Source organism: Dipteris shenzhenensis, chromosome 19 (genome assembly GCF_047967505.1).
Source record: "Dipteris shenzhenensis isolate YYH24624 ecotype China chromosome 19, Dip_SZ_1.0, whole genome shotgun sequence".
Classification (NCBI taxonomy): Eukaryota; Viridiplantae; Streptophyta; class Polypodiopsida; order Gleicheniales; family Dipteridaceae; genus Dipteris; species Dipteris shenzhenensis.
In genome coordinates, this window is record NC_141614.1 from 40,676,964 (window position 1) to 40,821,142 (window position 144,179).

At 41.8% G+C, this 144,179-nt stretch overlaps 5 protein-coding genes across 7 annotated transcripts in view; 3 read left to right on the forward strand and 2 right to left on the reverse strand.

The window, feature by feature from the left end:
• Positions 1 to 35,617: 35,617 nt before the first annotated feature.
• Positions 35,618 to 39,122, forward strand: LOC147890470 (beta-glucosidase 4-like). The gene is made up of 13 exons (XM_087391033.1): positions 35,618 to 35,804; positions 36,305 to 36,371; positions 36,486 to 36,544; positions 36,674 to 36,749; positions 36,834 to 36,908; positions 36,996 to 37,083; positions 37,166 to 37,415; positions 37,502 to 37,617; positions 37,774 to 37,994; positions 38,123 to 38,154; positions 38,270 to 38,372; positions 38,501 to 38,609; positions 38,766 to 39,122. Exons 1-13 carry the CDS (start codon positions 35,667 to 35,669, stop codon positions 38,980 to 38,982), a joined length of 1,551 nt encoding a protein of 516 aa, XP_087247159.1. The 5' UTR covers positions 35,618 to 35,666; the 3' UTR covers positions 38,983 to 39,122.
• A 13,535-nt stretch (positions 39,123 to 52,657) lies between these two features.
• Positions 52,658 to 106,197, reverse strand: LOC147890471 (Cation efflux family protein). Of its 3 annotated transcripts, none has more exons than XM_087390563.1 (13): positions 106,004 to 106,197; positions 105,042 to 105,876; positions 91,340 to 91,409; positions 90,983 to 91,080; positions 90,582 to 90,757; positions 90,377 to 90,492; positions 90,175 to 90,271; positions 81,577 to 81,661; positions 81,346 to 81,408; positions 79,948 to 80,053; positions 74,297 to 74,457; positions 73,469 to 73,560; positions 52,658 to 53,125 (listed from the first exon to the last, which is right to left on the reverse strand). In XM_087390563.1, the coding sequence occupies exons 2-13, from the start codon at positions 105,681 to 105,683 to the stop codon at positions 53,023 to 53,025; spliced, it is 1,809 nt and encodes a 602-aa protein (XP_087246689.1). In that variant the 5' UTR covers positions 105,684 to 105,876; positions 106,004 to 106,197; the 3' UTR covers positions 52,658 to 53,022. The 3 variants fall into 3 exon arrangements, with proteins under 3 accessions (XP_087246689.1, XP_087246688.1, XP_087246687.1); XM_087390562.1 differs by having other exon boundaries at positions 105,042 to 105,913; XM_087390561.1 differs by having other exon boundaries at positions 105,042 to 106,197.
• On the forward strand, positions 58,852 to 60,158 carry LOC147890472 (uncharacterized). The gene is made up of 2 exons (XM_087391014.1): positions 58,852 to 59,616; positions 60,012 to 60,158. Exons 1-2 carry the CDS (start codon positions 58,858 to 58,860, stop codon positions 60,156 to 60,158), a joined length of 906 nt encoding a protein of 301 aa, XP_087247140.1. The 5' UTR covers positions 58,852 to 58,857.
• On the forward strand, positions 61,564 to 63,005 carry LOC147890473 (uncharacterized). Its single transcript, XM_087391015.1, has 2 exons — positions 61,564 to 62,334; positions 62,920 to 63,005. The coding sequence occupies exons 1-2, from the start codon at positions 61,566 to 61,568 to the stop codon at positions 63,003 to 63,005; spliced, it is 855 nt and encodes a 284-aa protein (XP_087247141.1). The 5' UTR covers positions 61,564 to 61,565.
• Positions 106,198 to 143,777: 37,580 nt separating the features above from the next.
• Positions 143,778 to 144,179, reverse strand: part of LOC147890474 (uncharacterized) — a 3,588-nt gene continuing 3,186 nt past the window's right edge. The window contains exon 2 of the mRNA XM_087391017.1: positions 143,778 to 144,179. This exon is cut by the window's right edge and continues 47 nt beyond it. Within this exon, the coding sequence (XP_087247143.1) occupies positions 143,778 to 144,179 (402 nt within the window).

Below are 144,179 nucleotides of genomic sequence, written 5' to 3' on the forward strand. Positions count from 1 at the left end.
GGCAAATTAATGTATCTATACAATCACTAGATTGTCAATTTTCTAATGATCCTCATTTTCAAAGTAAGATTGCCAGGCATCATCACCTCAATAGGATTGGTTAGGGATGAAAATGAGCCAATGGTCATTTACAAATACTGGAATGGTAGCCACTTGGATAGATGGCTATATTTAATGAATGCAAACACTTGCAAATCTACACCCAAAGATTTTTTAGACATACCTGAAGAAGTGTGTACTCTGAGATGTTTCAAATGCCATATATTTGACATCATTAATGGTTTAATTGAGACTATCAAATGTATACACAACAAAGGTGTTTTGCATAACAACTTATCTTCCAAAAATATGATGGTTTATTTCTCACAAGAAACAAACGATGTCTTTGCTGGCTTGGTTGGATGGAGTATGAGTACCAGGATTAATACATCAAAAACATTTTTGGCTCTTCCTGATAATACTGTAGAAACATTCCAACAACACAAGTAAAAGTTTTGACACATTGCACCTAAATGTTTTAGTATTGACCCTCCTCGATATTCCAAGGCATAAGACATGTATTCATTTTTCTTTGACATAAGAAAATTAGTGAAAGGGATAGAATTTAATAATGCACCCAAAGCAAGGGGTATGTACAAAGGCATTTCCTATTGTTACTACCCATCATCCTGCTATTGATGATCTTTTTAAGACAATGACTAGTGCTCATCATCTTGGGATAGTGAGTTGTACAAATTTAGGACTTCGATATAATAGTAAATTAATACAATCTAGTAATTTTTAATATCCCTTGCATAAATTTTAATTTTAATTTACATTGATTATGTGAAATGTAATTGTTACTTGATCTTCTTACTTGTGCTAATCCAAAATTTCATTACTCATCCAAAACATTATTGTTTACTTGCTTTAACTTGTTTTTTTTAAGTACATCTTATTCATGGGAAACATAATTGCTAACTTGTTTTCTTTTCTTTTTTTTTCTTAACATCTTCTATACAATATATTCTTACTTCTCTTGTTTCGTTAAATGTTTCACTCTTTCCTTTTGAAAGAAGAATAAATGTTTATTTTGGCACTTAGATTGGCTAGGCTGTTGCTTCCACCACATGTGCTACTTTCATGCCACCATAGCGATAATCCACCCCCCACAAAGGAACTAAAACAAGTGCAGTATATACTTTTAGAAAATAAAGACTGCACGTACATTAGACAAAGTTGCAAGGATTATCAAGATAACTCTAAAGAGCTGTTGAAGTATTAGTTACACAACTAGAAATAGATACCTGCATATTTCACCTCCAAGGAAGGTAGAAAAATAGATAGGTATATACTTACAAGATGTAAGGCCTGCATACAAAGAGGATTACAGAAACTTCTAAAGTAACACTAAAAGGGTATTACATCAGTAAACCAAAAACCTAAGGACATATTTAAAAGAGATTTTGAAACACTGTAACAAGTCACTAAAAAAATTGCACGTTTTTATAAAATTTCAAACAAGCATATCAAGTTGCCATGGAATATGTTATTCGTCAAAACCTAAGGTAAATTTTGTAAGATGTATATAGAAGATACAACAATTCACAAAGTTGTGTCTTGCGCGTTTATATACAATTTTAGTTTTTTTTCATTTGGTGAACTATTTTTCATACGAGAAATAATAATAGAGTGTCTAAATCCTTTGTTCCTTTTAGTGAGACTGATGGAGAGATGTCATCTTACAAGATCTGATAGAGTTGTTAAATCTTCACATATAATTTACACTTGGAATCTCAAAATGTAGGAAATGGTAAACGATTGTCTATTATTAAATTTTTGTGGTCACTTTCGATATAGAATTGCATAAGGTAAAGGCAATCATATTGTGACATTATTTTGGTCAAAATGAAATCACCAATAATCACCATATATGTAAACCCCTTGCTTGAAGTAATAAAATCTATTAGCATCCCTTAAAATAATGTCTCAATTATACATACAAAGTGAAACTAGTTCCATAATTTCACTATTGCTTTTGCAAGTATATATAGCTTCAAAAAATGGAAAATGAATTACTGTCATGAAAAAAGCAGAAGAGAGAAAATGATGACAATCTTTTACCTCCTCCTTAAAAATGTACTATTATGGAGAACAATGTACCCATCATAGAGAAACACCCCGTTGTCTCTGTCACTGCTTCTGTAGAAATGAACTCAAAACTTGAAGTTGTAGACATAAAAGGTGAATGTACGAGATGTTGCATTTGAACGTTTGATCTTGAATAGATATGGCACGTATGACAGGAAGAGGGACTCCAAATATCCAAATATTTGTGCAGATTTGACAGACAAACTTACACTAATAACAATCACATTGTAGGTTGATGGTAACTTAATCAGTTTTCATGAAAAATTAATTAAACATGGTACATGAGTAGCAAAAAGAAAAGGAAACACATACGAAAAAGGTCACTCATACTTTATCATCAAAGTAACTAGCAACACATGGAAAGCATTCTTGGTAATTAACGCTGATAGCAAGATTCAAATTTCACCCCCCCCCCAAAAGAAAAAAACACAGAGAGTCAGTGCAAAAACTTTGAAAAACAAAGATGAAAAAGAGAAAAAGGAAAGTAGATGATTAACAGTTAGTTACACTTGACAATGTCTTATTCAATGAACACTGTGTTTGAGCTTCCAACTATTGATACAAAGCTAATGATTGTTTATTTAATTCAATTTCATATTGCATAGGAGGGAGCCTTACGTCCATGAGTTTACGACATATGATTTTTAATCATTTCATGCAAAATATCCAACAAAAAGATAGCATTGCATTATTTTGTTTATTGTTTTCTCTTGCACCAAACTTCTTACACAACCTCCACAACATTGGGACACCCATTGAATATGTATACCAAATGGCTTTAGCTTTTGAAGAGGGTACCTTATGAGGTGACTAGTTTGCAATTCAATGGATATCATATTTACTACTTAGACCTATCATTGTTTGGTCTTGAATTTACTCTTGTACCATAATAATACATGGTAGACATTTTCAAATACCTTCTTTGCAAATAGCATATGATGACAAGCCTGGAAATGCATCACACTTTGAACCAATTGTACCTATCATGGACGGAAACTTAAATACAAGAAACTCTTCATTCAATATCAACATAATTACTGCAATTCAATTTGAAAACCATGTACAAGAACTTTTACAAAGTCAACAGCATGAACATCAATCAATTACAAATCAAAAACAAAAAATATTACAATTCAACCAAAACTAGGTCCATCAAAAACACAAAGCAATTGCAATGATGCAAGAACAATAATAAATCTTAAAAGAAAACGTGCAAAATGGACAATTGAAAACAATATCTTGCTACATGAAACCATTGAAGGAAACATACACAACACCTAGAAAGCTGTTGTCAAAAACTTTATATAGCAGGAAGGTACTAATAAGTATAATCTTACATAGGTAATTGCACACATTCAAGTTCAGTGTAGGGAAGGCTAGCAAAATAAACAGCAGCAACAAACTAAGGACAATCAGACTGAATCATCCAATGTTGAAATATCCGTACCCAGAACAAGTAATCGACATCTCTCTACTCCATGGACAGTACATGATAATAAAATGCTGCTTACAATGCTACTAGAAACACCAACAAAATCACATAACGATATTGTTGATACTTTTGTAGCAAACACAAATCATAATAATAGAACCAGAGAGCAAATCGCTCGACACGCTAAATATCTTAATAAAAGAAAAACTAGTCATCAATATACGGACTCTGGATTGGTAGAAGCAAGATTTGTTAAATGTTTCAAGCAAACTGTTGTGGATACTCCTACTTACGCATGTTGTTGTTGCTTGAGATTATTATTCTTTAGCCAAATAACACAGGAAGATGAGAAAATAATAATGTTTTTACATGATGAAGCTGCTTTGAACCGACTCAAATTTTCCAATATTTTAAACATAAGCAAGGCTTGCTTACAAGACATCTACAAAGACAAAATTCCACAATATACAGACCCAACAAAAGTGGAATTGAACACATGCATTCAAGAAATATTAAATCTAAACAGACTTGAAGAGTGTTTGATAGCACCACGTGCAGCTTTTGCGCAAATACGACAACATTTTGAATATGGACAATACATTATGAACTTGGAAGCATTATTAATGGCCCAAACAATGTCAATATTGTACAAATAGTCTTATCTCGCCAACTAGATGACTAGGGAACAAATGTTGTTACAGTTGAAAGGCGTTTGCAATACAAGAACCTGTACACCAAGAACTATATGTCCAAACTGTATTATGAGGGCATTACACAGTGCAATCAACACACCTATTTACACAGAAGTAATGCATGATGGTTGTCCTTGTTTCAGCTACTACAAACTTCAATCAAAGAAGATAACATCAATAATACAAAAGACAATACCATGCTACATCAAAATGATCCAAATGAAATATATACATACACACTTCTAAATGGTTTCACAAATGCACATGCTATGTTCCATAGTGAAAATCAAGTGTTAGTCCAACTGAAGACCAAAAGCCAATATTCATACTCAAAGCCTACTCAAAGATAGACACTATGAGGAACAAATTATCCAACTTTATTCTTTGGGTATCCAAGGTCAGAAAAACATCTTTGAAACAATAGCTATCACCAATGCGTGAATGGGAAATTCTCCACAAAGATAGGCACCATGCTTTACACACAACAAGTCTTTTTTTTAAAGCAGCAAGTCTACTTTTGAAAAATGTTGCAAGATCTGCATGGATACGTATACGGAAAGCAAAATTATAAGGAAGAGACATAGCAAAAGATGTTAAAAACAAAACCTAACCTTGAATCTAGGATATTGAGACTTAGTGCAACTTCAAACATCGCCAGATTATCTGGAACAATTACATAAGAATGTATTTGCAATGATCAGACATCTAGGGCGTCCAACCTTTTTTGTGACCTTTACGAGTGCAGAGACTAAATGGATTCACTTAATAGTTGCTCTAGCATAGTTAATAGTACAAGAACCTGGGCAAAATGAGAAAGATATTTCAATGCACAAACTTATATGGGAAGATCCAGTGACATGTGCATGCTATTACAATCATCAAACACAAGCACTGAGGGCACTCTTAAAGACCCATCAACCAATGTTCGAACAAGTAGATGATCTCTTCTCAGTCACACAGAAGCCCAAAATCATGGAAGTCTTCATGAAAATCTACTTCTTTGGATAAGAGATGCTCCTTGCTATAATAATGCAACAGATGATGGTCACACAATTTGTAGACAAATACATATCTTGTGATGAAACATTGCTAGACCTTGGTATCTGTGATATTCAAACACATCATCACACCTACATTTGCAGGAAAAAAGAAGAGCAAATATGTCGATTCCATTATCCATTACCACCAATGACCAAAACAACCACTTACTCTACTAAAAAAATGTTGCAAAACAATAACAAAAAAAGCTACAGGAAATATACACAGCATTAAACTCATCATTAGTTTTGATGATCGAACTATCACACAGTTTCCACAAGAACTTATCTTGGATGAAGAATAGTACATGACATGCCTTCAAAGTGGCTTGTAAAGACCCACTCTTTTTTTAGAAAAACCATTGCATAGCATATGGACAAACTGCTTTAGCAAACACGCAACACCTCTCTGGCAAGCAAATACAGATGCACAATTCATATTAGATCCTTATGCAAATGCAAGCTATTACACATCATATATCACTAAAGTTGATAATCATTTGCCCTTCTATAATTGGCATGTACATTGGTCGTCCAATCTCTATTGAAAACTTATCACTTGTTGAAGTAACATTGTACTACAACATGTACAAATCATTCAAAAAAAGAAAGAAAGCACAAATCATTCGATATGTGCACTATAACAAATTTCATGATCCATTAAACTATTATAGAGTATAACTACTTTACATGCCTTTTCACGGAAACGAAGACATCATTAAAAAACAAAATGAAACATGGCACGATGATTTCAAAAGAAATAAGGCACAAGTAAAAGAAGTTCGGAAAAAGTTCACATGCAATATGCAAACAATATCCAACAACAAAAATAGATGGATATGGCGATGGTGACCTGTCTCCCTTGCTCTCCTTCTTCTAAAACTAGATTACAGATCCCTTCTCCCAACTTTTTTGTCCCATTCAATGCTCACCTCGCCACATGCAACACTCATAGAGAATTCCTCATTCTTCATGCATGATGTGACAGTGGCTGTGCCTCTTCGACCTTCTTTTGGAAAGGAATATAAAGGTCTTGACTTCATTGATCTTGTTTCCTTTGCTCCACTAGTCAGCAACGTTCCCGCTCCACCTCAGCAGAATGTTAGAGACGATGGAAGCAAAGAAATCTGGTCATCTCCTTCTGATTCCCAAGGTAGAACCGCTGAACGAGATAATGTTGACAGTCTCTAGAAGAAGTTTCATATGGCAGATTGCAAGATTGCAGCCATCTCAGGCCAAGGAGGAAGCAGGTCGGGCAAGTAAGCAAGTCGTGGTGCTTTCCACTCTAGAGCACTAACTGTTGGCCACTCTGGACAAGCTACAGCACCCGGCTCCTCGTACGCGAGGGCTCTCCAGCAAAGTTGAGGGGGCTTCTTCTCAGCTCCTTTTAGAGAACAAAAAAGACCTTTTGGCAACTCCCGGACAAGAGGGAGTACAAGAAGCAAAGCACGGGACCCAGACCAAAGCTACGAAGCGTCCCAAGAAAATGGTTCGTGATCCTCCAAGAACTCCCATAGAGGCAAATCCGACGCCCCTCTTTCAATAGCATAGCGACTGGAGTCCGAGCACCTGAAGCTCCACGAGACTTTCAAGAGGCAAGCTCACGCCTTCTAGGAGAGAGGATGACTACTGAATCAAGTAAAGCTGTGTTTGCGCAGGTTGATGAAGACCTACTTGAAGAACATGTTTAATGGCTTGAATCACATGCACTTGTCCGTTACCTACATGGTCCACATGCCCCTGTTGCTTTTCTTGAAAACTGGTTTCAAACCAACTGGAGTAGGAGAGGTAACATAGTCACCAATTTCCGCTTCCTAAGATGAGGGTACTTCATTTTTCTCTTTGAAAAAGATAAGTTTGCTTGGAGTCCTTCTGCATGGCCCCTAGACAGTACACAATCAACCATTGTATCTGGATAAGTGGTCTCCATCCTTCAACCCAGATAACCCCAGGTCCACTATTCTCCTAGTCTGGGTAGAGCTTCTTGACTTGCCTTTCTCACTGTGTAATCAAGCTACTTCAATATGCAGTAGCTTAGGAGATGTAGTAACTGTCAAAAGAGAGCAATTCATTAATCCAAGGGGGAATCTTCAGGTGTGCGTACATCTAGATCTAGCTAAAGAGCTACCTGAAACCATTGTAATCCTCAATCGCAACGGTAGGGTGATCAGAGAGCAAAAAGTTATGTATAAGAACTTGCCAAACTCATGTTTTCTATGTGGACAGTCTGACCATACAGTTAAGAACTGTCCCTTGAGGAGAACTAAGTCCAAAGGGAACACTAAACCTCCTCAGGTTCCTAAGGAAAAGTTGATTCCGAAAGCTCCCGTGTGTCCAAGCAGCCCTGCTAAACCAAAAAAATACAGTATCCCACATCCCGAACCCAAGCTTACTCCTGACATCCCTGATAGCCTACCTCTCTTAGAATCTCCTACAAACCACCTCTGACTCTAGAATTACTGTCTATTTCACTCTTTCAATTTCTAATCACAAACAACTATTGGTTCAGTGTGACTTTGGACCAGGAAGCAGAGCCTCATCCTAGTTTAAGGCTGACCCCTGTCTTTTCTAGCTAGGAACTGTGCAAAATAAAGTGAAGGAGTTGTGGGCTGCCCCTAGGCTCACTGATGAATCAACTGCAGACCTTTGGCTACAGAACACTCTTTAAACACAGGAAATACTAAAGCAGGCTAGAAAACACAGAGATAAAGTCCGCCATAAGAGGCTAGATGCTGTCTAAAAGAGACTTGATGTTCTTGAGACTCATGCATGCACTAGGGACATCCAAGCATAGATTTACCTTCACCTTGCCAAGAGTGAGCAGGCAAACTGGACAGACCCACCAAGGAAACGCTCAAAACTATTTGCAGGAAAAGAGATGGGCACAGTCAGACACTGAAAACAATGACTTTATCTGTGAACATTTTAAGAACCTACTGTCAAATACTATGCAGTCAGATGAAGAAGTGGTACGAGCAAGGAACAAATGCCAGGCTGCAAGACAAGGAGTAGTCACATGTCTAGATCTTCAAAGTTTGGAGGCCCCTCTTTTGCTGAGGGAACTCAAGGAAGCGGTGCTGGTCATGAAGGACGGCAAAACCTTGGGAGAGGACAGTCTTCCAGTTGAGTTTTACAAAGCTTTTTGGGATTGGGTAGGCCCCAGTCTCCTGGAGGTTTGGCAAGAAAGTGTCTCTACCTCTTCTCTTCCTGAACACCTGAACAGTGGAATAATCAAGCTGATTCCCAAAGAAGGAAGAAAGGACTTGATTAAAAATTGGAGATCTCTAACTATGCTTAATTGCAGCTACAAAATCTTCGCCAAAGCTTTAGCCCTAAGGATGCAACACAAGATGCACAGATGGATTTTGCAGGAACAGAAGGGTTTTATAAAACCGAGGCACCTCCTAGAGGCTATTGTAAATATCTAGGAAGGCTATGAACATGCTAGGGAGTTGGGTCAGGACATTTGCTTTATCATTTTGATAAAGCATATGACAGGCTTGATTCGGAATTCCTAATGCAATCCATGAAAGACATGGGTCTTGATCCAAATTTCATCTCTTCGGTCAAACTTTTTCTCTCAAATGCCTCATCCAAGGTGTGCATTAATGGTGAGATGTCCTCAGCTTTCTTGTTGAGAAGATCCATTAGGATGCCCCATACCCCTCTCCTCTATGCCATAGCAGCTGATGCTTTGGGCTGATTGCTCATCGACAAAACTTCTAATGGCGTGGTCAAAGGAATTGAACTGCCTTCTGGAAAGCAGCTAGTTATGCAACAATTTGCAGACGACACTAATCTCATGCCTAGAAACACCACTCCAGAAGTACGAGAGGTAATGGAGTGCCTGGAAACCTATTGTTTAGCCTCAAGTTCTCTCATCAATCACAACAAAACAAAATATTGCACTCTTAGTGGAAGGCCACAAAATGAACTAGATCACCTAAGCTATCAGTTGATTCCGAAAGGTACAATTTTCAAACTGCTTGGCATACCCATGGGTTTCGAAGCATCCATGAAGGAACGGTGGAACTGGGTGCTAAACAAATTCAGTGCTAAGCTAGAAAACTGGAGGGGATTTCAAGCCAACTCGGCAGGAAGGCGAATGGTTCTTAATCATTGCATGTACCCTATTACGATATTTTACTGGTCTTGTTGGCACCCAAGTCAGGCAAGGTTGGACAAACTAATTTTCAAATGCAGATCTTTCCTTTGGGGCAAAACAAACAGAATCGCCGAAGTTAGATGGAGTTTCTATACCAGACCCAAGAGTGAAGGAGGACTGGGGGTAGTGGACATCAAACACGCGGCGAGGAAACTGGCTGCAACGTGGATTATCAAAGTACTCCTATGCCCTGATCTTGTCTGGGCGACGCTTCTAGCACGGAATTTTAAGCACGTCCGACCTATCGAGCCAAGGGGTGGAAAAGATACCCAATCCTTTCGTTGTTTTTTTACCCCGAACCATGCTCAACAAGGGGAAGTGCCTTATGGAAACCTCTTTGGATGGCGGCTCTCGAATCAATCAAAATTCAACTATTATTCTCCGAGAAAGGCTCCTTTATGTGACTGGATTCCATATGGACTTTCGCAATACACTGCTTTACTCAACAATAGAGACTTTCTCAAAGCTTGCTTCCTATTCAACAAGGGCCTCCAATCTTGGGGTTAGTTGTGGCACAATGATCAACTCAGATGGAAAAGTATGCTTGAAATCAGAAGGGAATTAAAACTCACCAATCAAGACGTTCTCTTTGTCACCACTAGATTAGCACTTTGGGAAGGAACCATACGGGGTGCGGTTCTCAATTATGCCTTAGAGTTTAGTTGGATACTCTTTTCCCACCTGCTTCATATGCCTACCCCCTTCGATGATATAGGAGACATGATCCCTATTCTAAATGCTCGTTGGAACACCTCCAACTCTACTCAGTGTTGGAAGAGGAGATTCTTGTATATCCGGTCAAAAGTTATCCCTGAGAAGATGTCAACCCTGCTCTGGCTCATCATGCATAAGGCGGTGTGAACCAACGTAAGGGGGCTAAGGATTGGAAAAGGTGATGGCAAATGTCAACGCTGCCCAGGATCCCATGAGGATGTCTTTCACTTATTCGTGGCATGCCCTTCTACTGGGAAAGTCTGGAACAGAGTGCAGATACAGCTAGGAGAGCCAGTCAATTGGCAAGCAATACTTCTTGGGGATGCATCAAAAGTTAAGCACACATTGGGCACTTGTGCGGACACACACCTTGTGGTTTTTTTGGGTTTCCAAAAATGAGTTTCAATTCAACGCAAATATTACTAACGCAAAATATTTGTTTTCTGAATGGTTAGCAGTCATCCTGGATTTATGACAGTGACCTTGAACGTTTCTTCTCAGAGATTCAGGATCAGGAACAAGAGCACCTCAAATCCTTTAACGAAGAATGCCAGTTCAAGGGAGTCATCTACTATGAGACCGCCGACTTAGACTGATTTCTTCGTCTCCTTGTACTTCATCATTGGAGGAGCAGGGACAGAGAAAGGTTTTGTGCTAAACTTGATGGTGGAACAACTAACTAGAACCTACAACAAAGAATTAGGTGCAAATCCTTCAAAATTAAAAGTACTAAAACTGGATACACTAGCAAACCTCCATGCAACATAGATGGAATTACAATTCATTCAGCTTTGCACATTCTTGTTAACTGTAAAAACCTCCACCATTTACACTTGCAAAATAACCCTAAACAAGAACCTTCAACTAACAGCAATAGACTTGACATGTTAACAAAAGCTTGCAACGAGCTCACACTAATAGTAATCGATGAAATTCCTCTTGTGGGTAGTAGAATGACATGTTAACAAAAGCTTACAACGAGCTCACAGTAATAGTAATCGATGAAATTCCTCTTGTGGGTAGTAGAATGTTTAGATTCATTGATCAAAGACTATGTGACATCATGCATGTTCAACATTTACCATTTGGTGGCCTTGATGTCATTTTAGTTGGTGACCCTTACCAAATCTATCCCATCTAAGATAAGTGGATATTTCAAGAAACATCAACTCTCCAACCCGCACAATTCTGGAAACATTGCATACATCAGTACGAGTTAACAAATCCAATGTGCCAAGAAGATCCAGAGTTCGTAAACATGTTAAATAGATTCATGACAAAAACACAAACAGATAATGATATTAACATAAACACCAGCTATTGTAAGTCTCCTCCACTTGGTTCAATAATTCCTCATTTTCTTTACTTCACAAGATCAATTAAACATCACAATAATATTATTTTCAATACACTAGAGCAGGAGACACTTTCACATTTCATGCAACTGACGCACACATCAACACATGCCATAAACAATTCCAATTGCCTGACAATCCTCAAAAGCCAGCTAGACTACACACAAATCTTCAATTTAAAATAGGATCCCTAATAGAGATGACAGATTTGCAAACGGAGTTGATGGAATTTTCAAAGGAACAAACACAAACAAAAAAGACCCTATTATTTGGATCCAATTCTACAACAAAAGAGCAAGTGCAATAACACGTTCAAAACACAAGTACATATACATGGACAACATACAGGAACAATGGACACCAAATTGGCCAATAACAAAAGACTTAGGGACACGGGCCATATCGACATGCCATATCTGTCCAGTGGCATCTTGGATATTGTTTAATACATGTCAATATGGCCCTTGCCCATAGAGGGAACTCCTCAAGGGCCATATCGTCAATTGCATTTTCTAAAAGTTTAATTGTATTTTTCCATATGTATCTCCATTCAACCACAGCGTTGGGTTACATGAGCTATTTTAGCGCTTTTTTCGTCCTAAACTAAGGAAATTGTAGTCTGACTTTATTGGTATTTTAGTCCTTGTTGCAGTAAATCCTAAATTAGGGAAAAAGTATTCCGAGCCACCGCAGTGATTGGAGGCCCGGTGGTGCCATCCAAATAATCAACTACAATTCATCGAGTGAAAAATGAGCAAAAGAGATTACATCTACATCCAATAACAGGTTATATAAAAATTAACAACAACTTATACTGAGAAAATATTAAATAGAGGGTCTTACATTTATAAAAACTCAGCAATTGCTGAGAGCCTTAGAGGCCAAAAGATTACATCTAGCAACCATAACCGCTCAAATATAAAAGTTAACAATAGTGCATACTGAGAGCCTCAAATTGAACAAAAGAGACTACATAAATGTAAAAACTCAGCAATTTCTAAGAGCCTTAGAGACCAAAAGATTACATCCAACGAGCCAAAAGATCGCTGAGAGCCATAGAGGCCAAAAGATTACATCGAGCCATTGTTGAGTGGTTATGAGCCTCATTGAGCAAGAGGAAATTTGTACAACTCAGTATTGCTGCCATCCTAGCTTGTTGCATTAAATTTTTTTAGGGAGACGATGGAGAGGTCGAAGACCATGCACATTGCTAGGACTCTGATTATAGCCCCCCTAACAAGACGAGAGTATTCTGCTATGAAAATCCTAAGGCCTTCGTCGACGTCTAGGGGAAACCCATACAACACAACAATATAGAGGCCCTTTGTGACCATGTCATCCAAGGTGGTGACATGCAGATATGGGGGGAATCGACTGTGGGAACGAAGGGTGTTCACTAGAGCCAACATTTCCAATCCAGATGAGTGCAACACAATCACCTTATATGAGAAGGAAGATAACATTGGGATCACATTGCATCGAGGGGTGGTAGTAGTTACAATAATAGGCATGGTGAAGATGAGTGGGTGAGTAGTGGAGCGGATGAGCAGGGGAGCAGATGAGTGATGAGAGTTGGAGGAGGGAGCATGGAGCAAAGTAGAGCAGGGGCAGAAGAGAGTTGGGGGAGGGTGTGTGAAGCAAAGTAGCAAAGCATGTGGAGCACAGTAGCAGAGCAAGGGCAGATGATGAGAGCAACGTAGTAAGATGCCAAATACCACGGATCTTACATATTATAAAGTTTGAGCCATCGTGGTGGTTGGAGGCTTGGTGTTCCATCCATATTAATTACAAGCCACCATGGTGGAATCTTAAGTGCCACCCCAGACGGGCAATGGCCATTAATTACAACGTGACTGGTCATCATGAAGCAAATGTCCAGTGGTGGTAACTGGCAGGTGAGTGATTGCAAGCCATTGCGATGGCTAGTAACTAGCTGACAGCCCCGTGGAATCTTAGCCATGATAGATGTGGCTGATGAGAGCCACCACCACCAAGCAGTAATGACCAGAAAAGTAAATCATGAAGCCTAATCACCTCTAATCACTCATTACCATGCACTCTAGTACTCTACTGGAGCATGCAAGCCCGGTGACTGGTAATTTACTGCACTCGTAGTAATCATGCATACAAGCCGAGTGGTGGTAACTGGCAAGTGAGTAATTGCAAGCCACTATGGTGGCTGGTAATTAACTGCCATCCTGGTGGAATCTTAGCCACCATAGACATGGCTGATGAGAGCCACCACGAGTAGTAATTACCACAAAAGTAAACCATAAAGACTAATCACCTGTAATCACTCATTACCATGACCTCTAGTACCGTATTGAGCATGCAAGCCCGATGATTGGTAATTTACTGTACTTGTAGTAATCATGCATGCAAGCTCGATGGTGGTAACTAGCAGGTAAGTAGTTGTGGGCCACTACAGTGGCTGGTAATTAACTGTCTACCTGTTGGAATCTTAACCCCGCCACCACAAATGTGACTAGTAATCTTATACACCACCACCGATGGAAGATGGCAACAATTACCATAGACATAAATCATGAAGCCTTATTACCTCTAATCACTCATTACCATGCAAGGTAGTACTGCCGCCTTGAATTCATCAAACTTCAGTCCAACCACCGTGGTGGCTCTCACCTTGGTAGTTTCTTATAGTCGGGCTACAAACTTAAGCCTCCGCTATTCCGTTCCCTTCATTGTTTCATCTTCTATCCCTCTCGAACGTTTCTTTCTCCCTTGCACTCGGACTGCAAACTTAAGCCTCAACTATTCCATTTCCTTCACTGTTGCATCTTTGATCCCTCTCGCCCATTTCTTTCTCCCTGGCACTCTTTCTACAACTTCTATCCCCTCTCGTAATGGATCCCTCTGGACACACCGAGCTTCAAAACGTGTCTGCACAGTTTGAAAGCTCCTCACATGATCTTTCCTCCCCCCCTACACAGTCCGGGAGCTCCTCACACAATCTTTCCTCTCCCTTGAGAGCATCTCCTCCCCTGATCTTGAAATCATGACATCTGGGAGCTCCCCACTTGCTCTTCAAAATCCCAATTTGGATGCGCTCAGCAACTTCACCAGGTTGGTACAGGAGGTGAACATGAAGGAGGGATAAATAGTATGTCAAGGTCAGAAGATTACCGGCACTGAAAGCATGATTGAAAATACACTAGGTATTCCTGGGGATAATTGAGAGTGCTCTCAATGGAAGCAAGAACGAAAGAAGGAGAGAGAGAGAGAGAGAGAGAGACAAAGAGCCACAAGCTTTGGTGGGCGCAGAACCACCCTAATCTTCTTTTTTATTCATTTATATATGTGTTTGAGTATTGTACATAACTGGGGTAAAGGCACAGTTACCTTTAACCCCCACAACCTCCCACTTAAAGGACAATGTGCCTTTAAGGGAGAACAACCAGTGAGCATACTATCCAATGCCCATCAATACACGACAATACTCAAACCGCTGACTAGGTAGACTCTTCGTTACCATATCTGCAGGGTTATCATCTGTATGAACCTTGACAAGCTCTATGCGCTTGTCCTCAAGTACCTCCCTGATGAAATGGTACCTGACCTAAATGTGTTTGGTCTTTGCATGAAAGACCAGATTCCGTGCTAGCTGAATAGCACTCATGGAATCACTATGCAATGTCGGTACACATGTATGAATCCCCAAATCTCCCACTAGCCGATTAAGCCATATAGCCTCCTTGCAACCCTCTGTGGCTGCAACATACTCAACCTCTGTGGTAGACAAAGCAACGCACTTCTGTGCGTGAGACATCCACGACACTGCACCACCTGCAAAGGTGAACACATAACTAGAAGTGGATCTCCTACTATCCACATGCCCTGCATAGTCTGAATCTGTGTACCCAAGTACACGCATGTCTCCTTTACCAAACCAGATGCACATCTCCTTGGTACCCTTCATGTACCTCATGATGCACTTAACTGCCTCCCAATGCCTCTTTCCTGGATTAGCCATATACCGGCTAACAACTCCCACTGCAAATGCAATGTCTGGTCTAGTAGCTATCATAGCATACATAAGACTCCCAACTACTGATGCATAAGGAACCTTGGCCATCATGGCCCTTTCCTCATCTGATTTGGGACTATCTGTATGACTCAGTTTCACATATGGAGGCAATGGAGTACTCACTGCCTTCCCCCCCTCCATATTGAAACGCTGCAATGCTTTTGTAACATACTCTTTTTGTGAAAGCCAAAGGAGTTTCCTACTCCGATCACGCGTGATGCGCATACCAAGAATATGACCTGCAAATCCCAAATCCTTCATATCAAAGGCCTCATGCAACTTGGCCTTTAATGCATCTAGCTCATAAGTATTCTTGCTAGCCAATAGCATATCATCCACATATAGTGCCAAGATTATCAGGCTATTATCCTTAGCCCTTTTAGTGTAGAGGCAGTGATCAATTTCACTCCTTCTAAAACCCTGGGACCGAATGAAAGCATCAAACTTCTGTTCTTTTCCACCTTATCCTTCTCTTTGGGTTGCTATTGTACTGTTCATTTTGAGTCTCTTCTTGCCATTTAGGCTCTTCCATGCTACTTATTGCCCTTTTCATCTTTCTATCCTTGTTTGAGAAAAGAGGCTTCATGTAGCCAAATTTTGTACCCTGTCCCCATCAAGGTCTTACAATTGAGTTTGTACTTCTTGGATGTTGACTCCCTTAGTCTAGTAATTTATTTTATGCTCAGCTACCTATGTCCACTTCCTATTCCTAGTTGAGGGCATGCAAGTTTTTGTACATCTGCATCATTGTTCTTAACTCTAGTCCTCCTTAAGGCTAAAAATGGAAAAAAAAAGTGATGTTTAGTAAGGTTTTGGAGTGTCATGTGGAATAATGTAATGTGGTAATATATGTAATCTCAAGGGCAAAGTGGTTTGAGGCCTCTTGAAATACTGGGAACATTTTAAATTTTAAGTCTGATATATGCTTAATACTTTTTTGGTGAACTTTGGCCTCCAATAAACTTCAAGTATGTTTGATCTTATAGGTCCTTAATATTTTTTATGAGCTTTAGATTTTGATTTTATGTATGATTAATAATGTTTTGGTGGACTCAAACCCCCAATAGACTTCATATTCAAACTATTCACTAGTGCTTGATGGCAATCATTTGATTGGAAACGTTGTGGTTGATGAGGATAAATGAATTCTTCTCTTTATCATGGATGAAATGATGGTAGTGTAGATGAGTAAAAAGGCTCTACATACAGCCAATATGGAGTGAGAGGAACCTAGAACAATCATGGTACAAGAGCTATGATCCTTGCCTTTATGCAGAAGAACCATGTCTCACAAATGTTGCTCCAAAACACACCAACCAAACCTGGTAGAAACCAAGCTATAGTAGTTATGGTGGTACATGGAGTAGCTACAACATATTATCCATTTTGTAATGAACAAGCAGAGGAACAAGCAGAGTCTACCAAGAACAAAACTCTAAAATTGGCACTTACTAAAATCATTGGTTCAAATCATAGGGATTGGGATGCAAAGTTTCTTACTGCATTGTGGGCTTAGAGAACACCTACAAGGTTATAATCAATTTGACTCCACTTTGTATGGCATTTAGGTCTGAGGCTATAGTTCCAGTGGAGTTTCTAGTTTTGAGTTTAGTTTACATGTTGCTATTGATCACTACCACGATAAACCAGAAGCAATCAAGCAACACTTGTAATAGTTTAATAAGATGGATGAGCTACACATACAAGCTACATGAACGCATCAAGTAATCCAAAGGCAAAGGAAGGCTTGGCATGCTCGACATATTGTGCAAAAGAATTTGAAAGACGCATGCTGGTACTATTGTCCAATGTAAAGGAAGGGCAATTGAAGACCAATTCTAAATAATTCTTTCTCAAGAAAGAGGGTTTTATATTACTTCCAGCATATACAACTTGTTCAACTAATAAAGATGAACAAAAGGAAACTTAGATAGAAAGAAAAGCAAATCATACATCAGTTATAAACTGAGGGTCTTTGATCTTGGACCAATTTTAAATTTGTATGGAATGGTCCATAGAGCTTGATTGAGGTTCGTGTTAATGGTACAGTTCAAATAGATGACTTGGATGGATAGGTAATTCTTAAGTTGATTAATGGAAGCTAAGTTAAACCATACAAAATTGCCACGGTAAGTTTGGTATTAATAATCAGTTCACAAGTACCTAGTAGGATGCCATATGGTAGGGAGCACATTAAACTCACCATAACTAAGACTAATCATGAGACTGACAACGAGTTTGTTTCGCCCAAGGTGTTAGATGGGACTATTAATTTGGTAGTGCATCTTCTCCAACAAGCCGTTGCTACATGCAAAAGCTCAAATTGCTTACACTTTGCATTCTTGAGTATCATTGTATTCTTTCTTTTGTTGTTACCCCCATCCTCACCCCTACCATGGCTTTGACTACTTCTAGGAGGGAAGAAAGACCAGCCAAGCAATAAAAAATGTCTCTACATCTTCAAGGGCCACACCCAATTGAACGACTGCCTATTACAATTAAAATGCTAAAGAGAGATAAACTTGCCATGGTTTAATGTTTGGGACTCCAAAGTGGCCAAGGAGTTGCTAAACTTGTATGAGGATGACACCCACAACATCAGTGTCCATGGCAAGAGGGTCTACCCTCACAAATGGCTCTATGTAGAGGTGTTTCGACTTCATCAATGCCATTAGGATTGTCTAAGTGAGCTAAGGTGGCAACTCCATCCCATTCTGACAATTAGTTCACTGTGAAGACCTTCCGCCAATCCTAGGGCTATTTAATCATTAAGGCCAATGATGCCCAAAAAAAATCCATTCTTCCATTTCTTAATAGAGTATATTGGCCTGAAGAAGAGCTCGGGTTACATTCCATGCACCTATGTGGATAAATACCTATCAGCTTTATGAAGACAAGGTGAATATTAAGTAGCTTGAGGTCTTCACAAAGACCTTTGATAAGCAACCAGCAGGTGTCTATGTGAGGAACCAAGCCCACTACAAGCTCGGACCACACCTCTGCATGATCCAACACATGTTGGAATCTAGACTAGTAAGATGGCCAAAGACACCATGGCATGAAGGACCTCTACCACAACAACTGCTCATTGTTGGCCCTCAAGTTAAGGCCAAGGGAAAGGAACTTACCACCACAGGAGCAAGCGTGGTACCTGCAAGTGGTGGTGGCGAGGCATCTTATTGGCTAACTCTTTTAGCAACAAGCAATCATGGGCGATGGGACCTTAGTCAATTTATGAATGGCAAGCACTAGTAGTAGAAAGTGGTAAAGCAAAAGATTAAAGGCAGTCAACCAATGGTAAGCAGCAGTGTAGTGAGCAGATCGCACTATTTTTAGAAGGCTTTTTTGCTATAGTCTAGAAAAGATTTATAATAGGGAGAAGGAAAGAGAGAGTGACATTGCGAGTTCACGCTCTCCCTCTCACTTGAGCTTGCTAGGTTAGGAAGCTTGAGACAATGTGCTTTGTAAGCCAAGGTGGGGCTTGGTTGTATATACCATCAATTTACTTCAACATATACGAGTATGATTTCCTTTCATGTTGTGTACAAAGTATCGCCTTCTCAGTGTGGTGTTGAGTTCCTAAGTGTTAGTAACTCGGTTCTCCCATCACCATATGGTTTCCCCTTCAATAGCTAACCCCAACCTCCATATTTTTTTACTATTGACCTTTATTTTGTCACCTCGAGCATGCACAAACAATTTGCAAGAGCAAGCATCTTCACCCAAGCACTGCACAGGGTTGGGTTGTTTCCAAGCCTCGAGTACCTTTAAGTTATCCTGTTGAGAGTGAGCAAACCAGAGCATCAACGTTTGGTGATCTACTGGGGAAGGGAAGGAAGGGTCAATTGAATTGCGAATTGACGAGTTGGTAGTAGGGGAATCTAGAGGACTGAGGTAGCAAGGCTAGAATTGAGAGGTCATTGAAAGGTTCATGTTGTCCAGTGATGAGGTGAAATAATTGTTGGTTATTATGAGCTATTATAAGAAATTCCTTTCAGTAACTCCAGACAAGTGGCACAATCTAATGTGTGCTTGAAGACCAACATGTGGAATACAAAAGTATTCATATAGCTACTCGACTACTTTTGACTTAGCCAATGGCTGACACGCACTCAAAAAGAAGACAAAGATACACGGCCAGGCATAACAAGTTCCTGAGCCAAAGGAATTGGCTACATCCTACCATGAGAATTAGTGCGGTCTCAAAACTAGAGTTTAGTGCCCAAAGGACTGATGGAACAATAAGAAAGGCATGAACTGAATTAGCAATGAAGTGGAAGAGTATTTTATTCAAGAGTAGAGAAGCCCTTATAAGAGCAACTGATATAATGCATGTGCCCAAGGGAGAGAACCTCCAGATCCACAAATTACTCCACCACCTAACCTGGTCATACTAACCAACACACAACCTCACACAAACCTTGTATCCCTTAGTACACCCCATTACATCAATTTGCCCATCATACCCCCCCACAAATTGATGACCTCACCCCTGCAATAGTACATGGGAAGCTTCATGGTTTGTTCACACCTAGTAACAACAATCATGACCCCAACCTGTGACTCACTCTGGTTATGGCTCTTGGTTTGAAATTGGGAGAATGGACAATGACTATGCATGGAAATCCCCATGGGTCTAACAAGGTAAAAACTCAAACATAAGACTAACATTGATTTAAGGGGTACATCCCAGGGCCGAGAACTCTTATTGACCACACACACAAAACAACTTTAGAAGACATATGGATCATCACCCGTGTCAAGATTGAGTTGGGTAGTGAAAGCAGTGAGAGATTTAACATCATCTGGTTCTTCTTCTTCTTCTTTCTCTGCTTCCTCCACAAGGCTTGTTGAAAATTTCTTCTTTGCATAGCACTCTTTCTCAAAATGTCTAGGCTTTCCATAGAAGTTACACTTCATCTTGCTCTTGCTAGTGGATCCCTTACTTTTGACCAAATAGGCCCCATTTTCTTTGTAGTCATTCCTCTGTTTAATCTTCCCTGCCTCTTCCAAAAGGGATGCCTCTATTTCCACCAAAATAATCTCTAGTAGATTGGTGAGGGTAATTACAATAGTGCCATATTCCTCAGGTAGATTTTAAAGCAAGATAGCAATTACAATGTCATCACATCAAGATTAAACTTGATGCTAGCTACCTAGTGAGTATGCTTTTTATAAAGTTTAAATGTGAAGAGATTGATTCTCCTCTATCCAACTTCAGATCAAAGAACTTAATGAGCAAACTATACTTGGAACACTTCCCTTGTGCTCCAAAGACAATCTCAAGATGACTCCATGCAGCATGTGTTATGTCACAATCATCAATGTGATGAATATAGGAATCGCTCAATCCGGGTGCAATTATAGCTAGTGCCTTTTCATCGTTAGGTACCCATAAAGCCTCTCCTTCCCTAGTAGTTTGGTTTCTTCTCTTTCCCACCATTAGCAATATTCCAGATCCCCTTCTTCATGAGAATAAACTTGAGTTTGGTTTGCCATGTGTGAAACCCCTCTCCGTCAAACTTATCTATCTTTGTTTTGGAGGACATAGGCAAGGTCTTACCAATACTGGTAGTGTCTAATCCCTTTACAATTCTTCAAAATGAACCATCACGATATAGATGCATGTTGCAAGAAATAAAATCTGAAAAGCCAAGGTCCTTTGCCTACTGATAATAGTGACTCATGAGCGACTTGTTTCTTGTCTTGAATCCTAGTGACCTTCCTATTGGTGTATTTTGGAGTTTTCTTCTTTTTTATCTTCCTAACACATGGATTATTGCTAGAACCACAAGAAGAAGGCATTTTTAATAACAACCTTCCATGAATACAAAGCTATGAATGAAAGGTCGTCAATACACCAAGTAAAGTATTTGTAGGTGAATGAGACTCCCACAAGTCCAATGGCTGAACCCTATCACTCTAGCATAGTCAATAGTAGAAAATCTTTCAGTCAAAATAAGAAGCCCCAAATCCTAGTTGACTTGGTCAACCCTCAAATCCACAAAATTGTCAAAATTTGAACTCGAAAATGAGCAAAGATTGGAGGCTGAAATTCGAGATGTAGAGTCAATAATTCAAGGGGACTTTACAATAGAATGCAAGCTCTTTTTCCAGAGAGGACCCCCTAGCAAGAATTGCGCAATGCCGCATCAAGTCATCAGAGAGAGTTGCGCCATTTTCAACCAGTTTTTTCACCAGTTCGCCTCAAATACTAGAGCATTTGCCTTCATATCTATAATGTGGATAGCTCTTGGTGTTGCCTAGTCTTTGCTGAGAAGAATTAAAGAAATTTAACCCCAACAGGTCGCATTTCATGAAATAGCGCGAACTGTAGATAGTGTCGACACAAGGAGAGAAATGTCTAATTCTTCCTAGCTAGGGATTTGCCCCAACATGAGGATGCTTGGTCTCATAGTGTGTGGGAAATGGCTCAGAGAATGAGGAGAACAAGCCTAAGCAAATTCCATGGGAAGAGAAGGAAGAAAACCTTCATTTGGGGAAGATAATGACATGGCTGTTACAAGAATTGGAATTATCCCATTAATTTAATCCTTCAGTATTTAGTTTAGTGAGATCCAGCATTTTTGTCGCGCAGCTAATGCATGTGTGCTCGATGTTCCGTAGATGCATGTGTGCTCCTACATGGTTAGATATATGGTTGCGGCGGTTGTATGAGTGTGTAGCATTGTATGCACCACTTACATGATGACGGTATGTGTAGCATGTGTGCACGATCTGTCCGATTTTATTCATGTGTAACATCGGGTGCACCATGAGATGGTATGTGTCGCATGTGTGCACCATTCATCTGTGATTTATTGATTCTGCATTGCTATAATACTGAAAGGTTGATTGATTGTGGTGATTAATTCCAAGGTTATCTTATGCGCTTGAAATATTTCATTACTATTGATCGTGTGAATCCAGGGGAAGAGTAATTGATCGGGCGATGGCATCTGGCAAGCATGATCCGCCATATTTTGGCCGCGTAGGCGCAACTCCAGTGATGCGGGGATGAATAAGGCTTATGCCTAATTTTTGAGATTACAAAAGCTTATGTACATAATTGAATTTTGGAATATTAATGGCTTGGCTAAGTGTATAAACTAAAGTTAGAAAAAGCTTTATTTTTAGAAAAAGCCAACTATTCTAGAAGGTGGATAGGCTTTTTGTAAAAGGTTGCATGGAGGAAAGCACAGAGGCTTTTGTATGATTTTTGCTCAGAAGCTTTTTGGGGAATATACATAAATACATAGGAGGTGGAAGGAGAGCACCACTCCTATGGGAGAAGATTGTACCCAACACGCTTGTTCTGTCTCTTTTGTTTGTGAGTTTTGAGAGTTTGTGCGTATTTTCAAAGAGTGTTGCTGTGTTTTTCAAGGATTTGCAGGTTCCATAAGCGTTTCCCGTCGCAATGGCACTCAAAAGAGGGCTCAAGGAGGATGAACCAAGCTCTGATACCACATGATGGAATAGTAAGGAAGGCATGAACTGAATCAACAATGAAGTGGAAGAGTAGTTTATTCAAGAGAAGAGGAGCCCTTATAAGGGCAACTGATACAATGCATGTGCCCAAGTGAGAGTACCTCCAGATCCATAAATTACTCCACTGATCTCTCAATCAAGCCCATGGATCTCTCAATCACACCTAATAGAACTTCTAGCACCTAAACTGGTCACACTAACCAACACACAGCCTCACACAGACCTTGTAGCCCTTGGTACACCCCATTACATCAATTTGTCCATCAAGGAGACTGGCAAAAGCATCGACTATCCAATAGGAGCATAGAGCACGAGTAAAGAGACTTGGCCATGCTACCCTAGGGGTGGAAGTTGATTATTATGTGGAGTCAGAAGGACGGAACACTAGTCTTGAGTTGAGGCATTCTAAAAGACTGGTATAGATAAAGACTCGTTATGGAAAGTGGAATATGTACAGTTGGCCATTTCCTCTTCAGAACATCAAAACGAGCGTGAGGACCATGCTAAGGAATGAAAAGAAAGACTTCTTCGATAATCGACCCGTATTCCAGAAGAATCTCATCGAGAAAGGTATAAACGAAGCTGACCACCACTACAAATGGCCAAAAAATTAGTAGACAAGAAGAGTGACGTGCTTATGATGGAGAAAGAATGCACACACACATGCACAAGCATGCACGCATGCACGCTCATGCATGTGCAAACACACAAACACACATGCACAAGCATGCACGCACACATGCTCATGTGTGCACATAATGACTATGACTAGAATGTCCGCCACGATGATTTTCTCTTCCTCGAAAATTCCCTCGATTGCTGGTGGATTGACCACCTTGGTCGTACTGCTTCATGCGGCAATCTCTTTCAAAGTGTCCAAGCTTATGACAGTAGTTGCACTCGATGTTTGACACGTTGGTGGATGCATTGCCTCATCCTTGGAATCTTCCTCGATTGGAATGATTTCCTCTTTGTTGATTCTGATGTTGCTGATGCTAATTCTAACTTTGATGATGATTTTGTTTGCTGATGTTGACCACTTCACTGGAATGATCTACCTCTGCCTCTGCCTTTGCTTCTATTTGAAGCTGTGAATGCTTGATCATTGGAATGACCTTTGTGTACATGAATGGCATGGGTCCTAAGTTCTTCATCAAGTAAAACTGACTGAAGTTCTTCCAGTGTCGGTATTTGCCATTGTGTGGCAATACTTTGGACTAAATTATCGTATCCCTCTCCTAGTCCATTTAGGATGACTCGAACCATTTCTACAGGGATTCATGGTCTCTCCTGCTGTGAGCTAATTGTTGTAATCTTTGATCCTGAGTACGTAAGCATGATTGATTTCACTGCTGTTGCGGAAACTCTGGTTGATTTGGTTTCTCAGTGTGAGAATCCTGGAAGTTTTCTTGGACTCATAGAGAGCACCGAACATATCCCATGCTTCTTTCGGTGTCTTGACTGTGTTGAGCTATCCTGGCATGACACCTTGCACATTTTGCTTGATCAGATGATATGCATACTTGCCTTTCTTGTCCCATTTTGCCTGTGCTTGGGTAATGGCAGGATTTGCTTCAAGTGCAGAAACTATTTGTGTAGCTATAGATCCCACTGCTGGTGCTGTGACAACAGGTGGAGTAGAGCTACTGCTGGTTGGATCATCCAATGGTCTAGGTGTAGATCCATTGACATACTCCCATTTGTCCTGAAGTACAAGAATGGTCTCTATTCGGTATTTCCATGTGCCGTAATTGGAGTTGTCTAGCTTAGCAGATGCCTCCAAATTGAGGTTGCTTGTCATAGACATGGTGCAAGAAATGAACTCAAATTGTATGTGAAATCACTGCTATCTATATCATCTGCAAAATATATCAAGTGAAATATGAACTGTTGGTGAAGTTAGAACTGCGATACATAATTTGATTTGTTACAAGGCTTGTGGCAAATGATGCCGGGAATAGCCAAGAGGCTTTACAAGGCTGGAATAAAGTGCACAATGCCGTGAAATAGCCAAATAGGCTTTACAACAATGATGGCATGTGTGCGTGAAATCAAATCATGTGCTATATTCCCACTGAACAATCGATCAATGCCTACTATGAACACTTTGAAGCCTTCTCACTGAACTGATGAACGTCAGGTTTCAAGTAATGTGATGATGTGAAACGGCATGTGAGCATAGGGATTGACTCTGAGTAGAGACTAATTGGGAATTTTGGGCATGGCTTAGATTGGCAACTTGGAGAAATTCAAATCGTCTACACTATGGAGATCTAGTCTACTCTGATCTAGATCTAGACTAATTGTCGATCGAAGACAAGAATAGCAAATAATTTCTTTTTTTTTTGTTCTTTTTATGTGCTAGGTCAGATGCGTGTAGGAAGTGGATTTGTTGGGCGAGGCTCAAAAGTGAGGGATACTTATGCCTAAATGTGTGCATGAGTGAAGAGCACGTAGAGCACAAAAAATCGAGCAATTTTTTTTTTTGAGTGCCCTCAAATTCTTCTCGGATCAATGCCACATGGCAGTGTGCCTGCATGGGGCAATGCCACATGGCAGTGGCACTGCTAGGGTGACAGAGTAAATCTTAGTCTAGGGATAAGGGCTTCTAATAATAACCCAAATTTCAATGTATTTTGAAGTGTGTGTAATTCATTTCAATGTTCTACAGCTCTCTCTAATGTTGTGTATAATCCTAGCTCTTACAACCAGTACAAGTAGTACCACATCTTCCCTTTGAGGGTAGCCTTACAAAAGCGCACACATACTTGTGATTCCTAGAGGCAACTGAAGGTGAAGAAAACATGAGGAATTAGCAAGCAACATTCCAAGGCTTCACACAGCCTGCTAAGGCAACCTCACATGACTAGAACCAAGCTTTCAACCGTCTACTGTAAGGCAAAAGCAATTGCATCCATAAGAAGTTGTACGAACACTTATGCAAGAATCACATGTTGAGAGACCACGCTCAACATCATGTGATTACATGCGCATAGCACTAACACATATAGAGTGCTATAAAGGAAAGGGTTAGATGCCCTAACCCTAACCCTAAATGGGTTTATATATATTCTACATTTTCAACTAAATCTACTGTACAGTTAGTCATTTGTGGTGTGCTCTCTCGCTGTGCCCTCTCTCCTCATCTCCACTCTTCTCCTCTCCCCTCTTCATATTTGTCATGGTATCAGAGCTCCCTTGCCTTCCGTTGAGGCATTGAGATCCTTGTGAGAGAGATTGAGTGATTGAGAGATTGAGAGATCGAGTGCTTCCATTCTTTCATTCTGTTGAGATGAAAGATTTCCATTCATTGAACGATTCCCGTTCAGTTCATTGTGAGCTTGACTATTCCTTATTTTGTGAGAGAGAGAGAGTTTGTGAGAAAGAGAGTCTATGAGTGTTCTTAATCTCTGAGAGAGAGTGATTGTTTCTTTTGTCTATCTTGAGTGAGAGCTTTGATGATTTGAGAGGAGATTCAGACAAACAAAGAGGAGAGTCTCTCTTCCAATGCCACTGCAAATAAGGCTTTGCAAGTAACAAGGTGGCTCATCCTCAAGCGGTGTCAACATACGACTTGTAGCTGATAGAGTTCTCAATAAGGCGGCTGCAACATTCGCCTACTACAAGGCTAGCCCTGCACAATAGCAAAGCTAAGGGCTGTCCTAGCACAGGCCTTCATGGCGGCCTAGCAAACATGACCTTCATCAACAACATTTTCCTCTCTAATGACGACTATATTGGTTCCTTTCCCAGCTCCATCGGCTTTATAAAGTCCATTTTGTCTTCCATGTTTTGCCTTGTTCCTCAAACTGATTCCTTGCATGACCTCCGCTTCGAGAACCTTGACTAAGCCATCACTAGCAATCTGATGGTTGGCATCCAGTACTTTTCTTTGCTCACTAGCCAAATGGTCTGCTACATGCTGTTGAAGTCTCTTGGTGGACTCTCTTCTGGGAACCTGGCATGCTTTCGAATCCATCGCCCTCGATTTTAACGGGGGCACCACAACTGGACGAGTCGACTTCTATTTTCTATTGCACTGAAGCGTCAAGAACATATGCGCCTGAGCTTCCAACCACCATGGATTGCATTGAACGAAAAGCCCGGAATCTCACAGACCCCTTGATGACATAATTCAAAACCCAAGGAGGAGCTGCGCTCAACTAAAGAGCATGAAGGAAGTGAAACTGTACAGCCTTCTCCAACCCCTTTTGTCATGTTACACGAGAGTGGCTCCTCGTCGTGAGTGATCGGACCATAGTCCTGACCGTAGTCCTTTGACACAGTCCATGGCCGCCCCTCATGTAAAAGCTCTACGTGCGCTCCTCGGATCCATCAACGAGGCAACAACCTGCCTCTAGCAGTAAGCTCACGACCTACGTGCATCCAATCTCTAACACTTGCAATGGTGAGCCAACGGACTCCCGTCACCATCGTCAACAGCCCGGATGTAACCAAGCTACACACATGTAACATCACCATTTTGCACTTCTTGATGTGGCCACAAATCATCAAAGTAGGCGAGGCATGTCGTAAACAGCCATAAGCCGAAAGCAAACAAGAAAGTGAACAAAAGCAGCCATACTCAAAAGAAGAGCAAGCCACCAGCTCCCCACGCTCTCTAATAACATCACCAACAGGAGCACAACAAGTGAAGCAAGAACCAAGGCTCAGACCGAGGGCCTATAAGCCGATCAGAGGCATGAGAAGGAAGCAAAGCCCAAAGTGAAACTTGACCAGGGTGACCATAAGGACGTTCCAACACGAGCAGAAGTAGGAATGCCTCGGAGTACAAACCTAAGGCTGAGTCACAACCTTCCAGCTTGCACAAAGGATACTCTCAGAGGATCACAAGGAAGACGAAGAAGACTAGAAAAGGCAAGAAAGAGGGGGGGGGGGATGAACATGGCAGACATCTTCAATTGTTAAATGGCATAAATAATAAACCAACCTGACTGCTACCACGCTTAACACACATGAATATACTTCTAACCTTAGCACCAAGGTAATAAAAATCACTCAATTAAAATAAACTCAACTACAAGACATTTGCCATCTACACATATTTTTCTGACTCTACTCTAACTTCATTGTAGAACCAACTTCAAAGTCAACACTCTAACATGGCAACACCATGTGTCAAAAATTTCAAATGACGAGCATAAGAAGCAATTGACATTACCATCACAAGATAACTAACACACCATAAGACCACAAACTTAACAAACTAACCTCCTTCATAACTAGTCAATTGACAAGGTGTCTATAAGCATAACTAGCCATTTGACAAGGTGCCTACTAAGCATACAATGGACAATCCATATACAAAATTTTTTAAAATATATATGGACTAGGCAATCAAAATCCACCCTTCCAAATCACCACAATATACTACTCACCTATATACTTATATATATATTTATTTATTTATTTATGTATGTATGTATAAAACCATATATAAATAAAACTAGTATAGGAATGAAAAAAAGTTAAAAAGGTCATGAAGAGCAAATTAAAATAAGACCAAACCAAGTCATTGAAAAAAAACCAAAAAACTTGAGCCAAATGCACAACACTCACACACACACACACATATCACGTAAAGAGAATATAATTCATCATCCTTGAATAAATATCTTATATCAGGATGCCCAAAAAGTAAGTAATTAAGGAGCTAAATAACTAAACATAAAAGTAGAGAGAATAAAACAAATTAAGAGGGAATATATTTTGTAGATGTATGTTCATCAAACTTGTATTTGATATGTGATCCACATTGATTGTTTTGTGGAATATGCAAAACAAAATTGCTCACATTGGATGTCATGAGAAATATATCCATCGTTGATTTGGTAAGCATGAAAGTTCATTGAACTTTGCAAAAATTCCTAGGGTGGAGTGTGATCCATCATACCCTATGACACTTGGTTGTGGTCTTTTGTATTTTTATTGAAGTACTCATGACTTTTCTACATACCATCTTAGTATGTATTTTCAATTTTAATCTTGGCATGTGTGTGTGTGTGTGTGTGTGTGTGTGTGTGTGTGTGCATGCGTGTGCGTGTGCATGTGCATGTGTGTGTGAGCACGCACATGCGTGTGTGTGCACATGCGGGCATGTGAAGTGTCAGTGTTACTATTGATAGTAAATAGTAAATGAACATGATGAATATGTGATTTGAGATCTCCAACTTTTTTGTAAATTTGACTACCTTAACAAATGAAACTAGATGAAAAGAATGCGTGCTTTGGGAACTAAAAGGGAACTAAAAGTTTTTTATTTAAAAGCGATCATTTCTTTCAATAGTGTTGATATATAAGCTGAAGAGCATATATATTAGTTAAATCATATGGCATGCAAACTTCATTTCCCTTGTACGAGCAAGTAATCTATTTCAAAGCATGCAATGTGCATTCCTAGTGCATTTAAGATTGATAAAAGTTATTGCCCTTGTACAACAAGTGCTCTATTTCTAGCATGCAATATACATGCTTTGTGCATTAAATATTGGCAGCAAGTACTCTATTTCTAGCATGCAATATACATGCTTTGTACATTAAAGATTGGAAAGTGATTTTCGACCAAATAGGATACGAATCTTCTCACATTGTTTTCATTATGATTGAAGAGTTGAGGGGGATAGCCATGATAATAAAAAACGACATTTATCATGTGATTCTTTTGCATTAATGAAAGGTTGGAAAGAGATATGTTGCACAATTCATGTTTATAATTTAGAATGTACACAACAACAAGAGTTATATATCTAGACACATGGGAGTGTGCATGATATTGTGAGAGCCAATTTTTTAACCATATGGCTTCTGCTATAGTAATCACTTTTTGGAGGTGATGAGTGGGAACATTGGGCTATGCCAAAACATCTTTGCACATGCATCAAGGTTATAACATGTAAGAACCCATTTTATATCTTTGCATACCCATCCACCTAAGATTGTGCAAGTCTTGAGAAATATATAGTCATTTTTGTGGTATTTGGGGGGTCATGATGATTTAACTATGGGAAAGTAGTTTAGCATGTGATCGAGGATGCCGCGGACATACCAAACACATGCATCCATGCATGCACATGTGTGCCACACACACATACTCATGTACATGCACAAACATGCACATGCAAAACGCATGCATATGCAAACACACACGCACATGCATGCACATGTACACACATGCACACATGCGAATGCACATGCACATGGGCATGCACACACACACATACATACGCACGCACGCACGTGTGCACGCACATGCACATGCACATACAGACATGCATGACATGCATACATGCACCATGTAGTCGACCATCTAAGTTTAATGTTTACATTTTAAAATAAAATACCTTGAATAGCTTCTTGTGCTCTTCCACGAGTACATAAGTAAGAGGAATGCACAGCTTATACATTTCTTATGCAATCATCTATTTGAAGTCCTTTTTGATTCATTATTTTCCTTTTTGTTATTTCCCTTTTTTTGATTTCCCTTATTTCACCATTTCATACAAAAATACTCCAAAAGGCGCGCGTGCATGTGTGTGTGTTACAAAAAGCACATTGCAAAGTGTGCTTTTGTGCATATGCACATGCGCAAAGCCATACCTTGACCTTGAATAGCTTCTTGTGCTCATAAGTAAGAGGAATACATAGCTTATACATTTCTTATGCAATCATCTATTTGAAGTCCTTTTTCATTCATTATTTTCCATTTTGTTATTTCCCTTTTTTTTATTTCCCTTATTTCACCATTTCATACAAAAATACTCCAAAAGGCGCGCGTGTGTGTGTGTGTGTGTTACAAATAGCACATTGCAAAGTGTGCTTTTGTGCATATGCACATTGCTTTTTGTAACACACACACACGCCTTTTGGAGTATTTTTGTATGAAATGGTGAAATAAGGGAAATAAAAAAAAGGGAAATAACAAAAAGGAAAACAATGAATCAAAAAGGACTTCAAATAGATGACTGCATAAGAAATGTATAAGCTGTGCATTCCTCTTACTTATGTACTCATGGAAGAGCACAAGAAGCTATTCAAGGTCAAGGTATGGGCAATTTGATATTTGATTTCAAAATGTTAAACATTAAACTTAGATGGTCAGCCTAGATACTTTCATAAACAATAGTAGCATCAGCTTCTTTTATCCTTTGCTGCTAGGTAGCGATGGGATTTTATGGTTAGGAAAACTATGCTAATTGCCACCAACAATTGTTAATAGTTATTGGAATTTGTTCTTTCTTTCTTTCTTTTTCTCTCACTCTTTCTTGCTCTCATTCTCCTTGGCAATTCATTATGCTTGTGTAAGGACTACCTCCTTTTCTTCTTTATTGTGTGGCTTCTTATGTGTTATCTCTTACGTAGTTGTAGAGTCGTACATAAGCCTCTCTCTCTCTCTCTCTCTCTCTCTCTCTCTCTCTCTCTCTCGTAGCTCCATAAAGCTCCATTGATTGCTTCATGATATTCTTCCATCATGAGATTTCATAGTAGAAGTAATCCCCGTTAAGTTTTGCCTCACTAGTTAGAATCTTTTACTTCATTAGTGGATAAAAGTGTGATGTCACAAAAACCTAATTTTTAGTGCTTTAATATCAGGTTAACCTAGAAATGGGTCTTTTTATAACATTGATTGATGCCTCTTACTAAGTATGGATTGTTTTCTCTCAATTACTTCTGGGTTACTTCTATACATCCAATGGAAAACCATCGTAAATGGATAATTTTTCATTGTTAATGTACGTCGTCTTAATGTGGAGTGTGTATGGGTTCAATACTTCTAAAGCATGGTGTGTCTCCTTGGATATCAATGCTTGGCACATTGCTTTAGACGTCGATAACACATCCAACAATGCTATGAAGCCTCTCCTCCCAACTAGAGTACTGTCATGTTCTAACTTGTTCTTATTGGATGGTGGTAGGTATGAGCATTACTAGTTGAGTACTATAGAAGATTTATCCTTGGAAATTTTAATATAATAAAATCCTGGTAGTTTTACTTAGTAATTTGTTTACATGGTTCTTTATAATCATTATCTTTCTTGATAATCTCATTAATTTTTGTGTTGTGCATATATTCTTGGGCTTTCTTTTGGGGTTCTTGTCTAATTATAACACACACACACACACACACACACACACACACACACACACACATGGGCACATGTGTGTGTGTGTGTGTGCACATACATGTGCATAAATGTACACTGTGTACATGCACTTTGTATGTACACATGTGTATGTGGGCGCATACACACACACACACACATGTGAGTGTATGCGCACAAACACATGTATGTGTGCATGTGTTTGCATTCTTTTAGTCATATGAGTATTATATGCACTTGCAATCACTTGCGTTTAATAATGGTGCAAATGTGACTATGCGCCCTATTAGAGAAAAGTTTCGTGTGAATAGTGTTGGCAAAAATATTGGCTTTTATCTATTTAGGAGGAAAGGTGGGAGTGGTTAGAGATCATCTACAAATACTAGATAAAGTATTCTCAAGGGAGGAAGGGAATTTGAGAGGAATAGACACATGAAATCAACAAAGAACAAGGGCACTCTTGAATCATAATAAGACAACTAGAGTAAGCTAGTGTGGCAAGACGACACTTAAAATGAGGTCATAAACATATGATATATAAAAGGAGGACTGCCTTTTATAGATGGACGAGGAGGGGTTAGACGATTGAAAGGTGAAAGCCTAAAAGGGGATGAGAAAGTTTGAAATCTTCCCACGTATTGAGAGGAAAAGTCAACACGTTCTATGATTATAAACCATCCTATACTATACTTTTATTCTTAGAGACTAAGACTAATACTATTTTTTTATTTGTAGAAGCTACGACTAGTCAAAGTACCATGGTTCTCATTAAAAAGAAAGAAAGATATATAACACTTTATGGAATAGGAGCTCAAAATGTATGATGGAAGTTCTAAAAATTGTAAGTCTATCACAACTAAAGAGTTTAGATGTATTAAGAAGAGAGAGAGAGAAAGGGGGGGGGTGACCATCATGGAATTGTAAGTCTATCATAATTAAGAGAGGGGGGGGGGGGGGGGGGGCGTCTATTTTTTGCTTTAGGTTTTGCATACAAATCTATGCTTAAAATATAATTTAAAGCAAAAAGGTCTACTTTTGGCAGCTCTGAAATTTAAATATTGATAACATTGCCTGGGACTTACATACATTGGAGTTTTAAAAATATAAATAAATTAATACATACATTGGAGTTGCATAGGCTATTTGAAGGATTGGCGAAGAAGATTACAACAGGGCGGATCATGGAAATTGTGTAAACGTAGCAACAGTTGATTACACATTGGATAGATCATTACCTTGGATTTGTCAAAATTGACAGTAGGAATCTTTTAGGAGAGATATCGTGAGAGAGAATAAATAGTTAGGAAATGCACAACATGGAGAGGAGATCACACCTTGCATCGTGAGTACAAAAAAGTTTGAAAAGCTTGAAATCAGAAAACAAAAAGAAATGACAAGAGTACACTTAGATTCCATATTGCTTAATGATTCATGAATTTTGATTCTGTCCAAAGTGCAAGAGTAGATCCTTAAAGGTGCTTCCATGCAAGAAGGCCAAAGTGAAGAGAAAGTCTCTCTTTGGAGGCAAGGACATGAGAGAGAGAGAGAGAGAGAGAGAGAGAGAGAGAGAGAGGTGTTTCAATGTCCATGAAGGCCGAAAACAACCTATGGGACCATCACAAAAGCCACTAAATCTATGATAGGTAATATGACAGATTACATATGGTGCAAAACATATTGCATGTCTCCATAACCTTTATGATGCCGTAGCTAAGCTATGGCAATGATTAGCAAGAGCGTGTGTGCATGGCAAGACGGGTGAGGTTTTTATTTTATTTTAATAAATTAACTCAACTCACACACCCAGTTGAGGCTATCGAGGGGCATTTTGCCCTGCCTCTTCCCCAAAGACTTGTGAGGGTTAAGAGTGATGGAGTGAGGAATGGATCGGAGGACACCTTTTAACCAGGGGAAAATGGTGAGCAATGGTAGATGTTGTCAAACACTTAGGGAGCTACCATAAGCATACGACATGTTAGGTTACATGTTTGATGTGTTGTGTGTGACATTTACCATGGCCTGCAATTAGCTCTCAAAAAATTCCAATTATGAAAGGGGCTTGATGTAATGGCTTAGAGTCGGTCCCCATGGATCGGCTAAACAATGTATAGGGCCCACGGCAATCTAGTGCGTTGTGGAGACTTGAAGTGTAGAGACTTGAATGCAAGCCAATTCCGGCAGCCCTCAGCCAAATTCTTCTTCAGTGCAAGCTAGTTTTGGTACACAGAAAGCGGGAGTGAGCATCTTTGGATTGGCTCATCTCTATCTCTATCTCTTCTCTATATTTCTAATCTAATATTTCTAAAGAGAAGGGTGCCATGTGGCGAGCAATGGCACCACTCTTCCTTGCAAGCTGAGGCCCTCCACGTGGCATGCCCCCCCTCTAATTTCGAAATCACAACCTAAATTTCTTAGCGCATTTAATGGCGGTGCTTTGCACGGGCACAAAACTAGTGGTTTCCAAAATTGGAGGCGAGCTCAAGAAAAGGTTCAAATCGTGGGTTTTGTGAGGTGCATTTTTCACATGAGTGAGTGAGTGTGGCACACTCTTTGAAGGTAAGATTTCCTTTTTGGCCTGCCCTCTGGGTAGCCTTAGCAATGCTTCAAATTTGGCAAAGCAGAAATTAGGCATTTTTAGAATTTTTGGAAGTGCATCTTTCCTATTGGGCAAAATGTTGACTCTTCTTCATTGGACTTGATTGAAGACTTTAAAGTGGTTGACTCTCTCTCTCCACTTCTTTATCTCCTCAAGTCTTCTTACCACCTTTTCTCCCTCCGCCCCCCCCCCCCCCCCTCTCTCTCTCTCCCCCCTTTATCTCCTAGATAGCTTGGGCACATGGTATGCCTTCCATTCTATTTCTGTTTCATTTGCGATTTAAGGCACCTACCGGATCTACGAGCACACGCTCAGCGAGTGGTCTATGAGGCTGAGGACAACATTTCATTGGCTGCTGGATCCTCACTAACCCTTGTCTGTCTGTGTAGTCCGATTGCAAGCGTGAGGCAAGGGGTGGCCTTCCATTTACCACCTCAGCTCAAACCTACCGGAAGGGCTTGAAAAAGATCTCATGTGCCCAGGGTGAGAGGCTTCCTTGACACGGTTTCCTTGTTGTTTGCTTTTTTAAATCTTGGGCAGGCCTTATGAATGATTAAATATCATTAACCTGGGAAGAAGAAGACTGGTCAGCAAACAAACAAGGCGAAGCTTGTTTGAGGTTCCACAGACCACGGTGTGTGTGTGTGTGTTTTCTATTATTTAAAAAGAAAAAGAAAGAGAAAGTGTGTTTCATTGACTCTGTCTTGCTCTTTCTTTTCATAAAAGCTATTGATTTGCAATTGGGGCTGCAGTCCTGCTCTCTTTATTAGTACACTCGTGCTTTTCATGCCTGCCACCCTCTTCTTCTTCTTCTGTGTTTTCATTGCTTTCTTCTTTTCTTTTTCCCTGTTTAAACGTTCACACCATTCCTTCTCTTCACCTAATTCTCACTCATGGCTCCCCCCTATGGTGCCCTCGACGACGACCTCCTCTCCCCCCCCCCTTCTCTCCCCCTCCTCTCCCCTAAACCCGTCCGTAAGTCCGATTTCCCCCACGATTTCATCTTCGGAGCTGCCACTGCTGCTTACCAGGTATTTCTGTATGCGGCGCGCCGTGTGCATGCGTGAGAGAGAGAGAGAGAGAGAGAGTCTGTCCCGTGCATTTGCCGCCCAAGTCTGGTGTGCGTGAGAGTGGGAGCGAGCGAGAGGGAGAGATTGTATGCATTGCAACCAAATCTGGAATGTTAGTTAACGAGGCTGCGTGCGCGCACGAGAGAGAGAGAGAGAGAGAGAGAATGGGAGAAGAATCGAGCGAGAGAGGGAAGAGAAGGAAAATGAGGAGGAAAGGAGGGCGATTGTAGTCCGTATGATAAGCAGAGGAGGGACTGGAAAGCTTGTTGGGTGGCTAAAGCTGCGTTGGTGCGAGAATGGCGAGCAGAGAAACGACGAACAAAGAAGCGGAAGAAAGGATTTTGTTGGCGAAGAGAGGGAGAGAGATCATGAGAGAGAGAGAGAGAGGGAGCATTCATCAGAGAGAGCGAGCATTCACCAGTTTTCCGAAAGACGAGCTCGCTAACAATGGCTCTGCGCAGGTAGAAGGAGCTACAACCGAGGGAGGTCGAGGCACCAGCATCTGGGATACTTTCACGCGTTTGCCAAGTACGTTGCTGATCTTCCGTCGTCTTGCGACCATTTCGTACCTGACGATTTTTACCATTTAAGATCAACACTCTTCTGCTCCTATCCCTTACCAGTTTCGTTCATCTCTGGCAGACAAGATTGCTGATGGAAAAACCGGCGATGTTGCTACCGATCAGTACCACCGTTACGAGGTATGCTGCCGTTTTCTCTTTCGTCCGTCGCATTGCGCTCTGTCAAACGCTCGGAAATTGCCGCCTGCGACCTTCCCGCCTTCATTGTGCGAGACCTTCTCAAATCGCCTTGTAATTTCACTGTAACAGGAAGACATCGCTTTGCTGAAGCAGCTGGGATTTGATTCTTACCGATTCTCCATATCTTGGTCGAGAATTTATCCTGGTAAACCTTGATTCTTGTGGAAGCGTTCGCCTCACAACGATTGATTCTTCTTCTTGGACATCACACTAACGGCGGACTTTGCAGACGGGCTGGGTCGGTCGATAAACAAGGACGGGGTAGCCTACTACAACAGATTAATCGACGCTCTGCTGAGCAAAGGTGACACCATTTGTGGCATTACATGCCTCTTTCTGTGCTCTGATTTCAAAAGTTTTTCTGCGTTCTGATTCGTGCGCGTGTTATCAGGCATCAAACCATTTGTTACGATTTACCATTGGGACCTTCCCCAAGAGTTGCAAGATTCAATAGGAGGATGGCTCAGTCGAGAGATCGTGTGAGTACTGACGTTTTGGTGTCTGTGACACCTAAAATGTTTGAGATTCTTCAACGTTGCTGACTCTCTGTGATCCTTGCAGGGACTACTTCTCCATTTTTGCCGAAACGTGCTTCCGAGAATTCGGAGACCGGGTGAAGTACTGGGTAACACTGAATGAACCGCTGAGATTTGCCTTCTTTGGCAATGGTATTGGTATACATGCACCAGGAAGAACTTCAAACAGAGCAAGGTCGGCCGTCGGAGATTCATCTGTGGAACCGTACCAAGTTGGGCATAACGCCCTGCTAGCTCATGCTGCCGCTGTGGATATTTACAATCGAAAGTTTAAGGTACAGATGCCGCTGGCTCGTAAAATCTTCGTAGCTAGTGTTTTCTTTGTGTGCTTTTTCGATTGATTAGAAGTTTATGGTGGCAGGCAAAGCAAGGTGGTATCATAGGCATCGCTGTGGATTCTGAGTGGGGTGAACCTCTGACGTCCTCCAAGGAAGACAGAGAGGCAGCTGAAAGGCACCTTGAATTTCACCTTGGCTGGTGAGTATTCGTTTTCTATCAAATTTCTACACTGCGGACTGTCGCGAGTGCATGGATGGATTAAGCGTCCGGCTACCTCAAACTAATTGTTCTTTTCGATCACTGACGATTCACATTTCTTCGCAGATTTGATTTACTGTCCGCTTGTCTGTTCAGGTTTTTGGATCCTATATTCTTTGGTGATTATCCCTCTTCAATGCGCCAAGCAGCCGGTGATCGGCTGCCAAAATTCACATCGGATGAGCAAGCTCTTCTACGAAATTCTTTAGACTTCGTTGGAATCAACCATTACACGACACGATATGTAGTTCCTGCGGCTCCGAATACCAAATCACTCTACGGTGGTTGGTTTGAAGACATTAGAACGACGAGAATTGGTACGAATTGTTGCCAAGCCAGCATGTCATACCTTTTCATTCTGCTTGTTAAGGATATTTCTGTAAGGTATTTGAGTGGGACGTGCAACTGATTCAAAACTGGTTTCTGTTGTTCGTGTCGGGTACAGCTGAGGTGGACGGCAAACCAATTGGAGATAAGGTACATGTTGATCTAATAGGCAACTATACAATGTGTAGCATCTGGATTGTGCTGGATTGAGCTGGGAAGTGAAGAAAAGGGAAAGATTAATCAGTAGTTCATCTTTTCTGTACAGGGTGCATCTCAGTGGATGTATATTGTACCATGGGGTTTTCGAAAGCTGGTGAACTGGGTAACCCAAAGATACGACAGGCCCCCTATATATGTGACCGAAAATGGTATCCCCTTACACTTAGATTTCAATTGTCATCTTTCTCTATCCCCTGTACTCGATAGATATATGAAAAGTACACGAACATATGTTGGTAAGATCTTCTCTAACAGATTTGTGAATCTGCTTGGCTAGGTATGGATGACCAAGATTGTCCCTCCAAATCAATTGAAGAATTCGTACACGACACCAAGAGGGTACATTTCTACCAAGACTACTTGGCAGCTCTTGCCCAAGCCATCAGGTATATGCGCTGTGATTTTAGCTCCTTTTTGTACTACTCTAAGAAAGCCAGCAGGCAGCTTGAGTTCTCTTAGTTGAATTAAATGGGGCAATGCAAGACTGTCATTATGGAATTCACCCTTTCATCTGTCTCAAATATCTATGCCCAAAATTACAGGGAAGGAGCAGACGTTCGTGGCTATTTTGCATGGTCGTTGATGGACAATCTCGAATGGGAATCGGGATATTCGAAGCGTTTTGGACTCGTGTATGTGGACTACAGCAACCTAAAGCGATATCCAAAAGACTCAGCGCAGTGGTTCAGCAAATTTCTCAAGAATGAACCAACTTGGAAACAAAATGGGTTTGCAGAATTCATTTCGAATCATGTATAACTTACTCCTCTCACATCAATCCAGATATCATCCCTAACCGACAAGCTCTATACCTTGTACCAATGTATCACGGTGTGTTGCATAAGTAACCACCTAAAATTCATTTATTCATTTTACTGGCAAATAGCCTTCTTTTTTTAGTGGCGACAATTTTCAACTCAAAATGAGACTCGAAGCGGTTCAATCAAAACACTCAAATTAAAATGAGTCACTGTAACGCCAAGGGCAGTGATTACAAATTTTATTCGAGAAATATGTCAGAATTTTATCTCGCCAGATGTAACTGATGGAATGAGTTTTCTTTTTTTCCCTCCCCCATAAATGCCGAATGTATTAATTGTGGCTGGTCAGGCCCAAAAAGAAAGACCTGTTACAAAAATTGGCTGACTTTCAGGGCGTAAGCCTACAGCCTACGCTATGCCAGGGGGGGGGCGGGGTTAAATCGCATAACATAAGTGCCTGAGGCAAGGTTCAGACTAGGCCAACGGCCATGTTTCAAAATGCAATGTGCAGGGGTGCCCTCACCCTTGGACCAATAGCATACGCAGGCCCGGACATGGCAACCAAAAAGAGATTTGTTCATGGGTTGAAGGCCGCCCATAAGATGGCCGGTAGAAGAAAAAGGTTGCGAGAAAGTCTGATTGGGGATTGTATCCACACCGAGGGACCCATACAATGTATGCCTTTCCATCAAGCCGATCAACGTTGCATGTCATTAATGCTTCTTACTTCATATAAGTTTTGTCCACCAGGTGGTGTGACCTACCACACCGGCGGACATGGCTTCCATTCTCTTCACAACACCCGTGCTCTTCACAACACCCGTGTCTATCGGCCTAGTCTGAACCCGCCCTAACAAGTACCACTGGGTCTTTAAAGCCCGTCATCCATCCAAAGTCTCTGAGATAGGATTTCACCAAATGAAGCAGGTGGGTCGGAGCCCAAACGCTATGCTTGAGTTTGGGCATGCTTGAGTTGAACGCTAGTTGGTTTCTCAGCTCCCAGGCTGACAGAAAAATGGCAGCGCGGACTGACGGCCATGCAGCGTTTAGTGTGGAGGGGAGATGGGGGGTGCCTCCCAACAGAATCATCCTCCACCTAGCTTTGACGTAAAATTTTGCCATCAGTCCCGACTTTCTGATGGCCGCTTCCACCTTCGTCTAGACTTCGTGGGTCACCTGGCAGGACCAGAAGAGATGCTTCAGGAATTCAAGGGCCTTCCCGCACAGCGGACAGACAAGGGAGATGGGGATATGCTTGGACAGCCTACCACGGACGAGAGACCACATACTGTTGGCATGAATAGACGTCATTTCGTCTTGCATGGCTTGGATCCAATGAGAGGAATCCGCACAGTGAAGGGCAGCTCAAACTGTCAGGGGCTCAAAGTCCTCTACCATGAGGCCAGAGTCAGAATCATTTGTGGACAGTTGGAAATGTTGGAAGTGAGAGGGAGGCCGTCGTGCTTGGACAGGACGACTTTGTCCTTCTGTCTCGCTTGGGGCTTCCTGCATCTGCTTGACTGTCGGGGCGGTGCTGTCTTGTGTGGCCACCCATGGTAGAGCTTGCATGGTAGCGCTCGGCATGGGTTCCTCATGCATGTTGGTTTTCACGCCTGTAGGGTCTCAAGAGTGCTCTTTCGGGTGCATCTGTGGGAGATTTCTGCTCTTCCTGCAAAAGTAGCATGCGTCAGGGAAGATGCCAAAACGTACCTCCACGAAGAGGTTCCAGCCATTAGGAAGATCCAGTTTGAGCGATTCTGGCACCTCCTTCTCCTATCCGACTTATATGTACTTCGTTAGTGTGGTTTGTAGACTAGAGATAATTTCATCTTTCATAGTGTTTTATAGACTTGAGATAACTATTTAGTTATTGATCACCATACCATTCCAAGTCTACGTGTGGTTCGTATTTGTAGAAAATGGATCACATAATTACATTTCCAATTTATATAGATGTGTGCATATCCAATGATGCATTGTGTGAGAATTAGTGTAGTGCATGAAAACAATTCAGAGCTAGATCGGTCCAAGATATTGTCAGTGAAGCATCTCCTCGTCAAGACAACAAAATTCAACTCCTCTGTCAATGATGAATAAAAACCACTATTAAATTCCAATTAATACCATCAACAAGACCCCTACATGCTTATGACCCTTTCTGCCTCTTTCAACCTTCTACACAAAACTCTCCAAGCTTGTTGCTCCACTCCATTTATGAGCATCTTCAGATAGTTTTTGATCATCAAGGTGATCCTCTGTCTTGTAAGTTTCATGGAGCTCTTTTGGCCTTGGATCCTTCTACGTATCTCTTTTAGTTTGAGAATTGCATTGTTATGTGGCCACCGCTTACACAGACTTCTTTTAGGCCTTCTATTACAATGCATTTTTTGGCATTCAGTTGCTTTAGTGCCTGAGGTGCTGCCATTTCCTGTAGGCTTTTGCTCCGAAGGACTTGTCTAGGGAGTAGCTTGTAACAAGTGACATACACCAGTATTTTTCATTACTGAATCATCATTGTGTAGTGGCTGTATTTGGGACAACTAGGGTGGGTGCTTATCAGGTGCCTAGAGTAGCTGGATCAGAGATTGAAGATGGGCATAGTTTTCTAACTTCCCCTTCAGGAGGAGAGCATTATTCCCCCCTTAGGCTTTAAGCCTCTTTGATTGCTTGTCAGAGCATGGCACCCTCTGCTTACAGTGTCTCCACCTCTATCTACTTAGCCTAGAGTTCTTTGGGGTCAGCCCGTGTCTTTTGTGCCTTCTCTAGTGCAATTTGAAGCTATAGGTTTGCTACTATAAGGTTGAACATCTCATTTTTGGACCTAGCATTGAGAGTGCATAATCTGTCCACCTCACACTTGAGATTGTCATGGTCCATCTATAGCTCGATGTGACTTTGGATCAGTAGGGAATGAATCCTTACCAAGTCATCATAAACCATCTTCGTGCTATTGACCTTCTCCTGCAAACTATCATGCTTGGCAATAAGGTCAGCCTATGCCTACCTTATTAAACAAATTATGATTCAGCACCTAGGGAGGAAGCCAATGGTTGGCCAGGTAGTCAACATCATGAGTGGCATGTACCATGTTTTGCGTGAAAATTTGCCATTGCAAGTCGGTGTCATTTCAATCCTAATGATCATGTTGCATCAACATAGGATCGAGTGAGAATGGTTCAAGAGGGGGTAAGATTCGTAGAGTGGCCGAGGCACGAGAGTGTGATGGTGCTGGTGGGAGCTCTTGTTGTTGCTCCGCCAATTTTTTCCTCTTCCTTGATCTGCCTCTGATGCTCGGCCTTGGCGTATCCTATGGTTGCTCGGTATTGTCCTTAGCCCTTGTAGGCCTTCCCAACTTTAGCCATTATGCTCCTTGGAGCCCTATTCCTCAGAGTGCTACTCACTGTCCTTATCTCACCAGCTGTGAGTTTGTAGTGTAGCATGCACAAGTGGGGTTCAAGCTTGCAGTGGTTATGGCCTTTGTTGATAGTCTTCAGCTGTGACTTGAAAGCTTTCTCGAAGATGGAGAACGGATCCAATGCGAGATCATCTTCTAGTGTTGTGACCAATCGAGCCACATACTATCATGGCATGTATCCCATGCTCTTCTTTAGGCCAATGAACTCCAAAAGAAATCTACAGACTACTCAGAGGTCTTCATGAAATGCCTTGCTAATCAAATATCCTTGTGAACTCAAAAAGCCGATGTCGTCAAAATAATCAACAACACTCAGTAGATGCTAATGGACCTAGGGCTGTTGGTGACTTCATCCTTAAAAAATCTTCCAAAACCTTGATCATAAGTGATCATACACATCACATATGATGATGCTGTGATCCTCAGTGTCATAGGACTCAAGGATATATTCTGCTAACGTTTCATTCCACAGTTGCTCCCATGGCAATTTTGTGAAATTCAAGAGCTTATTGGTCCTCAAAATACCTTTTATGATGCCGTTGCTGACATATTTGATTGGGTGTGGAGGTGAAACACGAGAGGTTCCTTGCACCTCTTCCAGCAATTGTTGTGTGCTCTATGCTCCTCCAACTCACAAACATGGTGTAGATTGTGATGGATGATAGTGGCAATGGAAGAGGTAGGAAGGCAGTCGGAGATGAAGAGATAGTAAGAGAGTGTAAGAACAAGTGACAAAGATGACAGAATGCCAAAGTTATGTGTAGACGGCCATGAAATAAAAATAGACATCTTGTCACTTGAATGACTGCATGATTAAGTGGAACACTCCCTTCTTGGATATGATCAAACTTGAATTAATGCCCCCATAATGTTCACATGCAACGTATCCCTTCTCTTGTCACCAAACAGCTGACTGGCCCTATAGGTCCCATTCCATTCAAGTATGAAATTTGTTTTAAAGGGTTTGAGCTTAGCATTATACAATAATATGAGCATACCCTTTTCCAAGTGCTTAGGCATAATATGTGTATTATGCCATGCTTTCCTTCTGCACTGAATCATCTACTGGTGACCAAACTATTCAGAGGTGTAGTTCGTCCAAGTGGCGTAGCTGATTCAATCACCCCTTGATTGCCTCAGATTCATCTAACCCATATGGAGATGGGTAACAATAAATTGTAAGGGAACTACCACTTCTAATCTAAAAGCCATATGGAAAGATGTTAGATTTGTAGTGACCTTATAGGCAGTTCGGTAAGCCCAAATTGCAGCATGAAGTTTAGTATGCCAATCACTCTTATGAGACTGCACTATTTTAGTTAAAATTAACTTTAGGGTCTTATTGGTGGATTTAACATCACCATTAGCACGAGCATAATAAGTTGTCGAAAATGTATGCATAATTTTGAATTCATCCTTCAGCAACAACTGCATAACTTCGTTGAGGAATAGTGAACCTTGATCACTAACAAGCTGTATTGGGCATCCATATCTACAAATTATATTTTCAAAGACAACCTTGGCAGTGATCTGAGCCAAGTTATCATGGAGTGCCTTAGCTTCAACCCACTTAGTAGCATAATGAATAGCCGCTACGATATACTTGTTCTCTATGTGAACTTGGCAGGTTTAAAAGTACCACCAAGATCCAAACCCCATCTTTGGAAAGCTTCCCAAGGACGAGTAGGTTGTAGTGGCATAGATTAATTTGGCAATAGACGTTTAGTGCATTGACATACATCATAGTATACACACTTAGTTTGAGTATCTTTAAATAAGGTTTCCCACCATAAACCTACCTGCAACACTTTCCTTGCGGTCAAGTCTCCTTGGAAATGTCAACCTGAAGGACCCAATTGAGCTTCTTATAGAACTATAGCTCACTCGTGTGGAAGAACCCATCAACCAAGAACACCATTTGCACATTCGTGATACAGGTGCCCACTAATGAAAGTGAATTTCCAAGCCTTCAAGGCTAGTTGGCTGCATTTATCATGGGGCATATTGTCAGGAACGGTGCCTTGAGAAAAATAATCCATCAACTTAGCATGGTCATGCACATAATAATCAACTACAAAGAGCTCAACATCTAGAAGTTCAGTAGTGACTCCTTGAGTATCTTCCAAGGTAGGTAGTCTAGACAAACAATCAGCTTCCACATGAGTTTTCCCAAGATTATGAATAATCTTAAAATTAAGCTCCTATAAAAGAAGCATCCAATGCATAAGGCATCTTTAAATGATATTTTTGTTGATAAGATAAAGCAATGCCTAATGGTCAACATAGAAAACAAAAGAATTGTTGAGTAAATAATGCCTTAGTTCTTGCACACTAAATATCATGCCCAAAGCCTCTCACTCGGTAGTCTTTTAGTTAGACTCAGTGAGAGTGAATAATCGACTAGCGTAATATACTGGATAATCGAACCAACCATCTAGTTGGGCCAAGATAATCCCTAATGTATAACCAGAAGCATCGACATGCACATGGAAACCACATCCCATCTAGGTTGCCTCATAATGGGTGTAGATGTAGCTTGACTTTTCAAACCATGGAAAACCACAGACAATTGAGCTGTCCATTCAAACTTGGCATCTTTTTTTGTCAAATCATACAATGGAGCTACAATCTTGGCAAAGTCTTAATAAAAAACCTATAAGAACTAATGAAGCCCATAAAAAATCGCAATTGAGTTAGATTCTCAAGTTTTGGCATCTGTTGAATGGAACCAATTTTACCTTGCTCAGTGCATATACCATCTTGTGAAATGACATGATTGGGCAAAATACCAACTCAGACATAGAACACACTCCTAGCCGGGTTTAGTGAAATACCCACTTGTCTACATCTCTCAAATACCTTTTCCAAGTAGTAGAGATGATCTTTATCTGAAGAATAGACACACAAAAATACCAACTCAAACATAGAACACACTCCTAGCCAGGTTCAGTGAAATACTCACTTGTCTATATCTCTGAAATAGCTTTTCCAAGTAGCAGAGATCATCTTTATCTAAAGATAAATAAATGGCAATGAATTCAATGAGGTAGACACAGAACACAATCCTAACCGGGTTCAATGAAATACCCACTTGTCTACATCTCTGAAATACCTTTTCCAAGTAGCAGAGATGATCTTTATCTGAAGAATAGACACAAAAATCATCCAAATAGATGGCAATGAATTCAATGAGGTAGTCTTAAAAAGTTTCTACCATAAACTTTTGGAAAGTTGAAGGAGCATTTTGCAAACCAAAAGGCATCACTCGGGTTGCATAAGCACCCCATTATGTAATAGACACAGTTTTAGATTGATCTTCTAAAGCTACGGTAATCTGATTGTAACCACTATAACCATTTACCATGAATGAGTACATCTCATGTCCTTGTAACTTGATTCAAATTCCATGTATTCCATAATATTTTGTGCATTCAACTTTCGGTAATCCATGCATACTTGAAGTTTACCATTTTTCTTTGGCACCACCACAATGGGAAATAACCAATCATCACTGTGGTCAATAGCATAAATAAATCCAGCACACAAAAGTTTATCTAACTCAGCTTTCACCTATTTGGCAGAGTTTGGATTCATCCTATACCTTTGTTATCGAATTGGTTTGGCATCCGGTACTAGAGGTATTCTATGTTGACACAACTCAAGAGGAACTCCATGACGGTCAGTATGGTTCTAGGCAAAAACATCATTGTATCTGGTGAATAGTTCTTTGACAAAACCTTCAGTTGCTTGGAAGAGAGATTGGCACTAACCACCACCATTGTTGCAAGGTTATCTTTGATTCCAAGTTTGAGTTCTTGAGTTGATTTAGGCACCAATTGTTTAGTTTCGAGTTGTATAATAGTCACTAATATCTCAGTAATGAGGTCCCTTTCTCCTTCAATGTCTTCAGTGAAGTCACTTGGGAAGCCTTTTGTTAAATCTTGAGGAAATGGTTCTGTAACTTCCAATTCCTTGGGTTAATAAAATCTTCCAAGGATTTGTAGCAATGCAGACATCTTGGTTATCTATTTTGAATGGATATTTTTGTTTTGCAATCAACTCGGCTTTCAGTAACAACTCATCCAAGTCGCAATGAATTGAGTCTAGTTGTGTTTGAAGAAACTTTGGAGTTCGCTGAAAAACATCCTATAGATGTTGGTAGTATTGTTGTGCCCTTATATAATGAAAAGTGCTAGTGGGAAATGCAATGATTTTAATCTTAATGTAAATGAATGTATTAGATTACACCACTAGACAAGGCACATAAAAAACACCCAATTCCCATCTTTATAGGGTCCAAATTTAGAATGTCTACAAAGAATTATGATTCATTAAAAAATTAGATCTAGTCCATTATAAATTCATGTTCCCACCACCTAGTGCCAAGTCACGATTAATCATAGCTTCAAACATCTTGGGCCTATTAAGCATACAAAAATATGCATCTCTTCTTTAATGATATCTCCAAATTCCACATGCATTGAAAGTTATGTAATTGGGACTTTTAGCATTATAACATGAGATATAAACATCGGACCCTTCAATCATATAAAATGGGCAATGGAATAGTACAAGCATATTCAATATAAGAAGGGTCAAGAGTACTTTAAAATTGCAAAGAAGAGGCCCACTCATTTCCATAGTCCTTATGTTCTTATATATGCTACTTTCAAACATTCCTCATGTGCTTTTACATTATTTCTATTGTGCTTTAAAGCAGTCCTACTAAATTTTCCATGCATCAAAATCAGACCTCTTTCCACATGCCATGTCCATGTGGCTTTCATGCCACATCATCAAAAAAAATCCCGCCCTTCATGCTCATAATTGACCAGTGGACATATATAGTGGTGGCAAGGCTATGGATGGCAAAGGGAGTCTCTACAAATTGAGTTAGATCATGTATTTAAAGGATATGAAGGTGAGTAATTAACAAAGAGGTGTTGGTAATGCAGTGTGGGAAAATCCAAGGAAAAGTGTGTTCTGAGCAAAGAGGGGGTGCTGAAGTGAGTGAGAAGGCTAGTTGAGAATCAAGAGGGGGTGGCAAAGCAAGAAGAGAGGTGGAGAGGCTAAGTTGAAAGACAAGAGGGGGATAGGCAAGGGAAAGGAGAGGATGAGAGGCTAAGTTGAGAGCCAAGAGTGGTGGTGAAGTGAGAAGAGAGTCTAAGTTGAGAGTTGAGAGTGGAGAGGGGGTGGAAACGCAAAATTTGAGGAAAGAGAGGCAAATTTGAGATTCAAGAGGGGGTGGAAATGCAAGAATGAGGCAAGGATTATCAAGAGGCCAAGAGAGAAAATGGAGAGCCGAGAGATTATAAGGATGGGTTGTGAGTAGATACTAGGGAGGGGTGGAAAGCAAGAGGAAAAGTGGGTAGCAAAGTTAGAGGAGAAGCATAGAGGTTAGGTTGAGATTCATGAGGGGCAGGAAAGCAAGAGCATAGATGGAGAGTTTGAGATTTGAGGAGAATTGGCGATGTGAGAGGTGTGCTATGTGTAAAATCATGAGTGAGTGCATGAAGGTGCAACAGAAGCGAGAGGGATAATGTAACATCTCTAAGGATCAACATGTGGCAAATGTGATAGGGGCTTAATCAGGTTACCCAATACCAAGGGATATGAAGCCTTAAAGGAGAGGACCTCCAAAACCTTGGATCCACTTTTAATGGGTTGAGGTCCTTGGATTGGCTAGTTGGCTAAGGGGTTGGGCACTATCAATACATGAATCCAATGATTGCCACGTACCAATTTCACAACATGGTATCAATGCTCTAACTACTTGTGAGCATTAGTGCATGGAGCATCTGCCATGTGGCAACAGGGCACATGATTTGTGAGCAACTTCTAGAAGAAGGCACGAGTTGATGATGTGTCATAGAGCCATGTGGTGCAATGTGGAAAAGACAAAAAGAAAGGACTAACAATGGAACAGTTTCACACGTGGGGGTTCTGATAGTAGGTCAAACACGTATAACAATAGCTAACCAATGGTGTGCCAACCAAGAGAGGATATAGCAATAATTGTAGCATTGACAGTAGCCTAAAAATCAACATGATGGTGGTTAGAAAGAAGTAGCCAATCGAGCCTCGCTACACTATCACTGAGTACACGAGCTGACAAGATTTACACAATTCATTGGTAGTAGTGCAAATTGGCATAGAACAGTGGATAGTCACTTGCAAAAGTAGCTGAGCTAGCATAATCAGGACCTATCATCGCAACCAATGCATTGTTCATAGTAAATAGTGCTGATGCACCAACAAAAGGTGGGTAGCAATTGTAACAAGCCCTTAGCTACAAGGGTTAGATTGGAACCAGAACAACTGATGCAAGAGCAAACTGACAAAGGTGGCAAAAGGTAGTAAAAACAAGTGCAGATGTAGGACAATAGCCCATAAATGTGTGACATGTGGTAGATTGGTTGAACAACTAGGTGATGTGAACATGTGAAGGAGCCCAAATGTCTATGAAATGTGGTTTTAGATGGGAAAACATGTGGAGAGTATTACTTATGCTCAAGAATATATAGTCATTTCTAGGGGCTGCTTGTTCTTTCTTTAAGTAACACCATTTTGTTTTAGAATGTCACCATTTGTTTTTAGAGTGTGATGCCTAGTTTCTTGCTCTGTCAAATATGCCTTGAAAACATTTTCTATCTAACACCTGAATGTTTTGAGTTGTCAACACTTTTGAGATTTTATCAACACTCTAAACTTAAGCTTTTATCAAGGCTCCAACAAAATTATTGCTATCAATCCCCTTTCGTTTCTCAGCAACTGTAGTCCTCCTCGCACACTCTGCAAAAATTATCAAATTGCTTTCAATAATTTAATTTTGCATTTCTTGAATTGTGATGCGCTCCATCCTAAGGGTTATCAGTTTTGTTAGATGCATGTGAGCCTCCCATATTTTTGTTATCGTACTAAATTGGTCCCTTGTCTTGGCTACTAAAGCTTGCTCGCTTGCACTTAAATAATTGTAAACTCTTTGCTCCTTGCAAAAATGATCCACTCAACTCATTCAAATTCCATGGTACCCAACTGAGGGACATTGAGAATTACCACAAACACATAGTTTGTAATCTATAATTTTGCATATGTGCATAGAGATAGGTTCGTCAACCTTCATGTTCAATCCATTGAATTGTTTGTGTGATGTAATCACCTAGCAATTCAATTGGTGTGACAAATAGTCCTCATCACTAAAACAAACATGCGACACATGAAGATTAAGAGAACCCAAAATCCCTTTTTTGCCAAGAACATTCTTAAATATAACTCGATTTATGAACAGCTAAATTCATGTAGCTCATACCCACATTTAAAATCCAAAGTTCTTTAATACAGATGCCACATTGGCCAACTTAAAATATGTTCTACTTACCAACTATATTGTTGCTTCCCTTTTCCTTCTACATAATGTCACAATGTGCTTTTCTAAGCTTGGATTGGACAAGGACAATAAAAGGCATATATTGAGTGCCCAAACTATACATTTTTAAGTTGCAGGCATGTTATTGGACATCATGAAATTTTAAAATCAAATCTAAAATTTTGATTTTAAAAATTCATTTGTTGTCCTTTACTAAGGAAAGATGTATTGATTAGTACTTTTCCCAAGTTGCATGTATGGGATATGAAAATCCTCATTATTGACATTGTTCCAAAGTTTCATGAATATTCAAAGATGAAATCGACTACAAAAAACTTTAAAAACTTCAAGCCATAAGTTGAGTAGATCAATGATGGATGGAAAACCGTAAGCAACTATCCTTTCATAATTTATAAGTGCAACCAAATTTGTAAATTTGTAAATTTGTAAGCCATTAGCTGAAATACGTTAAGAAATTCCACAAATTTGCAACTAAAATTAACCCACAGTTGAATTCATGGAGCAATGCGATAAAAAATGGGTAGCACTTTTTCTCCCATGACATACAATTTCAACAGCATCCAAAGTGATTTACATACATGTCCAAAAACTTTGGAAAACAAAATTATAGCTCTGTAATGTTGTTTTGATAATTCAAAGAGACGTGTTTGCAACAAAGTAAAACCACTACGTGCATATGAGAAGGGAACAAATTAACAATTCACCTAAGTTTTCTCAAAAAACAAGCAGTATAGAGGCTCTTGTAGGCTAGACATGGGTTGCATGGGCTATGCCAAAATGCTATTCCAAATGTCTTATTCTCTAAAAATGAACCAAACCTATAGAAATGATGTAAGGAGAAGCGAGAATACTTCATACATGAATGAACTATCACGATGCCAAAGGAAGCACGAGGGAAGCTTTGTAACAATAAAGAGGATAGAGTACTGCAAAGACACAAAGATGTGCATTCATCAACTGTTAATATAGAAAGAGACTTGTCTTATACACCAATCCTTAAAATATAATCCCTACAACTAATTGTTGATATACACAGAGACTTGTCTTATATACACCAATCCTTAATGTTTCATACATTAAAACCAAATTTATGTTTCTTCACAAGACAAATTTATAAGAGCAATCTTCTTAGGTTTAAAACCAAAATTTGAAATTGCTCTTAATGTTTCTCAAAAACAATATCTATATTTGCCAAATGACTTCATGGAAGCCAAAGACGTGACAAATTTTTTAGAAACAACAATATTTTTGTCACATAATTTTAATTTAAAAATTGACATTGAGCATTTCAAGATATTCCTAGATTTACCTCGCATCATCACCCCTTTGTTGCATTTACTTCTTTAGACTCACATTTTAGAACCAAAATTTCACCCTTATATTTCTTGATCATTATGAATGACAATGATGACAAGTTGTAATAGACTCACAACAAAAATGACCTAGGAATATCGATATAAGAAGCCTTCCTTTGGTGTAATTATTAAAGCTTGTATACACTTTTTGTATGTTATACAATTTTTGGTGCAATTGTCTACATACTTTTGGCAGTGTTCTCATCAAGCGATTGTGGTGCAATTTTTAAGGTTGCATCTTGCTTAGATTCAAAGACATGTTCATGTTCAAATTCCTCATACTGATGTTCATTCTAGACAACGATATTTCCAAATAGCCTATTCTTTTAAAACATTTCTACTGTTCGAGAGTGTTCCCGCTCTGTTATTTAAAGATCATGTGGTATGAGGCCCTTTATCTCCATCAAATTCCACCAAAGCTTCAAGTTGATGTAAGGTATTTCATTCCATTATCTTTCTTGAGTAAATTTTCTCCTTTGTCATGTGTTTGGGAGTTAATTGTTTAGCATTTAAAGAGAGACTTTGTGATTATTTTTAAATTATAGCTTGAAGAAAGATAGGAGCAAAAGAAATGTTGTTTATTGGACATTGCTATGTACTAGTAGTTTTTTAAAAAATAAAAATTGAAACTTGTATGAGTAAAAATGGCATGGTAATCAAAGCATAAAGAGGAAGCAAGCAAGCAATGAAAGTAGCAACAACCAAGATGTGTATTACATAGCAAGGCACAAGTGGGTAGTAGTGGCAATAAAATCTATGCCCCCAATCTAAAAAGGATCACAAATTGGTAGCAAAAACAAATGGTAGCAGGTAATTGGCAGCAAATAGATATATTGTCAATAGAGGAAACTCAGCAAACTACCATATGGCCATACCAGGCTCATCTTTCCACGCTTCCATGTGTTTTAGCCCTACCATCACTTTTGTATCCATCAAAAGCATTTTGAGTTGTATCAAGGATGTTCCATTGACGTGATTATTTTTATCTATAAATAGTAAGGCACATACCTTCCCCAAAAGCCTTTGTAAGGAGGACACACTTGCCCATCTCAAAGCAAGCTTAGGGATGAGGATCTCATAACAATGTCAAAGGATATGGTAAAAAGACAATTTCAACTCGTATTCCCAAGGTTTATATTGCTCCTACAGTTGGCTATAACCCCATAATATGCACTCAACATGGTACTCCAAGTACACTAGGTAATTCTGTGGCATTTGATAAGCTCTTTGGCACTTACATTGAGAGGGGAAAGGCTATGAGACTCTTAGCTTTATAGCTGTCATTTTATGAATGTGTATTTCTGTCCCAATGGAATACATTGTAGGTGTTATAATGAACCATTTCCCGTCTTGAAGACATTGTGACACATAGAAGGAAGAATGTGCCTAGGTGATCAAAGGGAACACTTACACAGCAATCATCAGTAAAATTTGCATTTTAACTTCCTGTGTGATGCTGGTCTTTTTAAGATTTTGCTGACATTGTACATCCTTTCTGGGAGGTGGGGATGAACAGGGATCAAATTGCTGAAAATATGGCACATTCAGTCGTTGACATATATTTTCATTGGACATTAGCAAGTGAAGCTATACATGCTATCTGAAAGTGGCAGCTATAATCATAATGACACTTCACATGTTCCAATGTCTTCTTGCATTGGTGTCCGAACGTTTGTTGGACACAATAGTTTCAATGGGCAAAAATGTGATGTTCTTTCTCCGAGGGGGAAAACCTGATAACAATTGGTAAATTAGCTGTGAGGATATATACACTCACCTGATAAACTAGTATAAGGATGGCCCACATCTATTGTAAAATCCTTGCTGATGCTGTAACCGTTCTTGACAGTTTTTCTATTATATGAACTCAGGAATATTTAGTCACACATGATTACTCAGTCTCAGCTGTGTTTCAACAGCTGATATTTTAGGCAAAGTTTCCAATATCTTTGTCTCGACAGTTTGAGCATTCTGCATGGCATCCCTGCAAATTTCAAGAAGACAATCAAATCACCTTCAAAGCCTTCCTCATCTGTCCCAATCTCAAGTTGATAAACCTGCAGTTTCTCTTATGATCTATTGGTATTAATAAAAACTGAAATTTGTTACAATGAAACAACATGACTGCTCAAATACAAAGTTTAGATTGGTAAACTTCAAGAGTACCATTTGATGTTCTCAATCACATAGGCAACAATACTGAGCCTTAATCTAAATCACTCTTTTCCCTCTGCCATATCTAGGCACCGTGAACATTCAGTGACAAAGTGCTAGGCAGACAATATAAAGCACAAGTTAATTTACATTTCATATTCTGTACAAACACAGGTTAAATTGCTGTTGCCAGATTATAGACCACCAGTCCAAGCTTTAAAGAAAAATTTCAGACAGCACTGACTATAGACAGAAGTGCAGCAGTCGAGGTCTCCGGGTTCTTTACTTCAGGCACACATGCCATATGTCTAGAAGATCCCTTGGTAAACCAGAAACCTCAACCTCAATCGGAGCTCTCCCTCATCAGTCTCAAGAAAGATCTCCTTTAGAAGAGTCTCAAGGCCTCAACGATTACCCTAAGTCAAGGGACCCCATCATTTGCTACGACCCAGGCTGCTCAAGTCGGCAAGGACTCTTAACACTATGCCAATACATTCCCCAATGGAAGCAAGGATAGGTCATGACTCCTTCGGAATCCCTGAGAAGCGAAGCGTCATCGGGAAATGTGGAACATGATGCATCGAGTCCATGTCGTCAACTGTGAACCCATGGTACCAAGGGATGAAGTAAACAAGGTGTGGGCCAAGGAAAATAGGACTCTGCTTCAACAAGGCTAGGGTAGGGTTGGGGAAACTCAATTGGAGAAGAAAGAATCCTCTCCCATAGATGGTGACCTTCTGAATGTGCATGAATCCAATCCCGCACTTGGCTCCTCGTGGGTTGAGTCCACTATCCTGCCCACCAAAGCTCTATCTTGAAGAGATTGTACTCTGTGCTTCACCTATTGTTTGTCCTCTGGAGAAAGAAAAACCTTTATGGCTAGGGAAGTTGAGGGCGCTGCCATGTGAGCTACTCGTTAGACCAAGGGTCACCACTAACATCTTGTGTGCACTCTTTCATGGTTGAAAGCATTTGTTCCCAGTTATGAATACATTCCTCCTCCAAAATCCTATGTTCTAGACATTAAAGACGATTACTTGTTATATATTATCGAAAGATATTGTATCACCATCAACAAGAAACCTACCACTGAAGTATGACTTATCACAAGGTTCCTCATTCAGTGGAGAGATCTTGATGATGCTACTTGGAAAACGGATGAGGAGTTATAAAAATATCTAGAGAGTACAAGAATACTTCCAGCAACATGTTTTTGCTTTCCCAAGGGTCGCTCACCCTCACAACACTTTCTTTTGTTCCTAAGACTGTTTCATTGCAGTAAATTAACTAGGATTCATTGCAACTATTGTGATTAGTGATGTTGTGTCATGTAGAGAATGGCAGCTCTATATGTTGGGAATTGTGTGATCAAGGGCTTGCTCTAGCAGTCATATGATCATGTGTGTGTGTGTGTGATTGTGTGAAGCACACTCAGTGCTATGATGGGTCATGACAGCCTTAAAAGATTATGTTTTGGGATAAATGAAAAGGGTTGATTCATAACAATCTCGGAAAATTTGGTATCTATCTTGATGAATCATAATGTTGACTTAAAATTTTTGTTTTGCAGGAGCTTGATCTTTATGACATTAAGTCTTTCGATCGGGAACTTGGATTAACTCTGCAAGAACTCCAGAATCTAGTTGGTAGAAGGCAGTTTTTGGAGTCATCTGCAGGATACAACAGGGAAGCTTTGCAGGCCTTGCGATTTTGCAATGTGCAGGTTGAAGATCTTTGCCTGTATTTTACACTTCCAGGGTATCCAGAGTACCTCTTAAAGCAGATGGACAAAATATTTTGGTAAGCAACAATGTTAAAGGCTGTGCTGGTTTTCTGGTCATTGATTCATCATAGGTCATGAATACTTACCATGACTTATTTATGGATTTCCCTTTTTCAGGTGAAACTGGAAAACCTTGAAGAGTATATATCACTCGTAGTAGATGCGACTGTAAAATCAGGGATTGCTAGACACGTGGCATCGTGGCATTTCAATCCCATAAGCATTGTGGGGGGATTCAATGCCTTGCATATGTATATAGTGGATAGGCCTCTCTCTCTCATCTTTCCCAGGACGTATTTGGGAGGAAAGCAAGACTTGTGCGGCTATAGGATGGGGAGTGGGACCCCATGCACCCAGCGCTCCCCAATTGGACATGTGGCACCTTATGCACCTTTACATGGTATCAGATGCGGATGTTGCGTGGCTGAAGCATGGCGGCTGTGGCTTCAAGTTTGCAGTTTGGCCCGCCTCGGGAAGTGGCGAACTGTTTGGCAAATTGTATGATGTGCACAAACAACTGTCGCGATCTGCACACTGGGCATTAGTGCGACTATACCATGAGTTACTTTGTCAAGTGGCGGCCGCTCTACACTGGCAGCAGGTTGTCCTGCTCGAGTTGGCGTGGACTTTGAGACATAGGGCGGCTTTGGTTTGTCGCATCGTGCATTTGTTTCACGTCACTCTCTGGTTATGGGCTGGTCTTTGCTTTGACTAAGATCACCTTTCAAGGAGCTTAGCCCATAGGGGGTGTTGGATATGGGCTAACCCCCTTGGGTGCCCCCTTATGTGTGGCTTAATTGGCTAATTGGAATATGGCATATGGGCTCATTGCTGACAGGTGGCGTTGTGGCATTTCAATCCCATAAGCATTGTGGGGGGATTCAATGCCTTGCGTATACATGGTGGATAGACCTCTCTCTCTCATCCTCCCGCGACTTTTTGGGAGGGGAGAGAGACTTGCGTGGCTATGGGACAGCGAGTGGGAGTGGGGACCCCCCGAACCATGACATAGGTGATGAAAGGGCCCCACTTGGGGAGGTGCCTTTGATTTAGGAGTTATCTCCTTTGATGTAGGAGAGGTGCCTATGATTTAGGCCACCCTCTCTCTCTTTCTATAAAATGAGAGGCTTTCCTCTCAAATGAATGGAGCACTTCACTCTTTGGTTCCCACACTCTCTTCCATGATGTCCTCCTTCTCTCCCACTCCCCAACGTGTGGTATCAAAGCCACCTCGTGCCCCTAGCCTACTCTAGCTCCAAAGTGCCACCTCATCATCTTCTTCTTCATCCTCCACCTTCTTCCACATTTTGCCTCCTTTCCATCCAGAGCTTGCAGAGCCCGCTATACGCGACCATTTCCCGAGCCCTTTCTGCTGTAGATTGTTAGAGATATCATAGCCAAAGAGTGTGGTGATGTGATGTGTTGTGGTGTAGTACTAGTCTATGTGTGTGAGTCATGTGTGAGTGCCACGTGTCATCATGGGACTTATCCCATATGCACTAGGTGCTAGTGTGTGAGTGAGTAGCCTATATAAGGCTTGTACTTCAGTTGTCTTGTTACACTTGATGAATGAATGAGAGCCTTTGTCATGTCTTCATTTGAGCATCATTTCCTCACACCCTAACCTTCTCTCTCTCTCTCTCTCTCTCTCTCTCTCTCCCTTCACCATGTTTCTAACATAGATCAACCTCAGTAGGGCGCACCTCCATCTCCAAGCTTGACGCAGAATTGTCCGTCTACCGCCCGTGCCGACACTCCCTCTATTCGGCCACCTTTCGTGTAATGCCGCCCATAGGTGTGTGTGTGGAGTTGAGTGGAGGTGTGTGAGAGAGAGAGAGGAGGGAAGCGGTGTGTGGTGTGTCCTTAGAGCGTGAGAGAGCAACGTGAGAGAAGAGGTCGACGCAGAGCCAGGATCCCGTTCACCTCCCTTTCCGTCCGTACGTCTGTACGGACCACGTACGGTTGTACGGCGTTGAACGTACTGTTCTGGCTAATCCGTGCGATGACTGTCTGAACCCGCTGTTGTCCTCCTTGATATCGAATTTCTCCTTCTCAACTTCCTTCTGTTCGTCCGTACATCTTTGCTTCTTCCGTACAGTACCGTCCCTTCGTATCAAATCAGCCACTCTTTTCCGTACATTTCTGCTTATACTCTCTGTTTCAGTATTTCGTACGGGTCAGTCTTCGTCATATCTCCGTACAGGGCCACCGTACGTCCGTACATCCCTTCCTTCTCCGTACAACTATAGCCCCGTCGTTTCTCCTCACCCCCTCTGTTCCGTACAGTTTTGACAGTTCATCTGTGTCAATTTTCCGTTCTGTTCTGTTGCCTTTCCGTACATCTGTACGTACCTCACTCCGGTGTTCCTCCCGTACAGTTTCTGCCTGCTCCTCCTATCGTCAGTACAGTGCTGCAGCCCTCTTTTTCTCTCATCGTTTGATATTGGTTGAATCCCTCAGCCTCCATGGCAGAAGCAACCAAATATTATGTCAAGAGAGCACTCTCTCCTGAACCCAAACGACAAGCACAGGAAACCTCTCCCCCCATAGCTCCTTCTTCTGAAGATGCTTCATATGTGTTTGATATGTTGAATGAGGATTTTCAACAAAGTAGAAGGGAATGGATTCACCCTGCTCCGGAACTCACTTACAAAATGAAGTTGCCTTCTCTTGTGCATCCTTTGAAGAAGCTCTCTCAAACTGCAGTGATCATCTTTTTCCCAGGCAAAATTCCCTCTGCTAATGATGTGGGACAATGGGTGAATTCTCTTCTACACCACCACTGGAGCAGGCTTCCCTGTCCGCTAGCCCCTCAGTGGCAGACTCTGGTGGGCCTCAGCTTCAGGAGAGAGAGCTTCCTCGCGAGTCTATTTTGCCTCCCGAGGATTTTATGAAGTACATCTTTTGGATGCCCTGACAAAACAAAAGATGTTGGAAATGTCTCCTTTATTTTTTGGTCGACAAATGGTACATATCATGCCCTGGTCCCCTAATAAGGACTATCAGAATCTCATTAAGCATCACTGCCCACTCTGGGTGGAAGTGGTTGATTTTCCAGATTACATGAGAACAGAGCTTCCAGATTTAGCTATGACATTGGGACAAGTGATCTGTCCTCCTCGTCCCACAGGTAATAAAAATCGTTTTTGCATCTTGTGGGATACTGATAGACCGACCCCCTCCTCTATCGCAGTTGAGATTGAGGGTGTTAATTTGGGAAAAAAATATTTCACTTTAAAATGGGGTATTTTTGCTGGAGCTTGTTTTTCTTGTCACAAGTTTGGGCATCTTGCTTCAGAGTGTCCCTCTATCCTTCATCCACCTCCTCCAGCGGCTATCCCTCTACCATCAAATAAAGGAGGTCAGAAGACATATGTTGAAAAGATTGAAGTTAAAGGAGCAAAGCCTTCAGTTCATACAGGGACCCAGGCCATTTCAGCTCCAAATAAGGATAAAGGAAAAAGCAAGTTAGGGGAAAATAACCCATCTTCTCATGAGGGATGGCAAACTGCAAAGAAGACGGTGCCCCTCAAACAAAGACCTCTCCAATCTCGTAATTGGGATGCCTCTGCTCCTTCTCCAGGACAATCTTCTACCTCTCCAAGCAACCCCATCTCAAAGGCATGGGTTAATGCAGTCAAGAAGGGTCTTCCCCTGTGTGAAGAAGATGATATTATCAGGGAATTGGATGCTGAGGGTCAGCAAGACCCTGTGGAAATGGCAGAGGCTTGAGGCCTCCTGTACTTTTTGAGGACAGATCATCTCTTGTATATATTTTCATGCGTGCTTCTCTTAAATGTTTTTCTTACAATATACAGGGTCTCTGCAACCAGAATAAATGGAGGCTTTTATGGCATTATATAAATACAACTCATCCGGATGTTGTGTGTCTACAAGAGCATAATCAGCATTTTTTGGCTGGCCAACATGGGTTTTTTTCTGGATATGATATATTTTATTCAGGATCTGGACAGTTCTCTGGGCTGTGCATTTTAGCCAGACATGATTTGCAACCCTTGATAGCATATAATGATCTTGGTGGAAGATGGATGATTATCCAATGTATGATTAATGGAGAGATTTTTGAGATAGGATCTTTGTATGCTTCTCAAAATTCAGCATCAAGAGCTCAAATGTGGAACTCCATCAAGCAATATCCTTGGTCTTCAAATGCCTTACTTTGTGGTGATTTCAACAATTCTCCTCACTGGAAGGACAACACTACACATAAATCCCATATGCTGCCTTCTGAAATTCAGCAATGGGAACATATGACATCATCTCTACAATTTGCAGATTTATGGACAGCAACTCTCCCATCAGTTTTGGGATTTACATATCATCATAATGCTTTCACAGAATATTGGGCCAGGCTTGATAGATTTTATCTTCTTCATGCTCAGCAATATGATGAATATACATGTCAAATGCAGACTGATTATTCACAGCAATTATCTGATCATACTCCACTATGGCTCATTCTTTCCTTTGGTATGCCTTTGGATGACTTGCAGCCCTCTTCAGTCAGAAATTTACAGGTTAATCAATTATATCTCTCTCATGAAAATTTCCAGCATATGATCAGATTGGCTTGCAGGCCATTGCTTTCCCATGCTCAGGAGGATCTGGACTTTGCTTGGACCTCTTTCATACATCGCATTCAAAATGTCATTAAGGAATATGGAAGATGGTACCTGGCAGAAACCAGACAGCATATCCAGTGGGCAAAATCATACAAGCAATATTTGGTACAGATTAGTCATCAAAGATCTCTATCTGATTCTGAGCAGCATTTATTGTCTTGTGCTTCCTCCATAATTGATGCCAATGATAAACGCAAGTTGTCCAAATGGCAGACCCGGGCCAGAGCTAAACCTATGCTAGATAAGGGCTGTTCCTCGAAATCTTTTTTCCGGAACTTACATGCACATAGACAAAGCCAATCTATTATGAGGGTCAGGAAACCAAACGGCCTTTGGACCCAAACTCTATCTCAGCTAGAAAAGCAATGTTTGGATCATTTCCAGCTTCTCTTTTCTCAGCCATCATCTTCTACACCTCAGGTCATTTCAGCCCGTAACAAATTTACTACGTTTGTTTCTCCTATTATCTCATTGGACAAAGCCTCAATGCTGGAAATGTCTTTTTCTGATGTTGAATTGGATGAAGCTCTTAGGCATTTGGGTAAACATAAATCCCCTGGTTGGGATGGTCTGACGGTTGAATTTTTTGAAGCCTTTTGGCCTGAACTGAAGGGTCCAATTCTGCAGTTTATAAATGTAGCCTGGCAGCTTCAACATCTTCCCTCAGCTTGGAAGCATGGTCTGGTTAAGCTTGTGCCCAAAAAACCTCTATGTGAGACTATGGACGACTGGAGACCCATCACTTTGATGCCGGTTATATACAAACTGATTGCCAAGATGTTGGTGCATCAGATAAAGGATATCCTTCATGAAGGCCTTCATCCCAGGCAATATGGTTTTGTTCCTAGACGGCACATACATGACAATATCTCTAACACTATCATCGCAATGGAATATGCAAAATATTCAGAACAGGATGTGTTGGTCTGCAGGTGGATGTGGCTAAGGCTTTTGATACAGTACAGTGGAATTATGTTTCTCAAATCATGTTAAAACTTGGTTTTGGGCCAAAGCTAGTTAATGTCATATATTGGCTTTACTCAGATTCCACTGCTCAATGCTTTATTGGTAATCATTTGTCTGCGTCTTGGACTCTCGAACGCTCAATTCGACAGGGATGCCCTCTCAGTGCTTTGCTCTATGCCATTGCTTCACACCCTTTGCTACTTTATATGGATCACATGGTTGATACTGGACAGCTAGAGGGGCTTCAGATTTCTGGTTCACGCCCCTTCCTTGCACAGGCTTATGCAGATGATTCATTCTTCATGCCAAAGAATAGTCCTTTGGAGATTCGCCTCTTGATGGATACCCTTTCAGAATTTGGGCTGGCAGCTGGTCTTAAAATTAATTTTCAGAAATCGAAACTCTTGCCACTCAAGCATTGTGACTGGCATGCTATCTTGTGGCTAGGCCAGATTGTTTATCCTGAAAATATAGTAAGACATTTGGGCTATCCCATTGGCTGGAAAATCAGCAATAAGCAACAAATGTCCTGGGTGGCAAACAAAATTCAGAACAAATTAGAATATTGGAAGATCTCCACTTGGCCTCTGCATGTACGGCTTCGAATTGTCCAGTCTATTGTTCTAGCTTATGTCCAGTTCTATCTTCCTCTATTACACTGGTCATCTCGAGATCTCACTTCCTTTATGTCTCAAGCCATGGAGATTTTTTGGAAAACAAAGCTTCATAAAAAAGCTTTACGGCTGCTCAAAATGGATTTGCTCTGCTCACCAAGAATGCATGGTGGTTTGAATATAATCAACATCAAATTTCATGTGTTGGCAAGAAAGATCACTATGCTCAAAACTTTTTTTGAACAACAGCAGCCTTGGTCTATCATGTTGGCAATTTTGTGTGGACAGATGAGCACTAATGTTTATGGACACTGGCTAGTTGATCCATCGGAAGTGGTGCTTGGCAAATTGCAAGGTAAAATCCCTCGTTGTCCATTCTCTAATTCCTTGATTCAGGACTGGAAGCAAGTACTCTCTCACATCAAATGGTCTCCCCATCCTACTTCTTTAGCTTCTTCACTCAGAATGGAAAGTATTCATTGGAGTGCTGTCTTTTCCTCTCCCCTTGCTGTTCAACAACCCATCAGAGCTTACAATCTTATGAAAATGGGTATCCGGTTCATTGATGATGTAGTGGATATGCAAGGAAATATTTTCACTTTTCCAGTAGCATGTCGACGATACAATTTGGGGATGCATCATCGACCCATTTGGAAAGCTATTGCTGATCTCTTACTCCCTCTGCTTCCAATTCCGACATTGAATGTCGGAGACAGGCTTCAAGATTGGCACCTTTGCTCTTCAAATACAAGCATTTCCTCTAAGCCTTTGAATTTATTGACTTCTATACAGGCTTATCGTTTGATATTACCTCCTCCCTGGATTGCCCATCATGCTAATTCTCTATGGCATTTGAACAAGTCTTTAGCCTGGTGGAAAGGAAGATTGCATTTGATATGGAAATTGAAAATGCCTTTGAAGCAACGACTTCTTCTATGGCGATGTATTGTTGGTATTCTTCCAGTAGGGGTGAAATTGGCTCAAAGAATGATAGCTTCGCCCCTTTGTCCAAGATGTCATCTTACATCTGAGAGTATTCCGCATTTACTGTGGTTTTGTTCATATTCCAGAGACCTCCTTGACAGAATCTCCTATTTCTTATCTCTCAGATTCCCAACTCACAGGTTCTACAGGTTTTTCTGGATATATGGCAAACTATCAGCTTCTTTATCACACTATTCTCTTTTCTTCCACTGGATTAGATACTGGGCTTTATGGACCCTCTGGTTACAGCGCAATCAAGCATATCTGAATTCTCCACTTCAGCAGCCATACGAGTTCTTCCGAGCCTCATTGCGGCAGTCTTTATATGATGCCTTACATGAAGAAGATTTAGATCTTTCTTGTATTCAGCTTTTCTTTTACTGCTTTTGATGGATAGGGCTTTGGCTCTCTTTTGAGCTCTGCCCAGATGTAAATGAATGTATCATAATATAAGTATCTTGGTTTTACAAAAAAAAAAAAAAAAAAGAGAGAGAGAGAGGACCTGCAGCCCTTGCTCCAGCCTTCCCATCAGCTCCCTAGCCTCTTTAGACCAGCCCGTTTGCCTCAGCTACCTGCTGCGCCATATCAGAGTACAAAAAATGGTGTTTTGGGGCATTAATTACCTGCCGTACAGCCCGCCATAGCTCCGTACAGTTTCCGTACAGGTGTACAGACCTGTACGGCCTGTCTCGCCCTGCTCGGGCTGCTGCTGCCAATTGATTTCCTGCTCCTAGGTCGCTTTTGTGCAGGGTTTTGCTCACGGATTGCATCTATACTGAGGGCTCTCTCTTCCCCTTTCTCTCCTATTTGGTTTCTGGGTCCTGTGTACTCTTTCCATTGCAGAATCTCCCTTCTTTTTCTGAAATATAGTTCATCTTGGAGCTTTTACTGGTTTTTTTCTCTTTTTCTTCTACAGAACTTGTATTTTCTTCTCTCTAAATCCCTAAATCTCTCTTTCCCCTTCTTCTCCTTGCAAATACACTATTTTCTTCTTCTTTGTGGGCTGTTTTTTGGGACTGTTTTTTCTCTATTATCACTTTACAGGTACCCCCCTTTTTTAGTTCCATCTTCTTCAGAAGACATGGCTGAATACTCTTATGAAAAAATTTTCCAAAGGATCAATCGGTTCAATGCAAAAAGCAAAAGCAGGTTGAGGGTCAGCATGACCCAGTGCATGATTCTATTGAAGCACAACTGGTTTATGATGTCATGCATGAAGGATTTGCAGACACAAGGAAAAAGTGGAAAGACTCTGTTCCATCGGTTGGTCTCATGGTTGAAGTGGATGAAATTGTAAATCCAATTAGAGAATATGCCAAAAATGCAGTTATTTTATTTTTCCCAGGTCGGATGCCACCTGCTGCAGAGGTAGGCAACTGGTTGACCCACACATAGCAAATGGTGCACGTTTTGCCATGGTCTCCCACAAGGGATTTTCAGGCTTTGATCCGACACAAATGTCCGGTCTGGGTTGAAGTTGTAGACTTCCCGCAATGCATGGCTTCACTCTTGCCTAAAATTGCAGCAACTTTAGGCAAAGTGGTTTGCCCACCGCGGCCTAACGGCAACTCTAATCGATTTTGCATTCTCTGGGATACTAATAATCCCACACCAGAGTCTTATTCAGTCACGGTGAACAATGTTGACATGGGAAGTGCATTTTATAAATTGAAATGGGAATTATTTGCAGGGGCTTGCTTTGAATGTAAAAAATTTGGGCACATGGCTTCGCAGTGTGCAATGAGTCAGCATAAAATGCCTCTTGCCACTTTGCCTGTTCAGATGCCCAATAAGGATGCTCCTACCTCTATTGGGAATAAAAATAAAGGTAATAGACAGTTTTTTGTGAATCGGGATAAAGACAAAGCTCCAATGGTTTCAAATGGGACTCCTTCTTCCCCTTCGCTTCCTGCTATTCAACCCTCAGCAAAAGGACCAAAAACTCCAATTGATGGATGGCAAAGTCCAAGAAAAGTTATTTCTGTTCGACGACCTCCACCCCCTTGCACTTGGAATGGTGCATCTTCTAGTGGAAACTCTCTAGAGGTCAATTCAGGAATTAGGATCACATGGGCTGCAGTGACAGCTAGTAGAACCCTCTTCCCTGAAGAAGAGGTTGCTGCTTTGCTGTCTACTCCTCACGTGGATGTTTCTTCTCAGGGAAGAGGCCCTGACCCTGAGGTAGAAATGCAGGGTTGACATCCTAAAGGTTGCTGCTGTACATAGCTGTTTCTCTCCTATAAATATCTATAAATATGACTGCTCATATCAAATGCTTTACACTTAATGTTCAGGGGATGTGTTGACAGTAGGAAATGGAAATCTGTGTGGCTGTATATCAATAAATTTCAGCCTGATATAGTGGCATTACAAGAACACAATCAACATGTCTATGCAAGAAAGACACGTCATTATTGTGGCGATGATATCTTCTATGCTGGGGAGCACTCTTTCTCAGGTGTAGTCTTTCTTATTAAGCATGAGCTTCAGCCAGTTATTGCTTTAAATGACAATCAAGGCAGATGGATTATTCTTCAATGCATCATTCAAGGTGAGGTGTTTGAATTTGCTTCTATCTATGCACCTCAATCTTCTCGGGATAGAAGTGCAATTTGGGATGCCATGCAATGATATCCATGGAGATATCATGCCTTTATATGTGGGGATTTCAATAATGCTCCGCAACAGGGTGACAATACATCAAGAATACTCATATGTTAACCCCTGAAAGGTATGCATGGTCTCAACTACTGATGCATCTTGATTTGGTTGATCTTTGGAAGGAATTGCAGCCTTTGTCACTAGGATACACTTTCCAACATAATGCCCTTTCTTCTTAACAGGCACATCTGGATCGCTGGTATAGTGTAGCTCCGCAAGAAAATGATGATTTTACGTGCAAAATATGGATTGACTATGCCTTTGTGCATTCAGATCATGCACCGTTATGGTTGAGGTTATCTTTTTATGATATACCAGATGATAGACTGCCTCAAAGGGAACGTCTGATTGTCAACAATAGCTATTTGCAGCATGTTGTTTTCAAGGCAATGGTTACTGAAATATCAATCTTTGTCTCTCAGAGCCACTTTGATATTGATAATGCATGGGATTCTTTTGTTTCCAAAATGCAAGTTGTAATTAAAGGTTATGGCTAGTCTTACATGAAGACTCTGAGGGAAACTATTGCTCAGGCCAAATTGACTTGTCAAGACCTCACTGAACTCAGTCATCTTCGTCCCTTGTCCTTGCATGAGCAAACAACACTATGCCAAGCTAAACATTGTCTTCAAATCAATGGTCACAGGAAACTGGCTAAATGGGAGACAAGAGCAAGACAAAGAGCTTTTACTAATAAAGGCTGCTCTTCCAAACAATTTTTTAAAAGCTTGCATCAGAAGAGATTAAAAACAAACATTTGCAAGGTGCTTCTACCTGATGGTTCATGGACTACATCACGGTCACAGCTTGCTTCTGTTTGTGTACTGCCGTTGCATGCTAAAGACTAGCATAGTCTTTTGTGGCCTGGGGAAATTGTTCCAACTTCTCAATTGATTCGACATCTTGGCTATCCTCTAGGTTGGGGGCTCACTCGTTCTCGACAAACTGATTGCTCACAAAGTTAAGGGCAAAACTTGAATATTGGAAGCTTGCAACTTGGCCATTACATGTTCGATTGCAAATAACGCAATCCATTTTGATAGCATACATACATTTCTATCTGCCTCTTATCATGTTCACTAAGACAGATCTGGTTTCCTTTATGTCTGCTATCATGGAGATTTTCTAGTGTTCAAAAAATGGCAAGAAAAGTCTCAGATTACTCTCTATGCATCGTCTCTGCTCTCCAAAGATGCAGGGGGGTCTGAACATACTCAATATTCAAATGCATATACTTGCTCACAGGGGAAAAATAATGTTGTAGTTTATGCAAGGGGATCAGCCTTGGGCTTTCATGATCTGCTCTCTTTTGTTGCATATTGATACTTTTGCTTTGGGCATTGGCAACCTACACAGTGGGATTTTCTATTTGACTCTATTCAAGGCAAGATCTGAGGCTACCCTTTTGTCTCTTGTTTGCTTCTTGATTGGAAGCATATTTTATCCCACTTGGAATGGCATGGCAGGGATTCTTTGTCGGAAAATTCCTTGAGGACTGAGAATATTTATTGGTCCAAAGTATTCCACCCTCCTTTGGCTATATAAGAACCCAGGCGTTCTTATTTTATATCTTTCAAAGGCATTTCTTCTGTGGCGGATGTACTTCAGGATGATGGCACTCTTTTATCTTTTTCTACGACTGCTAGCAAATATGGTTTGGGAGCTCATTATCATCCTTTATGGCATAAAATTTCCTACTTGGCATTTTGCCATCTGGGTAGTTACTCGCGCATAGACATATTGCTCCGGCTGTTTGCCATAGATGTCTACATTCTACTGAATCTGTGCTTCACATCTTTTGGCACTGTCCACACACTTGTGATTTCCTTGCTCTCATTCGACAGGGGCTTCGAGCGAGATTTCCTACTGTTACTTTTGGCAAGTTCTTCTGGTTATTTGGTTTTCATCCAACAGGGTTTTGATTTATTTTTTGTTTGCGTGCGCTACTGGGCACTGTGGACTCTATGGATGGACAGAAATCATAGTCTTTGGTGATCCTACTTTTCCATCTTTTGTTTTTTTCAAATGATCTCTGCGGCAATCGTTTTATGATTGCTTTCAAACTCATTTGATTGATCATGATGTATATATAGCTTATACTGAGATTTTTAGTTGAGTAGTTACTCCGCTTTTGAAGTAACTATGAATGTAATTATTTTATAGCAATAAAATATTTCTTCTCACAAAAAAAAAAGTAATTCCGCCCATAGCCGTGACCATCCGTCAATTCCTCTTAGCCACGGGAGGGCGACACTACAAGCTATCATATGTCCAAGTTTGAGGCCCAATAGTTGCTACAGCGAGGAACATTTACATTTTCCACAATCGAGAAAGGCGCAGCTACAGCAAAAGACCTAGTGCAATATTGTACAATTCCTCTCAGGTGGACAACCTTCGGTATATGTGCTTTCTTTCTGCACTGAAAGCCCTTTGAATTGAGCTTCCACCTGTGAGAAATCGAGCCTTCAAATATGCAACTTTATGGTAAAGTATTTTGACAATTTTTGGATGTTTGATGGTTGAAGCAAGTGATAATTTGTGTTGAGGATGCTAAAGTGACAACACACTTCCAGATTTAGTTACTTATCTCTCAGTTGATGCTGGTATTTTGGTCCAAATACTCTCCTTTAGTGTTTTATTCCATTGTGGCTACCTTCCTTGATTTGAAGCAAAATTTGGATACACATGCACTAGGGTTTTTTATGAGCATTTGAAATGTAAACATGACTAGCTCTTATGGTTCTTCTAATGAGGACTATGTGAAGAAGTCCTAGTCAACAAGAAGGGCAAAGATCAAGGTTAAGAAAACTCCTTCCAAGAGACTTTGGGAAAAGCCTACTGGATATTTTTATGCCAAGAATTTAGGATTTTCTGAGTACCTGGCCTTTGTATGGTGGGGAGACTTCTTTGTTAAGAAAGATTGACCATCTATAAGAGAGTAGACACTGCCTGATTATAAAGGTTAGACCCTCTCATGGCCATCTTTAAGATAGACAAGTTCAATGGCCAAGGTTTTCACACTTGGCAAATGAAAATCAAATTTGTGCTTATGAAGGAGAATTTGTGGGATTTGGTCAACAAGCCAGGGAATCAACCATCACAAGAAGGTGAATCCACCACAACCAAAGGTAAGGGCAAGGCAAGTGACTCTACTTCAACTATACCAACAGCTGCTAAAAGGCTAGAGAAAGCTTATGCAATTATTGCATTAGGATTGGGAGATGATTATGTGCATCATATTTCAAATTTGGAATCCCCTTCTGAGGCCTGGCATAAGTTAGATGTGTTATTTGGTGCTAGCTCTCATACTTCTAAGGTGAATTTTTAAAATTAATTTATTTGAACTTAAGATGGATGGAGACACTGTTGTAGCTCATGTTAATACTATGAGGAGTCTTATGACACAATTGGCCTCAATCAACTCCCCAGTCACTGAAGATGATGTAATGGATGTGCTCTTGAAAAGTATGCCTCAAGATTTGACTATGTTGTGACTACTATGAAAAATCTTTCCCAACCAACACTAGAGGGCACCATCAATGCTCTACAAGAAGAAGAGAAAGAAAGAAAGTTTATTTAAGTCTTTGGAAGACCGATGGGTCTATGAGACTGTGAAACCCTGGTACAATCAAGCTATGAGGGTGGAGCTACTAAAAGAGCATCCACACCAATGCATAATATAAAAATAATGCAAAATGATAGTTCTAAGTACTAAGTACAACATAGTCATGTCGCTGATCGAACTACAAATCAGTCACATCATCATCATCCTCATCAGGACATCAGAGGTGGATGAGGCACTAGAGGCAAGAAATCGGCACTCAAGGGTGCGGTCATGTGACATCTCCTAGTCATAGCTCTACGCCTAACAAGGGCTACAGTAACCCCTATCAGACGGGCTCCGATGGTGAACATGGAGGCAATATCCCTGAGTGTAATATGCGCGTCTACCCTCTGTCTGAGTTGTCGAGTCAATGGCTCTAAGTCCCGATCATGTCGAGGTCTCGTCTGGGGGGGGTCCATGAGATCTGGCTGAAAGAACTCCGTGATAGAGCTCTAGGAGGGGTCTGCCAATGAAGAAGTCTGCTCTTGTCTCCGTGATTGAAGTATCCTCTCGCGGTGCCTAACTACCTCATGAATGAAGCCTGGCAAGCATTTTTATCTAGATTGATCTTCAAATCATGGGAGTCACAAAAATACTAAAGTGTGTCAAGGTGTCTCTAAAGTCCCTCTGCAGAGAAAGACAAAAGAGCCATATCGTCTGCATAAAGCAATATCTGGATCAACGTGCCAGCGAAAGAGCAACCAGCCCCTCCGTGTCTACATCATTGTCTCGAGCTCGTCTATGTAAAGGCCAAACAGAGTGCGTGATAAAGGACACCCTTGTTTGACCCCAATAGTGCTCATGATCTCATCCTATCCACCCAGCCCCAGACCGGACTCTGCCTGCAACTCTCTTGTAAAATGCCATGACAGCTCAATTGATCTCCTAGTCGTATCCCAAATCTTGTAGGCGACGTATGAGGTGGGCTCTCGGGACTGTGTCGAATGCCTTGCGAAAATCCACAAAGCAATAATAGACCCTCTGTTTTCGTGCCCTCGCCTCCTCGATGGCACACCTAAGCGTGAGAATCAAGCATGGATGCATAGATGTTAGACATCACATGTCCAATCATAATGGTCATGTAATTCTCTGGGGCTCATGGGATCCCCTGCCTTGTGAATGGGTGAAATAATATTAATAGTCCAGGTGCGTGGAAACCCTAAACAGACAGCTTCATTAAAAAGCTTCACTAGGATCGGGGCCAAGATGTTAATCCCATATGCAATGAACTCAATGCATAGCTTCTCATGATCCTTCGCTCGGCCATTATGAAGTTTCATTACAGCATCCCTCAAACCCCCCACAGTGAAGAGGGTGCATATGTGAGAGATCAGGGGCTGGCTGGTTTTGGATTTCATATAATGTGTGTGCATAATCATACCAGACCTGAGTGTCGGTAAGTAGTAAGGGGGACCGTCCCTCTAGGAATCTCCGCCAGAAGTCCTTAGAGTTGTTACTGAACAGAATGTTCCATAGTTCCTCCTCGTTTTGACGAATGAAATCTAGTTTCTTCCTATGTATCAGTCTACGATACTCGTGTAGCGTCTCTGGTTTGCTCAGAAGGCTATTTTTGGCTTCGAATCTGAGCTAACGGCATAAAGCCTTACACTCTTCATCGTACCAATTATTACAGGGTACGGTCCCAAGAGGTGGTGGGCGAGTGGAGCGAGTGGTGTGAAGGAAAGCATGGAAGACAGCCTTGTGTAGTGAGCGGGTGATCAAGGCAACTTGGTCCTCTAATAGGGGTATGAAGTCAATGTAAGCAAGGAGTATATATATCTTGGTCAGAGTAGGCAGGTAAGTGGTCACGGTCGAAGCGTATATCATGGTATGAGGAGTAAGAACTCAGTGGGGTGGAAGGTGCTATGCAATGGTGGGGAGTGGAGACACTAAAGAAAAGGTAAGTGTGATAAGCCCCTGGAGGGAGAGATGCTACAGTAAAATCGGTGATGCGTGAAGTAAAGGCAGGGGATCCCATGATGTAATCAACAACGCTAGAGCCCCCCCTATGTGGGAAGCATGTGAAATCACCCGAGGTGGGCCATCTGTCGAGACCATTATAGATAATGAGATCATGCATCCTACCAAGGTCTAGTAGAGCCTGCCCATAAGATGTGACTTCAAGGAAGGGTAAAAAAAGCACTTGCAGTGAAGTTTTCATCAAAGAGCAAGTATAAAGCATGCAAGCATTGCGGAAAGACCAATCATCTTGAAAAGGATTGCTATAAGATCAATCCTTACACTTATTGTGGCAAAAACAATTACTCTAAGAACTTTTGCAATGAGAAGCAAAAAAGCATGGCAAATCTAGTTGAAGAGAGAAATCCATAGCAAATGAAGTCACAAACTTTGTGGTAGAAGAAAATAAAGATTTTATCTTTTAAGGTTCAATATCTTTGAACTTTTATAATCACTTGGTCATGTAGTCAATTTTGAGGTTCTCTACCTGGAGTAGTACTCCAAAAAGAATGTTATGTATTTTGTCCTTATAGTCTTTATAAATCACCTCTCGTCACCATATGATGTAGGCCATGTGATATGTGTTTTCCTCCATGGTACCTCTTGCAAACATGAGAAACTAGGTCCACACAAAGGCCTTGTACATGCAAGGGAGATAATCATTTGGGGGGGTCCATCCCATTTTGTAATCCTTGAACCTCGGGCACCTTTGCTAGCATGAGATCCTAGCCACAGATTTATCCTTGACCACCATGAGATGGCATGTGAAACTATGTGACTAGATGTATCCTTGACATAGCAAGAGGCAAACCCTTGAGGGGGGGTATGTTGGGAATTGTGTAATCAAGGGCTTGCTCTAGCAGTCATATGATCATGTGTGTGTGTGTGTGTGCGCGCGAGATTGTGTGAAGCACACTTAGTGCTATGAGGTGTCTCGACCATGACACATGTGATGATGTAATGCAAGGCCCCCACTTGGGGAGGTGCCTTTGATTTAGGAGTTCCTATGATGTAGGAGTTATCTCCTTTGATGTAGGAGAGGTGCCTATGATTTAGGCCACCCTCTCTCTCTTTCTATAAAATGAGAGGCTTTCCTCTCAAATGATTGGAATGTGAGAGAAAGGTGAGCAATGAGAAAGAGTGAGAAAGAAAGAAAGTTTGTTAAAGTCTTCGGAAGACCGATGGATTCATGAAACTGTGAAAATCCTGATACAACGAGCTGTGGTAGTGGAGCTACTAGTTGGGTAGCAGAAGCACTGCTCTGATACCAAATGTGAGAGAAAGGTGAGCAATGAGCAAGAGTGAGAGCAAACGTATGTGTACTAAATAGAAATGAGTGTAATTACAAAAAGAAAGTGAGGGGTTTTGTCTAAGTGACAAAACCCTATCGTATCCACTAACCGTAGTTACGGATTGGACTGTGGTTAGGGGGAAAAACCTCAATGAGGAAAAAGTGCCCCTAACGTACTTATTATAATACATTGGCCACTGCCTAGAATATAATAATAATTCTAACATGGAACACTTCATTCTTTGGTTCCCACACTCTCTTCCCTGATGTCCTCCTTCTCTCCCACTCCCCAACACTATAATAATAGTGGAGATGAATTTCTACTACCCTTGCAGTGGAATGTCGGGTCTCCCCCGAATCCTTAGTAATCATAGATTCACTCCACAAATGTAAAGAGCTTGAGCACTTTTCTTACACTAGATGAAATGTGCCATTTTGAACAAGCGATCTACAACTACCAAAATCTGGGCATTGTCGTGGGATGATCGCGGTATTGGTGATGAAATCCATACTAACACTTTCCCATCATTTAGTAGGAAAGGGTTGGAGGAAGGCTCTTGCTTGCTTTCTTGCTGACAAGAAAGGCAAAATGTAACTATCCGAATGATGCAGCTTTTCATTTGAAGCCAATAATAAGTGGCACTGAGAAGAATGTGATTATCACACATGGCACATAGACGAGGCCTTGGTGATATAGAAGATCATCTCAGAAGGACACATCCTTGATATGATGACTTTAGAGAGTTAAAAGGTAGTCGACATTGCTCATTTGGACTCAACTTTCTAGCTAGCTTTATCTTCTAGGTTGGAAATTCCCTTTATTGTTTTCTTTAAAGGTGCCCTAGATTGTTAATGTAGTTGTTAATTGGAACTTCAAGCTTGTCAAATCTGATGCATTGGCCTATGCGTCAGTGTTGGTTGCGTTGAGCATATGTGGAATGTTGGTCACATTTGTGTAGCATTGGGCATGTACGTCGAACTTTTGGGTGAATTTGTATTGGCTTGGGCAATGACTTTGCGTTGAGTGTCCATTAAGAAGAGAATAGACAGATTCCAATGGGGAAGGTGGAGCCTAGTGCAGAACTTTAACGGCTGTGCTGAAACCTCAATCATGAGCACATTGTCATTTGCAAGAAGTTGGGATATACATGGACTATGTAGTAATCACCGTAGCAAAAGAAGAGGACATTTGCTAAGGGCATTGTTGACAACATTAAGTATGCCTGGAATATATCCAATGATCGACCCATCAAGCTTGGCGAGCATTCACGACAGCAACATGAAGATGCAGGAAAGGTTTGTACTAAGTTGATAATGTTTCCAAGGACGAAAAGCATGAACGGCCAAAGACTCTATCATTAACAAAATATAGCGCTGAATATCTGAAAGCTTATATATACGTACACATACATACGTGTGCATGCATGCATACCCACCCACCCATGGATCATGGATGCCTGCATATGTATGTACATATGTATGCATACACAAACACGTACAGGTATCGAAAGGTCATATAAGAGTAAGGAAACTTAGATATGTTAGTAGATATTACAATCAATGCATATGATTATAAAATATACCCTTTCATTACTTTTATAAAGCACCCGAAACTCTACAAGTATACTTATAATGTGTACTTACAAGACCAACCCTTGTTTTGCTCACCTGATTAAAACGTTTGGGTCCATGGAGAGCTCCAACTCTACAAGAAGACTCCCTTGTAAAAAATGGCATCTAGCACGCTCAAAAGTCATTTCCTAAAGAATAGATAATGCAAGTTAGGGATTCATCTCATACGAAGCAAATCAAGTAACATAAAGTTGAATTAACAGCAACAAAAGATGCAATCCACACAAACCCACAAGATGCCAATCGACACAAAACAAGAAGAGTAGCCACAATATTACATCTTCAATTCTCATGAGACAAATATTGGTACGACTACAATACTCCAAAAAAGGAACGACCAATTAGAGATATTTTAATTTAAAAAATGCTAAACAAGATTTCCCACAAACCAAGGGAGAAAGTATCCAAAAGAGAGATCAACCTCAAGCTGATCTATGAAAATCAACATAAAGTGGACATATTTATCTGCAAGCAGTGTCTCAGATGCAAGATCAGAACCAATTCTCCTGATCTTGACGTGCAAACAGGCAAATGGACATGTGGACGTGCATGCGCACATGCTTACTACATGTCGGACATTTTATTCATGTAGAGAGCTGTCAAGTGCAGAACATGTGGCTGGGAGGTTAATCTTAGCATTGCACACATTGAGTATTATGTTTAAATTTGTGCTCCAACTCTGGCCCCTTTTTATCACAGATGGGGAAGCTACATTGAAGGATTGCTGCAGGTTGGAGGCAATACCATGCTTTTGAAGATAAATGTAGAGAGGCCAATCTGCAATGTGTATTGACTATCTTTTGACTACTGTGGCAGGTCGGGGGATTGTGTTTTATATGGGTTGTGGTTTCACAAAAAACAAACCTGTGCAAAGTCTGATTCAACAAGTTTACGTACAGCCTTTTCCACCTCTTCTTGTTGTAAGCTATCTGTTTTCACTTCCCCATTGCTTTTGGCCCTCTCCATAAAATCATTGGAAATATTGTTTCGTGGAATGTCTGATGTGGATAGTGCATCTGCAGGCTCTGGACACAACAAGAAATACACAAGTCTCAAAATCTCGTAATCTTGATGGTATTTAACTCACTTTTTTTACCACCTCAGTGCTTTGAACCAACTGAATGCGGACTGAATATTATTACCATTACAAGTTTTACATTGGCACGAGGCACTTAAGCATTCAATTGAGACCTACATTCAGTATCTACATTTTAAGGCTTCTTAAACAGAGAGCATATGTAAAAAGGATAAAAATACCATGGATCTGCTATGGAGACAATATGGTTGGAAAGTTGCCATCAGAAGACCTGACAAGGTGATGTTTCCATGGCTAAATAGGACAGTCCATGACGACTTTCCCATCGACATGAGAACGCAAATGAATACAACATAAAATGACTACATGAGAAGGAAGGCAGTGAAGAGGATAAACAATTTCTGATCTTTCACATTATGAACTCACAGCATCTACGGAGTCTACAAGTATGTAGGCCCTAGAGATTTTAGCAGAGAAAAAGCTACCCATAACTCTGCCTTTCCTTTGCACTATCGAGACTTAATACATTTTACTTTTCCCTTTTCCCAACCTAGAAGATGCCTAGGCTCACATAAGCGCCATTGACTACTAGCAAACACACACTCAAGGTTTTCCTATGTATATGAAATGCTCCTGGTACCCAAAAATCCTCATATCATATGGCTTGGTAAGCCCCTCCTTTACAAACAGGCAATTATTGATTTTGCCAGCCAACATTTACATTATCTCACATACCATTGAGGTATGCAGTCCTTGTCATTTCACAGTATGTTTGTAACATCTCACAATTGGACTTGCCACCGTTAGATTTGCCCTTTCCTTTGCCAACGTAGTCCTTCGCCAGCAACGCCTTGTCTTCTTTGTCGTTGTTGTAGAGCTTCTCCCTAGCTTCTTCCTGTAGCAGTAATGGACCCAACTCCTCAAAAGTCAGAGGTTTGGTCTTCTGCCCTACTGTCACAATCATAACAAAGCTTTTGAAACTACCAGGTAGCCTCCTCAGTACCATCAAGGCCAAATGGCACAAATCCACCTTCTAACCAACTGATGCCAGTTGATCCCTCACCACCTTGACCTTTGTCAAGCAGCTATGTACCAAATCTCCCTCATCCATATCAAGATTGTAGAGCTAATGCTGAAGAAGCAAGATCCAAGATATGTTGTCTATCTCGTACAGATCCTTCACAATAACCCACGCCTCTTCTGACGTCTCGGCCATCTGGATATGAGGAAGCACAGAGTCTGCCGTAGTAATGGACCCAACTCCTCAAAAGTCAGCTTCTTCCTGTTGTCTAGCTTCTTCCTGTAGCAGTAATGGACCCAACTCCTCAAAAGTCAGAGGTTTGGTCTTCTGCCCTACTATCACAATCATAACAAAGCTTTTGAAACTACCAGGTAGCCTCCTCAGTACCATCGAGGCCAAATGGCACAAATCCACCTTCTAACCCTGATGCCAGTTGATCCCTCACCACCTTGACCTTTGTCAAGCGGCTATGTACCAAATCTCCCTCATCCATATCAAGATTGTAGAGCTAATGCTGAAGAAGCAAGATCCAAGATATGTTGTCTGTCTCGTACAGATCCTTCACAATGACCCACGCCTCTTCTGACGTCTCGGCCATCTGGATATGAGGAAGCACAGAGTCTGCCGTAGTAATGGATCCAACTCCTCAAAAGTCAGCTTCTTCCTGTTGTCTAGCTTCTTCCTGTAGCAGTAATGGACCCAACTCCTCAAAAGTCAGAGGTTTGGTCTTCTGCCCTACTGTCACAATCATAACAAAGCTTTTGAAACTACCAGGTAGCCTCCTCAGTACCATCAAGGCCAAATGGCACAAATCCACCTTCTAACCAACTGATGCCAGTTGATCCCTCACCACCTTGACCTTCGTCAAGCGGCTATGTACCAAATCTCCCTCATCCATATCAAGATTGTAGAGCTAATGCTGAAGAAGCAAGATCCAAGATGTGTTGTCTGTCTCGTACAGATCCTTCACAATGACCCACGCCTCTTCTGACGTCTCGGCCATCTGGATATGAGGAAGCACAGAGTCTGCCGTAGTCCCTTTGATCAATGCTAAGGCACGGGCATCTCTGTCTGCCCAAGCTTCGAACCCCCCTGTCTGTCCACCATGTCCTCCAACTTCGCCTCTACTCCCGTTGTCAATTTTCACGGCTTCTAAGTCACTAAATCACTCCGGATTTTCACCTTCCAGATCGGGTAGTTTGTCCCATCCAGTTTCCCAGACTCTCCAAAGTTAGGGATAGTGAAAGAAAGAAAACTGGGGGAGAGGGAAGGGAGGGCAGGGCTGAAGAGGTCGACATCTGTGCTACTAAACCACACAACAAAGTCAATCAAACTCAATCTTCAGTGGACCAGAACTCTGAACGCACCTGACTGAACCTAAGTCACCCTCCTTCTCGCAAGGGCACTGTCCTCCAGTCGAGGAAGTCAATTCCCAAGAGCTTCTGAATCAGGGTTGTCCTTCAACAAGGTCCCTGCCTTCAGGCTCCCACACACGTGAGCCTCCTACTTGGGCTCTGATACCATGTTAGAAATTACCCAACAAAGGGTACGCACAGCGGAAGACTAATAGAATTGCCTAGGAGCTCACACAGTGTGGTGTGGGGTGTGGAATCACAAACTTCTTGAACTTATGTGCATAACATAGGTGTGTAGACTCATCAATAGACAATGAACCAGCCAGATATAGAAGACACCAAAACAATATATTTCCGTCCAAGGCTATGGACACAATACAAAAGAGATAGATCCAGAGTCCCACCAATGGTGTGGTCCTTTGATCTTACCACAAGGTCCTTCTCCTATCTGCTGGCTATCTCTAGACTCGAGCCCACATGATCCACCTCAAGCGTAAGTAGACCTTCCATCCAAAGCTCTCTTCCACCTTGCTGTTTGCAAACCAGCCTAGGTGGGCAGCCCTCTGAGTGAGCTAAGTCTGCAGGTCTCCGGCCAGGTTCACCTCCAAGATGAGGCCCAACTGCTGTTGCTGGTGCTGCTCCTTTCTGCTCCTCAAAATCTGATATTGTATGAGGCCAAGAGCCTCTGCTTTTATAGGCCCCAAGGGCTCTTTGAAGTGACCGACTGGCCTGCCCTAATATGGCCGACCAGTCTGCCATAAAACCGACCCCACATGCCCTTATTTATTGGGCTGTGGGCACATCTCTATGGCTGTGTGCTCCCTGCCTTGAAGTGGGGGCCCAGCCCCTCTTGCTTTGTGTGCCAGCCCCCTCCACTCCCCCCTATGCATGGGGATGTGGGCTGGCCAGCTTTCTGGCCCTATATAAGAGCAGGGTGCTGCCCACTGCAGCCCTTCTCTGCTGCTCCACCTGGCCTCCATGCAAGCGCCTCCAAGACCTGCTGGTTCTGCCTTCTGTTCAGCCCTTGTCCGGACCCTGGCGCACCCTGCACACCTTCCGTACACTGCCCTGCAGCAGCCCGTACTGATCCGTACAGTGGCTGTACCTTGCTGATGTCACCCGCCATGTGGTGCCATGTCCAGGGCCTGTTTGCAGCCCGTACACACGCGCTTTGCTGCACCTCTTCCAGGCTGTTGTGCTGCCCACATGGCAGCCCCTTTAGCCCTTTCCCTGTGAGGTGCTGCCAATGTGGCAGCCCCTTCTCCACCATGAGTCTCCTGCCCACATGACAGGCAAGATGCTGTCCATGTGGCAGGCCATTGCTCACAGATGGGGAGGTGACCATTCCAACAGTATCTGGTGAAAGCAACAGACCCACTTCTATTTATGATGCCTTGCTACGTGTGGGAAGCTTGAACACATGAAGAAGGAAAGAGATCCTCATGTCCTCTCAAAGAAGAGCAACGGAAACCCCAAGTTCAATAGGGAAGACAAACGGAGGACGTTAACACCACATGGTACTAATGATTCTTTATCCAAGTTTGGTAAACCAAACAAGGATGAATCTAGATGGTGATCTGATGAAGCTCGAAGCAAGGCCTAGAAGCAACGCTCGTGCTTCGAACCAGGTCATCGAGAACTTGAATGTCCTAATGTCAAGCCTATGTGGTCCAAAGGAGGAAAGGCAGCAAAGGAGCCCTCTGCTAAAGCAAAAGCTCTTACTTTAGGAGGAGAAATGCAGGAACAAGCCCGTATCTTTGCAGGGATCAAGCAAGGCAAGATACACAAACAAGCCTCGGTAATAACAGTGCCAGGTATGATTTCCTCTTTACACCTAGATTTTTAAATTGATATAGGTAGTAAATTAAAGCTACTTTATGCATGCATGCTTAAGTACAGGCTCACAACTAACAATAGCCGGGGCCTGGTCTATAAGTATAGGCCAAGAGCTCATTATTGGGGGTTCGAGGAGTGCACTCCTCCGGACATAGACCTGCTGGCCTAAGAGTGCAGCTAGAGGAAAGGGCATGTTGTATGGGAAGCATGTATGGACTTGAGCCTGGCTGGCTCTCTGCTGTGGTCTAGACCTCTCCCTTGGGGGTGGCTCGACGTACTAAGCCTACGATTGGGAGGTGAGTTGCTAGCTCCAACCCTGTTACTTCCCAGCCGTAGGCTTAGTACGTCGAGCCACCCCCAAGTGAGAGGTCTAGACCACCACAAAGAGCCAGCAGTCCAAACATGCGTCCCATACCACATGCCATTTCCTCTAGCTGCTGCTCTCAGGCCAGCAGGTCTATGTCCGAAGAAGCACACTCCTCAAACCCCTGATAATGAGCTCTTGGCCTATACTTGTAGACCAAGCCCCGGCTATCTTTAGCTATGAGCCATACTTTAGCATGCATGCATAAAGTAACTTTACTTTACCTTGTGGCCACTTTGTGCCAAGTATAGCTCAGCCATGCATTGCCTTTAGCAGGCTAGCTCTATCCACAGGATCTAGCCTTCTCAACCCTAGGTTACTTCTAACCCTTGGCTAGAGCATTCTAACCTCAGATCTAATCCTATATCCCCTCTTGGCAAGAGTTTCTCCCACGATGTATGAATCAACACACTATTTCTTTTTGTTGGGTTAATCCAGTTGTCATTATATTACAAAAACAGTCCCAAAGAATGGGCTACAGCTACAAACATCAAAAGATGTCTTCATATGACAAGAAGGTACGATAGTCAAGATCTTGGGCATAAGACAATCATAAAATGATTGTCGCAGATATGCTCGGAAGAACTTATATTTAGGGGAGAGAGGGGTCACCAAAGACCCAATGATTGTGATCCTTTGATAGGGTCCATAGTGCCCAATAATAAACCCAATAAAAAAGATGATATTGCTGCCGCACAAAAAAGCCAGAAATTCTTGCCAAAGGAAGCACCGGGGAAACGAGCCTGAAGCCGCTGCTCAAGTAACACACACACACACACACACACAGAGTCATTTGTGCACAATGTACATGCCAAAGCATGCGTGTGTGGGCATACACCTATGATTAAGGATTGCATTTATATGTGCGCCAGATGAGTGCAATTTTGAAAACAAAAACTATACCAACGTGTATGAAGATGTCTTCCAATAGAGGGTGATCTCTTCGTAATTGTTCACGAACGGTCTCACCAATCATATGCGCAGCACTCACACTAAGCCATGGATCTACCTATAGCATAGACATCACAAATATATAAGAAAGCAGTAAGTCAATTCCACCATAACCAAATGATGACACAAACTGTGACTAGAATGCATGGTCATCCAATGCTGTCAGTTTAGTCACTGTCAATAGTTATTTGGCTGCCAAAATGCAACGACAACGTTAAAATCTTGCCTTTTTGAACTTTGCAATGCAATTCAACACCAATTCATTTGAAACGCAAATTTCATTGAATATTCAATGGGCGTTTTACTTTTATCCTAGTATGTTGATAACCATTTGTTCAGATCCTTGTTAGACTCTTGAGACTATTTGTCCTTCTTATACTCCTCTCGAATAAAATAGTCACTTTCCAGGACAAAATAAAATACAACAAAACAAACAGCTTGTGATTGTGATATTTTGAATGCAAACAAAAGTCTAAATAGATAAGGTTGTGGCTTGGCTTTCTCTTACAGGGCCTTAGGTATTCTATGAGAGACTTGACTCCTATCAGGCCATTTCAATTCAACATCATCAGGTTGAGTCCTATTCTTTAGATGTGATACCACACCTTCCCTTTGCAGCTGTACATGCCTCTCTGGATACCTCTTGGGAGATTCTAGCGAGCATAGCAGCCTGGCATATCTGGAAAGCCAGATGCACAGAAGCATTGGAGGGAACTCAGGTTCATCCCTCGCACACTTTGGCTAGTATCTGGACAGACACCGTACACACCTTGATGGCCATATGAATGAGTATGCAGGGAGACTCCCGTGCAGCCTCAGCTAGGAGGGCTTCTTTCTTCAGGGAATGGAAGGATTCTCCTTTCTTCTCTGAGACTCCTACAGGGTTGATGTGGCACTTTCAGCCTCAGCCTTGGTTGTTTTCCACCTCATTTTGAGGGGGTTTATTTATCCTCATGATTTCATGATGTATTCCGCTTTGAGCTTGCTCTCACAGGTTTTTTCTCTTACTTAATAGAAGTCTCTTTCTTGAAAAAAAATAAAAATAGATAAGGTTTGGATAAAACATGACCTGTATTTCTTGCTTTTGAGGACTTTGGTTGGAGTTTGGTTAGGAGGTTCAAATCATTGTTACTGGAGAAATCCAAAACAGGATGATTTTCTCTACGTGGTTTGAAAAGGCTGGTCAACTTTTAAACTAAAATTTATGTCTAAGTTCAATCAACAAGCTTTACAGTTAAGCATGTTTTTAAAGTGATACAAAATACTGAGCACCTAAAAATAAATCAGTGAATTCAATTGCATTCTGCCAATATAGTGGCAACTGAAATTAAGAGTCGAACAAAAATGTACCTCAATATGCACATCAAGATGCACTGACGATCCAGCCCTTCGTCCCCTCAGCTCATGGCATCCCTAACAGTATAACAGAACCGCAGACTAAAGCAAGATGTCAAAAGAACAAAGTGACAATTATATGATTAGTATAAGAAACCAGTAAGCTTCTGCACCATAGTTACAGCATCAAAACTCAAAAAAAGACAAAAAAGACAGCATCTCTATTTAAACGAAAAAAAAACATACCTCCACACCTTTAACCTTCATCACACTCTCTTTGAAGGGAGAAAGCACTGAGTCTGGAACTGCTGAGTCCACAAGCTCCTGCAAGCTGATAAGTCAAAAGTATCTCTCAGAAAGCTGATTGTTCACAACACACTACCTCGCAGAAAGCTTCACCAGCTATTCCTAACAGCAAGACACCAGAATCTACTCTAGAAGAGTTTTGGACCATTTGCAAGCGTTACAATATTCTTACTGTCTTTCATGTTCACTTAGAGGAAAGATAGATTAAACTGAGTAGGTTTAAGTCATTACATAGCTTTGGTACTTATATTAATAGGGATTTTCGTGCACAGTTTTATGGAATACCTTGTATTAATCATTCTACTTAAAGCGCAAATTATAACCATCCACTACTATGGCTCATGTTGGTGTGCCCCAAGTCCTCAACGTGCTGACCTCTGCTTGCCTACTATTCATTTCACTCTCTCTCCCCATGCTGCCCCCCATGGCCACTCTTCCCCGTCCTACATGCCTTTTCCAGCGTCCCCTGCTTTGGCTCTCCTATCTGCTCCACCCCTTTTTGGTCCTTCCTCTTCCCTCTACATGTGTGGTCCACGTTCCCAGCACTGCATAGGCCTTTTGCCCCATCCAGTCGCTGCAATACTCACCATGTACTCACTCTCTGTCTCCCCAGACCCTTTGCCACATTGTTTTCTACAATCATCAGCCTTTCAATTCTTCTTCATTCCTATTTCCAGCTTTATTTTGGTGCCTTCACTGCAGGATAAATAGCAATGCAGCATTATATATTCTTCACTGAACAAGAAGAAACCCCTGGGAAGCTACTTCGAATGCCCTGCCAAAGAATAAATACCAATTAGAGAGCTAGATATCAAGGCACTCATGCCAAAGGTTAATGCTTTACCATGAACTATGTGATTTGATTGCATTCCAGGTTCATGACCGTCCCTATGTGAATCTGTGAGGGCTATAGATGATCTTCGCCCTGGAGAGAGGATGAGTAGCCAGATGTCCCCCTCCAAGGCAAGGACTTTTCAAGGGCTTGCTCAGCTATTGTTCCCCTCCATTTTCTTGCATTTTTTTAGGACTCTACTGGAAGTCTCCCGATGGATTCTCCATAAGATCGGACAACGTTAGTCCACATGAACTCCATGGACTAAGAGTTCTACGCCCACATGAAGTCCAAGGACAGATAGTTCTTCACAGGTTCACATATGGTAGCGCCCTCGAGACCCTCAACCACCCAGATCGCCATTTCCCCAAAGGACGAACAACACGCGCAAAAGACTATACATCGCTTCAAGATAGAGCTCCAAGGCCTTGTCGATCTCACCACCATACAACAATATTTTAGGGATCGGGTGCAAGCAAGCCTAGGCCTAGAAGGTGACCACATTTAAGACGTCAGCAATCTATTGGGGAACACCTTCTCCATTGCTCCTTAGACACCACTCATGCACTAGTGGAGTAGATCCCAGATGCACCACCTAGCCAACTGACATTTCACAAGGCATCCCTTTCCTTGCCCCCAGGTTCCTCCAGATCATTAACAGACCGGAAGGGAAATTGGACCCGAAACTTTCCCGCAATTAAGAGCCACAGCCTCCTCACTCACAAACCCCATGGGGTGCCCCATCAGAAGGGGTTTAGATTGAATGGAGGGCAAGAAACTTAGCAAGTGTGCAACAAAGATCAAAGAAGAAGATCCCATCAAAGGCAACAAACAGGATGGGGCATCTTCTAGAGGTCCGCCCTTCTAAGACGCGTCCAAAGGTGCCTCACCTCGCGCATCCAACTTTCCTACAAAGGGAGGAGCTCTTTGATCTCCCACAAGACATGGCGCAAGTTCCATCGACACATGTTCAGACAGCTTCAGGGAAGCGCTAGAGATCCCTACCTCCTTTGTCACTCCGTCCTAGCCCCACCCTCGCCTTCAACTGCCCCTCCCCCCCCCCCTTCACCCAACCTTTTGACCCTCCCCCCTCCCCACTGCTCCACTCCCCCCCAACTTTACTTCTCCGCCCCCTCACCCCCCCCACTCCGTCTTAGCCAACTATGATCACCCTTGTCACCCATCCATGATATAGGCCTCATCACCCCCTGAGCCCACCCTAGGCACTCAAACTCCCTCACAACATCTCTCGCCCCTACCACCACTCCACCTCCCTCTTGGAGCCCAGCCCAACCTCTTCGAGTTCTTCTCCCCAAGTTCAGGTCTAGTATCTTCACCAAACTCGGCTCCCCTTTTTCGGCTTCTAGTGTTCAAGCCCCACCCAAGCCTCTCCCACAAAATTTTTAGCACCTGTGACCCTGGACCTACACTAAGCTACCAAAAGAATACCCTCTCACCTTGGACTCCTTGGTCCCAATCCTATAGCCCCTAAAAGGGAGCACTATTGGAATAGTGGGTAGCTCCACCCACCCATTTTAGGGCTTCAACTTTGCGGCCACAAGAGAGGACAGTGAACCCGAATTTTCTTTGACCTTACGTTGAAGGTCTAGATGATGGAGTGGTTTGGGAGTATTCAAAGATATCTAAGCAAGGTGTCCAAGAGTATTCAATAGGAAATCACTTGCTTTGATGTCACAGAGTTGAAGCGAATAATTTCTTTGGCAAATAGAATTAAGGAAAAGAGGATTGATGAAGGGAGATTTGGCTCAGGAAGAGATAGACGTAAGTCTAGAAAGAAGAGGAGCATGAATAAACCAAGATTGTTTTCATGCAATAAACCAAATCCTAATTCAAGAGGAGGTAACAAAACAGGAAAGCAAAGTAAATCAGCTCCTCCATGCAAATGGGTTGACAAGAACATGGTGCAAAAATATAGAAAAGGAGGTTTGTGCGTCAATGTGTGATGCGCGTAAATTTTTGGATTGTCCGCTTTGTAAAATTGAACGAACAGTCCTAACAAAGCAAGAGGCTGAAAAGAGTAAAAAACAAGTGAAAAAGGTATTTGAGGATGTGAGGGAGAATGATCCAGCCCACACTCTTCTAAAGGCTTGGGGTAGTGTTGGTGACACAAACAAGCTTTAATTCTTTTTTACACAAGTTATGCTCAAAATATTATCTCAACAGAATTAGCTTCATCACTCAGCATAGTACCCGATACAAATCTCATGAGGAGCACGAGCTTTCAAAGATATGCTGAATTCTTCATTTGTGCTGATTGGGAGCAAGCTTTGAGTTCATTTGCAGGGGTAGTTAGATCAATTGGATTTCTCAGTGGGCCATTGGCTGATGTGGATGGCATTTTGGGACAGCCATGGCATTACCAAACACATCCAACCTATGATTATCAAGAGAAGACAATGACACATGGACATCATGGATGTGACGTCACTATTACAGCCAAAGTCACAAGAAGTCTTGTTCCCATGGGGACTCAGGTACGAAAGTTTTCAAGAATATTGTTTGTTCTTTCTTGGTTTATGTAAGGGAATGTGATAGGGAAGTGAAATAAGATAGCTTGACTACAAAGAGAAATTATTTCCTAGAGGAATATACGACAGGATTTGCCTAAGACTACCACCTAAGAGACTTGAGGACCTATCCATAGATCTAATTCCAAGGAGCACATCACCTAATAGACCTCCGTACCGTGTGGGTAAAGCACAACAGGACTAAATTCAAAAACAAGTTCAAGAACAATTGGAGAATGAGTTGATAAGACCTAGTAGTTCATCATTCTATTCACAAGTTCTTCTATCTTTAAAGAAAGATGGGTGTTCGCATATCTCTGTGGACTACAGAGCTCTAAACAAGATGACTATCAAAAATAGGTTTCTAATCGCTCGGATTGATGAGATTCTTGACAACCTAAGGAAAGCACATGTCTCCAGCCACAATGATTTGAAGATTGGTTATCATCAAGTAAGTTGTTTTCAACAAGGATGAAGAGGAACATAGAGGGCATTTGAAGAATGTGTTTGATCTCCTAAAAGAGGATCGGTTATTCATAAATGCTAAGAAGAATGAGTTTTTCTTATCTAAGATAGGGTTTCTTGGACATCTTGTAGCTTTGCTCATATAGCTTCACCTTTGCCTGAATTAACATGAAAGACTAGAGCTTTTGTTTGTAAATGTTGGATGCGTGAAGGAATGGAGTGAAAATGGAATGCAAGAGCAAACAAGAGCTAAGAGAACTCAAAGCACTCGCAAAGGGTCCAAGGATAATGAAGAAAGTATAAGAGTGGCCACCATATGGCCCCAAAGTTAAGTGGTTGACTAGAACTAGAACCAAATGTAGCTGAAGTATCCAGGTATATCTGGAAACTATATTGTAGTTGCACATATTCGTCGCTAATGGATATAGCAACCTATGATAGTACGGCGAAACAAAATCACATAACAAAATGGTACTATTATACTCAAGCTGAGATAACACGACCTCGAAGGGATCAGTGGACATTTTCCTCTAGAGGACCAATTGTCGTATTAGCGTTTCATGCAAATGGTCAAAGGAATCGATGTCAAGGTCCTTGATGAGGGTGACATGGCACGGACTAGATGGGTCTAAGACTATGGGTCTTAAATGCATTAAATGTGTAAATGTGCCTAGGGACAAATGAATTATATGTGATCCCAAGAGAGGGAGGTAAATGATCCATTTAAGAGGTATCCTAGAATGATGACATGTGGCAGACTAGATCCATCTAGGGATTTGTGTTGTGGGCTTTGTGGATTAGCATGCAAGAGCCTGAATGTGAGTGAATTCTTGTGAGCTTGTTGACACTGAGATAGGCTGGGAGGTTCATCTCAGTGCCATCACCCGTGATCAAGAGAAAGGAATTGGTGTTTGTAGTTTTCATCGTCTCGTTTGGTATCAGAGCGTTGGTCAAACGATTACACTAGGCTGTGGTAGATTGGAGCGACGCTTCGCTCAGAGTTCAGAGCACGTTTATGGTGTTTGAATCTGTTTATTGCCTCAGTGATTGCTTAGAGTGTTGCGGTGGAGATTTCCCCTCGATCCAATATTCTCTTGTACTTCTCTTTTGTCGTCAGGTCGTTGATGCTGTACAACAAGCGTTTTAGAGATGCGATGTATGGACGGAGCTTAAACAACGTAACCTGTTTGTGTGATAAGTTGGGAAAAGCGCACAAAGGCTAAAGTGGCCCATCCTCTACTCATAGGCATAGGCGTGGAGCTTGTGTTGATGAAAGCGCCACTCTAATATGCAGAGATATCTCCAGCCGGTGTTAGTTTCGGGTTTCCTTTACGGAAGTTTGCGCCCCACGTGCATGCACAAACAGTAGCAGCCGGTGACCGCCTTGATGTTTGAAACGGGTGTTAAAAACATTGCTTTACTTGGCACAAAGGCCAGAGCTCATTGAAACAAGAGAGGAGACCTCTGTCACCGGCTCTCTGACAGATGATTGCATCATAGTTGAGAAGATTGATTTACCCAAGAGAGATTTAAAAAAGGTTGATTTGGGAATTTCCATCGATCATTGACGGAATCCCATTTTTTCCCATCCATATATTGACGGAACTTGACGGAAAATCAGTTTAAAGGCACGTTTGAGTGGATTTCGATATATCGAAGTGACGTGGTGTCGAACTAAGGCAATTAGGGACCTGAACACATAAGTTTGGACCAAGGAGCTTTCACTTTCTTTACGCGTTTGAGTTGTTTGAAGTTCTAAATTTTATTGTGCGTTTAAGGTGTGGGTTTGGTTATTTTCCGTTGCTTAACATTGCGGGAACTTCGCTAGAATAGGGAAAAGAGTATTAGATTTGGTTGTGAATCTTTTGGGTTATACTGGCATAGTTGTTCCTTCGAGTATTTGGAGGTTGGAATTTCTAATTGTAAATACAGATTAAGGCGGTGTTTTTTTAATAAAAAAACCCCTACTTTATGGATAGAGACAAAGCAATAGCAATGGAAGTAGAAGAAGAAGCTTCTAGGGTGGATCCCGTAGAATCAGGAATCCGGCCGACATCGCAGCTGTCGTGCCCAGTAGGCCATACACTGTCTGGTAGAATTGCATTATTGGAGGATGCCTTGCAACAGATTATTGCTCAGCAACTACAAGCAAATGTAGGGCAATCCGAGCTTAGAAAAATGGTTCACAGTATGTCTACTAAACCATCTCATGAGTAGAAAGGTAAAGCTCCAATGGAGCTTGAAACCAGTGTTCACACGGTCGAGCCTAGGAGGGCTAAGGTATCTAATATTGCCAATTATAGGCCAAAAAAGTATTCTCGTCGGATGTCTGACCGTAGTTCCGATATCATAGAGACCTGGTTACACAAATGGGATGAGGCGCGCGCGCACACACACACACAATTTTTTTTTTGTGGTAAAATCTTATATTTCTGTGTGGGAAACCCCAAAAGAGGTAAAAACCCACCAATAAGTACAAAGAAAAAATTTACAAGTAAAGCCTCAGAGCAAAAGTCATGAGGCAGCCAGGTAAAAAGTTACATATCAAGCTCGAGAAGGATCAAACACTACATCCTCCAGCTTCAGATTATTGCTTTGTAAAAACTAATGCAGTGTAGAAACCACACCATCAATAAAGACAAGCTGTTTTTTGCCCTTGTGATTCTTCTTAATATAGCCCAGCACCCGAAATTTCTAAATCACAGGGTCAAAAACCTGTTGTAACATGGGATGAAAAGAATCCAGTGAAAATGACACATCTGCATCCCGAATAGAAGAAGACTCTGGCATAGGCATCAAAGGCAAAGGAGCTAGATCTACATCTGTATCCTCCGACGAAGGAGCTGCATCTGATAAACCAAGACTCGGCATTTTAGCTTCTCTCCAAGGATCAACCTGAGAAAGAGCATGTGCAGCATCCTGTATGATCCCCTCTGCAAGGGGCACATTCATATCCTGAGGAGAAGGAGGCTGATGATGTTCAACAGGAGTCAGATCCTGAACTTCTTTAGCAAGAGAAAGATTGGCCTGTGATTTTTCTACCTTCCTCCAGTAATGCTTTGGAGCAGTAAAAGAAGGCTTATCCAGTAAAGCCTTAGCGAAAACCGGAGGAGAAGGAAGAGTAACCTTCACATATGAACAAGGAGCAGGAGGAGCGGTCATGGAAGCAAAAGGGCAAGCACATGCAAAATGACCAACCTGATGAAACCGATAACAAGCTATAGGAAAAGAAGCAAAATGCAGCCTGATGCGCATAGGATGGGCAAATCCCAAATCAAGATCCAAAGTAGATGACACAGGATGCATCATATCCCATAAAATACAGAGCCGAACATCACGGGTAGCTTGCAAGAACTCCTATCTCGGAACATGGAGAGGCCTTCCCAAAAGCGCTGCAAGAGTAGGAAGATGCTGAAGAAGAGGCACAGGTAGCGCTTTGAGGGTAATCCAAACCAGATAGTGGGTCTGAAGAGAGGCAGACAGATCAAATAAGGGATCCCAAGGCATCACACAAGCAAAAAAGCCAGCTCTAGGAACACCAGCATGACTAACAAGGCGCTCTACCACATTAGTCGAAGAGCAGTGGGCATAGTAAAATCCTTTGCCCAGAAAGACAAAGGAAGAAATACAATCCAGACCCACTGCAACATCAGAGCCCAATGACGAAGATGAACTAAAGATAAAACCCTGTCCATAAAATAGAGGCAAACTCCAAATTGCTAAAGGGCAGAATCCAAGAAACAAACAAGCGGGGAACCCGATAAAGGAACTTCTGTGACAGAGGCAAAGCACAATTGGCGAAGAAGATCCAGTTGGAGGGAAGAAGAAGGGCCATCAGAAACATCCAGCTTTCCGATTTAATTAAAGGCGAGGCAAACAAACCACCATGCTTTCGCCGAAGAAAACACAAGTAGGAGGAGCAGAGGTAGAAGAAGGCATTGAGACAAAGAAAATAAAGGAAGCACGTGTCGGAGCAGCAGGAAAGGAGGAGGAAGATGAGACTGGAGCAAAAGCCATTGAGGGCTGCAGCACAGATACGGATGTAGGCTGCGCAGATGACCGAATTGTCTGTACGGATGGCCGTATGACAGGCAATAAAGGAATAAGTGGCGAAGTAGACAGCTGCAGAGAAGGCTGTACGGGGCAGTGGAGCAGAGCGAAAGGCTGTACAGGCTGTATGGGGATGTACAGGGAGCACGGGAGCTGTACGAGGAACTATACAGGGGGCTGCACGCGCGCGCACACACACTTTTTTGGTGAGAAGAATATTTTATTGCTGTGAAATAATTACATTCATCGATACTCCAAAAGCAAAGTAACTACTACTCAACCGAAAATCTCAGTATAAACCATATATACATCATGATCAATCAAATGAGTCTGAAAGCAATCATAAAACGATTGCCGCAGAGATCGTTTGAAAAAAAACAAAAGATGGGAAAGTAGGATCACCAAAGACTCTATGATTTCTGTCCATCCATAGAGTAAAAGATAAAAGAGTGCCATCATCCTGAAGTAAAACCGCCACAATCCGCATGCTATCATTACACAAAAACAACAAAACAATTTTGACAATTTTGATCCTCCACAAAATGTGATGGATTAAACTTGGAAGGCAACATGCAAACATGCTTTGCAGCATCTTATGCAAACTGTGACGTACTTTGGCATTAAATGAGCTACCTCACACTATATGAGTTATTGTTAACACACCTTCGGGAACCTGTTACCACACCAGCTCTAATGATCATGCCTGATACCACAAGTCCAGCAAGAGGGTCCAAGAAGGGCCAACCTAATATTGCACCCCCTGTACAATGTAATGGTTCGTCCATTAATATCAGGGATGCTGGTTTATAAGCCAATTCTTTGCAGATATATGTTGCTTTGTTAAGGAAAAAAGAAACCGGCTTACCAACCCCAAGAAGGGCAATAACTGAAGAAATTGCATCACTCCGATGATGCCATGCATTTGCTTTCAAGAGCTCACTTCCACGTGCATCACCGACTCTTTTAGTGATCCAGTATAGCCTGCAGTATGTTTCATATTTATGCTCAGATTATGGAAAAGAAAATGGTGTAGACATACATATCAGCCAATAGTTGATAAGCAGACGGACCCTTCTTTGACACAGATGGAAATCAGAGTTGCACAAAGTGCTATGGCTTTATGTTCCATATCAATGCCGTGTTGATGTCCCCCGTGTGAATGTACATGCCCAGAAGAATGAACATGATCTGCTCCATGTTGCATGATAGAGGTAAAACTTGTAACATCGGTTGCAGATAGCAAAGCCTGATAACAACAGCCGACTGTAAATAACAAATGACCTCGAGCAGACATCATACTAGTCACTTACCATTTCTTATCAGCATACAGAAACCCAGTATGCTCTTTGAGAAATGTCAGTAATTGAATCTGGATGCAAACTTCACTTCCTTGCTTAAAACATAGACATTCCAATTTCATTCTAAGGTTGTAATCTGCTTGACTATCACGCACAATAAAATAAATGCTCACCTGCAAAACTTCAAGGGCATGCCATGCAATTCCACCTCCAGTCAACAACAACATGCTTGAAATACCTAAAGCTCCCAATGTTTCGAATTTCCCATGTCCTGAAGCATCAAAACATCGTTACACATTGTTGCAATTTACTTTTTCCAAGTTTCATAAACACTAATGGAAACCTGATTTCCTAGCTTTCCATAATACAATGAGATCCTTGAATTCCATGTGGTTGCACATTGTTGCAATTTACTTTTTCCAACTTTCATAAACACTAATGGACACTCAATTTCCTAGCTTTCCATAATACAGTGAGATCCTTGAATTCCATGTTGCACAAGGTAAATCAAAAGCTACAAAAAAATGTACCATAAGGATGTTTTTCATCTTTGGGAGCTCTTGCAGCCTTAAAGATCCATAATGCCACTCCACTAAGTACCTATAAGTCACAAACAAACAAGTTTCTATACCATTTGAATCTAGTCACCCTGGACAAGACGACAGCATTCCACATTGATGAAGTCCAATCCCTAAGTATGATGCATATCCACATAAATGATTAACCACAATGCATGCATTTATGCCCACAAGTGAAAGAAAATACATCTACAAAGTCCTCCCTTCATGAATTTAAGCATGATTAGTAAATATTTCACAAAAGCATTAAATATACTGAAGAATGGCATGCTTGATCATACAATGTACTGACTTTGAAAAAATAGCTTAAACAAAGTTGCCCTTGTGAGAGTGTGTGTGCACGCGCGCAAGAGAGCAAGAGAGCTGAAGAGAGCAAGAACACACACTATCGTTGAAGAGATAGAAACAACATACAAGCCTTGGGTTTGTCAAAGTGGCAAAACTATCCTAACCACTAACCACTAACTGTAGTTAGGGATACTAAGTGTGGTTATGGGGGAAAACCTCTAATGAGGGAAAAGTGCCCCTAACCCACTTATTAGTCTTACATTGGTCACCGCCATGAATTATGGTGATAATTCCAACACCCCCCTGTAGTGCCAATGTGATGATGTATAAGGAAAAGATCAATCACCAAAAGGAGATAAGTTTAGGGCATTGCGGTCAGGTCTTTTCTTTTCAAGGTTCCCATTTGCAATGGATGGCAACAATCATGATCTATTTGGCATTCTTCGTGAAGATGATAAATTGGATGTCACCAACTATCCGATGTGGTCTTATCTTTTGAAACATATTCTTGTTGCAAGGCATTTTTGGAATATTGTTTCTGGGGTTGATCTAAGGCCAGCCAATGCTACAGTGGCTGCCCCTACTGCTGGTCCCTTTGCAGAGGGTACTCCTCTTGATGCTTTATCCTCTAGCACCCCTGTTGCTGCTCCTCCAACTCAGGAACAAACAAGATGGGATGCAAGAGATGCAAATGCACATTCCTGTATTGCTTTATCATGCAAGAGAATCATTATTCCACACATCCAGTCTTGCACGACAGCAAAGGATGCTTGGGACAAACTCGCTTCTCTTTATCAGATTCGCAATGAGGCACATGTTGCATATTTAAGAAGGCAATTGCAGGAAGTCAATATGAATGAAGGTGACTCTATGGATGCATACCTGACACAGGTCAAGGACCTCATGGAACAACTTGCCAATATTGATGAGGTGTTGCCAAATTCTCAGCTTGTCAGTACCACATTGAATGGACTGCCACATACATATCAAGGGTTTGCTACAACCCTTCGATTAGTGGCCATGGGTAATCCAGACCACTACTCTTTTGATCAGCTAGTCACTTTGCTTCTGCAAGAAGAGCAAAGTCGTGCTAATAGACAAGCTATTGTTCCTGATCATGCATTTGCTTCACACCAAACAGGAAAAGGCAAGGCTTCCAAGCCTATGGGCAAGCCTAAATATGCGCCTAACAGTGGCGATTCCTCCAATGCATCCAAATATACAGCAGATAAGTCAAAGAAGAAAAGATGCAACTATTGTCGCAAGCCCGGGCATGAAATTTCAGAATGCAGGAAGCGCATTACTTCGGAGAAAAAGAAAGCAGGATTGGCAGTTAATGCCTCACATGCAATTGAATCCCACGAGCCAGCAGATGCCTCACATGCACATGCTCTCCAGGATGATTCAGCATGGGCTGTCCATTGCTCCTTTGATCCCTCCCAAGTTGATGCATTCTTTACTGCTAATGATGCTCAATCTTGGTATTTTGATAATGGTGCTTCCAAGCACGTCACATCTTGCAAAAAGTTGTTTCATTCCTTAGCTAATGCACCTCGCCACATGTGCTAATAATGCCTCCTATGCTGTAAAAGGAATTGGAGATGTGCAGCTCACATCCATTTCAAGCCATCCTATCACTCTGACTAATGTTCTTTTTGTGCCCGGAATTGAAGTCAACTTGATTTCAATTTCAACAATTGCCACTTCAGGTTTCAGAGTGATTTTTGATGGACACAGATGCCTAGTATATGATCTTCGTGATGACAATGCCATAGTTCTCACTGGCACTTTGAAAAAGGGGCTTTATCACCTTGATGATCACTCAGCTGCACTCTCTATTGAAGCATTTGTAATTTCAAATTCACAGCTTGCTGAAACTCATCTTTGGCATGAGAGAATGGGTCATCATAGAGCTCTTGCCAAGTTACATTCACAGGACATGGCAAATGATGTACCTCAAACTCACACAGTTTCCAAACATGTATGTGAGGGTTGTCTTTTAGGTAAGATGCATAAGGCAGGAAGCCTTCACTTTCACACATCAGAGTTTTTGGGTCTCTTGCATATGTTCATGTACCATCTCAGCTAAGACATAAGCTTGATGACAAGGCAATCAAATGCATATTTATTGGTTACAGCCAGGAGAGCAGAGGGTATCGGTTATACCAACCAAATACTGGGAAGATTATTGTCACTAGAGATGTAATCTTTGCTGAACATTCGGCTTCTCCTCTTGTGAACTGCAAAGCTAAGCCAGAAGTTGACATGTTTGATGCCTTTGACTCTTGGTTACCTCTGCTTCCCTCAGAGAGGGACTTTGACCAGCAACATGAGCCTCCTGCAAGACCTCCAACAAGCAACGATCAGCCAGTACCCCATGCTGAATTAAAAAGGAAATCTGATGGCAGCATAGATCGACACAAAGCCCATCTTGTTGCAAAAGGGTATGCCCAACAACAAGGCATTGACTTTGAGGAGACCTTTGCTCCCACTTCCAGGATTACTACTATTAGATGTGTCATTGCCATTGCAGCCCATTACCATTGGCAAGTGCGCCAGCTTGACATCAAGACTGCCTTTCTTCATGGGGATCTGCAGGAAGAAGTTTATGTGACAACCTCCTGGCTTTGAGGTTGTTGATTCTGAAAACAAGGTATGCCGGCTTAGAAAAGCCCTTTATGGTTTGAAGCAAGCACCCAGGGCATGGTATGCCAAAATTCATGCACACTTACTATCCCTTGGTTTTCAGAATAGCCCCACAGAGCCCACTCTTTATGTCCGTGGGAGTGGATCTGATTTTTTAGTGCTGATTTTATATGTGGATGACATGCTGATCACGGGCCCCGATACTCAGCATATTGCAGCTTTCAAGACTGATTTGCAGCAAGCTTTTGAAATGTCAGACATGGGACAGCTACACTATTATTTGGGCATTCAGTTTGCTCATGTTGAGGGGGGTATCATGATGTCACAGTCCAAGTATATTGGACAGCTCCTTGATCGTTTTCAGTTTGAGGATTGCAAGCCAATCTCTACTCCAATGGAACCTGGCTTCAAATTTTCAGCTCATGATGGGAGCCCACCATGTGATATCACTCTTTACCAGCAGGCTGTTGGATGTCTCATTTACTTATGCCACACCAGACCTGACTTACGGTATGCAGTATCCTAGCTTAGCAGGTTCATGCACATGCCCAGTTCACAGCATTGGCACGCAGTGAAGAGAGTCTTCAGATATCTCAAAGGCACTCAGGATTTAGCCCTCTTCTATGGTGATCAGGGTTCACTTACCATGCATGCTTACACGGATAGTGACTGGGCAAGTTGTTCCGACACCAAAGTGTCACATACTGGCAATTGTTTTTTGCTTGGTAGTTCATGTATCTCTTGGCTCAGCAAGAAGCAACCAACAGTTGCCACATCTAGCTGTGAGGCTGGGTACAGGGCAGCCTTCACCGCTACAGTAGAGTGTCTCTGGCTTCGACAGTTACTTACACATCTTGGTATTCGCCAAACATCCTCCACTATGGTCTAACACTGACAACCAAAGTGCTTTGGCCATTGCGCGTAATCCAATGTTTCATGCGCGTACCAAGCACATTGAAGTTCACTATCATTATGTTCGAGAGCAGTTGTCAACAGGAGACATAGAGTTGTCCTACCTTCCCACAGAGGACAACATAGCAGATATGTTTACAAAGGCACTTCCTCATCCCCAGTTCGAAGTCTTCCGACAGGCTTTACACTTAGTTCCCTTTGTTACATAATCTGACATACCTTGTACATTCATAGGTGGCTATATCCTTTTGGATGAGCATGTGCCACCATGACCAGAAAATACTAGGTATTCAGAGACATTTCAGAATACTTCAGCCCATACCATGGAGGGGGGTTTGTAGGCCATCTTCTCCTAGTCGTAAAGATGCCCTATGGGCCCTGGTGTGTGCCTTGTAGGCATAGTTATAGGCACTTTAGTGTTTTAGTGCCTTTTATGCCATGTAGGACATTTAGTCCTATGTGACACCTAGGACACTTAGTCCTAGGGTCTATCCTTATGTACCTTGTATTTTCATTTTCTTTAGTATAGTTGACGTGACGGGCCTATGGCTTGTGTTTGTGCTGAATTTTCTAAAAAGATTACATCTCTACTGACAAAAATATTGCGCGAAGCGGGGTTGTAGAGACGATAACCTTTGCTCTCTGCACTATACCCAACAGGCACATGGGCATATGTAACACATCCAAAGACACGAAAATGATCCACTGGAGGCTTTCTCCCATGCCAAACTTCATAAGGAGTCTTTGTTCTCAAAGCCTTAGTGGGAGCCCGATTCAAAACATAGTTAGCACACATGAGACCTTCAAGCCAAAACCGGTGAGGCAACTTTTTGCTTGTAAGCATGCATCTATCCATCTCCATAAGAGTTCGATTTTTCTGCTCAACTTTGCCATTTTGCTGAGAGGTAAGCCTCACTCTAAGCTAATGTGTGATGCCTTTCTCTTTCAAATAAGTCTCAAATTATACTCCCCCCCTCTATTTGTGCGTAGAATCTAAACCGTGAGGCCTGTTTCATTCTCAACCTTGGCAACAAAGTGTCGAATATGCTTTAACACATCTGATTTTTTCTTTAAACCATAGACCCAAGTGTAATTTGAGTATGAAGGTGACATAATAGAGATAACCACCCAATGTAGGAGTCCTCATGGGACCACAGACATGTCAGATAACGAGCCACCTCTTGAACAATATAGAGGAGGAGAGAGGGGCCAAGACAAATTGATCAGGCTGAACACCAGCAGTGCTCTCTTACTGATTTGTTGCCTCGATGGTGTCATTTCTTACCAGATCCAAAGCCACTATAGGCTGAGATACCTCTTCGATCCTTAGTTGACACGCGGAGTTGGTTCCACAAACAACATGCCTAGGTTTCACTACTCAAATGGTTAGCCAATCGGACAGCGCGATGTCTCTCTCCATTGATATTCTCGTCTCAACATCAGCCTTGGGTGTGGATGCCTGTTTTAGTGGCCCCTCCCTTTAGCTCTTTTTTTTTCAGTCTAAAAGACCCTTTGGTCTTTCAAAGATATTAATAGAATTTCTTTCTCTCTCTCTTACATTTGACCCCTCTTGGGTATGGATGCCTACTTTAGTGGCCGCACCCCTTAGCTTTCATTGTATCTGGGTTTTTTTAGTCTCACAAACCCTTGGGTTTTTTGAATATCTTAATAAACTTTCTGTCTGTCTTTCTTTCGCTTGCAATTGACCCCTGTTATACACTTTTTCTAAAAGCAATATCTCCTTTATAAATGTACATTCGTAGCTGCCCCAGAATGGGACAGCTACTACTCAAGACTAAAAACGGTAATAAAACACTTCCAACTGGGCCAGATGTCATGTGCACGGATTGGTATCTAACGTGTACCGAGGTACACAAGAATAGCTCAAGTAGCTTCAGAAGGCTTAGGGCTAGGCAAGCTTGATTCTCGGGTTGAGTGGCAAGGGTATGAACCAGTTAGAGGTCTTCGCTATTTTTGGCGCATTGGGCCCGAGTCTATATAAGGGGCCCAAAGGTTCAGTTCTTGGAGAGCCGATGGGAGCAAGTCTCGTTCCCAGGTGCTAGGTCTGATCCTGAATTGAGTTGTGGACACGCACCTGCATCATAGCGTAGCCCAAGGCCCAGCAACAGATCCCAAGCCTCTAGGCGGCACTTAGTGGTATGGGACACCAGGCTGGTTAGGATCTGGTTGGGAATTCGTGCCAGTAGCTCAGCTCGTGGCTCTTGATTCGAGATCGCATCCTGTAGATGTCATGGTTGGGTGGTGAGCAGCCTGCTCAGATTCCTCGCATTGGGTGTGTTCTTGTATTTGCTTGTAGATCAGACGTTTCAGGAGTGTTGGGGACATGTCAGTTGGTATCAGAGCCAACTCCTGAGGTAGGAATCTCTGTTACGAGTAAATTTGGACGAGATTTTCTCCAGGTATGCCTCAATTTCGAAATTCATGTTCATGCCCTGCAAGTGCTTGTCGGTTCATCGTTAAGGGTTGTGGTTCTGGATTGGGAAAGAAGGAAGGAGAGAGAGTGAGAGAAGGGTGAATTCATTGCTAGACGTGAAGGGCTGAGAGAGAGAGAGGTGTAGTTAGGAGGGAGCAGGGAGGTCCGGGTAGAGAAGTGCGAAGGGAGCTATGAGGCAAGCGTAGTGCTGAGGCGAACCAAAAGGATCCTGCGTACAGGCTGGCTACTCAAGGAACGCGTTGGCAAGTAGAAGAGGAGCGCAAGGAGGTGCGCAGCACATTGGAGCTAGATCACGATCTGGGTCAGGTGTTATTCGGGAGGGCTTGGAGGCTAAGAAAAGCACCATCTCCTCCAAGTTTGGAGGATGGGCTTTTGAAAAGTAGGGCTTTCTAAAAGCCTGCTTACCCGCCTTATAACTCGGCCACTTCGTCTCTTACTCCAAACTCGTGTTCAAGCTTCTCTACGCCATCTTGTTCGAGAGCCAGTTACGTTGTACGGCCTTTTGCAGACGTCCGTACGGCACAGCCAGGAGAGGGAGTATTCGGGTTCAGAGCTTCAGGCTGATCGTCAACTTCGTACCAGCCTATCTTTTTCATCGACCAGCCTTTCCTTTCTTTCGTGACCTCCTATCTGGCCAGCTTTCACTTCGTTCCTGTCTCCAAGATCCAAGCCCACCTGTTGCTTCTCCTCTCTAGTCTACTTTCTTCTTCAGATCAAATTTCAGTTATCGCTGATTTCGTAGACCCCGGGCCTGCGATGGGTGATCAATATATGAATTATTAGGCAGATGATGACCAGAGCCTCTACGATGATCTGATTACCAAGACTGCCTTCAATGAATTCACCACTACTCTCGATGAAAAGTTTGAGCAAGTTAATGCGAATCAAACGGGGTTGACACAGCAACTCCAAGGGATTCAGACTTCACTGTCACTTTTGACTAGCACTGTACAAGCACTCACACAGGTGGATGCTTTGGCTTCAGTGTTAGGTCTAAATATCACACCAAATCCTTATCCTGGAGATCAGAAATCCCGAACCAAGGAGGTGGTTGACACTTGGTTGCACAAGTGGCAAGTACACGTCCAGTTTCACCCTTACCTAGATGAAAAGAAGATGTAGCTTGCAGCAGGGTATATGTCAAGGAAGGCTTTATTGTGGTGGAAGAAACTCCGACCCAAGCCTGCAACATGGATAGAATTCGAAGAGGTCTTCAGAAAAGAGTTTCTGAAGAAGGAGGAAGATTACGATCATAGGCGAGCTCAAGGCCCTCGATATGTCCAAGCTGAAGTTGACTTTTGAGGTCTATCTTCAGAGGTTTATGGTTTGCTTGACTCGTACAAGCTACAGATTAAGAATAACAAGTGTACCACTTTGCAAGAGGCCATGAACTATGTGCACATCTATGATGATACCATGGCCATCGCAAAGGGAACCACCATTGTCGACACGAGTGGGAAGAACAAGAGGAAGTTCTTCCAGTCTACAACTCGTTTCGGGGAGTCGAAGTCTATAGACAACGCCTCCAAGAAGAACTCAACTCAGACAAAGAATGGTCATGCCCGTTTCCTACGCATCTTGAAGTTAAAGAAAGAAGGACATTGCTTCATATGTGAGGAGCAGGGCCACACTCGGAATGATTGTCCTAAGTGCAAGAACCAGATGCAAGCGCCAAGACCGAAGCCATGCGGGTCAAGGTACCAACGCTAAGGGAGCTAATCAAGTTTCGATGACAGGTATTTCTGTAACTATCATTACCTGCCTACTTTCTTGTAATTGCACTTTTAATAATTCGTTATTTGGCCCCCATGACCTTTTCTGAGTTTATGGAGAAGTAAGGGACCAAAGAGTTCACATTCTCTTTGACCCAAGTAGCTCTCACAATTTTGTTAATTACAAACTTATGCAAAGGATGGGGCTGTCCACGAAACCTACCGATCACACCTACGAGGTGCAGCTTTCAGCTAGGAAGCAGTTTTGGGATCGCAAGGTCGACGCACTTTCTATCCGGATTCAAGACTACACAGCTACTCTTACGTGCTATGTCATGCACTTGGAACATGTGGACTTGTTAATTGAAATAGTGGTTTAAAACCCACGATATTCGAATTGGATGGAAAGAGCATACACTCTCTTTTTTGGATAAGGACACCAATTTTGTAATCAGTGTGATAATATTCTCTCTTCTCAGGGACCTATTGTATCTGCAATGCACCTTCGGAATATAATAAACACTTCTCATTATGATGTGTATCAGCATGCTTTGATTCAACTTTCTTCATTTGTTGTCTCTGTTAATAACAAAAAGATTTAAGGGTGTTTGAACACCATGAATTGAGAACAATGTTGGATGATTTCATGGATGTATTCCTTGCTCAACTGCCAGAAGGTTTACCTCCAAAACGGGCAGTAGATCATCGCATAGATTTAGTACCTAGGGCTCAACCTATTAGTATTCCACCTTATAGGATGAGCCAGCTTGAGGAGGATGAGTTAGCTTCACAACTACAAGATTATCTGAATATGGGCCAAGTAAATCACCTTGGGGAGCACTTGTCCTCTTAAGAAAGAAGAAAGATGGTTCGTGGAGAATGTATGTAGATTATAAACGATTGAATAAAGTGACAATTAAGAATTAATACCCTCTTCCTTGTTCCGATGATTTGATAGACCATTTGTCCGGAGTGAAGTATTTCACTAAGATTGATTTGCGTACGGGTTATCACTAAATCCGTATCTATGCTAAACACATAGATAGAACCGCATTCCGAACTAGGTATGGCCACTACGAGTTTCTCATATTACCTACGATTTGTTCTGAGATTTTCTGGGCAAATTCGTTGTCGTGTTCTTAGATGACATCTTGGTATATAGATGAACACTAGAGGATCACATTGGACACCTCCGGATTGTCTTAGACAGCATAAGCTCTATGCCAAGATTAGTAAATGTGACTTCTTTATGAAGGAGATCATTTACTTAGGACACAAGATTTCTTTTGAAGGTATTAGCATTGATCTAGATCGTATCCAGAAGGTTTTGGAATGGCCCATCCCTCAGACAAGGAAACAACTTCGTTCTTTCCTAGGATTCACGGTTTTTCTACGGAAGTCCTTGCATGATTATTCGAACATCACAGTACCCTTGACCAACATATTGAAAGGTCGTGGACGCAAGTCTACCCAACCGATCTCTTGGAATGATGCATTGAACAAGGCTTTTGAAACCTTGAAGCTAACTATCAAGGAAGCTCCTGTTCTTGCATTACCCGATCCTACCCGGCCTTTTGTTTTAGAGGCCGATGCGAGTGATTTTGCGATTTGGACAGCTTTATTTCAAGAGGGCATACCTGTAACTTTTGAAAGTAAAAAGCTAGACGACACCCAATATCGTTGGCCCACACTAGAAAAAGAACAATATGCAGTTGTGTATGCTCTAAAGGTTTGGAGACACTACTTATATGGTTCGAAGTTTCTTGTATTGACAGATCATCAATCAATCAAGTATGTGTGTGACGGGTCTGAATTGAGGGGACGAAAGGCTAGATGGACAGAGTTAATGCAAGATTTTGATTTTGAAATACGTTATCGAAAGGGTTACATGAATAGTGTGGCGGATGCCTTAAGTCGAGTCAAGTTTGTAAATGCAATGTCATTTACGAAAATATCTTCAGACCTATTTCAATCCTTGAGAGAGCTTTACGCAACTGATAGTCATTTTAGTTCTTATAGGCAGAAAGTCCAGAATGGGAGCTCCATGGTTGACCAGGACTCAAGGATTGTGCCACCTACAGCACACACGGCGGGATATCAGTGGATGTTCAGTTGACTCACGAGTTTATGGACCACTTGTTTAAGCTATATGGTTTGCCTTATGACATAGTCAGTGACAGGGAGTCAAAGTTTACAAGTAACTTCTGGACACTTGTTTTTGAGAAGTTAAAAACTACTCTAAGTATGAGTTCCTCAGATCATGCATAATCTGATGTGGCTGTACAAAGAAGGTCAACCAATTGGTTGAAGATATGCTTCTGGCATATGTTTCTGAGAGAATCTTCATGGAAAGATTATCTCCCCATGGTAGAATTTGCTTATAACAGTGCAAAGCATTCGAGTACTGATTACAGTCCTTTTATGCTTATGTACGGGTTTTAACCTAAGTCACCAGCTATGGTTGGGTTCAAGGGAATTCAAAAGGATGCTGCAAAGACATTCTTGCAAGACATGTAAGAAATGTTGCAGTTTGCCAAGTAGTCTATTAGAAGTGCCCAAGATCGGGACAGATTTTATGCTAACAGACATCGTTCACCTAGAGAGTTCTCTGAAGGAACAATGGTATATTTGCGTATTCCCAATCCCAGGCCTCTAGGTGCCACCTGGTGGTATGGGACACCAGGCAGGTTAGGATCTAGTTGGGAGTTCGTGCCAATAGCTCAGCTCGTCGCTCGGAGGGGACATCTTCTGATTCGGGATCGCATCCCGTAGATGTCATGGTTGGGTGGTGAGCAGCCTGCTCAGATTCCTCACGTTGGGTGTGTTCTTGTGTTTGCTTGCAGAATTTCAAGAGTGCTGGGGACGTGTCACCAGAGGAAGATCGCCAAGAGAATGAGCACTTTGGAGAGACAGATGCAGGGAGGAACGAAAGAAATGATAAACATCCACCAAATAGTGCCCGTACAATTGAATACTACGAGCATGATATAAGGACCCCAAAGCCCAATAGCGACACCAACAATAGAATTCAAATAGGCTGCTGTAGAGGCATATCCACCAAACAACCATAACTGCCTGCCAAAAGAATGAAGATCAGCCCCCAGTCTAGAAAGAAGATCATGAGTAGTAGGCCTGCCTGCCAAAAGAATGAAGATCAGCCCCCAGTCTAGAAAGAAGATCATGAGTAGTAGGCCAGATCCAGAGAAGATGCAAAACAATCTCCTTTGAGAAGATGCAAAACAATCTCCTTTGAATGCGAGCAGGTAGAACAAGTCGAGGAGGTTATACGCCTGGCAATCAACAAAGAAACCACTGGTAATATACTTACCAAACAGCGCCACAAGAAACCCTTTGCTTGAGAGAAAGTTTACTGCTCCAAATGCGTCAGAGACAACCCTTCCACCAAATAAGAGACTTGTCAAGGTGCTAGAAATGATTCCCATGTTTCTAGACCCATGGTTGTGGAACTAATATATGGTAAGCTTTCTTGGTAGAAAGATCTGTAAATGAGAAAGGAGAGTAACCGGAAATCCCAATAAAACTTCCAATCCACCCGAGGAAGAGTACTAAAAACCATAGTAGTAAACACCGAAGACCTACAAATGAGAAAGGAGAGTAACTCAAAAGTCCCGATCAAACTTCGAATCCACCACAAGAAGAGTAGTAAACAGGTGGGGGACAAGTGAATAGGTTGCGGCATAGTAGTGAGAATAAGTGGCAAATGAAACTACACATATGCCATAAGAATGGACACTGCACTATCCAGAACGAACATGCAGTGGCCCAAGTAGACAGTTTCCAATAGTCTATCTAATGAAAGAGCTTTTGCAGTACCCAAATTCTCTCGTGGCAAAGAAATGTGCCATCCCAGGGGTAGCCCAAATGACGCACTATCTGATCAAGAGGCAGCAAGAGACCAGGCCACAAAAGGCGATGCCAATCACATTCTTGCAAGGGCAAGAGTTTGAATTTAGTGAAATTCACTTTCAGGCCAGCTGCAAGACCAAAAATAGAATGAGTAATGAGGACCTGGAGGCCCTCCTTTTATAGGCCCTTCAAGGGGCTGCCAAAAACCGACCAGGCAGACCTAATCTGGCCGACCAAACTGGCCGACCAGGTCTGCCATAAATGCCCCTTTGGGGCTGTCTTTTCCAGGGCCTTTGACCCATACTTCTGGGGCTTTAGCCCTCCTTTCAAGGCAAGGTCCCAGCCCCCTCTGTCTGCCTATGTAAGGCTTGGTTGGCTGGCTCCAACCAGCCCCTCCATGTGGCCAACACTCCTACTGGTTCTCCTCGCCATTAATGCGCCATGTGCAGGCCCTCTGTCCTGCCACCTGTGCGCCTCTTTTAGGGGCCTGTTCCAGCCCGTACACGCACACTTGCTGCACCTCTGCCAGGCTGTTGTGCTGCCCACATGGCAGCCCATGTGCTGCCCATGTGGCAGCCCCCTCCCTCTCTCTTTTGTTGTCTGATCCCTGTCCTCGTGGCAACCATCATGTTGCCCATGTGACCATCTCTCAGATCCTAGGTCCACCCCCCCCCATGCTCTCCTCATATGGGGGCTTACAGATGGGGAGGTGACCTTTCCAACAAGCTGTAGATGTCCAGGACTTTCCATCCGCAATTGAAAATATAATGGTATGGCGTTTGATATTTTAAAATCATATTGTCATGATGCTCAGGGAAAGTGGGAGCAATTTCTTCCGCTCACTCAAATATGATGAAGTTAAATGTCTCATCCTCGTTCCTCAAATGTTGCTTACATGCAAGTTGGTATTTTTGCCATTATGCATGGTACACAAGGCCAGATTGGAGGCGCGAGCTTGATACTCTTTTGAGCAGGTGCCACTACGGTCCTAGTAATACAATTGAGGGAACGAGTCCTAAACCCGTGCTTTGCACGGGCAAAGATGCATGACCATATTCAACCACTCCCCATCTGAAGGTGGATCTTTGATTCTTAAATTGCTAATCAATTCACCTTGCATACTTAAATTGGATTTTAAAATTTTAGCTAAGTCTTAACCCATGGCTCTGAGACCTTCCATCTCCTCCTTTCATTCCATTAACCTTCCATTTTCTCTTTCCTCCCGAAGGTGGCCTTCCATCTCCTCCTCTGAGACCTTCCATCTCCTCCTTCCTCCCCAAGGTGACCTTCCATCTCCTCCATTCCATTGACCTTCTATCTCCTCCTTGCCCCTAAAGCTGCCTCTTGTCTTTCCGCCTGCCTCTTGTTGTCTTTCCACCTCCTCCCCCTCCAAGCCTCCATCCAAGAGCTCCTTCTTTGTGACACATGGCAGGCTCTTCTCCTCCAAGCTGCCACGTGTCCTCTCTCTTTTTTTTTGGGTATCCATGGTTAATAAGTTAAAGATATGTAACTGTTGATCCAAACACCAAACGTCACTAACAAGCATTTTCAAGCATGGATGTCATGCTAGAACGATTTTTACAAACTGTTTCACTTGGTGTCAAGCGCTATGATAAATGTTGCATTGTGATAACCTTGTTTGCTAGCAGCGAGTACATTCAGAAAACAAAATTTTTGACAGTGGTAACAGAAAATAACATAATCTTGTTGATGGGAAAGAAAATGGATCCAATAATAGATCGCATAGCTCCATGCAAAACATCAGCGTGCTTACAACGTCAGACATAGAATGGGCCGCATCTGCGATGACCGCTGTGCTGCCAGATAAATAGCCGGCAAATCCTTTTCCCACACATAGACATGCATCAGCAATTAGTCCCAAACGGGAAACTCGCTCCCCCGCGTCTCCTGAATCGTCCCGTAGCTTATGATCGTGTTCATGATGGGCGTGACCCATATGAGAGCGGCTGAATCTCCGACTGCACCAATTAGCGCGTTCCAACTCCAAGTGCTCAAGCCGAGTATTAACCAAAAGAGCATTCAAGCCGTCAAGCCTCGGAACGCCGACGGATCCGTCAATAATTCGACTTGTTGATGTACTGAAGAGCTTCCCGTGAGTAGCGCTGTGCCGGATGGGAGGGTCTATTTCAACGGAACGCGACATCGAATTACAAAGGCCAGCTCCGTGATGCAACCATCCTTCTGGAGTTGTTGAGAAAGTTCTTTTGCTATGACTTTCTTCAGAAAAGCTCGGCTGAACCGCCGTCCCGCTCGAAGAATTGGGCTCGACATTGAAGCGTTGACTAGGCTGAGCTGTATCTTTAAGCGCAATGACGATAAGAAAATTTGGCCTGTCGCCTATACATGCAGTCAATCGTTCTAGCCCGACTTTGGCAGAATTGCTGCTTCGCCACATTGTAGAAATCGCTCTCTCCGATCAGTTTGGTAGAAGGACCACGGCAATTTTACAGTGAGAGTGCAGCTCCCTTCCACGGTGATCTCGGCACGGCAATTTTACAATGAGAGTGCAGCTCCCTTCCGCGGTGATCTCGGCAACGCAAAACTTTCAAAGGGGATGATCCCATTCCCAAATGCCAGTGTTCCCGCTTCTGTTATTTCGCTCCTCAACGATCAGCAAACAAATTCCTGGCAAAACGAAACATCAAAAGAGGCGGCACCATTGAAAAAGGACTCCGAGGCGCGCGATGCAATCCTGGAGCTGGAGTCACTGAATACCTATTCGCGGTGTTTGAAGAGTGGCGTTTCTGCAATGCGCAAGGGATCGATGAGCGACGAGAGCCAAACGGGCGGGAGCGAAGCCGCAGATGAACGGGGAAAATCAAAAATGCTTGTCGGAAAGCGTGGACGGAGCTAAGAAAAAACGACGGAAGAATGGATGCCAGAAAATGTTGAAAGACAAATGAGCTTCAGATTGAGGGTACATATGATAGGCTCTCTTGTTGCAAGGGCTGACCGCCCACATAATATAATCAGCAAGTTTTTCTTTGTGTGGAAAAAAAGTAGTTTTATCTCCTTTTTATTTTTAAAAAAAGTAACAAATATTGCACAATATATTTGAAGGGAATGCACCCTGGAGCATGGATGCCAAATGTGAGTATTCATATTGGTGCAATGATGGTTACAAAAGATGACCTCACCACACTGAGACACCTGCTCTAACTTATAGCACAAGAGCTAAGAAGCTTATGCAAAGGTGCAACATCAATGGAGCGCCTGCCTACCTGAGCGACTACCCTCATTCAAATCCTAGGTAATGTGCCTTGCAATGGGACCATGGATGGGTGATTTTTTATTATAAAGAAGCCTATGCCAAACTTTCTGTGTATGGCAATAGTTTTTTTCACAGATGTGCTCTTGTACACTAGCAAATTAGTTATGAATAGCCTCTATGTGCTATCTCCCACTTGCATCTTAAGTATCTTCAATGAGCTTCCGTCCAATATTAGCTCTGTTAATCTCTTGGCACTTGCAAATTGGTTTGGAGATGAGCCATAGAACATTGCATGATCCCTCACCTTGCCATCACACCTATTTCGCAAGCACTCATCTTGTGTTGGCACAACATGTTTGCCATGATACAATCACTTTCCTTAGCCCATACGAGACCTAACAACCTTTACCAACTGGTCTATGCACAAACAATAGCTTTCCATGAGCATTATAGGCATGATGGGGTCAACTTCCCCTACCTCAACACACTTTGTAGTGACTTCTCAACAATACCATTGGTCCAATGTTGGTTTAAATGGTCAAAGGGCTATTCTAGTTATTAACATTACCGTGTGTTTTATTTAACTTGTTTTATTGCCATGTGTCAAAGGACCTTTTTGGGATGTTTACATTTCTAGGGTAATGTGTTTATGAGGTCCACTAAGACATGTTTTTTGGGACTTGGTCTTGGCTACTCCTCTCCTATACATTTTGTAGTTTGCAACCTACTCAAATGGCAGTTTGTAGTTTGCAAACAACATGTGTCAAACCTCCATCCTATGGCCCCTAAACAACCCTCCTTGTCTAACAATAATTAGTGGCCATAGGTGAGTTCTTTCATAGGATAGAGTTCATCAAATTGAGTAGATGGTACCTAAGATAGCAACAATGCAACGTCATCATAGGAAAGTATTGCATCAAATCCACTAGAAAGGATCCTTGCATGGTGTAGGGTCATCATACAAACTCTAATTAATTATTATTTTTTCTTGAAAAAGGTAACTTCTATTAAAGCTTGAAAAAACCATACAAGCAGTTTCCAAAAAGAGCTGAAGATGAAAGAACTGGTTACTAGCTCTATGCCCCTATTTTTAGATCTCATAGCTCACCGCCTAGAGAGATTCCAAAATAGGAGCTAGCAACCAGGGTGGTGGCCTATACATCCAGTGAACCTCTCGCAGAAAGGATGTAGAATGTTCTTGATGGCCAAGCCTAGTATAAACGCTCTCGCCTTTCAACGGTCACTCTCGAACCTGGAGTAATGCTCCCAAATGGTGTGCATAGTGAATATATTATCCTGCCAGATGGTGACTAGGGTAGCCATTGGAGAAACCTGTTGGCCTCCCATCACCTGGCTGCATTGAGCGACCAAAATGTTATAGGCAGTAATGTTGGGTATTGTCTCCCACACATTGTCCTCAAGTAGAGGGGGTGGGCATGAACGGTCAGGCTGAGATGCATCATGGGTCTCTGTTCAAGAAACATGATGTCCATGAATCCTGTATGCCGGTGAGAGGATCCATCTAGAAGGCATGCCCGCCCTCTATGAGCCAGGCCACCATCCCCAAAGTGAAGTCTTTACTTATCCTCTGTGTGCTAGCCACAATCCTAAGGGATGCCAACCATATCTGCTGTGCCAACTAGCAGCCCCATAGGCAGTGAGGTATAGTCTCCAAAACCCCTTCCGTGCAACCAAAGCATTTGCTCCAGCCATGGACCAATGGGTAGACCTCCGTGAGCCAGCATCCATAAGAAATATGAAATCTTGTATGGTCACAAACTCGTCCAAGCCAAAAGTGAGATATAACCTCTCGCGGGACATCCTGCTCCAGCTAATGCCATTCCCTTGAAGGGGACCATGCTGCTGCCTCAAGCTGAAGGTGTTGCCCAATACGAGTCGTGTAAGAAAAGAAAGAGACTTGCTCCGCCTAGTCCGATTGCCCTATGCGGGCTGGCCAGAACCACTCACATCGATCCCACTGAATATCACATAAGGGTCTGCCCTCCCAAAGCCACGGGCCACACTAAGCCCTCCGGGGTCAATAAAACTATGGTCGGATCGATGTACCATGTGTTGAGGAATAAAGTCAGTTTGGTAATGTTTGATTGTATTGAAAGTATGTATGATTGCACATCTATTTGTATTTGATGTAGCCGTTCAATGCAAGTTATATTAATGTCACGTTGTAAGTTGTGAAGTTCTTGATGAACTTTTTTATACAATTGTTGATAGGTAGTTCTTTCACCACCTTCTAAAGGTGTATCATTGTTTGGTGACAAAGTTGATTTTGGTTTTTAGTACATGTTTTTGTATGTTTATGTGTTTGTGTTTCTTTCATGAGTCTTCCACGTTATCATTTAATAAATTTTTGTCACATGTTATATGTTGATCTATGAATGCGATTATTTCATCATTGATATGGGAATTATAAATTGGAGTGTTTTGTATCCAAAAAATTCCATGTTCATGTTGGCTTCCTCTATTTTGAAACTCTGTGTCAAAAAAAAAATCCACAACATTCCCAATTACTGTTTTGTCTTTCAAGAGTTGGGATAACATGTTCTATAATATCTTGCACACAATGTAGGGTTTCCTCTTATTAATTGTCTTATGTCTTCATTTGTTTTGTTGTTTGTATTTGGATTATAGGTTGTTTTTCGAAGAATTCACTAATGGATCCCACAAATGTTCCGCACATGAAAAAGTTTAAATGAAGAATGTAGGTGGCCCTAGATTGTGCGTCATAGCAAATGCCTCTTTGCGGAGCTTCTCTTTGTAATCAAGCGATGTACATAGGCTTTGAAAATCCTTATAGCCAATTCCAGATCTCAATATTTACTCAATGTTGGTATTTGTCTTGAAATCTTTGCACACAATTGTTTGTTTTGTAACATATCTCTCCCAAATATATTGCATTACTTGATGGATTAGAACTTTAATGGAAGACCTTTAAAATTAGCATATCTCGTCCAATGTTTAAATGGAAGATTTTTACAAATTAAAAAATCTTTAATTTTATTACATGTACAATTTCTAAGAGATTGTTGGAAATGTGAAAATTGAGATAGTATGAAATATAGAACAGAACACAGTTATTATGAGGAAATTGCTTTAAATTCTATGTCCATATTAAGTGTATCAGTACATATTGTCATTTTCTCCATCGTGTTGATAGTTATATTAATGTGGAAGATTAAATTCCATATGCTAGAATCCGAAAGAGAAAGAAATACAATAGTTTTCATATTTAGAACATCACTTTGTATAGCATAAAGAGAAGAGTTACAAAGGTGCTTCTGCCTGATATTACAATGACATGTCCATGCTTATGCCTCCTCAACTCTAGAGCAATGAATCCTGTCAACATGCCAAACATGTTTGTTAAAATATGACCCCAACCTTCTTGTTAAACAAATAAGACCAACATGTGTGTGTTTGTGCTCAGCATCTTCAAAAATGAGTGAGGCAGCTTTAATACTTTGTCTAGAATTGCATCCTTGAGAATAACCTCAACAAAAGCTCCTTCGGGAGTAGTTATTATAGCTTTAACCTTTGGAATTTTGACCACAAGAGTTGTCGTGTCACAAGCCAAGCAATACACCTTCTCAAAGTCCCTTGATATCTTAGTGCTCTACATGCACTTTCATACAGTGATGAGTTGACTTCCGTAACACATAGAGTGCCAACCACTGCAAGTAAGAAGAAATTAACCCCTTGATTCACTTGTACTTGAAAGTATAAAGGACTCAATACAATACTAGATTGTTAAATGCATTGAAATTATCAAATAAGAAACTTGGTTGCCATAGCCAATCTGTTGAATATGTGTATTAACACTCGAGAAAGAGAGACTGAAGAGAAGCTTCCCTAATGGGGGTGATTTTAATGATTTCCAACGTGTTCAAGGAAATGGGCTGCAAGTTTTCTTGTAACCCACATTGTGCATAAAATGCACCTGACCAAAGGTTTTGAATTTCTAAGCAACTTTAACAAAGTTCAAACGTCTATTGCTCCAAAAAATCAACTGATGTGCAAAAATATGCAACATCCACACAACAGTTAATTCTTTCAACACACAACAAGAAGATGTAATTGCATAACCAATGCAATGGTTTAGGTGCTTACAGTAATCAAGTCTTTAAGGAGTTCTTCATCTCCTATAATGATCTTGTCCCTTTGCTTATAGGAAGTGCCTAGTTTGATCACAATCACTGCTAGGGTGGCAAGGGCTAATTGGTTTCCCTCTCCCTTGTAAATTAAGTCTTTTCACCTCTCTTTGTATTGGGAAATTGTACTTGATGGATACATTTCAAGCATCACGCTAGAAGGTAGGATCCTCTCTACCCTAGTTGATGGATCAAAAGTCATTCCTAGGATTCTTAAGGCACACTCAGAAATTTGTTACTCTAATGCAATCTCCCATATTCAAAAATTTCACCAACTCACTGTAGTGAAGCTCATCAATGTGCAAAGTTATGAAACCAAGGCAACTCTATCAACAAAGTCTACCTTTAGGCACTTGGGATAATCAACATTGGAGAGCATAAATGTTCCATCTTCATTTAGCACCTTCCCATCAAACATGCAATTCTTTATAGTCAAATCAATGTCTAAGACTTGGAGGACATTCACTACACAAACAAACAATTGACCTTCACACGGCCATTATATCAATATCGTGAACACATGAACTATTCTCAACACCAAATATAAGGCCACATCTCAAAACTAGCATTAAAAAAACACCTAACTCACCTATTTTATAACTAGAAATTTGAAACCAAAACCAGATTGGCATGCATGCACCATGCTTTTTCTAAGTTGTGTCAGAGCATATACAAATTCTCCTGATACGACATCCCCCTTCAAGAATTGTTGTAGCCTCACATGAAGAGGGAAGCAAGAATAGAGGCAGAGCCCTAAATAAGTGTGTGGTATTGTGTGCACCACTTACGCAATGATGGTATGTGTAGCATGTGTGCACCATCTGTATGATTTTATTCATGTGTAGCATTAGGTGCACCATGAGATGGTATGTGTCGGATGTGTGCACCATTCATTTGTGATTTATTGATTTTGTGTTGCTATAATACTGAAAGGTTGATTGATTGTGGTGATTAATTCCAAGGTTATCTTATGCTTGTAATATTTCATTACTATTGATTGTGTGAATCCAGGGGAAGAGTAATTGATCGGGCGATGGCATCTGGCAAGCATGATCTGCCATATTTTGGGCACGTAGGCGCAACTCCAGTGATGTAGGGATGAATAAGGCTTATGCCTAATTTTTAATATTACAAAAGCTTATGTACATATTTGAAATTTGGAATATTAGTGGCTTGGCTAAGTGTATAAACTAAAGTTAGAAAAAGCTTTATTTTTAGAAAAAGCCAGCTATTCTAGAAGGTGAATGAGCTTTTTGTAAAAGGGTGCATGGAGGAAAGCACAGGAGGCTTTTGTATGATTTTTGCTCGGAAGCTTTTGGGAAAAATACACATAAATACATAGGAGGTGGAAGGAGAGCACCACACCTATGGGGGGAGATTGTACCCAGCACGCTTGTTCTGTCTCTTCTGTTTGTGAGTTTTGAGAGTTTGTGCATATTTTCGAAGAGTGTTGCTATGTTTTTCAAGGATTTGCAAGTTTTGCGAGTGTTTCCCGTTGCAGTGGTATCAGAGCCAAGGTTTTGTCATCCATAGCATGGGAAGCACACGCACCCCGCATCCTCAAACAAGAAACTATAGCACACATCAGGTTGCAGACACCGCCGCGCACAAGAGCGCAATGAAGTTCGAAGCAACAAAAGCGAACAGCGCAGAACGGTTCGCAGGTAAGAAAATGTGCGGCGAAAACAGTGGATGGACAAAAGTAGTAGAGCCTAATCTGCCTTCACAGTCACCCTCATCCACATTTAAAACACCCGAACAACACAATCAGAAGGCAAAAGGCATTCATACAACTTCCTTGTCTCTACACATACCGTCTGATACAACTCACACTCTGGCCACATTTCCTCTCAAGCCAAACAACCTAAACAACCCAGTGGATTACACAACTCAACACAAGCTCTCCTACTGTTTGATCAGGAAACACATAGATGACCCATGAAACATAAAACTCTAGAAAATGACAACTTCAATACTGCATAACTACCATGAACACATCCTGATAGCTCAAGGTATAACAACCATGCTCATATCTTCCCTGACAAAATCCATGAACAATCCCGGATCTCTTTGACTTCAAGTTAATCATCTGCCTCATATACTCAAAGCCATCACCCCTCTTCTATGCCATCAAACACTACTAAGAGTTCTGAGAGTGCTCTCAATGGAAGCAAGAATGGAAGAGGGAGAGAGAGAAACAGAGAGCCACACAAGTTTTGGTGGGTGCAGAACACCCTAATCTTCTTTTTCATTCATTTATATATGTGTTTGAGTATTGTACATAACCGGGGTAAAGGCACAGTGACCTTTAACCCCCAAAACCTCCCACTTAAAGGACAATGTGCCTTTAAGGGAGAACAACCACTGAGCATACTATCCAATGCCCATCAATACACGACAATACTCAAATCGCTAGCTAGGTAGACTCTTCGTCAGCATACCTACAGGGTTATCATTTGTATGAACCTTGACAAGCTCTATGCACTTGTCCTCAAGTACCTCCATGATGAAATGGTACCTAACCTCAATGTGTTTGGTCTTTGCATGAAAGATCGGATTTCGTGCTAGCTGAATAGCACTCATGGAATCACTATGCAATGTCGGTACACCTGTATGAATCCCCAAATCCCCCACTAGCCGATCAAGCCATATAGCCTCCTTGCAACCCTCTGTGGCTACAACAACATACTCAGCCTCTATGGTAGACAAAGCAATGCACTTCTGTGCACGAGACATCCACGACACTGCACCACCTGCAAAGGTGAACACATAACCAAAAGTGGATCTCCTACTATCCACATGCCTTGCATAGTCTGAATCTGTGTACCCAAGTACATGCATGTCTCCTCTACCAAAGCAGATGCACATCTCCTTGGTACCCTTCATGTACCTCATGATGCACTTAACTGCCTCCCAATGCCTCTTTCCTGGATTAGCCATATACCGGCTAACAACTCCCATTGCAAATGCAATGTTTGGTCTAGTAGCTACCATAACATACATAAGACTCTCAACTGCTGATGCATAAGGAACCTTGGCCATCATGGCCCTTTTCTCATCTGATTTGGGACTATCTGTATGACTCAATTTTACATATGGAGGCAATGGAGTACTCACTGCCTTCTCCCCCTCCATATTGAAACGATGCAATACTTTTGTAACATACTCTTTTTGTGAAAGCCAAAGGAGTTTCCTACTCTGATCATGCGTGATGCGCATACCAAGAATATGACATGCAAGTCCCAAATCCTTCATATCAAAGGCCTCATGCAACTTGGCCTTTAATGCATCTAGCTCATAAGTATTCTTGCTAGCCAATAGCATATCATCCACATATAGTGCCAAGATTATCATGCTATTATCCTTAGCCCTTTTAGTGTAGAGGCAGTGATCAATTTCACTCCTTCTAAAACCCTGGGACCGAATGAAAGCATCAAACTTCTGATACCATTCTCTAGGCACTTGCTTAAGACCATAGAGACTCTTCTTCAACTTGCAAACTAAATAACTAAATGCTCTTTGCCCTTTTCTTCAAAGCCTTCCGGCTGCACCATGTAAATTTCCTCATGCAAATCCCCATGCAAGAAAGCTGTCTTGACATCCATCTACATAAGCTCCATATCCTTTGATGCCACTAGTCCAAGCATGCATCTAAGTGTGGTCATCTTCACAACCGGAGAGAATATCTCATCAAAGTCCACACCCTTCTCTTGCTTAAACCCTTTAGTGACCAAACGGGCCTTGTACCTAGGCACATCATCACCTGTGACCTTCATTTTGTAGACCCATTTACATGGCAATGCTTTCTTTCCATGTGGAAAAGAAACCAAGTCCCAAGTCTTATTCTTCATAAGTGAACTCATCTCTGATTGCATAGCATACTCCCACTTGTGTTGATCCTCGTGCATCATAGCCTCTCTGTAGCAAGAAGGCTCCCCGCAATCAGTAAGCATCACATAGTCTTCCCCTAGAACAAACCTATCAAGTGGCCTAGACACTCTAGATGATCTTCTCAAGGGCATTTCAGCTTGCTGTCCCACCTGCATATCAGCCACATTTGGCTCATCATTTCCACCAATAGATGATCCATCATCTATCTATTCTTGATTGTATACCTGTGGGAGTACTTGGTGGTACCATTTCTTGCACATTTGGTGCATGGAAAGCTTGCTATCTATCAACATATACAGGTGGATTCACATCCTAAAAAGTGATTCTCCTCATTTCCACATCCCTCATGGGTGCCTTATGCATCTTCTTCTCATTGAAGACTACATCATGGATGCATATGATCTTCTTTGCTTCTGGATCCCAGAGACGATAGCCCATCTCTCCACTTTCACCATAACCCAGAAAGATGCATTTCCTAGACTTAGGATCTAGCTTCTTTCGAAGCTCTTTTGGCACATGTGCATATGCCTCACACCCAAATATATGCAAATGAGAGTAAGAGGGCTTCTTGCCACTCCATGCCTCTTTAGGAATACCACCATCCAAACTCTTACTAGGTGATCTATTGATCACATGCACTGCAGTCTTCATTGCCTCAGCCCAAAAACCACCAGAAAGACTTACATTGGAAAGCATGCATTGCAACCTTTCTTGAATGGTATGGTTCATCCTTTCTGCAACTGGATTTTGCTCTGGAGTACAAGGGGATGTGAGCTCCCTCTTAATCCCATGTGTATCACAAAAATGTTGAAAGTCATGAGAGAGATACTCTCCACCATTGTCAGTCCATAGGCATTTAAGTGTTCTACCTGACTGATTCTCAACCAAGGCTAGCCATTTCTGAAATACCTAGAACACATCAGTCTTCTGAGCTATAGCATAAGCCCACACTTTCCTAGTTGCATCATCAATGAATGTCACATAGTATTCAGCCCTGCCTAATGACCATGTAGGCATGGGACCACATACGTCTGAATGCACCAAATCAAGCTTTTCAAGCTCTTTCTTTCCCCTTCTTTTATGGGCTGATTTAGTCTGCTTCCCATAGAGACATTGCTCACAAAATTCAAAATCAGAGAAACTCAAATGCGGTACATAACCCAAACGGCATAACAGTTAAATTCCATTCTGGCTCATGTGCCCCAACCTGCAATGCCACAAAGAAGTGCTTGGCTGCTCGGTTATTGCAACAACATGATCAAATACCCCTGATACATGTAAGGGATACAAAGTCCCACACTTGGCACCCCTGGCTAAAAGCATAGAGCCCTTCTGAATTTTCCAACTCTGAAAGCCAAAAGTGGTGTGAAAACCAGCATCATCTAGCTGACCCACTGAAATAAGACTCTTGGTCAACTTAGGCACATGTCTCACATGTTTCAAAATAAATGCAGACCCATTTGCAAAAGAAAACTTTATGTCACCTACTCCCACTATGTCACATGCATAGTCATTTCCAAGATGCACACAACCTGTCTTTCCACTGTCATAAGTGGAGAACCATTCCCTATGGGGAGTAACATGGAATGAAGCACCAGAATCCAAAATCCAATCTTGGGAACATGCATCACCTGAAGTGGTAAGCAACTCTGCAGATAAACTAGACATGAAGAGAACGTCATTGTCACTATCATGTGTGACTGCATTGATCTCCTCAATCTTCACTTTTCCTTTGTCCTCCCTTGGACTCTCTTCCTTTTGATTTGCACCCCAATTTGCATTCTTTTTCTTATCCTTTTGCTCTCTTTTCAGCTTGTAGCAATCCTTTTTCATATGGCCCTTCTTGCCACAGTGGTAACACTCAATGTTCCGTGCCCTGGATTTGCTACGAGACTTCCCTCTTTCCTGGGACTTCCCCCTGAATTGTGATCTGTCCCTTTGCATTTTAAGGGTGCATCCTGCTTGTTGCTGTCCATAGACTTCTGTCTAATCTCCTCGGCCAACAAGCTACCCACAACATCATCAAATTTCAGTACTCCACCAGGTGCAGAGTTATTGATAGCTGTATGGAAGGTATCCCATGAGGATGGCAATGAACATAAGAGAAATATTGCCTTAGTCTTTGCATCAAAATTCATCTTCTAAGCCTAAAGCTGGCTGAAAATAATATTGAATTCATTCAAGTGAGAAGCAATGGAGACCCCTTCCTTCATCTGCAGCTCAAACAACCTCTTCATGAGGTAAACTTTATTAGAGGCAGTTTCCTTTTCATAAGTGGCACATAGTTTCTTCCACAAATCTTCCATAGTCTGCTCATTTACTACTGTGAAATAAACTGACTCTGCAAGATGAAGTCTAATAGTAGATTTTGCTAATGCATCCAACTCATTCCAATCATCCTCAAACATATTTGCAGGCTTAGCTTCAATCCCTACCAAGGGTTTAATCTGCTTCTTTTGAATAAGCACATCCCTTATTTGTTCTTTCCATAAAGAAAAGTTTGTCCCATCAAACTTTTTAATGCTGAAAAACTCCTTTTCAGACATGGAAGAGGATGCCATAATGCAAATAAAGCAAAATCCCAAATGCTAATGCCTGTAAGAGAGAATCACACCAAATACCAGGTGCACCCAAACGTGTATGCCACAATAGACTGAAATATCACCAAAACTCAAAAGCATCAAAAGATGCAGCTGACTCATGTGCATGTACTATGCATCCATATGAGCAAATGTGGCCCAAAAGAAAATGCCAACTGCAATGGCAATCCAAAATGCCAATAAGTGCCAAATGGCTCAAGCATTAACACTATCAGTGCATCACCTGCAATGTGTTAAAGCTGTCCCTCAGCATAAAATAGCATCCATGTGCAAAGCGTCCATAAAAATAGCATCCCACAAGGCAATATGGGCCTATCAACGCATCCAATAAGGACTGCAATGCATCCAAATGGCCTATAAATAATCCACTGCAACCCAATGCACACCACGAATGAGCGCACACTGCTCAAACTGCAACCAGAGTGATCTGCATAAGGTATGCTCAAGAAATCATGGTCCCACGGTAATGACCGCTATTGAAAATAGAACCTGAGATGCCTCAAAACATGGGCGCCATTGCATAATCGGACGCAGCAAGAAAATCTGCAAATATCTCTCTTCTACCGGAACTCCAAAATCCCAACCGATGAGTGAGAAATGGGAGTCAACACATCCACTGCCATGTGGCATAAATCTAAGGTTTCAAAACCTTAGAATAAAAAATGCATAATAAAGAGACAAAATTGAATACATAGAGATCTATAACTCTGAAAATCCTCCACCAAATTGTGTAAGAACTGACAGGTAGGGGTTTTTGGGCATCCGGAATGCAATGGGACAGACGGTTTTGGAAACCGTGGTCTCAATCACTGGGTCCAACACACAGACTGAAAAACGTTTTTGGAAACAAAGCTATTTGTAAACTCCACCAGAGTGCGAATGATGAGCAACGTAGAAGTTTTAGGACCTCCTGAGTTCATCGGAACTAACAGATCTACAGTTCCAACACCCGGGCAAAAAAACGTAGAAACTGACACAGTGAGTCAGAAATCTAATGAAATGATCCGAGATTCAAGAATGAAGGTGTTTCCAAGCTCCTGAAGTGAAGTGGACACCAAAAGCAAGCAATAGTTGCCTCTACAAGTCAATACGGAGTCTCTGTCATCGAACGGAACAGGGAAAAGCTCAAAAAACGACTTTTTCTTTGAAAACACTTAACAGGCTCTCAAAACCACTTCGCAAAACCAAAGTGACTTTTCCAAAGTTTCCTCCAAGGTCTCTGCACACTCGGATGCAAGTAAAGTCACCCACAAAGCTTCCCACAGAGCTTCTCCTTCCTCCCACAGAGCTGCTGAGCTTCAAGCATTCACGCACGCTCAGCTAGATCACCCGAGCTCTGATAACAGTTGAGAGTGCTCTCAACGGAAGTAAGAACGGAAGAGGGAGAGAGAGAAAGGCCTTCCTATGATACCAGACTGCAATCGGCCAGTCTTCTTCTTGCGAGATCCACGATCAAGTATGGTGACAATCATAGAGCCATTTCTTCAACCAACAACGTGCCATCTCCATTATAGAATAACACCTTTGGTCTGCATGAAACCCACTATCTAAAACTCTCTACTGCCCATAATTCCATCGCCACAAGCCAAGAGCTAGCTGCCCATCTCTTATCTTACGTGACAGTCAACCTCTCTATGCTTTTGTGATCTCCTTCCTTCAAGTCCTAAAGGTCACCACCGTAGCAACTATCTATCCTTCAAAACTTTGGAACCTCCAAACAATTCCCAATCACCCCAAGCTCACATATCACTCCCTGGAGATCACGTAGTTCTTATTTTTCCCAAGGTCCTCCCCTTCTACGAGCCTCCACACCCGTCAGCTCCAGTCCACCCTAGCTGCCCATCTCTGCCTGCGCTCTCCCTAGTTCACAGAGCTTTGGTCTCTATTATCCATGAACTTTAACACTCCATCCTGCACCCATATGATGGAATACCACTTCTAGCAGATCACGGCTGGTGGGCCCTCCCTTTCTACGAGTTGCATCCCAGTCTCCCGTCTCCTTTATGCAATATGAGCATTGCAGCTTCTCCAAGCTTGCTCTCTAAACACACACCCCCTCCGTCACATGCCCCCTCCTCGTATATTCTCAGACTCCTTGCCAACCATGCAGCCCCTTTGATCACAGAGCTCTGCTCTTCCACACGACGACTCCTTATACTCCGTCTGAGCTCGCATTCTCTGCTGAGCTCACATAGTAGAGACACCCTCAGTTAGTGACCTCCCATTCTTTACTTAAACTGCCTTCAACATGCCCGTGCCTATGACCTCTCCCTTCATTCGTGAATCCTCTCGACAAGCAACAGCTCCTCCCCATTGCGAGTTTTCTTGCTCTATCAAGAAGAGTCCACTGTTCAGCAACGCGATTCCCCGAACCCCAGGCATTCCGATAGGCATTACTACAATCTCCTTCCTATCATCCTCACGAAGCTCCCCACCTACAATTCACCATCCTCTTCTCGGTCCTCCCTCCCCACATAGTGTGCAATCGTGTCGCCCCTCAATAGCTTCATGTTCATGTGTCCATGCTCCCCAATGCCCACGTACTCCTTCCAGAATCCTCCTGCAAGCTGTCACCTCCATCTTCTTGCCAGTCGTCGATGAGGAGCTTCCCCTCTAGCCTTACGTAACATGCATGGCTTCTTTCCTTATAAATTAGCCACGTCATGCATTTCCTTTTTTACCACTGTTCACCCTTCCCTTCAAACTTTATACCAAGGCAATTAGTGCCTATACTCCAACCTTAGGCACCACCAACACATGTCAAAAGCGCTTAGCACCATATTGCCCATACTACCACATATGGTGAACACCATCCTGACATAAAGAATCTACAAGACAACCACAACAAAAAAATGCTCATGCCCTCATACAGAAAGGACTCTGGACAAACCATGAAGAGTGCATGTCATCCCTCAACAAAACTCCGCCACACTCTGGATACCATGCTCTGAATTGTTTGGTGCGCCCACACTGCACTTCATTATCTCCTAGAAGTCCTTGGAGAAGCATCTGCCATTCAAGAAAGTATATCATCAATGTGGAGTCCATCATGAGGGTGTCCACAGCCCAAAAGCCACCACTAACTAGCTATGTACATAGCTATGCACTCACCCAGCAACATGCAACAAGTGAAAAACATTTTTTCATTTTTATCCACACATCTCTAGCAACCCCTTCTCTTCTACTGTGACATTCATGTCGAGCAGCTAAAGAAAAACATCAGCAAACCACCTGGATCAAAACAAAGCAATCTTGTACTCTATGCCTCTGCTTTTCTCCTCCCAAATCAAAAGGATAACTTTGAATCCTCCATTGCCAGATATGGACAATGCTGTTGGAAAGCTGAAAGGAAAGCAAAGAGTGGACACAAACTCAGAATACTTGCTTTACTTGCTTGCTTGTAGAATGAAGAAGAGTGAGGTCCTTAAGTAGGCACCTCATACATGCTCACTGACATCACTGATGACTTCAGAGCTCCACAATCATCTCCTCAATCTGCTCCTAGATTCTCTCAATCATCCTATGTGGCTTTCCACCACCTAACTGTGCTTGTGGGCACCTAACTGTGCCTCTAGCACTCACACATAGAAACATAAGGTGTGCCTGAGGCATACACCTTGAGATATCCCAACAAATGCACCATCCCCCTGGATCAAAAGGAATCAACAACACACCAAATTGATGTAGCCACCAGCTCCTTCCATATAAGCCTCCAGGATCCCATATGTTATCCTGCCAAGACATCAGACAAGTCCACTGGCTATTAGTCATCACATTTGTATCATGAGTCTTGCTCAGCTTCACATGAGCCACATCTTTTGAGGTCACTATCTCACACATAGATCTCACGAGCACAACCAGCTCATAATCTATGATTAGGGACTTCTCAGCATACCCTATTGCCTCAACCTTGAAAGCTGCAAGTCTTAACCCATCACATGAATTATCAAGATCACCCACGAGCAAACAAACATCCTTCCCACCTGAAGAATGCTCAAACATATCAGCACACTCTTTCTTGTCATTGCCAGCCACACATGCAAAATCCACAAGGGTATCATCAAGTAAAGCATCTAGCTGATCATCAACCACACTATCACTACCATCCGGCTCAACATGCATACTGGTGTTTTCATTCTCTTTCAAAGAGATCAATGCTAACATATCATCCAGTGCATCATCAAGAAAGCAATCCAGCTCATCCTCCTCTGAATCACCATCATCCTGTAAATACTGAATCTTAACCTCATCATCCACATCAAAGTTTGCATGCACACAATCAACACTTGCTGGTCCCACCCAAACTAAGTGTTTTAATTGTAGGTCTTTCACTTTATCATCAGTGATAGCCACTTCAGCTTCATCACTATCAAACATGATTGAGCTCTTATTTTCATAGCTAGTTTCACCTCTTTCTTCCTCACTTGCTGAACCTGAAATCTCAACCCCCTCAGTATGCACAATCACAGTGTCAACCATAAATTGATTGCATTCAGCCCTCATAGGCACATCATCACCGCTCAACACTGGAGCATGATCATCATCTATACACACAGACTTATCCTTAGCTGCCATTAATGGGCTCTCAACCTTTCTGCCATCTATGGCAGCAACCACTTCTCTCTTGGGCTCTCCTCTACCACCTCACATAGAACTAGTTGAGCAACACCCTCCTCCATAGCAACTGACAAGCCTCCATTCATAAGTGTAATGATTTTCAGCTCCCCTACATCATCAACTCTATATGCATCCGATTCCTTCAACAGTAAAGACAACTAACTCTCTTCCTCTGATGAGATGCTCTCTTCCTGTGTCTCACTCAAAAAATCTATCTCTTCATCTGTGACTGTCTCCTCAGGTTCCTCTTCCAATTCCAGCCTACAGCTCATCATATAACCTGGTACTCTCCTTGCACCAGTTGAACTTCCTTCTCCTCCATCCATAGCCTCTTTGCTGTTATTTTGACCTCTGCTTCTTCCTGCAGTCCATCCAATTTAGGTTGAACGTATTCATCAGCTCCATAACTTCATGCAAATCTTTTCTCAGGGAATCATCTTGCACAGGAATAGACACCAGCTCTCTCTCTGCATACGCCTTAATCACTTCTGGCCTACTGACTAGGGTTTTAGGCTTCTCTTGCATGCCAAGCTGCCTCAGTCTCTTGACTTTCCATTCCTTCTCCCTAGCCACTCTGACTACATCCTCAAAACTATCAATATTCCTTAGCTCCACCTTCAAACGGAGTGAAGGCTCCAAACCAGCCACAAACCGGTCTCTCTTTATCATCTGCGGGGGTACTTCAGGAATCAAAGCTTCACACCATAGACTCCACAGTCTATCAAACTCTATTAGATACTGATCCACATCCTGACTATCCTTTTGCTGAATTTTGCACAACTCCTTCCATACTTCATTAGGGCTCTTGCATTGTGCAAACCATGCAAGAAAAGCTGCTCTCACCATTGTATACTCCGGATTTTGTTGTTGAGGATGAGTAGTCCTGAAGGCAGCCACTTGAGTCTGCAACCATGCTTTTGCATCTCCCTGCAAACAATAATTCATGGTCTGAAACAAAATCTCAAGGGTTGCCCTATCCTTTGTCAGTGCTATAAATTCCATCTTTTCCAAGAATCTCACTGCATCCTCATATGGCATCCCCCAAAACTCTGGGAAGTCCTATGCCATCTCTCTCATCTCTTCAACACTACAACTGACTGCACAGCTTCACACTTGTAAACTAAAGTGCACAGTCCTCCGTGGAGGCACCAAAACGTGGATGGACAAAAGCAGTAGAGCCTAATCCACATTCACAGTCACCTCATCCACATTTAAAACACCTGAACAACACAATTAGAAGGCAAAAGGCATTCATACAACTTCCTTGTCTCTAAACATACCGTCTGATATAACTCACACTCTGGCCACATTTCCTCTCCAGCCAAACAACCTAAACAACCCAGTGGTTTACACAGCTCAACACAAGCTCTCCTGCTGTCTAATCAGGAAACACATAGATGACCCATGAAACATAAAACTCTAGAAAATGACAACTTCAGGACTGCATAACTACCATGAACACATCCTGATAGCTCAAGGTATAACAACCATGCTCATATCTTCCCTGACAAAATCCATGAACAATCCTGGATCTCTTTGACTTCAACTCAGTCATCTACCTCATATACTCAAAGCCATCACCCCCCTTCTGTGCCATCAAACACTACTAAGAGTTCTTCAATTCACACATAGCCATAAAACACTACTACCCCATAGCCTATGAGCAAACTTCATGAACAACATGCTATATTAAATCCCGCCACAAGTCTATGAGAGAACCCACACTGAGAGCAACATAAGCAGCCAAGAATTCCACACAAGTCCTTCCTATGATACCAGATTGCAATCGGCCGTCTTCTTCTTACGAGATCCACGATCAAGTATGGTGACAATCATAGAGCCATTTCTTCAACCAACAACATGCCATCTCCATTATAGAATAACATCTTTGGTCTGCATGAAACCCACTATCTAAAACTCTCTACTACCCATAGTTCCATCTCCTTCCTTCAAGTCCTAAAGGTCACCACCGCAGAAACTATCTATCCTTCAAACCTTTGGAACCTCCAAACAATTCCCCATTACCCCAAGCTCACGTATCACTCCCTGGAGCTCACGTAGTTCTTCTTTTTCCCAAGGTCCTCCCCTTCTACGACCCTCCACACCTGTCAGCTCCAATCCACCCCAGCTACCCATCTCTGCCTCTGCTCTCCCTAGTTCACAGAGCTTTGGCCTCTATTATCCATGAACTTTAACACTCCATCCTGCACCCATATGATGGAATACCACTTCTAGCAGATCACGACTGTGCCCTGCCTTTCTACGTGTTGCATCCTAGTCGCCCGTCTCCTTTATGCAATTTGAGCATTGCAGATTCTCCAAGCTTGCTCTCTGAACACACACCCCCTCCATCACATACTCCCCCTCCTCGTATATTCTCAGACTCCTTGCCAACCATGTAGCCCCTTTGATCAGAGAGCTCTGCTCTTCCACACGATGACTCCTTATGCTCCCTTTGAGCTCGCATTCTCTACTGAGCTCACATAGTAGAGACACCCTCAGTTAGTGACCTCCCATTCTTTACTTAAACTGCCTTCAATATGCCCGTGCCTACGACCTCTCCCTTCATTCGCAAATCATCTCGACAAGCAACAACTCCTCCCCATTGTGAGTTTTCTTGCTCTATCAAGAAGAGTCCCATGTTTAGCAACGCGATTCCCCGAACCCCAGGCATTTTGATAGGCATTACTGCAATCTCCTTCCTATCGTCCTCACGAAGCTCCCCACCTACTATTTGCCATCCTCTTCTTGGTCCTCCCTCCCCACATAGTGTGCAATCGCATCGCCCCTCAATAGCTTCATGTTCATGTGTCCATGCTCCCCAGTGCCCACATACTCCTTCCGGAATCCTCTTGCAAGCTATCACCTCCATCTTCCTGCTAGCTTGTCGATGCGGAGCTTCCCTTCTAGCCTTACGTAACATGCATGGCTTCTTTCCTTGTAAATTAGCCATGTCATGCATTTCCTTTTTTACCACTCTTCACCCTTCCCTTCAAACTTTACACCAAGGCAATTAGTGCCTATACTCCAACCTTAGGCACTACCAACACATGCCAAAAGTGCTTAGCACCATATTGCCCATACTACCACATATGGTGAACACCATCTCGACACAAAGGATCTACAAGACAACCACAACAAAAAAATGCTCATGCCCTCATACAGAAAGGACTCTGGACAACCATGAAGAGTCCATGTCATCCCTCAACAAAACTCTACCACACTCTGGATACCATGCTCTGAATTGTCTGATGCACCCACACTGCACTTCATTATCTCCCAAAAGTCCTTGGAGAAGCATCTACCATCTCAAGAAAGTATATCATCAATGTGGAGTCCGTCATGAGGGTGTCCACAACCCAAAAGCCACCACTAACTAGCTATGTACATAGCTATGCACTCACCTAGCAACATGCAACAAGTGAAAAACATTTTTTCATTTTTATCCACACAAAGGACTTGGCTGTTATAAACTAAAGTTAGAAAAAGCTTTATTTTTAGAAAAAGCTAGCTATTCTAGAAGGTGGATGGGCTTTTTGTAAAAGGGTGCATGGAGGAAAGCACAGGAGGCTTTTGTATGATTTTTGCTTGAAAGCTTTTGGGAAAAATACACATAAATAGATAGGAAGTGGAAGGAGAGCACCACACCTATGGGGGGAGATTGTACCCAGCACGCTTGTTCTGTCTCTTCCGTTTGTGAGTTTTGAAAGTTTGTGCATATTTTCGAAGAGTGTTGCTATGTTTTTCAAGGATTTGCAGGTTCTACGAGCGTTTCCTGTCCTAGTGGTATCAGAGCCAAGGTTTCGTCATCCATAGCATAAGAAGCACACGTACCTCGTGTCCTCAAACAAGAAACTACAGCACGCATCAAGTTATGGACACCATGCATAAGAGCACAACGAAGTTTGAAGCAGCAAAAGCAAATAGTGCAGAACGGTTCGTAGGCAAGAAAACGTGCGGCAAAAAAAAATCGCAGCAAAAGAAGTCGTTTGTATGTAGATAGGTCGAAGACTGTGAACGCACACACACGCCTTAGCTCCTCCAAGCATATGATAAAGGTGGCGACCAAGGCATAGTCCTTGGCATACCTGGCACTGAAGGCACCATTGGCTGTGCGTGAGGAAGCCTTGGGATATTGCTCTTAAAAACTTCCTGGGAGGTCCCCCATCCCGATACTGTTCTAGCTCAAGTCCGCTTAACAATTGGTGACTATCCACTAGGTCAAGTCACTTTGTTGCTCTATTCTTTGAAGTTCCTAGTCATAAAGATATCCTTCAAGGCAAAAGTGCAAACAAGGGAGCAACCCAATAGATTTTGCAAGAGGAGAATCTCAAAAGCAAGTGTTCACAAGAGCAGGAGGCAGTCTACAAGTGCTATCGGACACGAGCTTTGCTTTGTACCTAGCAATGTGGATTCACTTGTTGGAATTGTGTGAATTTGAGAGCCAACAGAGATACTATTTAACAAATAGCCGCTTTCAAAGCTTGGAAACCGAATTGAGATAAGTCTTGTGTTTGTGTGTATTTCCTTTCACAGTGATTTCTTCTTTGCACCGTGCACATACTTAACTATGTCTGGAAGCCATATTCCATCAGAGATAGGTTATCCTGAACATCCTCATCATGATGAGGATGTGGAAAATGATCACCATCGGTCAAGAAGAAGTTCAACACCGATGACACTTACTGAGGAAGAATGGCGAGAACGCTATCAACATGAGAAGCAACAACGTCAAGAGATTGAAGATGCATAGAAGATTCACTGCTTGCTTTACTTGTTGCTCATCAGTTGGTGATATAAATATTTTGAGGCTGGGGGAGGCTACCATTTGAGACAAAGTGATAGCTTATTGGGCCTGCAAGGGTCCTAAGGGATAAACTTGATTAATTTTTGCTAATGAGGTTCATCCCATGTTTTTCTTTGTTGTTGGTCAGCTTGACTTTGGGTGTCAGTAGTTAAGTGGGAGGTTAGTGTGAGTTTAGGGGTTCTAAGGCTTTGTTAGGGTTGGCTTTTTTGGCTTCTTGCATAGATTTATAGCGAGTTTGTCCTCACATGTGGGTTGTCGGTGCGATGGGAAACGCTCGCGGAACCTGTGAATCCTTAAAAAACATAGCAACACTCCTCAAAAATACGCACAAACTCTCAAAACTCACAAACGGAAGAGATAGAACAAGCATGCTGGGTACAATCTCCCCCCATACATGTGGTGCTCTCCTTCTACCTCCTATGTATTTATGTATATTTTTCCCAAAAGCTTCCGAGCAAAAATCATACAAAAGCCTCCTGTGCTTTCCTCCATGCACCCTTTTACAAAAAGCCCATCCACCTTCTAGAATAGCTGGCTTTTTCTAAAATTAAAGCTTTTTCTAACTTTAGCTTATACACTTAGCCAAGCCACTAATATTCCAAAATTCAAATATGTACATAAGATTTTGTAATATTAAAAATTAGGCATAAGTCTTATTCATCCCCGCATCACTGGAGTTGCACCTATGTGCCCAAAATATGGCGGATCATGCTTGCTAGATGCCATCACCTGATCAATTACTCTTCCCCTGGATTCACACAATCAATAGTAATGAAATATTACAAGCATAAGATAACCTTGGAATTAATCACCACAATCAATCAACCTTTCAGTATTATAGCAACGCGAAATCAATAAATCACAGATGAATGGTGCACACATGCGACACATACCATCTCATGGTGCACCTGATGCTACACATGAATAAAATCGTACAGATGGTGCACACATGCTACACATACCATCATCGCATAAGTGGTTCACACAATTCTACACACTCATATAGCTGCAACCGTATATCTAGCCATGTAGGAACACACATGCATCACTACAGAACAACGAGCACACATGCATCAACTGTGCAACAAAAATGCTGGATCTCAGTAAACTAAATACTAAAGGATTAAATTAATGGGATAATTCCAATTCTCATAACATCCGTCTTGATTGAAATCACAATTGGCCTCAATTGCACGACAAAAAAGTAGTCAATAAATCAGGGTACTGGCAAAAATATCGCTCGGGCATCCACTTAGCATCCTCAACAGGGTGGTTCTTAAATGTAAGAAGGTAAATAGGATATGAGTTTCCACATCTCGTTTGAGTGATTTGTTGATCAATGATCTGGTCTAGCTCTAAGAGCTGGGTCTCTCCTTGAAGCAACGGTGCATCGTCTAAAATAGGTCGAACTGGTGGGTCTCCATGGAAAGGTTTCAGGAGGTGCACATGAAAAGAATTATGAATTTTCCAATTGGGTGGTAATTCAAGCCGATAGGCATTGTCATTAATGCGCTTCAAAACTTTAAAGGGACCATAGGATTTAGGAGCAAACTTAACTACAGGGTGTGTCTCAATACTCTTAAGTCTGCGCTTCTCAATACGTAACATGACTAGGTCACCTTTAACAAATACAACTTTCTTTCTACCCTTGTTTGCACGTGCAGTATACACAGCTTGAGCATGCTCGATATTCTTTTTGACAGTAGCCAAAATGCTAGAGAAATCTTCAGTAAATCGATCAACAGCCTCTACTTAAGGCAGGTCAATGGAGTAGGAATGATCTTTCCATAGACAATTTGGAATGGAGATTTGCATGTAGCAAAGTGCTTAGTGTTATTGTAGGCAAATTGTAATATGTGTATAAATTTGTCCCATTTGCCTGGCTGACCAGACACATAAGCACGTAACATGTCACAAAAAGTATTTTGTGTGACCTCGGTTTGGCCATTAGCCTCGGGATGAAAAGCAGTGGAAAAATCTAACTTCGTACCGAGATTGTCAAAGAGTGTGGTCCAGAAGTTACTACAAAATTTACTATCCCGGTCTGACACGATTACTTTTGGAAGGCCATGGTGTATAAAGATGTGCTTGATGAATAAATGAGCAGCCTGAACTCTGGTCAAGGTCTTCTTACAAGGAATAAAGTAAGCCTGCTTGCTAAATCTATCAATGATAGTCCAAATCATATCAAAACCTGAGCTAGTCGTAGGAAATCCAATAATAAAGTCCATAGAAATTTGCTCCCATGGGCCATCAGGAATTGGTAAAGGCATAAGTAAACCTTGATATTTGCCCTTATAGCTCTTGACTTTTTGACAAATAAGACATTGTGCAACAAAAGTTGCAACATCAACTTTAAGCTAAGGCCAAAAAAATCTTGAATTACAGTCTGATACATAGCAGCGACGCCTCTATGTCCCATGTAGGGTGGCTGATGTACCTCTTCTAGTACCAAGCATCGAAATGGTGCAGTGACACACAAGCGCTTTTCGTAGAATAGATAGTCATTATGAATGGAATACGAGGTTATAGGGGTGCTATTAGCTTGCTTAATCTTATGCCAGATTGTTGAAAAGTCTCGATCAGTAGGATAGTCCACCTTTATAGGCTCAAAAGGGTCTCCCTCGATGACTGAGATATTATTTATGCTAGGTCGATGGCTCAGTGCATCGACAACGACATTGTCTTTGCCTCGTTGATATTGGATCATCTGTCAATAAAGGCAATCCATTTAATGTGTCGATCCGAGATCATCGGTTGAGTAAGGAGATGTCTAAGACTCTGGTGATCAGTCTTAATGAGTAACTCGGAACCCATAAGATAGTGTTTCCTGAGTTTAAGGGCATGCACCATAGCAGCTAATAATTCTTTATCATACATGGAATAGTTTAGCTCTGCTGGTTTTAATTTACGTGACTCGAATGCAATTGGATAGTTATCTTGCATGAGCACAGTCCCAAAACCCTATCCACTAGCATCAGTAACCATGACAAAGAAGGGTCTCGTAAAGTACAGCATGGTTAAAACTAGTGTGTGCGTCATTGCACCCTTAAGTCATTGAAAAGCTAAAGTGTGCTGCTCACCCCAAGAGAAAGCACGAGTCTTATGCAGTAGTTTGGTCAATGGATGTGCCTTGTGTGCAAAATTTCTAACAAATCTACGATAGAAACTACACAGACCTAGAAAAGATGGTAAGTCATGGATATCTTGAGGCTGTGGGTAGCTTACTATCACTTCTACCTTCTTGGGATCTACTCGAATGCCTTCAACTGAAATAATGTGTCCAAGATATTCAATTTCAAGCCGAAAAAAAGAACTTTTCTTCGGGTTGGCATACAGTTGATTCTCACATAAGAGAGAGAAAACAAGATCTAAGTGTTTCTCATGTTCCTCCCGACTCTTGCTATAAATCATGATATCATCAAAGAAAACTACCACAAAGTCTTGATAGGGTAGGAAGATATGATTCATCATCCGACTAAATGTGGCAGGTGCATTGGTCAATCCAAAAGGCATAACAAGAAATTCATAGTGACCAATTTGTGTTCTAAAAGTAGTCTTGAAAATATCGGGCTCGATCACTCTCACTTGATGATATCCTGACTTAAGATCGATCTTGCTAAAGATTATGGATCCTTTCAACTTGTCGAGTAGATCATCAACTCTCGGAATGGGGTATCAATTTTTCACTTTGATTTTATTTAAGGCACGATAATCAATGCACATTCAAAAAGTTCCATTTTCTTCTTAATAAGAAGAACAGGTGCCTCAAATGGTGAGCTACTAGGTTGAATTAGGCCTCTAAGCAAAAGATCTTCTATTTGGGATTGATACTCTTGCTGCTCAGTAGGATTGTGTCTATATGGTGATTTACATGGTGGTGTGCTACCTGGAATAAGGTCAATCTTATGATCCTCAGGTCTAGATTGAGGTAGGCCAGGGGGTAAGTCTTCCATAAAGCAGTCGTCATAAGTAGCTAGAAAAGGATCCAAAGGCTCTTGCTTAGTTTTCTTAGTCTCAGGACTAGCCTCAATCTTATTGACCATAACCAAATATGTATTTTCACGTTTGCACAAAGCTCTTTTAGCTTGGGTATGTGACAATATAGGCCAAGAGGGAAGATTCTTATTGCATTCTAGAGTCATAGTCTCAGTGCCTTGAGTCATAGTAGTGGTGCGTTCAAGATAATCAAGTTTGGCATTATGATCGATGCGCCAAGGCATCCCTAGAATGAGATCTTGCTCACACAAAGGAGCGACTAAGAAATCATGGCTCTCAACTAATGGCCCTAAAGTCACCTCAAGATCCTTAACCATTTGCAAACAATTATAATTCGATCCTTGAAAAGCTGATTTGACTTTATATTTTGTTTTAATGGTTGCAAGCCCTAGCTTTTCAACTAAATGTTGCGAAATGAAATCATGGGTGCTTCCATCATCAAATAAGACACTATGTTCTTTTTTGTGCAATAGTGCAGTCATATGTAACAAAGAAGTACGAAAATAAGATGCACTTTTACCTAAATAACACTTACCTGAAGGGGTGTGGTCGGCATCTTCAGTGTTGTTGTCCTCATCCTCGCCCTCTTGCTTGAAAGATTTATCATGGGATCCATCATCAATGTAGTTGATCCGTTCGGAGTTGTTGCACTAACTATTACTGTTGGTACATCCATTGGTTCTCCCTCCATTGCCTCTATTATTGTTGGTAGCATTCTTTGCATGGGTACCTATCATGTGTGTAGCAAGTGGATTCTTTGGACCTTCATAAGAGTAGTGTCCCTTCTCTTTGCATTGGTAACATGTGACAAGTTCTTTGGTTCTTTGATTAATACGTGACTTAGCAAGTTTGCAATTAGACTTACCATTATATCTACCAACTTTACCACTTACACCCTCTTGCTTGAAGTATGAAGTATGCTTCTTTGCTTGAGGGGTGCGAGTAGCAAAGCTTCTTCCCTGCTTTCTTTCTGACTCTAATGCCAAATCCATAGCATTAGAAGTTGTAGATGGTCGAAGCATATGTACATCAGCATGAATAGTAGGGCGTAAACCCTCAACAAAGGTATGATATTGCTCCTTTCGAGACACTTTCTCAATGGTTTGCAATTGAAGTAGAGAGGAAAGATATTTCTCGGTGTATGCATCCACACTCTCACTATCCAACTGCCTTAATCATTGCCATTGCCTACGAGTATCCTCTTTAAACTGTGTAGGTAGGAAGCGCTTCTTGATTTTATCTTTGAATGCTTCCCATGTCTTTGGAACATGAGTGCTTTTGGCAACCACACTCTACCATAATTGTGCATTGCTTGTCATGTGACTTGCCGTAAGTTTCACCTTCTCGATCTCTTCGTACCGTTCTCCCAAAAAGTATTGATTGAAAGAACTAATCCACGCAAGTAAAGCTTGTCCATATCTTTTCCCATCATATTTTGGAAACTAAAAAGTTTTCCAATCAATCTTACCAGACTTCTTCTTATCACAAAGCTTGAGTGCTTTCAAGATGGCCTTTCCCACATTGTCTTCATTGTTGGACTCATGTGAAGGAGTAGTGTCATGATGTCATCATAGTGAAGTCTTCACATATCGCTTCTTCTTCCTTTGATGTCTCATCTTACTTCTTCCATGCTCACTATCACTAGTGTTTGATGATTTTTTGCTTTCACTTTTTTCATCATCTCTGTCATTCATACGCTTCTTTGTGACTTTAGTCATCTCATTTAACACTCGAGTTGCGCATTCTTCGTTGGCTTTATGCATGTCGCACATGTTGCGCATGTACTCAAGTTCCTACTCAAGGTCCTATGCATGATGTTTCCATGCATCTAGTGAATCTGATGCATGCATAGGTTCCTCATCCTCAATCGATATAGGTGGCTTCCAAGTTGTCATTACCAAGGAGACATATAACATACACCTTGACCGTCTAACCACCTCAAGGGATCAAAGGCACTACGAGTGCTTGAGAGGGTAGAAGAAGAGGAACCGCCTAGTCCCACTACTGCATAGGGTCTTTATTTAATGTTGAAGATGTTTAATGAGGACCCTATTCTGTAGAGTCCAAGGGAGGATGACAATGTCACCTTCTATGGCTTTGAAGAGCCATTATTGATTGGTCTGGAGGAGCTAAAGCGCTTGTCTTAGAAGCCGCCTATTGAGAGTGTCACCAAACCAATACAAGTTGCAACCCTACATAAGAAATGCTAAAGTAGAATAATCTCTATCAACTAATGGTGGATTAAAAACTATGTAATCCCTATTGATGGATGGATCCAGGGGCTACATAACATCAAGGAATAAAGGAGCAATAATGGCATTTGTAGATAAGAGAGTTTGTTTCTTAGAAATGTCCCATAAACTTGAAGAGGCATCATAGTGGAAAAATGTGGTAGATTCCATGGGAAAGGCTATACATTGAGTGACTTGAATGCCCTAAATGCTTAGGTGACATGATCTAAAGATAGGGATAGTGGACCTTACTCCCTCGAGGAGATAGATTAGGGACTTAGCCTGGCATTGGGTGGTGAAGGTCACCATTTATGGAGGGGGTGTATTCCTCCTCTAGCTGGGCTCCCTGAATACTGCTCTAGCTCTCGTGGACAGGAGCCTTTTCTCCTAGGCCCCCATTTGGTGTAGCTTATCCCTTGGTACCACAGATTTATAATAGAGGACATGGACTCAACTCATCATGTTCCCCACTTTTCATTGATGCTCCAATTCTCGGGGCTTCTAAAGGAGTATAGGGCCATCCTTCCTTCAATCGAATGGCCATTTGGCATAGTTTTAGAGAACCCCTCGGAGTCAAAGGCAACGACTATGATAGATGATGGGGTTCCTCATCTCAGGCTTGTGGTGGAGAGCCTTGATACCCTACCATAGATGATTCTCTTGGAGACTCTAGATGGAGGTAGTCTTCGACAGAGAGTGGAGATATCAGGTTTACTAGGTCATAACTGAGGTGCAAATAGATGGGGCACCTAGCTAGGGATTGTACGAGAGGCTTGAGCAGGTCTCACGCCCTACCACAAGAGATGCAAGCATAGCACAGAGATATGCAAGAGGCTGGGACTTGATGACCATTCAGACAGACACAATAGCAGCAACCTGGAGTCAAAGTCTCAGAGTCCCTGGTTTGAGCCTTATGAGGGGAGGTGGACCAATGTGGTAAAGAAAAGCAAAGCACGTGGGCAAGAAAGAGCCAACGAGACATTGAGCCAATCATAAAAGACAAGCACAAGAGGCTACGCAATCATCATGTTGGAGGCCCCCAAAAAGGCCCATCGTGCGATTCGGAGAGGGGGCCATTGACCTTAGGATACCCTTTAGGCCCCAGCTAGAGATTTTTGCCACGATGATGAAGCATCAAGTATATCAGATGATGGACAAGTGGATGGGGCCACAAGGCTTGGATCTATGGCTTGCTTATGGAGCATTGCCATACTTACAGCTTGGCTTCTCCCCAATGAAGCCAGGTCATGCCTGGTAGTTGTAGTGATCTGATTACCACTAGAGGTTGTGCTCACACAACTCCACTACTCGACACTACAACATTGTGCTGATCTTTTTGGTGTAGATGTCTCCTTTATGTAGTATTGGGCACGAAGGGTAGGGATTGAGCCAGTGGCAACCCTAGTTCATTAGCACATGGACATAGACTACTCTCCCTCCAGACCCCTAGCGAAGTCATTGAAGTCTGGCTTCCATGAGCAAGCTCCCATGCATAGGCAAGCCTTGTTCACCGCTGCCCCATCCCCATGAGCTTGACATTGGTAAGTTGGAATGTGCATGGCCTTCATGACCGTGCACGTAGTCAACCGCAATATCAAATGCTTCATTAGGAACTATAGTGGGCTTTGATAGGTAGACCAATTGACTTCCTCTTGATTCAGGAGCACATGTTCTCAATAGTGGATGTTACCCGCTGCTAGCATCACCTTCTCCTTGGGAGGGGCCCAAAGGTTTGGTCTCCTGCAATTGGTAGGAGTGGAGGGGTATGTATTTCAACATCCCAGGTAGTGGCCCCAAAGGTTTTTGCATAGGGCGAGCTCATTCTAGGTCATGCAACTTGGATGGGGCTTCAGGCAAGAGAATTTTGGATTGGGATCTTGAATGATCACTCACTGATCGGCCTTCTAGCAAATGGATCATAGACTACCTCTCGAAGGTGGAGTCGTGGAGTACTAGAGGTGACTTCAACAACCTGGTGTTCATGGAAGATAAGCAGGGAGGAGCCTCATTTTCAAAGATGCCAGCCAAAGAGGAGTTTATTTTGGCAATTATTAGTGGTAGGGATCCTTGGTGCAAGCCCAAATTCAGCAGGATTTCAGGAAGCCTACAGTTCTCCTTTGGGTAGCGACGTCAGGATGGGCTATTGGAGCACCTAGACAGGTTCTACATAGGGGAGTAGGCCCTACTTCATGGTAGCTTCATCGCTAGTAGTACCACGATACCCATGGTTCTTCACCTGGAGTGGCCTCAACGTGGAAAAGTCCCCAAAAGTGGGTTCGTATACCATTTGTTCTCTTGCAGGAGGTGGAGGTTTAGCAAGCGATAGCGGAGCTCTGGAGGTGGCTTGAGGACAGTCCCCTAGATGGGTAGGTGTTATGGGTGGCTGACTAGATTCAGTGTAGCAGTCATGAGCTACAAAGCCAGGCATTCAAATAGAGAGCCGCCCTTCAAGAGCGGGAGAGAGCACTCCGTCATGACTTAGCATCTATCGAGTGACTTAAGGAGCAGGATTCAAGGTCATAGTGGCTCAGGGACTCCCTAGAGTGTGCACGATAGGATTTATTGAATTTGGAGGTCCACATAGTAGAGTTCTCCTATCACTCTTCCCGAGCTAGATGGGTATAATAGGGCGATAGGATGACCAAACAATTTTTTCAGATCACCGAACCTCGATATGTAGGGATCTAGCTCCAGCTACTCAAGGATGCATAGGGGCTTATGTGCACCGATCCTCATGAGATCTTGGAGATCCACAATCTTCTATTGGTAGCTCTTTCAGGTCAAAGCAGGTGTCACCCACCACTCTTCTGGGTAGAGAGGTGATGTGGAAGCAAGTCCCTTTGTATGTAGAGTCTCAGTAGATGGTTAGAGGCACCTTTCAGTAGATGGTTAGAGTCTCAGTAGATGGTTAGAGGCCTTTCCTCTTTCTCATTCGATGAGGCAGGGCTGTCCTTTGGCCCCCTATCTATTCCTTTTTATAGCAGAGGCCCTCAGTTACTTTTTGTGCTCTCAGGCACTTGGCCTTACAGGGATGAGTCTTCTGATTTGCCAGAAGGAGAAGCTTCTAGACTTCGAGTCTGCAGATAACACAACTCTCTATGTGGATGGGTTGGCATCCAATCTAGAGTGAGTCAAAGGTGTCTTGGCCATTTACTACGAGGCCTCCAATGCCCACATAAATTGGACCAAATGCATTGGTTTCTTCACAGACACAGAGGAGATATAGGAGGTTTATGATTGGGGAGTGGGAGCTAATTTTGGTTTTCGATGGATCCCGAGAGGAGAGACGGTGAGATATATGGGTTGCTAGATTGGTTGACATTTTGACTAAGCAGCAGCTCAATCCAATACTAGAGAGTGTTTGCCACAAGCTATTTTACTAAAGTTTTGCCAAACTCTCGCTTGTGAGGTAGGCGTTGGTGGTTAGCCAGGTCCTTCTTGCCACGGCCTGGTATATTCCCTCCTACTGGTGTTTACTACTCTTTTTGTAAGATGCTAGTTCTATCCAGGGATAGCTCAGTTTGATTGGCTAAACTTTGATGATGTACAAATGTTACTCAAAGATAATATAATATCTTCTTCTTTTTTCCAAAAAAGAAAAAACAAGGGTAAGCTAATAGACGACTCGAAAAAAACTTGTGGCCTACATACGACAATAGATATAAAGGAAGAAATGCTTGTAGAATTATGTTTAGGAAACATAAACCAACAAGATGGCCTTCTCAATGGAGCAGATGGAATTTTCATGACTACATCAGATCACATGGGCAAAGAAATTGTTTGGATATTATTTTCTACAAAATAGATCACAATGCAAACTAGACATGAAAACAACAATGCTTTCAAGCCTCACATAAAAAAAGATCAGACGCCAATCTTTAGAATTACAAAAGACATCCAAATAGGGCCATAAAAAACAAGCATTCTAACACATGAACAATTTCTCATCCAACTAGCAGCAAGAACTATCCATAGAGCACAAGGACTAACATTAGAAAAGCTTGCATTCTCTCTGAAAGGAATTTGTACACATGGCCTAGCATATACAACCTTGCCACGTGTCAAAAAAATAAATAACATATACTTGCAGGAACCTCTTCAAAATAAGAATTTCCATGTAGAGAATGATTTAGGAAATGAGATGGCATGACTCAACAAGAAAGCACCATGGAGAACATTAGCACAAATAAATTTCAAAAAAAAGGATTCCTACACGAGTCCTACACGTTCCTTCTCAATCACTAAACACAAGATCCCTCCCTAAATATATATCTAACATTAAACACACTTCACGTCTAATGGAATAAGATATTATGTGCTTTTAAGAAACAAGAACCAAAAGCCCAAATCAATACATACCACAAAATTTTAACATAATGGACAACTACTCTCATTCACGAACATGCACAAAAAGAATAACTATAAACAATATCGATAAATACACTTACCAAGAAATAGAAATCACAAGGATCGACATAACTACAAAACAACACCTTTACACAATTTTCAACATATACAGACCAACATCACCCATAACACAATTACAAGAACACCTCTTAAGGCATGCAGGGCCTTTGTAGGATCCCCACCTTGTTCAACATAAGCTAAAAGTACAGAAAAACTAAAATTAGAGCTGTCAAGCTAGAGCCGCCTTAAGGAAAAAACGAAGGCACTCAATCTCGTTAATCTTTTCAAAGCTTTCACTTCTGAGTGCCGTCGCACTTACGACAAACAATTTGTGATCTTCCACCTACACCGTGCATTTGGCTGCATTCTTCTTAAAGCTTTCATTCACTTGCTGCTTCAGCTGGTTGTCGGGCCTCCGACTTCGGCCTCTGACTTCATCATCCTCGACGACCTCCACATGATGTTGTCCACTCCCTGGTTGGACATTATCCACAGGAATGCTAACATCTTCTGAAACTTGGCTGCATTGATTGCGATTTGGAAGTCTATTTCCTTGAAACGTTTAGTGTTGAGCAGCAGGATGCAATTGAATGCATACAGCATGTGATCCACGAAGTAAGTGTCAGCAGGTTGATTCAGCGTCCCTGCTCAAGGCACATCCCAAAACACAACGTGGGATAGTGCGAATCGATGTATTTCCTAATTTTCACAATTCTTTCGATCTCATCGATGGGTGCAGTGGCTGGAAAAATGTCATGAGCAAGCAGCACAATGTATTAGAGCATGTTCTGAACACACAAACTCAATAACGAGAGTGGACAACCGGTTGTAACTCTGCACATATAGTTCACAAAGCAACACTTTGGCATACAAAACAAGCTTGATCACCAAACCTTCGTTATCATCGTCCACCCCCATCAATGCATTGATTAGACTAGACTTCCCTACTCCACTTTCTCCCATAAATGCAAAATTATATTGGTTCACCATGTCCATGCCAAGTTCCATCTGTGCCTTTCTCATCAATTCCTCCACTATTATTCGTTTGCCACCACCACTGTTTTGTTCACATGGCCATCTCTTCTTCCTCTTGTTCCTTCTTCTTTCCCTGTCCTGCTCTAGCTGCCTAGTGATCGCGGCCATCTCTTTTTCCCATTCTCTTAGCTTTGCTTCCTCTGCCACCCGTTGCCGTTCTATTTGCTCCAACTCTTTTTTTTCCCTCTCCACCGCCATAACCATCTTCTTTTGTTGCTCCTCCAACTCTCTTTTTTGTTGCTCCAGCTCTTTTTTTTTTTCGGGGTTTAGTTGCTCCACTGCCACGTCCAACTCTTTTTTTAATTCCAAGTTTAATTGCTTCACTGCCTCTGTCAGGTCCATTGGTACCTCAGGTTTCCTAGAAAGAAAGTATTTTAACAACTCAACTAGCCTTAAAGGGTGATCGAATTGATCAAACTAGAACAATAGTTGCCCATTCTAAAGCTACTCTGCAAATGAATAGAGCTCTTGAGAACTAAATGCTCTCCTCCTAGTCCATCCTCCACTCTTATGCATGCGAAATGAAGTCTCGCATTTTGATATTTCCAGGATATTTCGAGGTAATTGCTTCCTCCTACTCCTTATCTTCCTTTACCACCAATGCCCTTCCTTTCCCTTTGAAAATTGGGAATGCACATGGTGTGATGGAACAATTCAATTATTGAAAGTGGAGCCACGTGGCTTTTGTTTGTTGAAAGTGAAGCACATGGGGCTTTCATTTGTTGAAAATCGCAACCTATGGCTTCTTGGTCATTACGCACCACGCTTTATTTCTTCATCTTTCTTTGCTACCACTATCGGTCCTTTCACTTTAAGAAGTGGTTGAAATTGGAGGCACATCGCTTTCTCATGCGACATGAAGCCTCTCATTATCCAGATCAATGCTTCTTCCTCATTCTTTCTTCATCTTCCTTGACCACCAATACCGTTCCTTTCCCTTTGAAAATTGGGAACGTACACCATGTGGTGGAAGAATTCATTCATTGAAATTGGAGGCACATGGCTTTACTTTGTTGAAAATGTAAGTAGATGAGGCTTTCATTTGTTGAAAATTCTCTTGCAACCTATGGCTGCTTACACATTCTTCGATAGTTCCGGGTCATTGTGTACCATCTTTCTTTGACACCACTATGGTTCCTGTTGCTTTGAAAAGTGGTTGAAATTGGAGGCACATGGCTTTCATTTGTTGAAAATGTAACCATGACATAGGGATTTCATTGTTCAAAATTCTCTCGTAAACTATGGCTACTTACACATTCTTTGATAGTTTTGAGTCCTTGTGTACAATGCTTTATTTCTTCATCTTTCTCTTCCACCACTACTATTGAAAAGTGGGAATGCATGATAAAACAAATAGACAAATGTGCAAGCCTCAAAAAGATTGCCGTATTCATACATAATTTATGCACGAGTAGCATGCCCGCCGTCTACGATGGGGCTAGAGACCTGCTACACTAAATCTTAAGTTGAGATCTTAGAATGTCTTTAATTCCAAGAAAAAAACTTTAAGTTTCAAGAGCCCCTCCATCGTACACATCACTTGGCTTAGCTCACTCAACCTTGGTTACGGGACACTATAGGTTATGTATAATTGGTGAACCTACAATTTTAGAGAGATGGGCTTTCCATATTTGTAGTTTCAATTAATGGGCTTTTTTGTGACATGGATTTATGATTTACCACCTAGGCCAAGAGTAGAAGGTGAAGACCCATTCAGAGAGAGAGAGAGAGAGAGAGAGAGAGAGAGAGAGAGAGAGAGAGAGAGCGAGAGAGATTTTTGTTAGGCTCAAGGGTAGCAATGAAATTTTGCCCACATCACCAGATTCATCAAGTGTGTCATGGTTAGACCTAGTGTTGTTGGCAAGTCTTGTATGCTAATCTCTTATGCCAATAACACATTCCCAATTGTAAGTGACTTCATCATCTCGCATATCGCATTTCCATAAATTTTTATATAGAACTTAGGTTTTCACTCCTTGCCATGCTTGGTTCTCAGCTTAGCCTATCAACACTGGATTACTCTTTGGGGAAGGGAAATCTTGAGCTCAAATCCATATAGCCTCCATTGGTATTTACTATTAAGACTACATTGATGTAATGCCTTTGAGTAGCATGACACGTTACAGACTCGCCTCTATCAACCAAAAAATGATTTAAATAAAAAATATAATTGCAATAAATTTTGTGTGTGTGTGTGTGTGTGTGTGTGTGTACACACACACACTTATGTGCTTGTGCATGTGTGCATGCATGTGTGCACATGCACACACACACACACATTTATGCGCCTACGTGCACACACATACACACAAGGATTTCTCTCTCTCTCTCTCTCTCTCTCTCTCTCTCTCTCTCTCTCTCTGCATGCATGTGCGCATGTGTGTGTACACACACACACACACACACACTCTCTCTCTCTCTCTCTCTTACACACACACATACATTTATGTGCCTGCATGTGCGCACACACACACACATTTATGTGCCTGCCTGTGCACACATACACACATAGATTTCTATGTGTGTGTGTGTGTGTGTGTGTGTAGAACTCTTGAGATTGAGTAGCGATCTAATTGCTTGACTTCTACTTGATCCTCCACTCTTATGCATGCTAGATGGAGTCTCATTTTGATATTTCCAGGTCATTGCCTACCGCTCTTTCTTCCTCATCCTTTCTTCATCTTCCTTTACCAGTACTGCTATTCCTTTCCCTTTGAAAATTGGAAATCTAAACGGTGTGGTGGAGAGATAGGGGAAGATTGGTTGAAGGCAGTTTTCATTTGTTCAAAATGCAGGCACATGGCTTTCATTTGTTGAAAATGTAAGCAGATGGGGCTTTCATTTGTTGAAAATTCACTTGCAACCTATGGTTTCTCACATATTCTTTGATAGTTTTGTGTCATTGCGCACCATGCTTTATTTCTTCATCTTTCTTTGCCACCACTACCATTTCTTTCCCTTTGAAAAGTGGGAATGTACAAACGTGCAAGCCCTAAAAAGATTATCGTATTTATATATAATTTGTGTACAACAAGTAGTATGACCTGTCTACAATGGGTTAAAGACCTGCTACGTTGGGTCTCAAGGTGGGATTTTAAAATGTTTGTAATCTCAAGAAATTTTTTAAAAAAAGTTTCAAGAGCCCCTCCACCATAGGCATCACTTGGCTTGGATCACTCAATCTGGGTTACAAGACACTATAGGTAATGTTTTAGATGGTCAAGCTTCAATTTTAGATAGATGGGCTTTCCATATTTGCATGCCCTTTGTGTTTCACTTAATGGAATTTTATATGACATGGGAATTTTGATTTACCACCTAGGCCAATAGCAGAAGGTGAAGACCCATTCACACACACACACACACACACACACACACACACACACACACACACACACACACACACACACACACATACACACACACGCACGCATGCATGCACACGTGCATGCACACAAACACAAAGAGAGAGAGAGAGAGGTGTTTGTTATGCTCGAGGGTAGCTATGAAATTCTACCCACAATGGTAGGCAAGAGAAGAATGAACTTTGCAGACCTTAGCATGCGCATGTGGAAAAGAAACCACAATGTATTCTTTGGGGATGTCGACGTGATTACTTGTGGTGACATTTAACAAGCCAAGATTGTAAAGGACTCTTGGGTTTTTAAAGTGAATAATGATGAGTTAGAATGCATTACCAACACACATTGGCACACAAAACCAAAATGCTATAAACTTGAAACAACAATGAGACAAAGCAAGCAAAGATTTGCTCATGCACTAAACACATAAATACCACAGGCTTCCGTCCTGTACCAAAAGACCACACATTGCCTCACCTCTACTACACAAATTGATAAATGAATAACCACAACAAGGAAGTTCTTCATTTATCCCCAAGAAGAAATCACATACTGAAAGCATTCGAGATAGTATACAATAAGATCTCCTTTCAAATTCCTTCTAGTTCACACAACAAATACTGAGGATCTTGTTTTATTTTGTTACTACTCTTTTTGTAAGATGCTAGTTCTATCCAGGGAAACCTCAGTTTTATTGGCTAAACTCTAATGATGTACAAAGGTTACTCAAAGATAATATAATATCTTCTTCTTTTTTCCAGAAAAGAAAAAATAAGGGTAAGCTAATAGACGACTCGAAAAAAACTTGTGGCCTACATACAACAATAGAAATAAAGAAAAGAATGCTTGTAGAATTATGTTTAGGAAACATTAACCAACAAGATGGCCTTGTCAATGGAGTAGATGGAATTTTCATGACCACATCAAATCACATGGGCAAGGAAATTGTTTGGATATTATTTTCAACAAAACAGATCAGAATGCAAACTAGAAATGAAAACAACAATGCTTTCAAGCGTCACATAAAAAAAGATTGGATGCCAATCTTTAGAATTACAAAAGACATCCAAATAGGGCCATTAAAAACAAGCATTCTAACACATGAACAATTTCCCATCCAACTAGCAACAAGAACTATCCATAGAGCATAAGGACTAATATTAGAAAAGCTTGCCTTCTCTCCGAAAGGAATTTGTACACATGGCCTAGCATATACAACCTTGCCACGTGTCAAATAAATACTTGCAAGAACCTCTTCAAAATAAGAATTTCCATGTAGAGAATGATTTAAGAAATGAGATGGCATGACTCAATGAGAAACCACCATGGAGAAAATTAGCACAAATAAATTTCAAAAAAAAGGATTCCTATATGAATCCTACAAGATCCCTCCCTAAATATATATCTGACATTAAACACACTTCACATCTAATGGAATCAGATATTATATGCTTTCAAGAAACAAGAACCAAAAGCCCAAATCAATACATACCACAAAATTTTAACATAATGGACAACTGCTCTCATTCACGAACATGCACAAAAAGAATAACTATAAACAATATTGATAAATATACTTACCAAGAAATAGAAATCACAAGGATCGACATAACTACAAAACAACACATGTACACAATTTTCAACATATACCGACCAATATCATTAAGAAATAACATGTTCATAACATACCTTTAAAAAATACTCACACAAAAGATTACAATAAACTCATCACTCATATTGCTAGGTTACTTCAAAATAGATATTCTTGAAAATACACCGAAATCACTGAATCTACAAATAATGATGAATCTTTTCAACCTGAAACTGAAATTACCAACCACCACATATGGTTCTCAACTAGACCACATATGGACAAACATTTTGAATGTTAGCACCCAAGCTGGGACCTCCTTGGCTGATTGGACATATCATTCAATTACCTATTTACACTTAAAAAGGCACATATAACAAACAAAACAACCAATAACGACATCATAGAACTCCTGAACAACCATAACACAATTGCAAGAACACCTCTTAAGGCATGCAGGGCCTTTGTGGGATCCCCACCTTGTTCAAACATAAGCTAAAAGTAGGGGAAAAACTAAAATTAGAGTTGTCGGTAGAGCTGCCTCAAGGATGAAACGAAGGCACTCAACCTCGTCAATTTTTTTCACTTCTTTGCACCCTCGCACTTATGACGAACAATTTGTGATCTTCCACCTGCGCCCCGCATTTGGCTGCATTCTTCTTGAAGCTTTCATTCACTTGCTGCTTCAGCTGCGTGCCGACGGCCTCCGACTTCATCATCTTCGACAACCTCCACATGATGTTGTCCACTCCCTGGTCGGACATCGTCCACAGGAATGCTAACATCTTCTTAAACTTGGCTGCATTGATTGCAATTTGGAAGTCTATTTCCTTGACACTTTTAGTGCTAAGCAGTAGGACGCAATCGAATGCATACAGCATGTGATCCACGAAGTAAGTGTCAGTGGGTTGATTCAGCATCCCAGCTCCAGGCACATCCCAAAATGCAACGTGGGAACAGCACAGATCGATGTA

Coding starts and splice junctions, on each gene's coding strand:
- LOC147890470 (XM_087391033.1), top strand. CDS start 35,667: ATGGCTCCCCCCTATGGTGCCCTCGACGACGACCTCCTCTCCCCCCCC. Junction 36,750..36,833: donor TTGGTCGAGAATTTATCCTG/GTAAACCTTGAT, acceptor CGGACTTTGCAG/ACGGGCTGGGTCGGTCGATA. Junction 38,155..38,269: donor GCAAACCAATTGGAGATAAG/GTACATGTTGAT, acceptor TTTTCTGTACAG/GGTGCATCTCAGTGGATGTA.
- LOC147890472 (XM_087391014.1), top strand. CDS start 58,858: ATGCGTGCTTCTCTTAAATGTTTTTCTTACAATATACAGGGTCTCTGC. Junction 59,617..60,011: donor CTTCAGTCAGAAATTTACAG/GTTAATCAATTA, acceptor ACATGCACATAG/ACAAAGCCAATCTATTATGA.
- LOC147890473 (XM_087391015.1), top strand. CDS start 61,566: ATGTTGGCAATTTTGTGTGGACAGATGAGCACTAATGTTTATGGACAC. Junction 62,335..62,919: donor ATGTCATCTTACATCTGAGA/GTATTCCGCATT, acceptor CCTGCCGTACAG/CCCGCCATAGCTCCGTACAG.
- LOC147890471 (XM_087390563.1), bottom strand. CDS start 105,683: ATGTGGCGAAGCAGCAATTCTGCCAAAGTCGGGCTAGAACGATTGACT. Junction 91,081..91,339: donor AGATGAAAAACATCCTTATG/GTACATTTTTTT, acceptor TTGATGCTTCAG/GACATGGGAAATTCGAAACA. Junction 81,662..90,174: donor GTGGTAACAGGTTCCCGAAG/GTGTGTTAACAA, acceptor TTGACTTATCAG/CTTGCAGGAGCTTGTGGACT.